This window comes from Phaseolus vulgaris, chromosome 4 (genome assembly GCF_051622355.1).
Source record: "Phaseolus vulgaris cultivar YP4 chromosome 4, ASM5162235v1, whole genome shotgun sequence".
NCBI lineage: Eukaryota > Viridiplantae > Streptophyta > Magnoliopsida > Fabales > Fabaceae > Phaseolus > Phaseolus vulgaris.
The window spans coordinates 47,079,273-47,222,445 of NC_143501.1; the positions used below are offsets into that span (position 1 = coordinate 47,079,273).

A 143,173-nucleotide genomic window follows, 5' to 3' on the forward strand; every position below is an offset into this window, starting at 1 on the left:
AGAAGAAATGAGGATTTAGTAAGGCATTGTATAGGGCACTAACGTTGTTGGCCATTTGGCAGTCCATCCAAAAAGCCTCAGCTGAATGCAAGAGTTGTGGCTTTAGTGAGAAAAAGGGAGAAAAGTGTTATGTCTCAAGCAGTTTAGCCGGTAAATGTAAGATCAAGTGGGCCTTCAAAATTTTCACTTTAATGAGAGAAAAAAAAGAAAGAAAGAAGGGAAGAAAATGAAAACCAATCAAATTCAGTTAACCAACAACATACACTGGAATGGAATAAATTTCAGTGGTTGGTGATCAGATAAGTCCACAAAATGGTTGGTTTCATCAGGTAAAGTTTCAATCTCTCTGTTCAGATCGAATCATTAGGCTTCTTTTATATATATATATATAAAAGATATTTTCCCACCAACACCTAAATGAGATCTCTTCTGAAATGTTCTGATCATTTTGGTGGTGAGTTTCAAGGATGAGGGAATCTCTGAAATTCTTTTGAGGTTGAAAAAAATGTAATGGAGAGATTAGATATATGAATATGTGATTGCATTTTGAAGAAAACAGTTTCATATGTTGACAGATGATTGTTGTTATTCGAGATGTCAGTCTAACTGAGATATCAAGTTTTATGTGATGACAGATGATTGTTGTTACTCGAGGTGTCAGTATAACTGAAAATTTTTATATAGAAAAAGTTAGATATATAAATATGTGATTGTATTTTGAAGAAAAGAGATGAGGCCCAAATTGAGCAATGATCCAAGTGAATAATTAAGCAGAGACAGAGACATATTATTCATGGGTCCATAGTTTGGAAGGAAGGTGCAAAGGATTTCCATACTGAAAGTCATGATTGTAATTGGACCTACTTCATTCAAGTGCTTTCGTACACATTTCCATTCCAATCACCCCTACATTTCTAAGTAAATTCCATCCCTTCATCACCCAAATTTCAATGTGGTCCAAACTTTTTCCTCATTACAAACTAAAACAAAACTGACTCATTTTTTTCTTCACAATATCATCAAATGCACAACATAATTTGTAACTTCTTTTAATCATAAAAAAAAAAGTAGGTTTCCTTGTTAAAAGACCATTATTAAAAATACCCAACAACACTTATAAGAACATATACTACTAAAAAATCATTAAATAGATTATAAATTAATTTTAAAGACAAAAAATAATTACTTGTTATATTGACTAAATTATATATTATTTTAGAGATTAAAAAAATATTATGTATATAAAATGTTAATTTTGTTTTTTTTGATTGGTGATTGAACTTAGTGGCTTGGATGATGAAACAGAAAATTAGCCCTGGTTAAAAAAAATGGGCTTGAAAGTCCAGTAGAAAATTGTGAGACTAAAAACAAAATTGTTAAGATTACTATAAAAAGGCATGTAGAAAGTTGAGAAAAGAGAAGGATGTTAAAGTAGTTATGGAGTGAAAACAATGTGAAAGCAGTTAGCATATTTAGAGTACTAAAGTTTTGAATTATTTAAAAAAAAAACATCATATTTATCAGGCAACACCAACGTGAGGAGGGGCTCCATTTGTCTTGCTGTATTTTCATAAAGCCACTGTCTTGTTTAAGCCATGCTGTGAATAGTGATAAGAAGTTGTACAACTTCATTCACCACAGCACTTTTATACATGTAAAATAATAAAATTGTGTACTATAAATGGTATCAAATACACTAAGCTAAGTGAAGATGACATTATTATTAGAGATTATAAAAGGTTGGGGTTGGATTCTTTTTGTGTACAGGGGATATATATTGGAGCTTCAAACATTTGTCCATAGTGTCTCCAAGGAATCAATAATGTACACAGATAGTTTTCTAATATCCTTCGTGTTACCTGTTATATTACTTTTATATAAATATTGAGGTATCTCTTAAATTCTTTTATTATTATTATTTTCTTTGGATTGGATTGGATTCAATTGCTTAAGCAAGTTATTTTTGTATGGTTTATCGAGATCAATTCGTCATTCCTCTTATAGATGCAAAGATGCAAAACTTATAGCATTGTTCACTTAGTCTCTGTACCGGTTGGAGTCGAACGAATCACGTCACTCGGTATCGAAGGTCGTCTGATCGCATAGAGTTAATGCATCAAGGTAAAATAAAGAGATATGTGACACATTAGGCAATGTCATTTTAATAATGATCCATGTTAAATGCGAATCATAAACGAGATAATCTATTACAAACACTATATATAAGTAAATGTATGTTTTTATCATTATACTAACCACATTCAAATAGAGCGCACTTACTTAATTGTCGGAGAGTCTTTTGCAGGTACACTCCCAATAAAAAACTAAGGAATGAATATGGAAAAGAAAGAGAGTAAAACACAACTGAGTGACAAACATCAATTGTTCAACCGATAGCAGATACTATCTAAACTATCTAAACCTTGTACAAGTGCGTTTCATGTTGGGGCTTGAAGATTAGAAACTAATTTTGTTATACAATTAGTTAACTAATTCACAAAGTGAGGATGTAGAAGTTAAGCACCATGCAAAACAACCTTTTACAATAAATAATAAAGATTGTGGAGTTGTGTATAAGACAACATACAATCAAGATTCAGAGCTTGAGATTTGCATGGTACCTCTAACATCATTCAATTCGATTATGTTAAACTCAAGCCCAAATGAAAAAATAACATTAGTATCAATGCTTGCCAAATTCAATTAAATTACACCAAATTACTGTATTAACCACCTGAAAAAAAAACATTTGTAGATCATAAATTCAAAATCAACTACCAAATAACTTATAACAATAACAAAAAAAAGTATAGAAGCTCAACACTTTAAGAAGATAGAGAAATATTTCCAAACAAATCAATACTCATTATAAGGGATGAACTAGTTGAAAGAATTTATTTTTCTCAAATAACAAACAATTAATAAAATTGTCAAACGCTCACACAATAAGTTAAAAGAAAAAGAATTAAGAGACATTAAAATAACACTTATAAATTAAATAATGCTTAGATAGAATTGTCTTATAACTTGTTAATTTGTAAGTAACAAAAAAGGAAAAGTGGAAGGTAGATATAGAAAAGGTCATGTTGAAAAGAATAAAAAAAAATGAGAAGCCTACATAATAAAGGTTAAAAAAAGGTTATCGGGCCAAAGGCCCAAGTCTTAACTAATTCAAGAGAGTTTCTTCCTGTACCTCTACATTTTTCTTCCAACACCCTTACATTCTTTGAAATACCAAAATTATTTTTTTCACAGTTTTGGGTTATTTCGGAATAGGGATTTCACTAAAAAAATGTTTTCAGAATAAAAGTTCCATAAGCATAAGCAAATGATATTTTCAGAATAGGAAGTCTGAAAGACAAAAAATCTTTCCAGAACAAATCTAATTAGCTATCAAAATTTTATCTATCAATTATTTAAATTTTAAAATCTGTAATTAAAATCTTACTAGCTAGTTATATACTAATTTAAAAACTGTTAATTAATAATAATAATAATTAATTTTGATATTAATAATTTTTTTAATTTTTAAAATAATATATAATTTAATTAATATAATAACTAATTAGTTTTAGTATGTAAAATTAGTTTTTATTTAATATCTTTTACTCCTACTCATAGTTTTATCTACTAACCATAATAATCTATCACATACATATAAAGAAAGGATAAAATACACTGCTAAGTCATTTAATTTTTAATTCAAAATCAGAAATGAATTTATAGGAAAAACCTAATTTCATGTGACAATTACTTTATATTATTCTCACAATAGTAATATCGTATAATTTTCTTTTAAAATAGTTTGTTAATGGGTATTGTAAGGCCATTCATAAAAGTATTAATAGAGATTTGAAATTAATTTCAGAATTACTAAAAAGGCTTATTAAATATTTCGTAAAATACAGATTTATTCATTTCGGGCTCATATTATTCTGTAAAAAAAAGATTTATTAAATCCAAATATTTAGCATTTTAAAAAACAATAAAAAAAAGTTCCAGAAGAATCATCAAGGGAAAAAAATAAAAATGCAATTACAACATTTAATAAGAAAATGTTATTACATTTAAAATAAGGAATTACAAAGAAAAACTCTAGGTAGTTAAAATATTCAATGCATTTTCTTAATAAATATCCTTACATACTTATGAATAAGTACTTTATGTTAAGACAAAAAAAGTTAAGCATTGACTTTTTCTTGTGTGTTTGATTTTCTTTTTAAGGAATTTAATGTGTTTGTTTCTGTAAAAGGAGAAGAAAGAAAAAGTAAAAAGGGGAAATTATGATGTTGGAAAAAGAACCAAACTAAGGTTGCTGTTATGTCACTGTAAAATAAAATTAAATAAATCTTATTATATAAGGCGAGATTTCCGGTGCTTAATTTTTTAGTTTTTGTTTATTTTATTTATTTATCTCAATTTAAATATAAAAAAATATTTTTATCTTCATATTTTACTTCTATTTTTTTGTACTGTTTTTCCCGTAGCATCTAAACAGAATGTTAGAGGATTTTTTAACTAAAAAATATAGTAATACATGTTTTGTACATAATTTTTATGTTTTGATGGTTATGTATTATTAATATATTTATTTATATTATTAATTCGTAAAAAATATCATATAAATAATTTAAAGATAATTATCATAAAAATTTAAATATAACTCAATTTTTTTTAACTTTATATATTTTGTGAATTTAGAAGAATTAGATGTGAAATATAGAATGAGGTAAAGTGGCCCAACCCAATGCTGTAACCCGCCCAGCCTGTTGTCAGTGGTTCAATTATCGATGGAATCTTTAGTACGTAAAATAGTAATAATCTCATAAAATAAAATGCATTTAAAATTATAATAATAAAATCAAATCAAATGTTCATTTGCAGTTCAATTTTCACACATTAAAAAACATTTACCATTTTGAAACTTGAAGTTTGTTCATCTTATGCCCAATATATTTCAAATCCTTAAGAGAGCTTTAAAATTGAATATAGAAAATATCTATTTTAGCTTCTTTTCGTTCAATATCTAATACGAATAAATAAATAAATGTTTATTTTTAAATAAAAGTAAGTATAATTTTAAAATTATTGTCGATTCTTATATATTAGTTATAATATATAATTTTAGAGTAGCGTACTTATTCTCCTCACAAATAATTTATTTATTTAGATTTAAGATATATTTATATTTAAAAATGTGTATTTATTTTTATATTTATGTGTTTATTCATTAGTTTTATCTAAAATAAAACCTTATTGAAGATACTATCAACAAATATTGTGATAATGATAGTACTAGATGTGGTGATAACAATATTAAAGATATAAATGAAGATGAAAAAATCAATAATGATAATAAATAACGTGGCAATGATAAAAGTGTAAATATAGTTAAACTAATAATAATAATAAATAAATAAACATTAGATTTATTATTAGTAATGAAGAAAAAATTCATTAATGAAGTAATAAGAGGATATTTTTCTAAAATTAAAAACTAACTTCGTAGTTTTTTATTTTAAAAATGAATGTAAAAGTTTTTTAAAATTAAGTCAAAAACTATTTCAACTTCGTTTTTTTTAAACAAGTTTTATTTTTCTTAAAAGAAAGATTTATTTTAAAATTTGTTTTGGAAAATCAAATTCTAAAAGCGATCCTAGCGTTAAGGTTGGAGAAATGGATCCTAGGAGGAGGTTTTAATAATCAGGGGTTTTTCTTGTTATACCCCATCAAAATCCTTTCTACACCCCCATCAAATTTCTTCAAATAGGTAAAATGATTAAATATCTCATTTAACTTATTCTTATTTTAAATTTTTTTTTATAGAATTATGTTTTGAAAAACATTCTCCATAATACTGGAAACTATATTTCAGAAAAAGTGTCCAGAAAAAACAATCCAGAAGTTATTTAAGAAAAAAAAGATAGAACAGTCTTTTTAAAAGTTGGTGCAGGAAGAATTTTGATAGTTAGAGCAAGAAACACCCTTCAACCAGTTATGGTCAAATCTTGGCCCATTTCATCAAATTTCGCCAGTTTATTTTTTAATTTTGTTTTCTTAAATTTTGTTATATATATATATATATAATTTTTTAAATAATTTTTTATTTTAATTAAAACAAACGGGTTGGCATCTCATAAAATCTATGAGGTTAATATTCATTGCTAATTAGGATTTTAATTTTCATTAATCAATAACCTATGTAGAACTTTCATATTACAAAATATTTTCAATAGTTTTTTTACTATAGGAGTGATGATGGTGATGTGTAGAAGAATGAAAAAAAGAAATAAAACACATTTAAAATGTGGCAATTTGCAGAGAAAGAGGAAAGAAGATGCAACTAAGTATATAAATATTTATGCTGCGCTGACTGAGTATTGGTCTAAGCAAATTTGCACATTTTGCATCTCAATACATTTTTTTTTAATATTTCTTTAATATTAGAATCTCTTTTTTTTTTAAATGTTGAGATTAGATTTTAAGATGGCGTGCAGACATTTTTGTTCCTTTGCTCTCTTCATTTTCCATTCGTAGACGCCAAGAACCCTACCAGGTACTGCTCCCTTTTCCCTCTCCTCAAACATTCTCTTGCCCTCTTTTTTTTTCTTCAAATCATCACATGGGTTCACTGCAAAATCTCTTCTTTCTCCCATTTTCCCACTTCCATTTTAATCTTTGATATTTTTTATCTGCTTGGTTTTTACCTCAAAGATCTGATTTTTTTACCCTTTTTTTCCATGCTAAAATGGATCTTCATCAAAGCCCAGAAGCTGAAATCTTTGGGGCAGGAGGTTTTGCATGTGTGCATTTGTGAGATTTGTGTAATTTATCCCCTTTTATGGTTTGACTTTATTTGAGCTAAAGCAAAGGTGAGTTTTTTTAGGTCATTACATTCTGCTGTTTTTTTGTAGTTGTAGTTGCTTCTCTTTCTGTTTCCCATGTTAAATGTGTTGTGTTCTGAATTGTGTTGGTTTGCTAGGAGAATGCAATGGAGTTGGATAATCTGTGAGGATATTTAACATAGTGTACATTCACTGCATTGTATTCCTGCAAATAGTTTCATCATTTGGTGTTGTGATGGATGGTGATAATGGTCTTAACATCCGTAATTGGGGTTACTATGAACCGGCCACATCGTTTAAGAGCCACCTGGGGCTGCAGCTGATGTCATCCATGCCGGAGAAGCCTTTAATCGGAGGGCGCAATGCTGCAGTTTTATCTGGCACTAATGGGGCATTTCACCACAGGGACATTGGCATGTCCCAAACTACGTACCCTATGGAATACATGAGGGATGCTTGGATGAGTAGTCAGAGAGAGAAGTATATGAATATGATACCTACAAATCATAACTATGGTGGTATTCCGGAGACTTCTTCGGCACATCATATTCAAATGATTCCACCACCGGAATTGCCGAAGGAAGAAAGGGCAGTGGAAGAGGAACCTGTTGTTGAGAAGGCAAGTGGGGGCACTCGTAAGAAAAGACAGAGCCCCAAGGTGCCCAAATCTCCCAAGGCCAAGAAGTCCAAGAGGGGCCCTCGTGTGCCAAAGAATGAAAATGCTCCCACAGTGCAACGTGCAAGGGTTCCCAAGAAAACTACTGAAATTGTAATAAATGGAATTGACATGGATATTTCTAGTATTCCAATCCCTGTTTGTTCATGCACTGGAGGTCCTCAACAGTGTTACAGATGGGGCTCTGGTGGTTGGCAATCTGCATGTTGCACAACAGGCATGTCAGTGTATCCTTTGCCTATGAGTACCAAGCGGCGTGGTGCTAGGATAGCTGGAAGGAAAATGAGTATAGGAGCGTTTAAGAAAGTTTTAGAGAAACTTGCAGCCGAAGGTTATAACTTTTCTAATCCGATTGATTTGAGGACTTATTGGGCAAAACATGGCACCAACAAGTTTGTCACCATTAGGTAGGTCTCCTCTATTGTCAATTAGCTTCTTATTCCTTTCACTGTGTTTGTCGTGTATATATATGTGTATTTGCTCAGAGACTGAGGCTTCTTAGATTAGATGGTTTGTAGTACAAGAATTTTCGAGCTCACAAGACATTTCCTGTTCTTTTCTAACTCTTCCTATGTTATTATCATCACTTCTTTGGATTAAGTGCATGGGAAAAATCAATCTTTTGGTTGGTGGGTTGGTCCTGATATGGAACTAACTGATACCATCTTCTTTTATTGATATTTAGAAGTAAAATTTTGTCGGTTCATGAAATTTCTGGTGTTTGAAAGTTATATCCTTCTCTTTTTTACTTCCAACTAATTATGTGTGTTCAGTTGTTCAGTGTTGTATAAATCCATACTTAGTTAGAATGTGCCTATCTTAATGACTGAAAGCTAGGCTCTACTTTAAAACACTGCACAACACTGTTAAATTGCAATGTGTTTTGAGATGGTCTGATTCCATGAATGATTCAGCTTGTTTTTGAAGATGCTGACTGGTCTGAAGTATTAAGTAAATGCAACTTTCAGTTTCCTTTTTACTGTTTTTCTGTGTAAAATGAATGACAGTGTTCTACTTCCAAACATCGTTAGTTCAACAATTTGATTGCTGAATCATTTATACTATTTCCTGGTAGATGCAATTCAGCTTTTAGAGAAACAGGTGTAGTGAACATGTGTGAAGATAAGATGGTTATCATTGTGGTAGATTTTTTTCTATCATGCCTGATTATAGAACAAAAAGGGAAGTTTAAGAAATTCATGGCTTGTATTTGTCAGCCGAAATCAGTGCATGCTTTATGCTCTTTGACTTGGTTCAAACTAAAAGTATGAATGAGATTGTGGCCTACTACTTGAAGCAATAAAGAGTGATTATTATAAGCCTGTCTATAAATATGAAATTTGATACTACAGCTACATGGTCTCACTCTGGATTGTTAGTAAACCAGAAAAATGAGAAATTGCAGGTTGTCATTGTTTCTCAAATAGGAAGGTGAGAAATAGGATAGGGTAAAAAAAAGGCTGAATGATAGAGTGGACGAGTGAGGAAGGTGACATTTATGGTATTGACATGTTCCACATTACTAGTTAGTTGGTGATTGTTATGTATGCCATTGTCATATGTTTCCTTTGCTACTTTATCGTGGTATACAAGTTGGGATAATGTGCACCTTTTGACAAGTGATATGAACATCTTGTATTCTTCTTGTTTGAAATTATATGTATTTTTTATTATTCTTATTACAAATTTGACAACTCATAATAAGGTATATTTCTCTTGTTTTGAATTGTTTACTCTAAAATGAAGACTCAAGGCTTAGTTTTATTTAGGACAAGTAGTCACTTTAGTCTGTGAAAGTTAATTCACTGTCAGTTCAGTTTTGTCATTAAGTTACACACTTTTTGTCATTTTGATATTTGAATTATTCACTTACTAAGTCACTACCATCTTACTTCTTGAACTTAATCATTTACTATCATTTTAGCATCTACTAAATCAGTGATTGTTATTTTAGTATGTCAAAAGTACTTTCAAAATATCAAACAAGTTCTACTAAAATAGTAAAATGTGGTTAAATTCATGACTAGAATAACACTGACAATATGTGGTTAAACTGAAGAACTAAATTGACAGTAAGTAATAAAGTTTATGGATTAATCTGATGTAAATGGTAAAGTCAAGGAACAAAAAATTCAGGAAGAAAATTAGTGAGTGGGTTTTATCCATGCTTTCTGATTAAATATTTTATTTAAGAAAGGATCAGTGATTGCATCTTTTCTGATGGTGAAAAACCGAAGCTTTTGTATGATAACCATGAGCCTTAGTTAGATGGATGGATGAGAATGAAATTGATTAAAATAGAATGATATTAAGTTTTCAATTAGATTATTTTTTAGGTTTCGAAATTTAAGATAAATTTGGTTTTGGTTTTTCAAATTAAAAAAAAAAACACTTTTGTTTTTAAAATTTAAAATAATACATTTTAGTCTCTAAATTTTAAATTCCTAGAATTATATTTTTTTAAAAATGGTTTTTAGCATCTACACAATAAATTTTAAGCAATAAATGTATATTTTAAAATCAAGAAACTATATATTTTTTATTTTGAAGGAGTCAAAAAATAAATCTGTTCAAATGTAATTTAATTTTCTCATGATTAATTTATTATGCTTTTTCTTTATAGCATTTTATCATACTCTATTTCGAGTGATATTATTTCCTTTAATTTGTTTTTAAGTATCCATGCCCATCCTTGTGGAATATTTGGTTTAAGAGGGAAAAAAAGTGAAAAGAAAGAAAATGAAGAAAAATTGAAATTATTTGTATAATGTATCGATTAAAAATATGTGTAATATAAAATAAGGGTAATTTTGTCCTTGACATTAACATTAACATTGTCACTTTTATTGATCATTCAGAATTTTTTTTCAATTTGAATATTCATTATAATAATCAATGATTAATAAAAAAAAGTTCAAGTTCATGTAAGTGTTTAAAATATTGATCTACATTATCCCTTCCCTTTTAAATTATTTATATTTTAAAATAAAGATTTCCCATTGAAAAAAGAAATCATAATTTTTATTATAAAATTATAATATCAAACGAAATTTCTTTTAAATAATTAATAATATGTATTAGTACTTGCATAATATATATTAATTTAATTTATGCGTTTACTTGTTCAATAATGAGATAAACAAATTCTGATCTGTTAATTTTTTTTCACTTTGAGCATTCATTATTAAAACTAATGAGCAATAAAATATTTTATATTTCATATATTTATTTATAAGAATGATTTACGTTATTATTTTCATCTTCGGTTATTTATCTTTTAAAGTCAAGATTTCCGAAAAAGATAGATAAACAAAAACAGAAACGTTATGTTTGCGGGACATGCATTTTTTTATATATGTACATGTGAAGAAGTATTTTTTTATTAAACTAAAAGCATATATTATATTAAAATATCAATATTATTTAAAACTTATGTTTAAGTAGTTTTACAAGCATTCCTCGTTAAGAATATATATTCCATGATTTCACATCAATAAAAATGTCAATAAATACAAAATTAAATAAAATATACTTTTTAAAGCAATTACAATAAAATTTAAGAAATTTATTATTGACATTAAAAAGTATTTACAACACTATTTAACATATACCTTTTAAATGCATTATTTGTCTGACATTGCCTGAGATTTATTAAAAATACAAAATTTCACAAGTCTCTTTTGTTATGAGTTTTATTTTATGCATAATTTTAAGTGTATTTATTACATTTTAATTATGATAAAAAAATAAAAATCCACATTAAAGAGTATGTTATTAAAAGTCTTTATCATCTAATTTAAGGTCAATATGAAAAAACTTTTCTACAGAATTAGTGTATTGTCCATATACAGGAGTTTAAAATGAGTTTCGGACAGTTCAATATTAATTAAAAATATTTTAAATTTAATTTAAAAATTCTTTTTAGAAAAATTAATAACTGTATATATTAATTTGTGATTAAATCTAAATTATATAATAGTATTATCCAACATGTGAAAATTCACATAAAGTTGTTACAACTTGATTATAATTCATGTCAAAAATACTTCTATTCATGTTCAAAACATAGAGATGTCAAATAAATTTTGGTATTGAAGTTTATCTTGATGTTAATGAGAATTCATGTGTAATATAGGTAATATTTAAAATGGGATATACCATAAGTATATGTATATAAGTATAATTGATCTCCATTTTAAATTATTAAAACATTTTAAATTTATGCTGTTATTATTTAACACTAAAGAACAAAGATATGCATCTTTTTAATTTTAAATTTTCATAACATCATGCTTTTATTTTAAATTTATTTTTTAAAATATTTAATAAATACTTCTGAAAATATGGACACAAGTTTAATCACTGAGATGAAGATGAGAACCAAATTCATATTCATCAAATATTAAACACCAAAAATAGTATGATTTTTTACATTAGACATGAGAACAAATATACTTAAATTTGGACTATCTAATTCTCATCACTTAAGTGTTTATTGAGGTGCTTAAGAAAGTCATTTTGGAGTCTTAATTCATCATATCAAAATTTAGTGTTGTTCTTATCTTCTTATCATGATGAATTGATTAAATAAATTCAATTGAAATTATTTATTGCTAAAACATCACTCAGTCATAAATGTTACTTAAATAAACAAAGTTGGTCAAAATAAGCAACAGAATATCACTTGTTTTGATTTAAAAACAGTTCAGCATTGCTGTTAAGTTCAATGAAACTGAAATAATGAACTACTTGGAGTTGGAGCTGCTCTTTGCAATTTGCTGATTTTGCATATAATAATCAACCACACAGCCTTATAATAGTCACTCTATTGCTTCATGTAACAAGCCACAGTATCATTCACACTTTTAGTTTGAACAGAGTAAAAGACCATAAAGCATGCATAAAAATGATTTTGGCTAATACATACAAGACATGAATTTCTTAAACTTTCTTTTTTATTCTATAATCGGGGCATGAAAACAAAATTCTACCACAATGACAACCTGTTTCTACCATCTTCACACAATGTTCACTAAACCTGTTTCTCTAAAAGCTGAATTGCATCTACCAGGAAATAGTATAAATGATTCAGCAATCAAATTGTTGAACTAATGATGTTTGGAAGTAGAACACTGTCATTCATTTTACTTAGAAAAACAGTAAAACGAAAAATATACTGAAAAAGCAGTCAATGTTGCATTTACTTACTACTTCAGACCAGTCAGCATCTTCAAAAACAAGCTGAATCATTCATGGAATCAGACCATCTCTAAACACATTGCAATTTAACAGTGTTGTGCAGTGTTTTCAAGTAGAGCGTAGCTTTCAGTCATTAAAATAGGCACATTCGAACTAAGTATGGATTTATACAACACTGAACAACTGAACACACATAATTAGTTGGAAGTAAAAAAGAGAAGGATAAAACTTTTAAACACCAGAAATTTCATGAACCGACAAAATTTTACTTCTAGATATCAATAAAAGAAGATGGTATCAGCTAGTTCCCTTTCAGGACCAACCAAAAGATTGAACTTTCCCATGCACTTAATCCAAAGAAATGATGATAATAACATAGGAAGAGTTAGAAAAGAACAGGAAATGTCTTGTGAGCTCGAAAATTCTTGTACTACAAACCACCTAAGAAGCCTCAGTCTCTGGGCAATACACATATATATACAAAACAAACAGAGTGAAAGGAATAAGAAGCTAGTTGACAATAGAGGAGACCTACCTAATAGTGACAAACTTGTTGGTGCCATGTTTTGCCCAATAAGTCCTCAAATCAATCGGATTAGAAAAGTTATAACCTTCGGCTGCAAGTTTCTCTAAAACTTTCTTAAACGCTCCTATACTCATTTTCCTTCCAGCTATCCTAGCACCACGCCGCTTGGTACTCATAGGCAAAGGATACACTGACATCCCTGTTGTGCAACATGCAGATTGCCAACCACCAGAGCCCCATCTGTAACACTGTTGAGGACCTCCAGTGCATGAACAAACAGGGATTGGAATGCTAGAAATATCCATGTCAATTCCATTTATTACAATTTCAGTAGTTTTCTTGGGAACCCTTGCACGTTGAACTGTGGGAGCATTTTCATTCTTTGGCACACGAGGGCCCCTCTTGGACTTCTTGGCCTTGGGAGATTTGGGCACCTTGGGGCTCTGTCTCTTCTTACGAGTGCCCCCACTTGCCTTCTCAACAACAGGTTCCTCTTCCACTGCCCTTTCTTCCTTCGGCAATTCCGGTGGTGGAATCATTTGAATATGATGTGCCGAAGAAGTCTCCGGAATACCACCATAGTTATGATTTGTAGGTATCATATTCATATACTTCTCTCTCTGACTACTCATCCAAGCATCCCTCATGTATTCCATAGGGTATGTAGTTTGGGACATACCAATGTCCCTGTGGTGAAATGCCCCATTAGTACCAGATAAAACTGCAGCATTGCGCCCTCCGATTAAAGGCTTTTCCGGCATGGATGACATCAGCTGCAGCCCCAGGTGGCTCTTAAACGATGTGGCCGGTTCATAGTAACCCCAATTACGAATGTTAAGACCATTATCACCATCCATCACAACACCAAATGATGAAACTATTTGCAGGAATACAATGCAGTGAATGTACACTATGTTAAATATCCTCACAGATTATCCAACTCCATTGCATTCTCCTAACAAACCAACACAATTCATAACACATCACATTAAACATGGGAAACAGAAAGAGAAGCAACTACAACTACAAAAACAGCAGATTGTAATGACCTAAAAAAACTCACCTTTGCTTTAGCTCAAATAAAGTCAAACCATAAAAGGGGATAAATTACACAAATCTCACAAATGCACACATGCAAAACCTCCTGCCCCAGAGATTTCAGCTTCTGGGTTTTGATGAAGATCCATTTTTAGCATGGAAAAAAAGGGTTAAGAAATCAGATCTTTGCGGTAAAAACAAAGCAGATAAAAAATATCAAAGATTAAAATGGAAGTGGGAAAATGGGAGAAAAAAGAGATTTTGATGAGAACCCATGTGAAGATTTGAGGAAAAAATAAAAGGGTTAGAAAATGTTTGAGCAGAGAAGGAAAGGAGCAGCACCTGTTAGGGTTCTTGACCTCTGGAAATGGAAAATGAAGAGTGCAAAGGAACAAAATGTCTGCACGCCATCTTAAAATCTAATCTAAACATTTAAAAACATTTATGAGATTCTAATATTAAAGAAATATTAAAAAAATTGTTTTGAGATGCAAAATGTGCAAATTTGCTTAGACCAATACTCAGTCAGCGCAGCATAAATAATTATATACTTAGTTGCATCTTCTTTCCTCTTTCTCTGCAAATTGCCCCATTTTAAATGTGTTTTATTTCTTTTTTCATTCTTCTACACATCACCATCATCACTCAAATTTTCATTCTATTACTGTAGTAAAAAAACTATTGAAAATATTTTGTAATATGCAAGTTCTACATTTGGTTATTGATTAATGAAAATAAAAAACCTTGTTAACAATGAATTTTAAGTTGTAATTCGAAGACAATAGGAATGTATAGAGAGTATATGCTTCTTGTTGCAACAATAGTTAATTTTATATCCATTTAATAAAACACGAAATTGGAGTTGTCAAAAGAAAAAACTAACCGGGATTAAATATTTAGTGATTATTTTTTGTGTGGAGTGTTTAATGAATGTGAATATTTGAGTATTTTATGTCATGTTCAGGATGGTTATTGGTATTTTTACAACAAATTTTAAAATAAAACATGTTATTTTAAGGAAAACAAAAATATGGGAAGAAGAAGTTTAAATAATTTTTAATTTAATTCTCATATTAATGTAAATTTTAAATCTAATTCAATCTTATACAAATTTATAAAGTGATATTTGCACTGAAATATCTTTATTATCTTTATCTCTATTTGATATGTATGAGATATTCAAGATACTCCCTCACGTCAAGGTTGTTAACTCATATATGTAAGTATATAATGGGTAGTTCAATAACGACCTGATAGCGGATGACTTGATCAGTCAAACAATTTCTCGATAAGATAGACTCTAAATGACTTTGATATCATATTAAGAAGTGAATTTTAAATCAAACTCAACTCATAAGGTGGGATTTTTACTCACTTACATACTGTAAAATATCATTATCTCTAATTGACGTGGGATCTCCAACATTCTCAAACACTTTTACATTCTTGATAAAAAGAAATAAAAATTTAATATTTAAGAATATAGGTTTTAGTTTTAGATGATAAGTGTGCTTTCATTACTTTGATAATGATTTTTTTTATTACTGGTAAATATACATCTATTATTGTTATTAATATTCTAACTATATTTACACTTTTATCATTACAATTACTATCATCATTATTCATATTATCACCTTCATTTAAATCTTTTTGTTGAAGATCCCATGTTGACTAGAGGTAATAACATCTTGATCGCTCAATCTGCACCTTGCTCATTCTTCTCACTTGAATTCTCATTATCTCGTTCTTCCATTCCTCCTCCTCGCTAACTCTGGACTCAGATGATACCCACAAAAAGTACTTTGATGCTTAAGTCAGACTTTAACATTCGACACTCAGTATTTAGGATTAGATGATTGTGTACCCGATTCTTTGGGATATTTGCTAATTTATACAATTATTGTGGACTCATTGTCATCAATGAGTCTAATAAAAGGAGTTTAACAAACGTTGGATCATTAATCAGTCTCGTTGTCGTCGTGTTGTTCGGTTTGGATCGGGTATTGAGTCATAATATCAATCGTGCGAGCCATATCGATACAACAAACCTCATCTTTTGAGTAGATTTTGTAAGATTGAGTTAGGTTTAAGTTCACTTTCTAATATGTTATCAGAGTCATTTAAAGTTTATTCTAATGAGTGTATATTGGGCTTATCAAGCTACCCACTATCAGATCACTCCATAAATATATAATGTCACGTACAAGTTGACAGGTCTAGACATGAGAGAAATGTGTTGAAAACCTTTCATAACATATAATGGGTGCAAACTCATATTAAAAATCCGTCTTATAAGATTGAGTTAGGTGTAAAGTTTATTTCTTAGTACCTCTGATATCATCATCATTTAAACATTGTCCAATATTATAATTATCACAAAATTTTGTTATTAGTATATTCAACCATGTTTATTTTTAAACAAAATAATGAATAAACACTTTGTATTTAAAAAAAAATAAATACACATATGTAAATATATATTACATTTTAAATATATAATAAGTTAATTGTGAGGAGAGTAAGAATATCACTCTAAACTTATATATTATAATTAAAATATAAGAATTTACAATAATATTTAAAATTGTAATTGGTTTCACACACACATATATATATATATATATATATATATATATATATATATTGAACAAAATGAAGCGAGAATATATATTTTCTGAATTAAATTTATAAAGCTCTCTTAAGAATTTAAAATATACTGGGCATAAATGAACAAACTTCAAGTTTCAAATGTGTGGAACTATGGTAAATGTTTTTATTGTGTGTAAATTGAACTACAGATGAATATTGATTATATTTGATTATTATGATCTTAAATGCATTTTATGTATCAGAAAAGAAAATCCATTGATAGTTGAGCCACTGGCAACAGGCTGGGCTGGTTACAGAATTGGGTTGGGCTACTTAACCTCATTCCATATTTCAGATTGACTGTTTCTTCCTGAACCTCCATACCTTCTTCTCTCACCTCCATAAATTTTCGAATTTCTAAAAGTGTCTCTCTATAATATTCTAGATTATGTAATCTGAAAGTTATTTTTTAAATTTGTAATTAACTTATAGATTACGTAATCTGGAAGCCTTTTTTCAGATGCATGATTACTTTTCAGATTACATAATCCGGAAGTTTTATTTAGCTTTTGGATTATATAATCCGGAAGTCTTTTTTCAAATGAGTTTCTGGATTACATAATCCGAAAACTAATCTATAGAGGTGACACAAGAAGGATAAAAATATATTTTCATGTTGTGTATGGAGGTAGCAGAAGAAGATATGGAGGTGCAGGAAGAAACAGTCTTTCAGATTTAATTATTCTAAATTCACAAAATATATAATTTAAAAAATATTAAAAAAGAGTTATATGTTAATTTGTACCATAATTATCTTTAAATTATTTATATAATTTACCAATTAATAATATCAATAAATATATTAATAATACATAACCATCAAAATATAAAAATTATGTAAAGAATTGCTCTAACTTTTTGTTTAGATGCTACAGCAAAAGCAGTACATAAAGAAATAAGAAAAATAGAAATAATAAAATAGATTCTTATATTATTTAAATTGAGATAAAATATTAAAAAATAAATAAGATATAGCCTTATGTGTTAAGATTTTTTTTTTCTTTTGAAGCGACATAACAGCAACCTTAGTTTGGTTCTTTTCCCAACATCATAATTTCCATTTCTTTTCTTTTTATTTCTTCTCCTTTCACATAAACAAACACCAAATTCCTCAAAAAAAACAACAAAAAGTAAATGCTTAACTCTTTTTTTATGTTAATCTAAAGCATTTGTTCAGAAGCATTCAAGAATATTTATTAAGAAATTTTATTGAATATTTTAAATAGCTAGAATTTTTTTAATTATTCCATATTTTAAGTGTAATAATAACTTTTTTTTATGAAATGTTGTACTTTAATTTTTCCCTTGAAAATTCTTCTGGAATTTTTATTGTTTTAAAAAACGCTAAAGAGTTGGATTTTAGTATATCTATATTTTTTACAGAAGAATATTAGCAAAAATTAGCAATATTTTATAAAGTATTGAAGGAATATATTTAAAAACTCTGGATATTAATGTCAAAAGTCTATTAATACTTTTATGAATGATCTTACAATACTGATTAACAAAGCATTAAACAATAAAGAGGAATATTTGTATTAAACTAAAAATAAATAAATTTCAAATAACAAAAACATTTGATACTTAAACAATGTTTCATTCATTTGATACTTAAACAATGTTTCATTCTTGTTCTTAATATCATTGATATATAGTTGGTAGACGCATAAGAAGAATGATATTATATATTTATGTATAAGGGTTGGATCATCTAAATGGTTCCCATTTATTTATTTATTATTGTTGATAAAAAAAAACATCATTGACAGTGAAATACATATTTATTTCATTGTGTGTTGGAGTGACAAAATAAATCTCTCAATAATTTATAAATATTAATGAGATTAGTTGTATAATTTTTATTTTTTTAATAAATTCATCTATGATTTTGATTTAAATATTAAATCACTTTATATTCTCAATATTAGATTCAACGTTATTTTCCCACCATTCTTCTCATTTTAGCTTTGGGCCTTTGGCCCAATAGCCTTTCTTTCCATATCTCTTTCGATCTCTTTCACTCCTTTTTTTTTTGTCTCTTCCTTCTATTCTCCTTTCTTTGCCTTCTTTCTACTAATATTGATATAAAAATTGTAAATATTTATACGTTTGAATTTTTAAACATTATTTAAACTATTTTTTATTATTTTCAAATATTTAAAATCAATCCATATTTATTTTCATAAGGTTTAATATTTATATTTTAATTTGTAAACATTTATTTATTTTTACTTACCATATAAATTAAACTACTTTGAACGAAGAATTTGAAATTTAAGAAAGTTGAATTGATTTGCTAAAAAAAATTGAAAATAAAGAAAATTTGAATAACAACAATTCAAATTTTCTGAACCTTTACAATTTTCCATCTAAATAGAACCTACAGGAACTTTTTATTAAAATATAATCCCAACTAAATATATATTAATTATAAGAAAACTAAGTATATGAGTCGTTTATCAGAGTACAACATAAATATATGATATTCTTTTAGTTATAAGCTCAGTTATGCATAATATTTAAGAAAATATTGAAAATATATCTATAAGAGTTTTCTATTGTGTTTTTAATATATCTTGTTGATCCATCACAAGGAATTGTTGAATTGGTGTGTGTCTCTCCAAAGTCTGAGGGCTATATATCATAACACAAAAAAATCCAACCATGAAAGCAAGAACCAAAAAATTAAGCTAATTAGAATGTCCCTTCCCATTAATTATTTCATCATTATATCTTCCTAAAAAATGTATTTCATCATTATCAATGGTGCTTTTTATGTGTATTTAGGTGTTATAAAATGATGCACAAGACAAATTAAGGCCATTGAAGGAAGATGTATTATAAGTAATATTTGTTTGATTCATATGATTAATGTCTCCTTTAAGACAAAATACTATTATTCCTGATGCATCATATAAATATTGTTGGGAAAAACAGGTAATTTTTCCACTAAAACAAAACCCTAACAGAGCTACCCGACAAATAATATTGAATAAATAAAGCGGAATAATAAAAGAGATAAAGAGGAAAAAAACACACCCGAAAATTGTTAACGAAGTTCGGCCTTTTAGCCTAATCTCCGAGCACAGCAAAAACAACTCCCTTTTATTATTATGAGAGAAGATATTACAAATTGGGATATATAACAGGAGGGGATGTTAATATATAACCCTCAAACCTCCTTCCCAAACAATGAACCCACCGATGTGGGACTTGGGATTAAGCCAAAATCAACAAATCTCCACCTTGGCTTAATTTCAAGTCCCACCTAAAACAAATCTTCTCAAAACATAACAAAAAAACAAACTTTACAGTGCTTCAAATTTGCGCCTCCGGGCACCAACTTCAAATGTGCAAAATATTAACCAAGTCTAAACAATATTCAAACTTGGCCCTTGTAACCACCTTGCCTTGTAGCGAACATCTTCTTTATTAGAAAATTCTTCTTTCTTTGCAAATACCCATTTGCACCCAATTGCCTTCTTACCTTTTGGTAATTGTGCCAACTTCCACGTCTTGTTCTTCTTCAAAGACTGCATCTCCTCTTCCATCGCACCCGCCCAATTACCACTCTCTGAACTCAGAATGGCTTTTGGGTAAGTGGATGGAATGTCATCAACAACTGGAAGTGCATAGGCAACCATATCCATGAAACGAGTAGGCTTCTGAATGTCTCGTCTCTGTCTTCTAACTGCAATTGGCGCTGATTGTTGTTGAGATTCTTGGGTAGGAACCTCTTCCTCATCCGACTCTTCTTCTGCCATAGGAGAGTGACTTGTGGTATTTCGTGTTGGGATCACCACTGTCGGCTCAAACTCCACCTGCTTCCGGGCACACTCCACCTGTTGTGGAGTACTATCAGCTCCTTCTGGATTTACCTTCTTTAACATGGCAGATTCATCAAAGGTAACATCCCTGCTGATAATCGTCTTCTTTGCCTCTAGACACCACAAACGGTATCCCTTCACTCCAGGACTAAAGCCCATGAAAAGAGCTTTCTTTGCCCGTGGATCCAACTTTGATTCAATCACATGATAATATGCAATAGAACCAAAAATATGCAAAGAATCATAATCAGTTGCAGGTTTTCCAGACCATACCTCTAACGGGGTTTTGCCATCTATAGCAGATGATGGCAAACGATTGACGAGATGTTGAGCGTATGTCACAGCCTCAGCCCAAAACTCTCTGCCTAACTCAGCATTAGACAACATACAACGAACTTTCTCCACAAGTATCTTGTTCATACGCTCCGACACCCCATTCTGCTGTGGTGTTTTTCTAACAGTGAAGTGCCGAACTATGCCACAATCTTGACATACCTTCAGGAACGGATCACTCTTGTATTCTCCTCCATTGTCTGTTCGGAGAACCTTAATCTTCCTTCCTGTCTGGTTTTCAACTTCAGCTTTCCACTTAAGGAAAATTTCAAGCACATCATTTTTGTTCTTCATAGTAAACACCCAAACTCTCCTGGAAAAATCATCCACAAAAGTGACAAAATAATGCCTACCTCCGATTGACGGAGTCTTGGCAGGTCCCCACACATCTGAATGCACATAATCCAGAATACCCTTGGTATTGTGAATTGCAGTGCCAAACTTCACTCTTCGTTGCTTTCCCAGAACACAATGCTCACAAAATTCAAGTTTGCAAGCCTTCGTACCTTTCAACAATCCTTGCTTGGTAAGAATTTGCAAGGATTTCTCTCCAGCATGTCCCAACCTCATATGCCACAACTTCGTTGCCTCAGCATCCTTCTTAGAGCTAGAAGTTGCTGCCTCTACTGTCCCCACCACTGTACTACCTTGATAGTAATACAAATTGTTCTTTATCACGCCTTTCAACATCACCAGTGCTCCCGAAGTTGCTTTAAGAATTCCATCTCGCATCGTCACAACTAGGCCTTTAGATTCTAAAGCCCCCAATGAGATGAGATTCTTCTTCAACTTTGGCACGTACCGTACATCCCGCAAAATTCTGGTGGATCCATCATGATTCCGCAGCTTGATTGAACCTATCCCGACTGTCTTACATGGATTATCATTACCCATGTAAACAACCCCGCCATCGAGTTCTTGAAAATCAAAGAACCATTCCCGAATGGGACACATATGATAAGTACAACCTGAATCCAATATCCACTCATCTGGATACGATGATGCTGAAAGCGAGACAATTAAAGAGATATCTGATTCCACGTCACTTTTGCATTCTACAACATTTGCATCTTGTGGAGTCTTCCCTTTCTTCTGCAGTTTTGGACAGTCTTTCTTCCAGTGTCCTTTCTCATGACAGAAAGCACACTCATCTTTGGCAACGACTCGACCTTTAGACTTAGACATCCCTCTTCTCTCCTTTGTTTGGCTTTGCTGACGACCTCTTGCCACCAATGCTTCTTCTGATGTCGTTGATTTGGTTCTCATCTTATCCTGCTTTCTTAATTCATGACTATATAAAGCAGAACAAACAGCATCTAACGACACATTCTCCTTCCCGTGAAGGAGCGTAGTCTCCAAATGTTCAAATTCATCAGGAAGAGATGATAACAACATCAAAGCCAAATCCTCATCCTCAAACTTCACATCTAAATTCAACAGGTCTGCTACTAATTGATTAAACATAGTGATGTGTGCATTCATAGTAGTACCTTGTTGGTAGTCAAATCGGAACAACCTTTTCTTCATCAGGAGCTTGTTCTGACCACTCTTCTTCAGAAACTTGTCCTCCAATGCCTTCCACAGTTTGTGTGCAGAAGTCTCGTTTTTTACAGCGTACTTCTGCTCTCTGGACAGGCAGGATCGAATAGTTCCGCATGCCAATCGGTTGATGATGCTCCAATCTTTCTCCTCTACCTCTTTTGGTTTCTCTCCTTCAATAGCAATATCAAGACCCTGCTGAAAAAGAGAGTCCAAGACCTCTCCTTGCCACATGCCAAAATGTCCAGTGCCATCAAATATTTCCACCGCCAATTTCAAGGTGGACACCGGGAACCTCGACCATGATGAAGAGGAGCCCGACACTCTGGATACATCCTTGGCTTCTTCTTCTTGATTTGCCATTACAAACTCAAAATATAATATTCAATATTACAAATAATTTCAAACAACCCAAGGCGAACCTTCGGCTCTGATACCACTTGTTGGGAAAAACGGGTAATTTTCCCACTAAAACAAAACCCTAACAGAGCTACCCGACAAATAATATTGAATAAATAAAGCGGAATAATAAAAGAGATAAAGAGGAAAAAAACACACCCGAAAATTGTTAACGGAGTTCGGCCTTTTAGCCTAATCTCCGAGCACAGCAAAAACAACTCCCTTTTATTATTATGAGAGAAGATATTACAAATTGGGATATATAACAGTGAAGGAGGGGATGTTAATATATAACCCTCAAACCTCCTTCCCAAACAATGAACCCACCGATGTGGGACTTGGGATTAAGCCAAAATCAACAAATATGACATGGATAAGTTGTATAAGGATAAGCTTCATATCGGCATATACTTGTCTAGTGGTGACAGCTTGGCTAAGACACAACCATCACCATCAAAAGTCACTAACATTGCCATCATATTTTTTCTCATATTCAAGTTTTCTTTTTATAATGATTTTGATGAAATTGTACAAATTGTATAAACAAAGTAAGGTAGATACTACTTGAGATTTACTGTAATAATTATTGTTGAGATTTACTGTAATAATTGTTGTTGGTTACTTTGTATTGATGATGTATAGTGTTGATAAAAACGTATCTTATTTGTAGATACTACAAGAAAATCATGAAATAGATAATTAGTTGCAATAGTAACTAAATTAGAGACCATTTTATAAACTAAAAAGAAATTAGTTTCTATTATTGTTAAATAGTTTCTAGATATCAATTTAGAAACTACTTAACAATAATATAAACTAATTTAGAAACCAATTTTTTTTTAGTTTCTAAAATGGTTTCTAATTTAGTTATTATTGCAACTAATTATTTTGGTATCTAAAAATTGGTTTCTATTTCATGATTTTCTTGTAGTGAGAAGACTTATTTATAGTGTTTGGTAATGAACTATTTGATCGATGGGTCATATCTGATGCATATCTTCAATAAATCAGTGTCAGCTGATTTTTTGGAGTGTCACTCAGATTTGTAAGAAGGTATATCTAGAACATATATTCGGTAAATCAGTGTTAGCTAATTTCTCGGAGTGTCACTCAAATTTGGTGGGTTGTGATCCAAATTTATAGAATGTTTCCTTAATTGTCATTTATTTTAATTTGTTCTTTAACATAGTTGATCACTCGATTGGTCGGTCAATCATGATCGAGTGACGTGACTCCCTCAACCTGACTTGATATATAAATAAAGAGTCTTTTAACTTATTAACCTCCTTAATTTCCTTACTTTTTTATATATGAATTAATACATCCTTTAAATGTTCTACTTAGTTTAATTACTTTTTTTTAATAAAAAAAAGACATTAAATTTTGTTTCGTGGATAGTGGTAAACACTCTTACATTTTCTCATCATAAAACTTATAGATGTACTACTTTAGCATCACAGTATTCAGAAAAAAGAACAAAGAAAAGATGAGTCCTGCACCAGTCCAACATATTTTATGCATAAAGGCAAATTTTATAGGTGAATTTTTCTAGATAAATAACAATATTTTTTAATAAAAAAGTTGAAAATGATATTTATTAAAACGATTATATTTTTATTGAAATATTCTCTTTTTGAAATGCAAAATCATTTATTAAATTATTCAAAGTTGAAATTATATAAATAGTTACTATTATATAGTCAATTCATCAATGTTTAGAAGCTAAATTTAGTGAAAACGAATGTATTAAGAGACAATCTATTTAATTAGAATGATTTTTTAAGTTTGAGAGAATAATAATAAAAATGATAGAACATATAAAAAAAAAAGTATATCTTTTGAACATTTTAAGATATAAAATAATTTATTAAATTATTTAAACACTACAAGAATATCATGAAATAAAAACCAAATTTTAAAGACCAAAATAATTAGTTACAAAATTAGAGACCATTTTAGAAACTATTTTTTTTTTTAGTTTCTAAATTAGTTTCTATTATTGTTAAATAGTTTCTAAATTAGTATCTAATTAGCAACCAAGGTTTTAGAGACCAAATTTAGAAACTAAATAATTGGTAGTTAAAATCTTAGTTGCTAATTAGATACCAATTTAAAAACTATTTAACAATAATAGAAACTAATTTAGAAACCAATTTTTTTTTAGTTTCTAAAATGATCTTTTATTTAGTTACTATTGCAACTAATTATTTTGGTATCTAAAAATTGATTTTTATTTCATGATTTTCTTGTAGTGAAAGTGTTGGATATGCGTGACTTTGATGTTACTATTTACGAGTATACATTGGATTGAATAACTAAGATAACTCAATCTGAACACAAAGAGATTGAATTGAATTTTCTTTATGATATATATTGGATCAATTTTAACTCAATTTCCTACGAGTTTGTGGGTTTTATATGTTGAACTTGAGATATAATACAATTATTTGAACTTGAGATATGGTTCTTTATTATTCTAAGATTTTGTTTTAAACTAATCTGAACTTAGGGAAAGATTGTGTATAAAAAAGTAAAATAATAGTTTGAACTCAAAGAAAACACACACCTTAGTAATTATGACATTAGACCAACTAATAACAAAAGTTGTATAAATATTAGTGCTAAATCATTTTTATGAACTTCAACAGTGCTTTGTGCTTGAGTTGGCATTGTATTAGTGGGTAGTGAAAGTGATAATTAAATAATGTAACTTAAAAAAATGTAAAATGTAGTTGATGAATATGAAGCCAAGTTTGATTATGTAATAAGGATCTTATTACATATGACTTAAGGCAATGTTTGCAGACTCTGCCAGAGAACATGTTTGATTCTGTAAACCAGAATGAGTCAAATGTCCCACAATAACAGGACACTTTCTTTTCCTTTTTTACATCAATAAGTTATTTTCGTGGAAGTTAAATTAAGACTCTAGAATATTAAATTAAGAGCTTCTTGTTCAACATTTATAATTAGGGTCCAAATATATTGTACTTAATTAAACATTGATTTTTTTTCTTGTTAGTTCGTATATCCAAAATAGATGCTATTGCAAATTTTCACTTTGGTTTAGGTGAAGCCTATTCTTTTTGTTCCTCTCTTGGTTATGAAGAGTGTGTAAGATATCACACAAATATACAATGGTCAGACAAAATCATATAAATAGGTTTGAACACTTCTAATATTGTATTTTAATTTATTTATTTTTTATTATTGATAAAAAAATTATGATATTTTTACTTTTGTAACACTCATTCTTGTTTAAGTTATTTTTTTATTAACAATAAAAAATAAATAAATGAGAACCACTTTATGGTGATCCAATTCTTATACAAAATTATACTTTATGTTTCTCCTAACTAGAACCGACTACCAAATTGGCCAAGTCTCTAACATTAATAAAATACAGAAAAAAGACATCAAGAGACCAACCTCATACACGCTAAAGGATCCAAACACTAATTAGAATAAGAAAACGAAGCAGAACGAGATTTTGCATAAATCCAAGACTAAACTTTTACTTACGCCATTGCGAACACTTCTGTTATATCTGTCACTCCCCTATTAAAGATGACAAAGTTCTTATGTTTATAGATTTCACTTACTACACCAATCCAAATTGCACCCAAACATCATTAACCAATTGTTGTTTAATTTGTTTAAGTTGTGATAACACACATGCTCAAAATGTGCACCAACTAAACTCTTTTCAACTCTCCACACCCTCATTTTATTATCTCGTGTGTGTTCTTGAGGATGTCTACTTAAAATATATGAGCTAAGTCAAGTTTAGGGTTAGATGCATGCAACGAATCGGTAAAATACTTTAAGCACATGCACACATGCTATTGAACCATGACAAAACACATGATTGTTTAAAGACATAAACCACAAACATTGTTGATTTATTTATTGAAGACAGTATATGTCCAAGTGAAAGGTTCCTAGATTAAAATCTAACTTTATTGGCAAACCTCAAACAAACGATAATTTAGAAAGAAAGCTTTGACTATATACCTCATACTATAAACATGACACACTCCTAACCACATTTTTGAACTCTTAATTAGGTCATGAATTCTTTAATTGTATGATTACGAATTATTATGAAGCAGGATGACACAAAAATTTCTCTTGCATCATCTACAAAGCTTACAGCAAAGCATGTTATATTCACAGTACTTAGAGATATAATTAGTATGTAGTTTAATGCATAATAAAGAACATCTTTAAGGTAGAAGCGACACTTGGATAATATTCTAATTGGCTTAATCTGAGTGAAGAACAAAAACCTGTCAGGTTCATGAACTTCTACATAGTTTGACCATATTACAGTTGAAAGATGGAAGAGGGTGAATGGTGGTGGACAAGGAAATATTCTTATGGTTACCATGCACCATGGTTGTCCCTAGAAGCTAGGGTTAGCTGGGTTTTCTCATTAACAGACAATGATAAGTATTATATATGTATGTGTGTTTAAGAGTATATAATTAGAAATGCAGATATAGCTTCTTCTTCACATGTCAATGACAACTTGTAACTGAGAATAATCAATGGTGTGTTTGGTTGTAGTATACATTTTCTGAAAATATTTCTATATAAAAATGCGGTTTAAATAGCAGCTAAATGTCATACTATGAGTTCATCACTGGTTTAAGCTCAATTATTCTAATTTCTTTATAGAGAGTGGGCAGAGTGAAAATACACTTTCAATATTATTAAGTAATTGCACTTATAAAAGAGTATCACATATGCTAAAAGATTTATTTTGATAGAAAACCTTTATGAGAGAAATAGGTATATGCATACTTGCTCAAATAAATTTTAAGGGACTCAACAATGCAAGCTATAAGGATAATAAAGATATTCTTCATTTTATAGAAGATTCTTACCACCATTAATTACATATCTCTTATCATATTTCTAAAGAGTCTCTAAGCATATAAGGTTGGAGTTTCTAGAATTTTCGTTTTAAGATGGTTGATGTAAACTTGAGTTGGAGTGTTTTGGTATTGTTTTATATGGATTAGAAACATCTTTGTGATATTTTATTTTAATTTACTTTTTTTTTTTTTTGATAAAAACAATATTTTTAAAAAATTTAAAAATGATTATAAAAAAAATTAAGAGATTGAAATCATACACTACAAGAAAATCATTAAATTTAGAGACAAAAAATAATTAGTCACTATATTAAGTAAATTAAATTAAATACTAGTTTAGAGACTAAAAATTATTGATATCTAATGTGATTTCTATTATTAATAAAATAATTTCTAAATTGATATTTAAATTAGCTACCAAAGTTTTAGCTTCTAATATTTTAGATTCTAAATTAGTCTCTAAAATCCTAATAGAGACTAATTTAGAACATAAATAGTTAGTAACTAAAACTTTGGTAGTAAGTAGTTAGATACCAATTTAAAAACTACTTTATAAATTTTTATTAATAATAAAAACTATTTTAGATACCAATAATTTTTTAGTTTATAAGACGATCTCTAATTTAGTCAATATAGTGACTAATTATTTTGATATTTAAAATTAGTTTTTACTTACTGATTTTGTTGTAGTGATATAATTGAGCTCTAAGAGGTATTAAAACCTCTACAATACGAGACCGATAATAAAAGTCTACCTATAAGATTATTTTAAGTAAATAAATTACATTATGATTAAAATTCATGAAATTTTTGTTTTTTTTAATATATGGATTATATTTTAAGCTTTATAATAAATAATTTAAATTGTATAATAAAATTACTTTTAAATTAAAAATGACAAGTGATCAAGAATATTGTAAACATAAAATGAGGATATTATAAATGGTTAAGAGAGATAATACACTTTTTTTTTTTTGCTAATTGTGGAGAAATGAGTGAAATGCACCTCGAGATGATAACAGAAAAAAAAAAGTTTGATCACAAGAGTGAAAAAGTAAGATTCTAAGTTTTTAAATCATGTATTCTAATTTATAATCTAAAGTTTTTGCAGCATGCAAACTGGACAAATTAAACTTATTTCAGATCATTTCATCAATTTCTCCAAATAAATAATTGCATTATATTTGCAATCTAGCAACATATTGATGGCAATGACATATATAGTTTAATCTATTTTTTTCCCTTTTTTTAAAACTTGCAACGAAAAGAAAAACAAAATCCGAAATTTCGTAAAGCAATGCAATATTTCTATGAATTCTTTAAGTATAATTTATTTTTTTTTCCCAGAAACTCAGTTTTTTACTTTGATAATTTATATAATAAAAAGAATATTAAAAGATTATGCGGATTATTGAAATGAAATTATAATTTAATAGAGTTTTAAATTTGAGTTTATTGAAGAAACCGATCAATACTTACTATAGTTGATGACCAATTTTCTTGTTCACATTGTTAGAAAAATATAAATAAAAAATATTTTCTTAGAGCAAACGACTACTTTTATGAATATATATATATATATATATATATATATAAAAACTAATATTGAAAATGAAATTAAACACTAAAGAAGCAATTATTATATCTTCAGCTTTTTCCATCAAACTTTTAAAAAAATTACAAGTACCAAAATTCACAACATAATTAGGTAAAGCAGTGAATCATCATTTCTACCACAATCATCGTAGCAAATTAGAGCAGCTTTTTTTTTCCCTTTCTCTGTAAGCCACAAGTTGAAACCACACTTTAACTTTTCCTTTTCCAACCCTTCCTACCTTATAGTGTATACATGTTTCAATTTCCAACTTTTTTTCGAAACAATAATTTTAAGAAAATATTACTCTTTTCACAACTATAAATTGAAAAAAAAAACATCAATTTACAAATAAGTAATTTAATTAATATAGTTTCAAAATTATTATATTTTGTTCCGACTTCAAGTTCGAAAAATAACATCATTAAATCAATCATCGCATTTAAGATATTGTCTGTTTTGAAGGTCAATGTTTCATCACATTTTTATCCTTAAGAAGTCTTGACGGATTAAGAGAAAAAAATATATTTAAACTACCTTTAACTTCGATTCCTAAACCATATAAAACTATATTTTAGTCATACCGAAAATTTTTCATTCTGATTATAACCCTAAACCCTAAATATATGAGTACTCTAATTTGAATCATCCTTTCCCTCTGTACTGTTGCAGGTATTTTGGTGATTGTTGGTAGAATTGGAAGTATTGAAAGAGAGATATTGTAATAAAGAGAGATAGAGATGTTGGTGATATGATTAATATTAAGTAGGAAAGTTTAGAAGTATTAGATTTGGTTGTGAAGAATGATGATGAATTGAGAATAATTAGAGAAGAGAGAAGGGACATTTTGGTTGCAGCCTTAACCAAAAAGAGCCAAACAGAGGAAGGTGATTGTGCACCAAAAGTGGGATCTAGCTATGACTAGCTTTGTGGGTGTTGTTGTTGTGGTACTGTAGGAAGGGTCACATAGTACAGTGACTGCACACTGAATGGAGAAAAGGAAACAAAGCAATTTGCTTCCTAAAAGACACTGAAACATTATAATTATTTTCCGACACATCAAGTGATTTTCATCCTTTGCACTCTCAATTTCCAACCCACCAATTATATTATTCACTCCACACTTCTTCCACATCCACTACTCAAAAATTTGTTCAATAATAACCAAAATTAGTAAATCAAAAATATAATTTATACAGATTGATTTGGAAGCTTAAACACTGAACAATATCACTGAGCAATATGACTAAATTCGTTATGTCTAAATAGAATATTAACAAGACTAATTCGTGATTAAGCATTAGATAATACACCTTTAATCATGATCTAAAACCTAATCCGACTCAATAACAAATGACATATGATGATCATATAAATAGATACATATTTCGAGAATAAGGTACGTCATCATCTAGTACTAATAACACCGAGCACCGAATAACGAGATCTCACTTGAGCGTCGGAGTGTCTTTTGCAGGTACCATCCGAACTTGAAATTCACGAGAACAAGAAGCATATGAGTGAAAAGAGAACGCGAAAACCATTTCAAAAAAAAAGAAGAGAAATAGAGCTAATGAGTAAGACAATCGCTCAATTAGTTCTAACCTGTTCGAGAACACAATTATTATTACTGATCAACATCAACTACTATAAAATTGTTAAATAATCGAAAAAAATGTTACCATTGGTTAGATCACGAGAATCAAAATGAAATAAAGTTTAAACCTTTATTTTGAAGTCTCCAAAGGGTTAATTGTTGATTGATTATGGTTTGGTCGAATAGGTTGGAAGTGCAGATAAAATGATGATAGTGGAAATGTAGAATCGTAATTGGGTGTCTGACATAGATGTGTGTGGTGTGGAGAAGCATATATTGTTATTGAGTTGTGTGGGAGTTTGTAAGCAAAGAGTTGGTTGTTGTATGGGCAATTTTTGACTCCTTTGGAGCCCCTAACATGGGGCATCTATCCAATCTGTCACCCAATATATTTGATATCGATAAATGCTACACAACACAACAACACCATAACTAAAACCACCATGTGCATGCCTCTGCACATCTTTTATACCCACTCTCATTCATCATGCGTCCTTGTCCCAACACCACTCTATATAAACCTTCTCTTTCATTCACCTTTTCTCTTCAACTTTAATTAACCTTACATCATTTTCATCACAATAGGTTTATTATAAATTAAACCGTAACAACAAACTCTAGAAGAGACAATTTCTTATAAGTGAGTATTTTGCATTACTTAACTAAGAAAAGAAAACATCAAAATTTATTTAACCATAAAAAGAATCATTTTTTCTAACTTAGAATAAAAATAATATATATGTGTACCAACTAGTTTATTTATGTAACTATTTAACATCTTTCTATGAGTGTTGAATCTAATGAGATTTAACAAATTTTGGAAAATAAATCAAATTTACATATTTTCACATAATTTTAAAAATGATTGGTATTCCTTGCCCCCATTTATTTGAATACAATGCAGATTCTGGCATTGGACTACATATTTAAAAATATTTGAATTATTTATAGTGTAATAACATCATAAAATTGATTAGTTTGATTCATAAAATATATCTTATATGTGTTTTTTATGTGGAACTTTTTAGTTTGTGTTGTGCAACTACTTTATTTAAAATTATTTCTAAAATCGTGTGATTATATATATGCATGATTTATTTTTAAAATATTGCTTTTATGAAGTGTGTGAATGGAACATAATATAATAATAATAATAATAATAATAATAATAAAGTTGTGGGTGAGGAGTGAAGATGAGGATTTTATAATTTGCAAAAAAAACAAAGAAACACGTTTCTGGAAATGAATAGTATTTGATTGCAATTTGTGGTGAATTTGGAGTTAGAATTTGGGTGATGGTTGATGTGTTTGTTGATAAGAGTTAAGTAAATTCAAATTTAAAATTAGGTTTTGGATTACATATAACTTTGTCTCTAATGCTTACGATGTGAAGCGGGGAACAGTAGTAGTAACTAATATGCTCTGATTACAAAAATATCTTTTCTTATTTCTTGTTATCTGCTCAATAAATATGACCAATTATTTCATATTCATGAATATTTGTGTTTTTTAAAATTTTAAAATAAGATTATTTCAAAATTACTTTTTTAAATATAAACTCAAATATTTTTTTATCTTAAAATAAAATTACATTATAAAATATTAATACAAATAAAATTAACCCTTTTAAAAATAAATTTAACCAAATTGCTTAACAAAGTATAAATGCAAATGTTTTGTTTATTAAGTTTTTTATTTATTCAATAAACGAGTAACTTTGTTTCAAGTATTATCACTTTTTCTAATGATTTGAGATTTTAGTAAAACAATTTTATTAAAATAATTTCTTTTTACGTATATTTCTCAACTTTTAAGTAATTAATGATCTCCTAAGTAATGAAAAGAAAATTTGTGTTAAATTTCTAAAATTTGTTAGCATTGGTCCAACAATTAAGTGATGATTAAATGACAAAGATAATTAATATTATTTTCTTCTCTAAAATTAGTTGCTCATTTTATTTTTTTATATCTCTTAAATAAAGTTGATATACTTAATTGATTCGAATGATCATTAAAACATTAGTTTCATAACTTAAATATTCATTTATTTATACGAGATAAATAATTTAATATATGTATCATTTAATTATAGATAGAAATATTATATATAGAAGTATGAAATATGCATATACATGTGAGATATGAATGTAATATAGGTGATTAAAATAGATATAGAGTATAGTATTAATTACAAGATAAAACTATATAAATTTATCTAATAAAAGACATAAGTTGGATGAAAAAGTGTTTACAAATTTTATTAAGTGCATAAATCAATTAAAATTGTTTCAATTTAAGGTTTCGTATTTAAATATGATGTACGAAGTTACGTCAACGTTAATAATAATTCTAGAGACTTATTTACTGTTCTCATGGAAAATACATGTATTTTATACGTATTTATATTTTGTAAGGGGGAAATTTATTTTGTGAGGTAAGTTTTTTGAATTTTGTGGTTTCAGAAGTGAATTATTGGCCCACACCGTTAACGTGACCAATGGGCTATCTTCTTATTTTGTTGGACAAAAAAGCCCCTGTCAGTGATTCAAAATAACGATTAGGGGACTGACTTAGGGGTTAGAACCATTCACCCAAACACTGCTTTATTTTTTCAAACCAAAAATATATTTATTTATGGTTTCTCTAATTTTAATCACCATTTCATTCCTTAGTAGATGCATGCATGTGTCTCAAACACCTTTCAAAATAATTTTTTTATCAGAAAAAAATAACATTTTTCAAAATAATAGTTGAAACTCAACACTGTTATCTCTCATTATTTCTATATAACACATAAAATTTAATTTATTAAAATTAACAAAAATACTTTATTAATTAATAATGTCATAAAGCTTCTATTATTAAAATACTTGCAGCATTATACGCGATTTTTTCAGTGATTATATTTAAGGGTATTTACAATTTAAGATGTATTTTTTTTTTCATAGATGAGTGACTCTTGTATCTACGAAATATTGCATTTTACTTGCAATAATTTTCGTAATAAATTAAAGGTATATATAAAAGAAAACGAACAATTATTATATCTAAAACAAAACTATCTCTTCTAATTAAAAAAATAATTTTTTTATAGACAAAATTTAGGTGTATTTCTACAAGTGTCTTTGTTGTTGTTGAATACTAATTAAATTAGTATAAATTTAAATAGTCTAACACTTACAAATAATTCCTAATTAAACTAAAAGTATATTATTGTCAAATTAGAAATTGAATTTTTCTTTTTCTTTTTCTATCTTTATGCTCTCTACACACCAATGTACCCTAATTTTGAAGGGAAGTTTTAAACATTTTCCTTTGTTGTTTTATACTTTTAACTAGATGTAATGTTATGTTTGGGTATATATATTGTCCTTTGAAAAACTTGATGTAGATGTTGAATACATTATGGAGATATTGCCTAGTTGTCTAGGACGCTAGCATGTCCACACAACGGGGAACACTGTAAATATTCTCTCCAACCATGTCCATTCTCGTCATTCTCCCACCACCTTCTCTTCATCTATACACCAAATAAATACTCAAACCTCTACCCTATCACACACCCAAAAAAAATACATGGAAAATTCTTCATCTTCTTCCTCTTCAAATTCCATATATCGAGAGTGTCTCCGCAACCATGCAGCGAGCCTAGGCAGCTACGCTACAGACGGTTGCGGAGAGTTCACACTCGATATAGATGTCTCCTCCTCCACTCTCCAGTGCGCAGCTTGCGGTTGTCACCGCAACTTCCACCGCAAGGTGACGTGTCCTCTTGCGGTGGAAGGGTTGGCTGGAGGGGGAAGTGGAGACATGATGGAGTACTCCGGAGGAGATGTGGGGAGAATGGAGGTGGGGGAGAGGAGCAGCAGGAAGAGGTTCAGGACAAAGTTCAGTGCAGAGCAGAAGGAGAAGATGCTGGGGTTTGCAGAGAAGCTGGGGTGGAAGCTGCAGAGGAAAGAGGTGGATGATGAGATTGAGAGGTTTTGTAAAAGTGTTGGAGTGACTAGACAGGTTTTCAAGGTGTGGATGCATAACCATAAGAACAACTCTAACTCATCTAATTCTTCTGCTAATCTCTCTTCTCTCACTCAGTGAAAAAACTTTGGTTCTTTAGTTCATCACACCATAGCTAGGGCTTTGGAGCTTTTCAATGTTATTTGCAGAAATTGATGAGTGTTAGAAGGGAGAGTGAGAGATATATGTATCTTACAATTGCTTTTATTTTATTTTTTCTTAAGTTGAGGTTTGGATGTAATAATTTTGTAATCTATATCTTGTTGCATGTGTTAGTATAAATTTGTTTGTTTTTTTTTGAGTTTTTGTACTTGAAGAAGGAGAAGATTCATGTATGTGAAGTAACATAGAAGAAAGTAGAATAAAATAGCAGGTATAAAATAAATAAAAGTGTTGATGAGGTGAACATTTATCACTTGATTCTGTGAATTGACTGTGTCAACAATGGCACAATCTTGGATTTATATTATTTTTGTAACTTAGATTTGTTTTTCAGATTTTTATGTTTGCCTTATATTAGTAAGTTAATTAAATTTTGCTTAAAAAAATTCTGAAATTAGTAGTATTTTCTCTTACCTTATAAAATGTGTCTTCTCTTAATATATACAAATTTTTGTTTCTCAAAAAATGTCACTCTGCTTCACAGTTTTAGTTTTCAGTGGTGAACATATGGTGTTATATCTTTAAATTAATAGTATATTTTACTACTTAATTATTACTATTTTTATTTATTTATTCTATTTATGGTACTTTTAAAATATATTAAAATATGATTTGTTTGATATGAAATTGTAATTCAATAATTGGATTGATAATTTTATTTTATAACATTGTTGACTGTGGAATGTTTGGTAAAATTTTTAGTTAATAATTTGATTATTATATATATATACCAAATATTATATTATTAATAATATTTTTTATTAAACTTTATAAAGGATAAAAATAAAAAATAATAATCAAATAAATCTTATTTATATATTTTTTAACATTATATAATTTATCAATTTTGATATGTATAAATTAATGTTAAATAGTTTTAGATTAATATAAAAGTTTTAGACATTCAAATAGACAAAACTTTGCATTCAAACATAAGTGTTAGAAATACATTATTCAATTAAAAGTTCCTAAGTATTTTTTTAAGATAAACGACCCAATTAAAAGTTATTGAATAGTGTGTATTTTAAAACATGATTTTCTCAATTCTTGAAAATAGTTTACACTGTATGTGATTGGTTTATTTACTGTTGCTGAAGGGTGTGTTCGATGGAGGGGATTAGTGTTGTTTAATATTAAATGATTTGTTCTAGTAATCCATCATTTTGGCACCAGTAACTATAACATAATTATTCATTATTCTAAAATATATTTATAATTTTAAAAAAAAATTATACAAAGACACATTTATAATTTTAAAATAAAATATATTTTTTATTGTATTATAAATTTAATTTGTATTACAAATCTCATATAATTTTTCATTTAAATTTATTTGTCATTACAAGAAAATTACTAAATAGAAATCAAATTTAAAATTTAGATAAAAAATAATTAATTATTATATTTATTAAATTAAATATTAATTTATAGATTAAAAAAATATTGATATTTAATTATTAACAAAATACTATAAAATTATTTTTAAATTGACATTTAAATTAGTTATTAAAATTTTAATTATTAATATTTTAAATTTTAATTTAATCTCTAAAAGATTAATAAAAACTGATTTAGAACATAAGTAAGTAACTAAAATTTTGATAACCAATATTAAAAACTAATTTAAAATATATTTTATCAATTTTTATTAATAATAAAAATTATTTTATATATTAATAATTCTTAAGTTTATAAAATAATATCTAATCTAGTTAATAGTGACTGACTATTTTAATCTTTAAAAATAATTTTTATTTAATAATTTGATATTCAAACATTTGTTGAACTCAATTTTTCCTCATTCGTATTACTTTTCTATCTTCAGTACAATTCAAACACAAGAGAATGTTTTTATTTTGAGACATGATGGTTAAATAACTTTTTATCAATCTGAAATATCCATTAATTTTGTTAATAACTAATTTTTTGTGAAAATAATTAATTATTTTTAGTTAAATTTATTTTTTTAATCTTGCTTTTCTTTCCACAAAACTCGAATTTAAGATTTTACTGAGTATAAATTCAATTTCATTCACACTATATCTTGGTGTTAATTTAATGTATTAATATTTTTTTTTTAAAAATTCATCATATCAAACTTAGGAATGTAATATTTTCAATTTTAAATCCCAAAATAATTAGTTTTTTTCAAACACTTCCTTACATTTTTGTTCTTCTAACTAAAAATATACGAGATTACTTTTTTTTCTAACGAGACATGAATAGATAATTGTACGATTAAGGAATATTTTGAGACTATATTTTTATACATATTTTATAAATTATATTTTCACAAAATATGATAAAGGAGATGGTAGAGATAAATGAGTAAGGTTGATAATAATAATAATAATAATAATAATAATAATAATAATAATAATAATAATAATAATAATAATAATAATAATAATAATAATAATAATAATAATAATTTATTATTATTATTATTATTTATTTTAGATTTTTATCACAAAGATATATTTTGGTTCTAAAATAAGGTAAAAGAGGCTAAAAATTGATTTAAAAGATAATTTAACAATATTTTAATTAAACATATTTTTGTTATGAATTTTTATTTAAGAAAATTACAAATTTCAACCCCTTTAAATAGGTCCTAAGGTTTCAAAATTATAATTTTTAGATACTAATATACGTTTTTTTTTATATTTTGCTTTGCAAAAATAATTTCTTAAAAAACTAAAGAACATTTAAAAAATAAAATTATATATATATATATATATATATATATATATAAGTAAACAACCCCTTATTCTCTTTTCCAAACTCATTAATTTTCCAAGAATTATTGTAAAATAAAATTATTAAAATCTGAACAACTAAATTAATGTTTATATTCAATATAATTTTATTAGAGTTTGAACATAACTACATTGATACTATAATATCATTTTAGAGTTTATTTCATAAACTATTAAACTCTTTCACTAAAATTAAAAAAAATATTTAATTATTTTGTTTTAAATATAACTTTAAATAAGCTACTTATTATATGTTTATCCTATAATCTATTTTTATATTTTTATGGAAAGATAATTCGTTCGGTTTTCGCAATTTGAAAAGTATTTTTTCAAGGTTGTTTTCATTGTCAGTATCTAAATATGCTTTTCTTCTTGGATGCTTTTCTTCTTGTGGGGTTTAGATTAATAATGTTTGGAATCTGTCTCAGAGAAGGAGACTTTTTGCTTGGGAAATGGAACAGGTTAGTCAGCTTATTGGGGTTGTGCATCGTTCGAGTCCCTCTCTTGTTCTCGAGGATAATTAGGTTTGGAAGGAAGATGATAGCATTGAATATTCAGTTAATTATGCGTACAGTCTCTTAAAGGGTTTGTCAGATGGGATTCCTCGAGTTTATATAACTTTTTTTGAAAGATTAAAGTTTTGTCCTCTGCTCACATTACTGCTTGGAGGGTCTCAGAGAACAAGATTCCTATCAAGGTCAATCTGACAAGACGTGGTGAATAATACAGTTTGTTGCTTTTGCATGGAGAAAGAGGAAACTACAAGTCATTTGTTCTTTGAATGTAGATCTACTTGGCTGGTGTGAAATATTTGTTACGCTTGGGTAGGGTTAAAGTCGGTTGATCATTTTGAGCATGCTTCACATTTCACGCATTTTAACTTGGTTGGTGCTCCCGCTGCGGTCAACTTAGGTTTTGGAAATATTTGGGTTGCTTTGGTTAATGAGATTTGACGTCATAGGAATAAGCATTTGTTCAAGGGAAGAGTGATTGATCATTCTGAAATTTTTTCTTTGACTCAACTGAAGGTCTGGTCTTGGGTTACTTCCAAAGTCCCTTCAACTTGTTTTTCCTTTTCAGATTGGTGCCTTATCCTTTGGTTTGCATGTTTTTGATTAAAAACAAGTGACTTGTGTTAGGATGGATAGGTGATTCCTTTTGCTGTATGTGATAAGTTGTTGTTGTTGGTTGGATTATGGTGAGATTTTTGCCCAAGATGAATAAGGGTTGGATCATCCCTAAAGTGGTTCATATTTATTTATTTTCCCTTACTCATAACAAAAAGTTTTATCCCTCTAAACAATTTTCCATACATAATAAAAAAGAATCAAGGGTATAATTGAAAAAAAAAGTTATATTATCCTAAAATTTAAAAAATAACATATAAAAAACAAAATTTCCTTAAAAAATAACATTATATTAAACATAAAAAAACAGTTTTTTACACATTTAACCAATTAAATTGTTTTAAATACAATATTAATTGTGAAGTAATTATAAAACTGAATGAAAATCTATGAATTGATGGCAACATAAATATCTTTTACACATTGTAAAGAATACTTTCTTCTCATTTTCATTTTGTATACACATATATGTGAAAATTATGAGAAAGAAAGAAAAATGATATTAAAGTTTTGCAGGTTGAAGCAAGCATGCTGTGAATGAATTTTGAGAGGCAATGATTGAATCTCTTAACTGTTGTTGCATTGTGTGTTGATGAGATTATTATAATATGAAGGGTAGGACTTAAATGTGTCAGATGAATAGGTGCTGGTAAAGAATCTTTTGCAGAACTTTGATGGACCACATTCTGACCCTTATGAATTCAATTTTACCTTCGTTTCTACGCAAATCCAAAAACAAAAATTCAAAGGAATGTTCATGTCCCTTCTTCCACAAGAAATCAACTTAGAATCACATATTAAGGATAATGGCTCCCACCCCTTTAAGCTCACACCCATCTCAAACTATAATTTGTTTTCTTTTTGTCAGTGAAGAATTTCTTTTAATGGTTTCTAGTCATTCATATACTAATTTCCTTCATAGAAACACAAGTGAATTAATGTTTCTTGCATATTTAGAAATAAACACATTTCATAATCCTATATAGATAGGGTTCAACCTTATTTTGTAAAGTTAAGTTAGATTTAAAATTTACTTCTTAATATAATATCATAACTATTTAAAATTTATTCTAAAAGAAATTTGTTAAGCTTATAAGACCACTCGTAATCAGACACCTATTATATAATTTTACGCACAAGTTAACAGTCTCAACAAAAAGAATGTATTGAAAATCTGGGTTGAATTTCAAATCAACTAAAAATAAAGATATTTTATAATATATAAGTGAATGCAAATCTTCATCTTATAAACCAATTTTGTAAAATTGAATTAAACTTAAATTCACTAACATTATGGTTTTCAAATTTTTTTTGTAAGTTTATGAGAGTAAATGATCAAGGTTCAAATTTTATACCAGTTGATTAAGATTCATAAGCTTGTATACTTGTGTGTTTGTTGGTGAAAGAAAGGGTGTGTTATGATGGAATATTGTTATTAAAATGAGGCTTAAAAATGGAACTTGTAATCATATATTTCAAAAAGGGTATGAATGAAAATGAAATGAAAGCATTTGCATGGGTAGAAGTGAGGTGGTGGTGTTGCAATTAGGGACAAAAGGAAAGACAGCAGATTGCAACCTAACCACAACATCTTCACACCTTAATTCTCACTTTACATATTACTGCCACACATTCATCTCTTTACCAATGGACTTTTCTTCAATCCAATATTCTCACTAACTTCTGCTCCCTTTTCTTCCACTATCTGCTTCTAAGCTATACCTTTCTAGGATAACAATAAGTTTCTAAATTTCAACTATAACAAAATGATTAAATTTTTAAAGTTTTCACAATTTTTTTTTTCAAATTGTAATTAATTTTATAAACCAAAATAATTAGTTATTATTGAATTAAATTAGAGACCATCTTAGAGACTAAAAAAATTATTGGTATTTAAAGTAGTTTCTATTACTAATAAAAATTTATAAATTAATATCCAACCATTAGTTACCAAGGTTTTATCACCTAATATCTTTATATTCTAAATTAGTCTCTAAAAGATTAATTGAAGCAAATTTAAAATTTAAATTAGTCTCTAAAAAACTAATTGAAACTAATTTTATGTAATGATAGATATAGAGTGTAAAAAAAACTTTATTCTACTAAATAGTACTTACAACCAATCTACTATTCATTATTTTTTCAAAGGTAAAAAGGGTTTAGATAAAACCTGAAACTGGTTGTACAATTACTGACGACGTGTCAGTGATCTCCTCGCTCCTCCTTCAAGTCTCCTTTCTCAATTGATGATTCTCGATTGGGATTTACCTGAAAAAGATATTCTGACGATCAAGTAAGTACTTTGTATAAAGACTGTATATTTATAAACTGATTACAAATGTACCTTACACCGCAACAAATGATTTATTTGTAGTGTTGATCATGGACCCTTGTTGTGATGGACTGAATATCAGTTGTCCACAAATGTGTTTGATTTATAGAGAGATATATTAGTATATAGGTACATTGGTATATCTGAATAATATTTGTATCATCTTTCAGTTAATCAGTATTTAGTTGATTTGTCAGAAATATTTTCCGCATAATCCGGAACATGAATGTGTACTCATAAAGAGCTCTTGTGATCGTCGTTGCTGTCATTTATTAAGTGTCTTAAAATGTTATTTTACACAATCGATCACCAAGGTCAAGATTAGCTCGTCTGATACCGACCGGTATATGAATTTTTTTATAAACTCTATATTGAGAAAAATTATTAAGATTTTGAAGATTAATGGAAGAGAAAGATGTGTGTAGATTGATACAAGTATCACCATATTTTAAAAATATTTTAAATTTGAGTTGTTTTTAATTAATTTTACTGATTTTAAGTGTTTTTGTTTTAATAAAATATTTGAAGTTATTAAATTTTAAATTTTTAGATGGAATAGAGTAATTTAATTTTCACAGTTAGAAAGAGAAAAAAAGAATTCACACAAAGAAGACATATGGAAAATAAAATAAAAAAGAAGAGAGAAAGATGAGAGGACTTAAAGAATTTTAATATTTCTTTTATGATAATTGAATTTATTTTAATTTTAGAAAAATAAAATTAGTGTTTTGAATGAGAGAAATTAATATGATGATGTTTTAAATACCAATACAAGATTAGTGGAAAGGCTTACAACTTAAGTTAAATACTCAGTTTAAGTAGCTTAATATTAAACTGAAGTTTTAGGTATAATACTTAAATGTATATAACATTGCAGATAGAATTTAGGAAGTGTTTGAACATTTTGTGCTCTTATTTGAAACATTATAGAATACAGATACCCTTTTGATTTTGTAATTAAGATGAATAAAGCTACATTATGTTTACTATGTTATGAAATATCTTAAAATTATAAAACACATTCCATATTTGTTAATAAAAAGGATTAAGGGAATTTGAAATGATTAAAATAATAATGAGTAGAAACCTGTTTTGGTGAGCTAATTCCAGCCCACTTGAAAATGAATAATTGTTGTTCCATTTGAGGTGAGGTTGAAGAAGTGAGGGCATGATTAAAGGTGAAGACCATGAAAACACAATAGGTTGTGTTGTTGAGGCAAGTGCATGCACGAAGTCACAACCCACTAACATTGCAAATGGTCAAGTTCACCCACCCATCTATCACTCTATTCACTTCTCTACAATTGCACTACTAGGCAATTTTCTTCATTTTGCTTCACTCCTTTCCGCAGTATTTCCAAGAAAATCATCACACAAAAATTCTAATAAAAGAAAGATGGCACAATTTCAGTCTATAAAGTGTGTGTTTTACATGCTATGTATTTATTTGTTAATAATCTCATTTTGCCACTTGGGTTATAGTAGATTCTACTAGCTCCAAATGCCCATATCTTATTCAAACTTGTTTCACCATATTAACGCCATTTTCTTAACTTCAAGTATCTCTTCAACAATTCATTTTCTCTTTATAAAAAAGAAACTAATTTAATTCTCTAAAACAATGAGATCTGTTTAAAAAGTAAAACTCTTGATCAAATCCCTTTCTTGATTTTGTAAACATTCTATAATTAATTGAAATATATTAAAATAAAAAAGTACTTAATAACATTTTAATAAATTCTAACAATAAAAATATATTAACAGTGTGTCAAAATATATTAAATAGAACTGTTGTTCATAGTTTTAATTCAGGAAGAAAAAATATACTGAAATACAATAAAAAATAATTATTAAGAACTAAACTATTTAATCATAAAATTGAATTTGACAAGTTTAATTGCCATTTCCATATTAAATAATTAAACTAAATTTTAACATATTTGTGATTTATGATAAATTAGTAAAAGTAGTTATCAATTTATTTGAATAAAACTTCATGTTTTTTCATCGAGTAAACTACTGAACTTGAGAATCAACACTATAAATGTAATCAGTGTTCAATCAGAAGTTAAACTCCAAAATAATTAAAAGTAATAAAAAGTATTCAAACTTTAAATATTAGTATATATATATAGGAGCATATGGAAACCCACAACTTGTGCTTCACTTCCAATACAATTGTAAAGCAGTTAAAATGTGACACTAAATTTGTTGCTGTCTTTGTAACTATTAAAATAGTTTGCAAACAGTACATTAACTAAAGTAAAAGGGATAGTTGAGTACAAGTTAAAGAGAAATCGGTTTTGCAAACACTCCAAATGATGATTCCTGACACCCCTTGAGTGAGTTTAAAGACATGGTGTAAAGGGGTGGGTAAAAAAAGCACAAATATATAACATGAAAAAGGTTTTGAAGAGCTAAACTGATAAAAATGAAGATAGAGGAAGGAAGCAAGCACTAAATTTAGAATGATGAGGTAAAATTGAGATGGATATTATTGTGGATTGTATAATGAGAAAGTTTGAAATTTACATCCACTTTAAAATTTGGCGTGTATGAGAATGGCTCTCTCAGCTTTATGCAAAAAAGGCATAGACATAAGCGGAGAGCCTAAATGGTTGGTTGGTTACAGGAGTACAAAATTCGTAACAAAACTTGCCTATATCCGCACAAACAGGAGATTGTAAGAAGAGTTATGTACTCTCATGTTTTTCCTTCACAGCTAAGGCCGCAGCTCTGAACCACGTCGCTGCAGCCATAGCACCAGGATCAGGAACTGTCGAAAGAATCTCTCCTGAAATGTATGTTGCACGACCAGCCTGCATATGCATTACTGCCCATCAGATCCACTAATAATCACAAGACCAATACATAAAAAACATGTACCTCATTTTCTATAATTTTCATTTCCAAACTATTTAGGACCATGGTCTTGTTTGGATCAACTAGTTTATATGAATTCAGTTTTTCTATAAAGATTTGAAACAAGTAAAATAAGAAGAGTTTCTTTAAGTTAAATATAAGTTGATTTCAGTTTATATATAGGAGAAACTAAATTATTTTAGTGAAAAATATTTAACTGCCGTATAAAAGCTTCAGTTACTACACTATAAAAGATGGAACTCTCGGCAGTCTTCCCTAATAGTATAGCATAGCATATCAATAAATTAAATATAAGTCTTAATTATAAGGAAGAAGCTACACCACAGAAATTCTCTCACTTAAACCATTAATAAGCAGTCACCTGTGCTTGCATTTCTACAGTTGACTGAGCTCCAGCTAATGCAGCTTCAGAGGAGAGAATAAAAGCGGTGCATGGATCGTCACCAGAATTTAATTTCTGTAATGACAATTCATTTTAAGTAACAGTGAAGAAGATCATGAAAAAAATGAAGGGAAATGACTACATAATACCTCTTCAAGAACCAACGATGCTGGAATAAGGGCATCTAACAATGTTCTATAACCAGCACTAGCACCCCCATATTTACTTACAGCAGCAATGGAAGCTGTAAGTGCTTCAGCCCCTGAATCAACAAAAGACTCGTGAGGAACGGAAACTCCAATTAAAAAGGTTAAAAGGGGAAATGTTGTAAAATTCTAGTTGAGAGTAGCTTGACTTGGAGAATGTTCTCACATTGTTTTGATGTGACACCAGAATGGGGGATTTCCTTCAAATGTGAATGTGCAGCCTTAAAAAATATTGTATAACTGAAAACAAATTGAGTGACAATAGTCAGAGATAGCATAAATGATTTAACTTTAGAGGGATAGGAATGGCATATTACATGATCCCACTTGTTCCTCCCATGGATCTTCCAATTGATGAACCAATTTCACTGAGAGTTTCAGCAGCATCATTTAGAGGGTAACTGAACATAAAATAGCAGTTTAGGTCAGACTGCTATCACAAACCAAATTGAAATTTTTTTCAGCAACCACCTTTGCAGTTCCTCAAGAACATAAATACAATACAATTAAGAAAAACATTATAAGTAGTCCATTAATCAAATACAAGGGTTAACAAAACTAAACAAGAAAAACAAAACATATAGGAGGCTAAGCAATGCAGAGCATAAACTTACTTTTTTATGTCCTCAAGAATTGCTTTTGCACCTCTATACATCTGCAGAAGAAAAACCATATACCAAGTAAACCACATGATACATCAACAATTAAAAATAAACAAGTAAAAGTTTTATGGATAAGACTCACAGTTGATCCACAGTCACCATCACCAACTTTACCATCCCATTCATTTAGATTGTCTTTAATATTTATAATTGCATTTGCAGCTGCTTCAATGGCTACCTCGAGAATTTGGCCTTGCTCATTTAGTTGCTGTGGCTGGCTTTGTGGCTGACATAAAGCAAATATGAATACTAGAGTTTAGAAACTATACTAAGACAAAAGAATACTCAAGTAACAATAAGTTAACTACTAGTAGTACTCAATCCCCTCCAAGAGAAACAAAATATAAATTGCCATGAAGTTAAGGAGTTTTAAGGATCATTGTTTATGATCATAATAACAAACAGCATGTTGTGAAACAGAGAAAAAAAATACTCCATAGCATGAACCAATAAGATGAGTTTTAAGCATCATTGTTTACAATCATAATAACAAACACCATGTTGTCAAAAGGGAACATACTCTCCATATGAATGCACTGAGTTGCATAAAAGAGCATAATTCACATACTAAAATTTGAATGAATTCTTTTATACATACTAATGTAATATACACTAAAAAAACTTTGTGCTGATCACATGACTAGCAGGAGGATTCAATACATACTAGATTGAATTATTTTATACATACTAGATTGAACTAATGCCGACAACTAAAAGTCACCATAAAATCAACTATAATTTGATGGATGATAATAATATAGTCTTGATTCTTGGTAGATATCCTGGGCTCTAGAATAAACTCTGCAAATGGCAGAATTTTCTTGTTGCTGACCACTATAAATACCTTAACACCAGACTTTCAATATTGAACGCTACCATGTTATGTAAGTTTAGCTCCATGCACTTAACTATTGCAAAGCTGTGTAAATAAAAATATTTTTTTAACCAACAAATAGATGAAGTGCAGCTAAGCAAACAGCGGTAACAAAGTGAGTGTGAAATGTAACACAAAATCAAACGCATAGTCCAATTTCAACAGCTAAAACATAAAAACTACCAAATAAAGTCACCAGGATATATGATAATATTTCATATGCTTGTTATTTGCACTTATCTAGTTTTTTACTTAGCTCACAGGTAACAGAACAGAAATAACATCTAAATTCCATGGTACCTCATCAGTCTTGACTGTTCGAGATCCCGAGATAGGAACAGGAATCTTAGCAGGTGGGTGATTACCTTAAAAAAGAAAATTCCAAAAGTTCAATCAATGAACAATTAATTTGCTCCTATCAACATTACAGTTGAATGAAGATTAGAAGGTAAAACCTTGTTACTAGAAAATTACAGACATAATTGAAATTTGTCCGTCTAATAAAATTGAATGATAAAAACAACTAAATCAAATTACCAACCATCTGCAGCAACAGGCCAATAAGGAGCTTTAGTTGGAGCATCTAATCGTTGAAGAATGGCAGGATCGGCTTTCATGATAGAGATGGAAAAACCTACAAAAAAATTAAATGATGCTAATCAGATAGCTTAATGAATCAAAAAGAATAGCTGGTCTTCAGTGGTTGTGGTACCAAACCTGCCATATCAAGAGAAGTCATAAATGACCCTGTATAAACTCTATCAACAGCCAGTCCATGCTCTAGCTGTAATTTTGGAACTGTTTTTCCAGCTGTAATCATTAGTTCCATGGTAGGAGTGCCACCTAACCTGCATATGAAGAATAATCTAAAATGTAAATAAAACTCTACTTAAAAGGAAAAATATCTGGTAAAAAAATTCCCAAACATAACAACATCAATAAAATAATTGAAGGCATTTTCAGATGTGTAGTTGAAATTCCAGATTATAGGATGTGAGTTAGGAATGTCTGAAAACATTTAAAAAGTAAAATTATGCCAAACCAACATGCATATTTTAAAATATATATATAGAAGAATATGCAAATGCAAAAGACTCAGATTATTGAATGAAGGAGTTTAACAACCTTCAAAGAATGCACAAAGAAAAAGCTAAAATGATAGAAGAATTGTTAATACTACCTAAATAAAAGGCAGTATATTTCAAATTTAAAAATACAACAGGTTAGACACTTTTTCAAAGAAACCTCTTTGGTGGTAAGCAAAATCTGTTTTCGTTTTTCAACATTCTATAATGAGATCTATGATACACACAGCTTTAGTTCTCAGGCAAAGATAATATTCGTGAACCTACCCATTGACCATGAGAACCACTCTTTCTCCTCGAGTTATTGGAACAAAGTTTGTTTCCTGCAAACATTACCAAAGAAAACGGATTGTGACCCACTTCACTAGAATGATAATGACATCCCTACAAGGACAAATAGTTATTTACTTAAAACAGATCCACTGAATAAAGAGTAAATTGATAAGACGCAATTCTGGGATCAGTCTGTATTATTCCCACCCAATCTACGTCCTTTCTAAGATATTGTAGTCAGATTTCAGAATGCAGAATAGTCCATTTTCCATCTATATGCTACTTAGGGAATGGCTCTTTAATGGATTTTCTTAGTTCAATATTTGTAGGTTCAGAGGGTTCAATTATTTTAATATATTTTCCAACTTAATTTTAATTTCTTATTATTTACTTTTTTACTCAAATCAGAGAAAAAAATTTCGAATAGTGTATTGTCCTTTTCTATATGGAATACAGAGGAGCAAAAAAGAATTAAAACACTAAAAATTTTCAGTCTCAGTTGTGTATCATAAATAGAATGCGCCTTGAACAGTCAAAGGTTGGGCATCAAAAGTTAGTTTGTCACACAAGCCAACTATTTTGATTTTGTAAAGTACATGTTAGAAGGGCATTTCATTCCCAATTAAGCAATCATAATCCATCAAAAGATTTCCATGAAATTTCAATGCATACCGTTGACAATATTTGTTGCAGAACATGAGAAACCACCACATTTACAGGCTGAATATCAACCACTGCTGCACCAGGTTCTCCATGCTGCAATAAAATAGCAAGGGCATGTGATGAGCATAATTTAGAACTCAAATTAGAAAAGACCATAGTAAAGACAGACTTCAAGCATTAAGGAAATAAATATCAAATACCTATGGAGTAGTTCTTGTGAAAGAATAATGTATTAAAAAAGAGAAGAATGAAGAAAGAAGAAAAATAAACTATCTCAAGTGCTGTGAGATTAATACCCCGAGAAAAATAGACTGACAGATCCACAGTACTGGAAAAAAAATCTGAGATTTATACTTATTATTGTTGAGGGGGCATTGAACTAAAGACGCTTACAATTCCAAGACCAAGTTCCATTTTTCCTGGCCCCAAACGATCTGATGTCACTTGACCAGGAATTGTGCAAACACTCAAAGCAACACCCATTGTTCCCACTATTTCAGATGCATGTTTAGCTTCTGCAGCAACATCATCAAGAGAAAGACCAGCAGCAGCAGCAGCTCCTGCAACCTGGCTCAGTCAAAATAAATAAATAAATGTGTAGATATATAACAACTAGGAACCATAACAAAAAAAAAAATAAAGTACAAAATATTTTTGCTACAAGTAAATGTGTAATGATGAATTCAAGAAATGAAATTTACATTAATACACAGCCAGACAGTCCCGTCATGTGTTTGTATGAAAAGGTGTGGTCAGAGCCTTTATATGAATTGGCAACAAAAAGAATGCAGAAAGAAAAGTGACTTCATGTATTAACCTTTTGAACCAGAACAGTCCCAGCCAAACCTCTTCTTCCAGCAATCCCACGTGGCGGAGGTAATGCACAATCATCCCCAACAATAACAGTCTGCATAGAAAAAATACAACCCATACTTTACCTACATATTAAATGTTTAATTATTTGAAGTGCAGTGAAAAATCAGTAGCCAGCTAGACATACCTCTACTTTATAACCTTCAGATTTTGCTAGCTCAGCCGCCAAACCAAAGTTCAAACGATCACCAGTATAGTTCTATCAACACCCAAATTCGAACACTATGAATCCAGAAACAAAAGCAGATCCTAATGACTCATCATGAACTGACCATACTAATGCAAAACCACACTATCTTATTCGCTGATTTCGCAAGAGGTCATGTATTAAAAAAAAATTAGGCACATGATGCCAAGTATTATAATAAAAAGAAACTTTACTTTTAATATTTTCACTATTTATTATCTTAATCACAGCAAATAAGATTTTCCATATATAGGACATCTAATATGCATACAGACCTAAAAGACCAATGCAAAAATCTATACTTAGGATGACAGGATGCTAAAGAAAAAAAGCAAATAATACCTTTACAATCAAAAGACATCCCTTAGGACCAGTTACAGCTCGTATTCCCTAAATTTCAAATCATAAAAATAGGGGCATTAGAAGTAGAAAAAACAGTATGCTTATAACTGAAAGAGTGATATACAGTTCAATTCTAATACTATGAGGTAAGCATACAGCTAGAATTGAATCAACGGGTGGAGAAGAAAATATATCTCCACAAACTGCTGCTGTAAGCATTCCTTCTCCCACAAATCCAGCATGGGCAGGCTCATGCCCACTCCCTCCCCCTGTAGGGTAAAATATAGATGTAACAATTTTCTCAGTAAAAATTATGCAACTATTGGACAAATAAAGCTGCAGAACCATCCTAGGAAGTTTCATTTTAAATGTTTCCTAGGGTGAAAAATTCTATTTCCACCCACCATTTCCTATATCCTATACCCTACCCTCTTGTAACTTCTTTTTCTCAATTAGATTTCCTAAATTAGCATAACAATACCTACAAGCTTTGAGTAGAATACTAATGACACACAACCTGAAAAAATGAACTGTAAAAGCATCCAATGGATGGTCACACACCTGATATGACTGCAACCTTATCATATGTTGCAGCTGAAACATCTGCCCGTAGCACAACCTTCACCTACATTAAAAAAAAATGCATTCAGCAACTATCACACCAATACACAAGTTATGCATTCGCTGCACGGGGTCGTGTGATCACCAGAGGAAAGCCATCCAAATACTGCAGTCCAGGATAAGTCTCCACTAGACCTTCAATGAACTCAGTCACAACATCTGCAATCACATTTAAAATATATTCATATATATTCAATTTCCAAGACTACTACACATTTGCTCCGTCGTATAGATAGATACAGGCATACATAAAAGCATCTATATATGTAGTCTAATCAATGCAAAATCTCTAAGAGGAAAACACTACACAATCATAAATGCAGTGCTACTAAGGTAAAAATACAAAAAAGAAATAAAATCCAAATAGGAATCTAACTCTCGCACTGAACCGCAATCTTCGAACTAGTACAGCAAAATTAGTAGAATCACCACAATAAAGTCTACAACGTTTCGCATCGAATTTCCGTAAGTCAAATACTAATGTTCAAATATTCAAGAGAAAGTCAAATACAGCAAGATTAGTAGAATCACCACAATAAAGTCTACAACGTTTCGCATCGAATTTTGTGACTCGAACAGCGATTTTCGTAAGTCAAATACTAATGTTCAAATATTCAAGGCTCAGATAGGAGAAAAAAAGTCAACAAAGTGCGCAGAACACAAACAGTCAAAAAATCGAGAGCAAGATTCCGAACGGAACCGCGGCAAGAACATTGAGAGCACAGCAATTGTGGACGGCGAGAGTTAAAGAGAGCGGAGATTGACGGCCAATTCGGCAGAGAAGGGGAAATTGAGCGAAGCAAGGGGAGAGGGAGTGGGAGGAGAAGGATGTTCACGCACCAATGGGGTCGTCGATGAGCTTCTTGGTCGGAAATGCCATGGCGAGGCGGTGCCGGAGGAGGAGAATTGAAGAGGAGAATGGCGGAAACGGAAAACCCTAGAAATGGTTTTGCATGAAACAGTGGAGAGAAGAGAGAGAGAGAGAGAGAGAGAGAGTGAGAGGGAAGAAGAGTTGTTGTTGTTGGCTTGTTGGTTTGATGGTGGTGTGGGTGTGCCTCTTTATATACTACACAAGAGAGGGAAAGCGAGGGAGTTGATAGTTAGCTTCTTCTTGCACGGAAAATTAAAAAATTAGATTAAATAATAACCAAACGATATCTTCCTCAATACAAATCTCCATTTACAACTACCATTTCCCTCTCATTCATCCCATTTTTTTTTTCATTTATAATGTACTTAATTTTAAAAAATAATTTTATTTTTAAAGAAATTGAAATATTTAATAGCAAAAAATATTGTTTATGTAAGAAATTATAAACAAAATAGAATTCTAAACAAATATTGTTTAGGTAAGAAATTATAAACAAAATGGAACTCTAAAATTTCATTACAGTGACTCGTTACTTAAAATTAAAAAATTGTTAAATGAAGTTGAAAAATAATTAAAGTGTTGTAACTGCAATAAAAGTATAAATGATGTATGAGAATACAGAATAATTAATATTATTTAAAAAGATGAAATTATGTTTCATTTTATTATTATTTAAATTTTTTAAAATGATTAAAATCTACTTTCACAATTATAGAGAGATGCACAGGAGATAAGAAGGTACTAGAGGAAAAATTTACCCCTATTAATTATGATTATTTTTTTACTAACGTCAATTGAAGAAATTTGTGGGTCCATATTGATAAAAAAAAAGGAGGGAATTTTTTTTAGCCATTAACATTGTAAAGAAAAACATTGATGGATATTAACTTAAATAATTATTAATGGATGTTAAGTTAAATATTTATAGTGAAAAAGAAAATTATTTTGACTAACGTCAATTGATTTTTTTTTTTTACAAATATAAGATGAAAAAATCTTGAAAATTTTCGACGAGAAATAAAGATCTACAACAAAATATTATCAATATTGACTTTTTTTTTAAATTTAATAATTATTTCACATTTAAATAAATATTTAATATTTAAATAATTCTTTAAATTTAGTGATAGTTGAAATACTTTATCCAGATAAAAAATTAAGATTAAAACAAAATATTTAAAAAAAAATAATTTAAAATAAAAATCCATTCAAAATTCAACATATATAAAATCAGATTTATTTTCTGAGTCACTTTTTTTCTAAATTAATCAACTTCACCATCATTCCAATATTCACCGTGTTGATTAGGAATGTTATTGTAATTTAATAATAATGTAAAAATACTTTATAGTATTTGTACACCATTTTTCATTTTCATTTTTATTTTTAATTGCTAATTGATTTTTTTAAATAAAGGTTGGTAAATTGTATAAGCTTCAAATAAATTTAATATTAGAAATTAAATTATTTTGTAATGATATTTTTTAAAACAACATTAAAATATTTTTTTTATCAATGATAAAGCTTCTAGATCTAATAATTAATTAATCTTGAATGGTCTACATTAATTAATCCATATTTTTATTAACCTCTGTAAGTATTTATTATTATTATTATTATTTATCATTTAGTCGTGTAAGAAAACTTTACCTCTTAGTTTTATTTTTAAATTATTTTTTAGTTCTTATAATATTATTTTGAATTAATAATAAAATTTATAATTTTTTCCCAACCAATAAATGAGTCAACCATAACACTAATCTAATATAAGTGTGTTTCATTTCCTTTTAAAAAATACTCTTCTTATTTATTTATCATTTACCAGTTTATTAGTGTAATCCTTTTTAACATTTTTTTATATATATATATATATATATATATATTTTAATGTAATAAACATCCACGTTGAATTAACAAGTATATTTGCCCTAAATTGTACTTTTTCACTTTGTATTACCCGTCTTTGTTGTTGCACTCATCGGAGATGGAATCCGAGACTCCGCAACGACGCCGTTCAAGCAGTGCCACCGGCAACAATGCGCCTATCGGAGAGAAGAGGCCGAAACGCAGCGAGGTGCGTCGTTTCAGCTCTCACCCGCTTCGTGAGGGTTTTTTTACTCCGAACGAAACCTAAACAGCTGTTACTTACTTGGTTCCATTTTTCAGGTACTTGCGAAGAGGAAAACTGTTGAAGAACTCATCACAACAGCACGTGCTCAAAAGGACCACCTCGCTCCTTTTCCAGCGTTTCGCCATTTCCACGCAAAGGGTAATGTTTTGGATTTGTAAGATTTTGTTTAATCAAACCATTTAGGTTAATTTGCTCAGGAGTTAGTTGCGAAAAAAATTACGAGTTATGCTATGGTTAAATGGTACCTAAGATGTAATACGGTGTCACATTACTCGAGTGAAAGTAAGGAAATTTAAAATATGCCTCTGCACTTAATTACTTATTATCATTTTAATATTTTAAATTAATATATATTATCATTTAAGTACACGAATTTTCAGAGAAAGTGATTGACAGATTGCACGATTATTGTTTTGAATTTTCTTACTTTCAGGACTAATGTGAGAACATTATACATTTTCATTACCCAAATGGTGTTTTAGTCTTTTATTCATACAACAAAAAACCTTCATGTCATTACCGAAAGATTTTAGTTTTCTCTCTTTCTTACTTGTATAATTTGTTGCAAGAGTTATGGTACGAATTCCATTTCTCGAGAATTATTCGATGGGTAAAAGTTGTGTTCACAGAGAACTTGTTAACTAGCTTAACAAGTTTTCCAATGTTTGGATTAATTTGTTTGATGCTCTTACAATGTACTGTCTTCCCCCAAAATTGAAGCTAGATCGAACTTGCGCGGATTATATAATATGAGTCAATGAAAGAGGTGTTAGTTTGTGTTTAAATTTATGTTAGAATATTAAGTTGAGTTCAACTCAACTGGAGTATAATAAAAAGCTATTAATTGTAGCTTTTCAATCAACTGGAGTTTAAGATGAATTTTGCTTCTAACTGAATCTGAAATATAGAATTTCAAACTTGTTGGCACAGTGTTTAATAGATATTGAATGTTGGTATAGGTGTTTCAAGTGAAATCCAAACATCTTTAGTAGTTGATGATAACTCTTGAGATGTTAATGTGTAATTCTCAACATCGGAATGTGATAATGTTCATTTTTGGGTTTGAATTTTTTGTTGTTGTTCTAAGTTCCTATTTTAACCTGATTTCTAGGTCTCTCTTTGTGTTTGAAGTCAGGACATGGCAGTAAACTTTCGTCGACTGTTAAGACTTATATTCAGAATCTCATTAAGGTAGAAAATACTAGGAATTTAGAATGTGTATTTATACTATAATGCAAAAGGAGAATCTATCGTTGTCTCCTTTTGTTCAGGTGGTTTTTGTTCTGTTAAAAAATGCACCTTGTCAAGCCAATTCAGTGAAAGAGAGAGAAGATTAGTTTATTCAAACTATGAATTTTATTTCTGTTTGTTTATGGTGTCATTCATTGATGTGACATGATATGAAAATCTGTCTGTCATGGTTGGTTCTTTTTGTTATCTAGTTGAAAGGAGTGAGCTTGTGAAAATGTCTGATTTGTATTTTCCCAAAACTGCAGCTAAACATGGAAGGACCGTTTGGATCTGAGTGGCCAGAGCAAGAAAAGGTGAAGCGCAGAGAAATGGTTGCTCATGATGCACATTATGTATTTGTGCATGAGGTTGCCAATTCAAATGCTGATGAGATGACTACAATGCTTACTGCAGCTGAGACTTCAACTTCTTGTTGTCTGGAAAATAGTGGCCCCTTGGTTGGATTTGTACAGTACCGCTTTGTGTCAGAAGAAGAGATACCAGTGCTTTATGTGTATGAATTACAGCTTGAGCCTCGTGTTCAGGGGAAGGGACTGGGGAAGTTTCTAATGCAACTTCTAGAGTTTATGGCGCAAAAGGTAATCTGAGTTGTTTTTCATGTCTTACTGACATGGATGAAAATTGAGAAGTGGTGGTGCACTGAAAAGGAAACAGCTTTTAAGCTGGGAAAAGAAGGTGGACTGTTGAGCATTATGATCTTTGAAGAAACAATTTATTTAATTTTATTATTAATGTACAGTGTTCATGATTTCCATTTGGAAAGTCCCTATAACCCTCAGTTGGATGTCTTGACAAGTGTACGAGTTTTATGTTCATTGAACATGGTCTCTTATCTATTATTTTCTGTGTTTTAATGTCTCTTGTAGAACTGTATGAGTGCTGTCATGCTGACTGTTCAAAAGGCAAATGTATTAGCCGTGGATTTCTATATAAGTAAGCTAAGGTAACATTTTCACCTATGTATGCTGCTATCATCAAATTATTTTCTGTTAAAAAGACGAACATGTCAAGTTTGATAGGAATGAAAGGGAAGAAAGAATTTCCTCATCATCATTTGCTCCTGTTCTTCTACCCTTACTAATTGTATGTCAACCTGAGACATTGATTCCATGGTAAAATATTTCTGTCTGCTTTTGAACAAGCTGACGAGAGGGAAAACATGACTTTGATAGTCCTCTTAGTCTTATTGAAATGGCATAAATCCTTTTGAAAGGTTTAACTGATAATGCATGAACATATATTGAAAAGAGTGATCTGAGAGTCTGAAACCACGTATGTTGAAGGGAGTGAGTCATTAATTCGAAATCATTAGAAATTTGCTTATAATTATGTTTCATGTGCACATTATATAAGCCTAATTTGAATATACTTTTCAACATGCACTTATAGAAAAAGAAAAGAAAATGAATCAAACTTTCACATAAGTTAAAATCAACTCATGTACCCCATTCTTATTTAGAATCTCCCTCATTTATTTTCTTGATATGTTGATATGTCTAAGTTAATTTTAACTTTTGAGTGAAATTTGATCTATTTTACATCCTTAATTCATTTCACTTTCTTCTCCTATAAATACCCGGGTAGAAGCTTATCCAAACTACATTATAACTGTATAAAGTCATTTTTTTCTCATGCAATTGCATGCTTATTTGCTCAAATCATGGACATGTCAATTGCTTGTGTGATTCTAATTTATAAATTGGTGATTATAATCTTATTTTTTATTTCTGGTGGTGATTAAACATAAAATAAAGAACAATATGGTTATTACAGCTTTCTCTGCATCTTAAAAACTAGTGGATTTGCTAGTCATGCAACTGTCTCTATTTTATGCCTTTTGAACTATCACCTTATGTAGTTTTATCCCATGTTATCGATGTAGATGACCTCCCAATTACTTTCTATACTTTGCTTATACATTGACTATTTCCTCCACTTTGGTTTTTGTTTTGTTGAATGATGAAACATTTCCAGATACATCATATCAGCTACTTCACCTTCAAAAGTCAATCCAATGGTATATAGATTTTTCATTCCCCTTTTCCTGCGGTTATCTTGTGAAAACGTTATGTAAGTCGTGTTTTCCCCTTAAATGCAGATGAAGAAGAGTTATGAAATTCTTTGCAAAGCATTTAATGATGAAGCTAAAGCAATTTTGGAGGTAAGCACCAACTCAGGGCTCCGTATGACTGATTTTCCGGAAAAGTGTCACTAATCCTCATAAAGCACCCTTCTTTATGAGCAATTTTCTAAATCAATCGGATTTAAGGTTTTGCACTGAATTTCGTAAAACACCTTCTGTCCTTCCCCCATTTATTTTCTTAAATTTAATTATTTTAAATTCTCTATAAAATAATTATTCTCTAAAAATTCTTAATCCAAACACCCTATTATAGTGTGTTTGAACAGGGAATTTAAGAGTGATTTATTTTTAGAGAATAATTATTTTATAGAGATTTTAAAACTCTTTATAACAAGAATATGGTTTGGGTAAGGAATTTCAAAAGAAATTAAAATTACAAAATGGTATGAGATTAATTGGATTATTTAAAATAAAAGAATTTCAAATTCCACAAGAAAAATAAGAATTTGAAATTCTTTATGTTATCAAATTTATGTCTTTTTTCTTTATATTCTCTCTCATCAACTCGATTTTAGTCAGAATGTAGTTGTCGTCTGTACTAAGATTGAAATATTGTTGGTTTGATTGAGATTGTTGGGGAAGGTTTCTTTTAAACTAAAGTTTGTTAGCATGTTATTTTTCTGATGATTAGAAAAACTTTCAATCAATCTTAATTAATTAGGGTTGTATTTTTACCAATATCAATTGGGATATTTTCCTGACATTGACTGAAAAGTTGGCAAACAAAACCCTCAACCAACAATATAAAAATTATCCTAATCGATGTGATGTGAGCTTAAATAATTGTAGTCCACATCAATCGAAAACAATCATGATTGATTCTAATGGAGAAAATGAGATCTACTTAAATCCAATATATTTGAATTTCTTAGAAAATATGAATTTTCTATTCTAATGATCGCTCAAAGGATATAAGAAGAACCGTGTTTTTTAACATTTGCCTATTCAAAGGTCTTGTCATACATGTGCAAACTATGCTTGCTGCTGCGGCTGAATTAGAGCAGATTTTCCTTTTTTTTCTCTTGGAAGGGAGGGGATTTGCCTATATTAGTTCAACTGAATTTCTGTGTGCGCACTATATGTAAACCTGTGCTTCATTTAGTTGGCGATACCATAATATGCTATTAATTGCTACTAGAAGCTGTTCTTGAAATACTTTAATACTTAGCATGTGCTGTTCTTTCTCTCCAAAAGAAAGATAATTTGAGATCAGTGCTCCCATTTTTCTTAGTTTTTTTCTGTCCTTTACTCTGTTGTGACACAAACATTTAACCTCGTTTGTTTTTCTTTTTTGTATTCGATCATCTTTACTCATACAGCCTCCTTTGTTTGTTTACAGGATAGAGAAGATGAATAGGTGCACTGTTAGAGAAGGACTGTTCATGTTGTTAGTCCCATTTTCTTTGCACTACCACCAATTGAGTAGCCTTCTTATTGGGTTCTTCTGTTTTTTTGTGTGTATTTCTTCTCTTGTTTGTCCATTTAGAAGAAATTTCTTTTGCCACATTGTGCACGCCAGCCCCTCAAAATTTAGAAAAATAATTTTCTCTGCAAGGATGGATTTCTATAAAAGAAAATAAGAAAAATCAATGAAAAAATACTTCCCATATGATCAAATCAATTTAAAAACCAACTTTTGAAAAGTTAATAGGAAAATACTTCAATAATTATTTATGCTTAATTTTTCCTAATAAGCAAATTTAAGTTTACTAAAAGAAAATAACTTTACTTTCTTTTCTTAAAAAAGTAGTTTTAGATAAATTTATCCTATTAAAATGCAAATGAGTCTAACTCATTTGTTAGGTAAAAGTTCAATATTCATATTTTGAGTAAGTGTTAAAAACAACCAAGTATAGAAACATGGTTATATTTTGTTTGTGTGGTTTTGTTTTACATTTGATGTATGAACATGTTTAGATAATACTTACATAGTTTTAAATTAATTTTGTATTTCATAAATATTTATATGCTTATTATTCAATGTTGCAGTAAATATTTGTTATTTTTGTCTATAAAAAGTGCATGTTTAAATAAGTCACATCAAATTAACAATTCCTTTACGTTAGTATTGTCAACTCTCCACTTTACACAAGTTAAAGTAAAAACACATTGTTTAAAAACTGAAGATAACTAAAACCAACTAATATACATAAATAAAACCAACTAATATTCATGGAGTGTATTTAATGCATCTTTCGTGTGCAATTTCACTATATACAAGGAAAACAGAAAAACAGAGTTGAATTTGTTCAATAGCTAGAAATGGAAACTGAATTTATTTGAATTAAGGAAAAGAGAATGGAAAGTGAAAAGAATTTTTATGAAAATTTTTGAGTGATTTGATTGATGTGATATATAAAAAGTAATTTTTTAATTGTTTATGAAAGATTATTGCAGGCGTATCAATTGTCTTATAGCAAATTATAACAAATAATAGACAATCACAATCGAATATTTGAGTGGTTAAACTGTTAAAAAAAATATTTCATTAAGTATTAGTTATAGTTTTTGACATAAGAGTCAAGTTCGAAAGTTTGTTTTGTCATGAGATAATTATTTAAAAATAAATTACTATAAATTATATTAATTATTTTGCAACAAAAATCAAATATAAAATAGACCAAGTCGTAAAATAGATATTTTGATTTTTTAACAAATCAATTATTGAATAAAAATATTATAATAGATTGTATCAATAATCTTGTTACAAAAATCAAATTTAGGATTGATAATGATAACGACTTAATTCAAGAAATTTGAAAAAATTGTACTATTTTTAATTTGATCTCTTACCAAAATATTAGAAGGTTTTAAAATTATTAAAATTCAAAGTTCATATGCCATACCTAACCAAGAAGACTTTTTGAGCATTTTTTTTACTGTATTTTATATATGCTTTTAGGATTTGCCCATTGAAATCAATATTATAAACATAATCTCAACTAAATGTAATACAATCATTTAGAGCATCTCCAATGCTCTTAGTATAAACAACACACTTAATGTTCTAATTAATTTACACTCCAATGCAAGCTTTTATTAACAAGTTACTTAAATTACAAGTAATAAAATGTTCAATAAATAATTATTTATATAAAAAAAGTTGTCACAAATCTGAAACAGTTCAAAATAATACATCACACAAAAATATAAATTACTCATACAATATAACTAAATATTGTATCCCTTCATTTCCATTTCTCCCATTTTTTCATTAAAATTTATTCTTTTGTGCATGTCCCTTTAGAAATTCAATTACACATTTATTTATTGTACTAAATAAAAAATTACAATTAAATTTACTAAAATAATAAATATTATACTTTTTATTGTTGAAAAATATGTTAAAATACATATATAAAATGTTAGTGATTATTAATAAAAAAAATCACTTTTTAAAAATATTCATACTAACTTGTAATGAAAATATTTAACTCTTATTAATAATAACACTTTTAATTTTAAATTCGTAGCCGCAGAGACCAAACGACGTCGTTCTACGGGTTTCTCCTCCCTCCTTCTTCCCTAGTTTGAAACACAAGCTCGCGAAGTAGCGCGTTATGGTTCGAAGGAAGTCTCGTTCTGAGACAAAGATGAAAACAGCGTTACGGCTATCTTCCTTCACGCGCCAGCTTCACTCGCGTTCTCCTCCACGCGCTGCCGCGTTCAACCAAATCCTCACCTCCCTCGCGAAGGCGAAGCGCTTCCCCGCCGCGATTTCCCTCTGCGCGCAAACGGAGTCCCGCGGCGACGTCATCCCCTGCCACGTCACCCTCACCATCCTCATCAACTGCTTTTGCCACGTCGGCAAAGTCGCTCTCGCCTTCTCCGTCTTCGGGAAGTTCCTCAAGCGCGGCCTCCCCTACGACGCCGTCACGCTCAACTCCTTAATCAAAGGCCTCTGCCTCGACGGCGCCGTTTTGTCGGCGCTCAAATTCTATGAGGAAATGGCCGCGGAGGGGTTTGAGTTCACCGAAGTCACCTACGGAACGTTAATCAACGGACTCTGCGATGTAGGAAAAACAGAAGCCGCCATTAGATTGTTGAGAATGATGCAAGCTTGTGTTGTTAATGTTAAACCTAATGTGATTATGTATAGTAGAGTTATCGAGGGTTTGTGTAAGGAAGAGCTTGTGAATGAGGCGTGTGAGTGGTATTATGAAATGGTTGCTAACAATGTAGAGCCTAATGTGTTCACTTACAGGCCTCTTGTGAGAGCGTTGTGTGTCGCGGGGAGGTTGGACGAGGCGATTGGGATGGTGGAGGGGATGGTTTGGAAGGGTGTGTACATTGATGTTTATGTGTTTAGTGTTTTGATCGATGCCTTGTGTAAGAAAGGGATGGTGGTGGAAGCGCGGGAGGTGTTTGATGAAATGATTAAGAGAGGTTGTGAGGTGAATGTTGTTGTGTGCTCGGCCTTGATGGCGGGGTATTGTTCGAAGAACGAAGTGGATGAGGCGAGGAGGTTGTTTGATGCAGTTGTGAGATGGCCGGATGTTTGGAGTTATAATGTTTTGATGAATGGGTATTGCAAGGTTAGGAGATTGGATGATGCAATGAAGTTGTTAAATGAAATGTGTGTGAAGGGCGTGGTTCCGAATGTTGTGACTTATAATTTGTTGGTTGATGGTTTTTGTAAATGTGGGATGGTGGCGTATGCTTGGCGAGTTGTTAAGGCAATGTGTGAGAGTGGTGTGGCACCGGATGCTGCTACTCATAGTATCTTGTTGGATGGCTTGAGTAAGACGCAACGTCTTGATATGGCGGTTGTGATGTTTAACCAGCTGTTGAAGAGGGGTGTGGAACTTGATGTTTGGAGTTATAGTATATTGATTGATGGTTGTTGCAAGAATCAGAGGATAGGTGAGGCCATGAATTTCTTGAAAGAAATGCATTTTAGGAATTTGGTTCCTCATATTGTGACTTACACTGCTCTTATCAATGGCCTGTGCAAATCTGGGAGATTGTTGTCTGCGTGGAGGCTTCTGAATGAGTTGCATGATAATGGTCCACCCCCTGATATTATTGCTTACAGTACCTTGTTGATTGCTCTATGCAAAAGTGAACGTCTTGACCAAGCAATTTTTTTGTTTAACCAAATGATTAGGAGGGGTTTGGCACCTGATGTTTGGAGTTATACCATCTTGATTAATGGGCTATGCAAGAGTGAAAGGATAGATGAAGCCGTTAAACTCTTTAAAGAAATGCATCTAAAAAATTTGATTCCTGATTCCATAACTTACCTTTGTCTTGTTGATGGCTTGTGCAGATCTGGGAGAATCTCATATGTGTGGCAGCTTCTTAATGAGATACATGGCAATGCTCCACCCCCTGATGTTGTCAATTACATTGATACACTTTGCACGGACATGCATCTTCACAGCAAATGCCTTGCGTCAGCTTACTGTTGACAGAAGAGCCCGTTATTATTTTCTCGCATGACTGTACTTACCGATGGTTTGTATGAAATTGGAACTATATACTGCACGGAAATTTCCAAGTATCGTTTGATTAGAGGATATTGTTCACGTGTCCAAAAATATACCACTGTGATGAATGGACTTTGTCTGAAGAGAGATTGTTCGGTGAACAATGAGCTTGCTTTAAAAGCTGGGAAAATTCTTAATTCTGAAGAACAGCATAAGATCATTTAGAAGAGAAACTTCTACATGAAGTGGTCACTGGATAGAGGCCTTGTAAGATGATACAATAAGGTCAGATACTTTAGTTTCGATTTCAATTATACTTAATAATGTTGAATTTGTTTGAATATTTGAAAAATGGCTGTTTCCTTTTGGCCCTATAAATTGAAACACAATGGTAAAATGGTTCTTTTTGTTCAGATGTGTTTTAACTTTTATTTCGTTCTTATATTGCTTGAGGATAACCATTTTGATGTTGACATGACTTTGATCCTTCCTCATTTCCATTTGATATACCCGCAGACAGTGTTTATGCAATCTGAATGGTTTGTAAATAACCTATTTAATAACACAACAAACAATGTAGAACTTGGCATTGTTGCATGCTGTTATTGTCAAATCTAATATTCTTTTTGGTTTATATTTTTACCAAAAATATTTAATGTTTGCTCTATACCTACTTCTTGGAAATAAGTTAAAGAAGTCAATATCTTGATTGCATAATTGGTGGAGTCATGCCCTGTATTAAAATATCCAATGGAATTCTTATAACCTACATTCTTGGCTATTGCCATGCTAGCAGATTTCTCTCTTTACTCCTCACTGGCTACAGACCCCAAGACCCTCCAATGATTCTATCCAAGTTTTTCCAGCCAAAGTATACTTATCACAGGGAAGAAGCTCAAAAGCAGTAAGGTTAGATAAAAAAAACGCAATCATTTAAACATTTTTTACTCACTTCATGTTTGTAGTTTCTGAACTAAATCATCTTTCGTTTTGCAGGCACTAACCAATTAGTAAGCCTTTGAATAACTAATCAAAGTACCATGTAGTGACAAGGACCAGCTCGCTTCTTTTCCCACCTTCGCAATTCCCATAGATATCATATCCGTTTCGGAGTGAAAGAGATGTTAATAACGTTATAAATACAAAGATGGAAGAACACATGTGCTGCTATCAGATGTCTCAAGAAAATGGAAGAAAGATGTTACATCTTACAGAACAATTATGGACAGTCTCTGGGAGGGAAGCAGGGTATGTGAGGCTTTGGATTTGTGCTTGGAAATGACTGGTAAAGGCATTCAACCAAATCTATAACTCATCGTGGTAATCACCTATTCTAATAGACTCGTCTGTTCTGATAGGCATCAGTGAACTGGAAGTGTTAGAAATCCTATTCCGTTTGCCTCAGTTCTTGAAGTACGGATTATATATTTGTTGGGCAACTTCTCTACGTCAATTAATTTCAAGATGAATTTTTTGACACTTTTATGGTGTCTTTCATTTAATTTTGCAAACATTGAGCCTGATAATTGATATATAAGATGGAAACATCAGGGTCCACCCCAGATGAACCATGAAACCTATTTATGCTTTTAGCCATAGCAATCGTACCTCTTTGCAAAATCTGTCAACTATAACACTAAAAGTTTGCACATCTGGCATGATTCCCTTTCTGAACATGTTTTCCTGTAGGGTTGCTGCAAAATTAATCTTAAAACTGATTGACATTTAGTGAAATTGCTCAACAAATATATAACTCGCACCCCGAGAATTAAGGTAGATGTGAATCCCAACAAAAATTATTTCATTTAATGATTTACAAGGGCTGCTCACCAAATGTTGTAACTTATAATTCATTAATCCATTTCTTGGATGAAATGATTAATAATGGACTAAATCCTGATGTCGTCACTTTAATCACTCTTATTTGGGGGTACGAAGGTGGGAAACCAGTAGCTGTAAAAAAATTCTTTACAATGCACAAGCACGCCCAACTTCCCGATCTCCAAATTTATGCCATTATATTGGATGGCCATTTAAGTGCCATTTTTATGCTGAGGCTATATCATTGTTTAGGAAATTGAAGATGAATTTGGATCTTATAATGTAATTTATTTTACGGTATTATGCTGAATGGAATGCGGTTTTGAAAAGCTAAGTGCTGCACTGGAACTCTTTTCTTCTCTGCCTCCTAAAGGTGTGAAAGGAATGTTGTTGCCTATAAGATGATGATTAATGGTCTATGTAAAAGAGAACTATTCGATGCTCCTGAAGACTTATTGATTAATATGAAAAAAAGTGGTTGTCCCCCTAATAGCACACTCGTGATGTTTTTGTCCAGGGATTGCTGGAAAATCATGATATTTCAAGATCAATGAATAACTTCAACTAATGAAAGGCAAAGGATTTTGTGCGAATGCAACCACCACAAAATTGTTTATCTGCTACTTCTCGGACAACAAAGGAATTAGTTGCATTTGCAGTGTTCTTGACAGTTTTTTTGAGTATAACCTTGTATATTCAAAATCGTGAGGCCAGCCTGTTAGTAGAGTCTGGCTCTGTGCACCGGGTTTTGATTCGAATTTTTTTTTTTCATGACAATTACGATAATTGGTATAATATATAGTTCTTAAAAAATACTATCTCTTGATTCCTATTTTTTCCCATGGTTGGATGGGAGGAACGTCACAAAAAAACCCCAATTTCAGTCTCAAGGTTTGTCTCAAGCTAGGTCTTGAGATGAAATAGTTAGTTGCTCTTCTACCATGTTTTGCATTTTCTTGTTAATGATTACTGCTTTAGTTTCATATTTTGTATGAATTTGAATACTCAAACATTGTTAGACAGTGAGGGAGGCAAGACAATGGCACCTTCAAATTTTCCTTTCATAATGACTGCCTATCTTGTAAGTTTTTGTTATTTAATAATTTTTGCAGTTTCATCAAATGGCTTCATCTTGATGCATTCGGAAATAATTAACTGATGGGGTTTTGTGGTTGGGTGAATTTTATATATATGACATCGGTATATTGAATTTAAAATCTTAATACCAGTTTCTTGTATGAGTTAAAATTACAAACATGGCAAAATTACTATGTTTTTGCATCAGCTGGTCCCCTGTTTCTCCCTCCAAAAAATATTGAGAACAACTCTTTCTCAGGCCTCTTCTTATTCTCTAATACAAAAAAGAAGGCCAGAAATAAACCAAAAATAATCAAGTCTCAGAATTCAGCTACCATGTACATGTTTTCGGATCCTTAAAGGCTAAACCTCATTTGAAAAATGGTGCAATGAGAACTGAAATCTATTGGACGACATGCCGTTGTTATAACTTTTTGTATCATATTCAATTCCCTCCTACCTTGATGTCTGCTGTGAAGATTGCTCGTACAGGTCTATGATCAGAGAGTCTTGACTCACTCCTGTTGTATTGGATTTGCCTCATTCCCTTCCCAAACCATATTATTCTATCACACCTGCAATATCATCTTGTTGTTAGAGTATCCCATGCTTGCTAATAGATCATATAAAAGCATTTGAAGGGTGACTATGGGTCATCATTGCCTTGTCCTAAAGAACATATCAGTGTCATGTCATGTGAAAGTAGTGACATGGCCCACTAAAGGAAATTTGTGTCTTTTATTTCTAGTACACCATCATGTTCTTTAGGGACCTGAGAGTCATCCAAATTGTTTAATGTATGCTTACCATGCTGGAGAACGCCCGTTTTTGCTTGTATGCTGCTGATCACAACCTAGATAATCTTTAGAATTTGGGAGGTATTTGTATGTAGGTGGAAACTCTATGGCTCCTTCATGCCAACCTTGGAATACATTGCCCTCCATGAGCTCCAGCTTGAGCTATACAGAATTTGGGTGGAGTTTAAAATTTTGAACTCAAAACAGAACACTGACTATTCAACAAAACCTCTGCCTTAAACTGGTTTTGAATTTGAACTCAAAAACAGGGGCAACTTTCACTTCAAATTTGGACTCAGGACCTGAGTAAACCTTAAACCTTGCAAATAAGGTTTGTAAGGTGAGGACTCCTGTCTTAGAATTTGTGATTTTCAACTAGAAATATTATCAATTGGGCTTAATTCCACAAAACCAACTTCTAAATAAGGATTATATTGAACATATCTCTGATTAATGTGAAATCTCAGTATTAGTTTATTCAAACTATTGTCATGCAAGAAGTAACATGAGCCTTACCTGATCATGTTTCAACAAGGTTTCCCACTCTCTTCTCTTGATCAGCCTTTGTGTTGTAGAGTTTGGCATATAAATCCTGTAGTTCAAGTCGCCTAGCCAGACTATTCGGCTGTATGGGACCAGGTACCCACTTTAGATGAAGTTCTATTGAATGAGTTCTACTTGTATAAACTGATTATACTCAATTAAACAGGATACTTTGAATAGTGTAATGGATTACATATCCAAAACTAGTTAAATGTTTCTCAGTCAAAAAGCAAAGTTTGAGGAACTGGAAATAGTTACATATCTAATATACAATGATAATATATCTTCTTGTGGTCGAAAAAAAAGCGTGTAACTTATTCCTTCAACTTTTGACAATTTCCCATAATTTACACAATCTAGTATGCACTTACTCATGATCAATAATCTTTTGAGGCCTATCATGCAGAGGCCCAGAGGTGAAGATTGTCCTGGACAAAATATCTGTTGCATTAACGTTTCTTTGTCTTCGGTCTGCTTCTTTCCCACCAGATGCTAGATGACTACATACAAAGCAGAAACTTGTTTCATGCAAGTAAAATCTGATTGATACCGAACCCTGTATTTTAAGATCAATAAAAGAACTAAGAATTCATTTAATGTTTCAAAACTATCATCTAAATTCTCTAAACAGCTAGTTATTTTGTTCAAGAAAACAAAAACATGCATTCTATTTTTCTGCAACATGTCAAAACAAACCTTGTTTCCTAAGTAACCCATGATTCCACAGCCAACAGATGAAACACTCAAGTGCCTGATTGTTTGATAGAGGTCACATCGAGCCCATATGGTTATGAACATTCCCACCATCTGCCTGCTTATGATGCACTGAAAATCTCGTCCATGTTCTCCCTCTGCACAAATATGTTCCTTCAAAGGATATATCTTCTGTGATTCAGCTACTTTATCTCCTTCAACCACCTTTGTTGGTGTCCTATTGTTAAGGGCTGCTCCAATTAGAGAATTCCATTTCGTAGAAACTTTTCTGTTTTGGGGACCTAATACATTTGCTGCATTTAGAGGTACAATTTCTTGGAACCTGGTATATCATACATAATGAAATGATAGAAATCCAACAGTTTAGTTTCTATGCAGTTGATCGCTCACGTATAATTTTAATTAACAAAAGAAAATGATTACCCCAGAACATAAATGTCTGCTGAATTATTTTCTGTGTCAAGCCAGTCTTCCATATCCAAGTTCTTGGGTGGTGTAATGCCTCCAATATTCCAGGAACCAACAAAGATCCTTGTGCACATTAATATCCAAATCAGAGTTGCATTAAAGGTGATATAATATAGCTAGAAAAGGGTTAAAGTGCCATGGAAGAATTGTTCAAGAATTTAAACTATTATGACCTCATACTTTTTGGTTTGAGGATAGAAGCGTCTTCTTGAGTATGCAGATGCTTGATTCAAACTAGGAGTTTCCTTTCTGGCCTCTGATGAATTCTGGTTTTCTCCTTTGAAGCTATCAATTGTTAATATCTTTCTCATGATCTTGCTCTCCTTCAGCTTGAAGCTCTGCATGATCTTTGGATGAAATGTTATACACTCATCATCAAGCATACAGAAAGAAGCAAAATAGAGAGAGGGGAAGAGACACTGAAAGCAACATAGGAAGAGAAAGAGATACCTACTTGCACCCTTTATGTGATGTTCTTGCCAAAGGCTTTTTACTACAATTCTACCAAAATATAGAAGTGGCATATCAAACCAGAGAAAAGCAAGAAAAGAAAGAAACTGCATCAAATATTAAGAGAAGGGTTTATTATGGGAGGAGGAAGGGGATTTATAAGCATGCAGCTTAATCGAATTGATTAAAAAATTGGTTATGGACAATTCCAGCCATATAGTGACAGCAGAAAAAACCTGGGGTCTCTCTCATATATGAATTGATTACTCACTACTCATTTTTGGAAAACTATACTTTGAAACTCTAAAGTTGTATATAAAACTTTAGATGTGATGCTTTTAGAAAAAAATATATATAATAAAAATAAATTTGTAATTAAATGATGTTAAAAATATATTGTTGTTAAGAGATAGAAAAAAAGTTGGATGTGAAATTATCAACTGTCTTCGTTTCTCTATGGTTTTTTTTTTATAAATGCTTTCATGTTAGGTATCATTATGTAACTTAACATCTTAGATAGACTGACATCTCAAGTAATAACAATCATCTGTCATCACATGAAAAAAATATTATTAAAAAAAAAATATATATATATATATATATATATATATATATATATAAGAGGCTAGACCAAAATCTATATATTAACAAAAAAAATAATACATAAGGAAACTATACATATTTATTAATCAAACTAATCAAACTAGATGAAAGTTTAGTTTATTATACCGCGTGTTTGTTAATATTTGATTGCATATGTTTGGGTAATACCCCTCCCCATTCTTGTATAGCTCGTCCCTTACCATTTTTCAATTCATTTGATCTAATTGATATTTTCTTGGAATCAATGAAATTGAAATTCTTGCATTTCTTAAACAACAAGTGATGAGATCATGGAAAATAGCAAATGCTAATTAATTATTGTAAGATCATGAAGTCAAACAAACACAGTTCTGCAAACAAACTCAGACATAAACTGGTTTTATTTTTCCTTTTAGAAACACTTAATCAATTTCTTTCAACATGTCATAAACCAACCGTGCAGTAAACTAAAGAATGATAAAGTCATTGGATAGAAATCTCTTTTGTTCCATGATTATTAACCTAAAGCTATAGGTGCATGCTTAGGTTTTTTCACACAACATGCATAAACTAACTATAAAATGACTGATATTGATGTTTGGCGTATGAATAGAATTGTTGGTCATTTTCATTACACTCCTTTCAACTCTGCCCATGTGCAAACATAAACATCATATCCTTCATTTTAAGGGACAATACCCTTTCAATCATACCTATCATATAGGCTTAGTTAAAGGTATGGTTTGTTATGCCCAAAATTGCCATGTATTAAGCTTTATATTTTACTGTCTAACAATCACAGAATTGATAAAAATAAAGTAAAAAATTTAAGCACAAAATCCCTAATTCATTGAATGGAAGGAATAATTCATTCCTTTATCAGAAAATTTGTATGGATATATTCTTGAACAAACTTCTTTAGAAACATTCTTGAAGAAAAAAATAGTTTTTTCATAAGCTAAAGTTAGTTCATATACAAGTTAAATTTAAAAATTTGAAGAAACTATGCATAGAAACTTTTACAAATTAATGGGTATAAATTAGTTTTAATTTTAAAGAAATTCAAATGATTTTTCTTCTTATTTTTTTAGAAGTATTACTAGAGAAATGCATTCGATATTCTCCTAATGTCAAATGAATTTAAACAAGATAACAAAGTTGGTAGAGGTCCTTTCAATCTCACTTCTATTTGAAGTATGTTTTTAATCTTTTTGATTTTTTTAGTTTCTAGAATTTAAAAAGAAAACAAAGATCCTATTCCAATGCCTGTGCCCTAATTATACTCTATTATATGTTTATTTGTTTGTAAAAGTATTTATTTTAATACTATTTGTGGATAACACATCTAGGCAGAAGAAATAAAACATGTGGTTTTTTAATTACAAGACTAAAAAATAATTTTAATTTTAAAAAGGTTTAAAAAAAACTCATTTTAAATTTTATCACTAAGCTATATTAAAACCTAAAATTCTATCCTTAAATTAAAAATGATCCCATCATTAGTCTTTGACAATTATCCTTAAAAATTTGCTAATTCCATATACAACCACTATTTTACATCTAATCTAATTGAAACTTAAAATCTAGCTAAATGTTAAAAATGAACTCAATTATAAAATCATTTGACACAAATTTAACATATACATAAATAATTTTTTAACTTCTTGAAATGTTTTGGAATGTGAAATTGTGAAAAGATGTGCCAAAACTTGTATGAATAGAGTTCACGGGTTTCCATTATTTTAGGGTTGATGGGATTCTTTCCATGTTAGGTGTAGATTATTCCTCCTTAGTAATAAAAAATTTCTCACAATAAATTATTATAATATTTGATTTTTTTTATACTATAAAATGTTATAAAATGTTGGAAGATATACAAGTGTCAAATTTAGAGTCCCATTATGATATTTATCATCAAACAAAAGCAAGAGACAATTGAACTATGGACACAAATTTCTTCTTCAATCATACAAAGACAAAAGTGGGAAATGAATCAATCATTCAAGCAAACCCTTTTTTTCTAAACCCTATCTTTGATTTGGACATTCATTATTGTTCATGCTACCTTCAATAATGTAATACCACTATAAACTTTCTTCATCTTTTTTAACCACTCCATACCTTCTTATTTATCATTGGTTCATGTTTAATCTGTTTTCTTGTTCTATTTAGGAAACCAATTTCGTTGTTTTTAAGCAATTTTTTAATTCGAAAAAAATCAAGGGGAGAATAGTGAATAAATAATTTCATTCTGAAAAGCGTGTATAATTTATGTAAAACAAATGAAAAGGTGTGGGTTCTACACCTTTTAATATGGCAAATCCATGCCTTTTCTTGGACTTTCATATATATTTTTATTTTAACAATATTTTTTAATATGGTAAAGAGTGTGGTGTATTCTTTTTCATTTTTAATTTTTATTTTTAAGTGATGATCATTGTTTGTTTGTGATGACTGATGATTACTAGTGGTGAACATTGGTGATTAAGATCAATTTTATGATATTTTTATTGGTAGTAGTTGTGTTTTCGTTCGCTTATTTTTAATTTTTTTTTAAGTCACGAAATTTAGATAAAAAAATCAGCGAGATACAAAAATGGAGTACAAAACTAAAAAAAATAAAAATATCTTCATACTAGAAAATATCAAATAAAATGAATCTTCTTGTCAACTCTCTCGCACACACTCAAATGATGAAATTGTTCTTTCCAACGATGTGACTGAATAATAATGAAAATGTTACGACTGGAAAGAAAGTATGAAATGTGAAGGTACAACTAAGGTTATTTAAAAAAAGTGAGATCATGTTTCAATTAAGATTACTTTAAGATTATTTTAAAAAGTTAAAAAAAATAAACTCGACTTTTCATAATTAATATGGAGGTGCATGGAGAAAGTACGGAGGTGAAGAAGAATTTGTCTAGTAAGACTCGGAAAAAAAAAATCAAGAGTGATCGATCAAAAACTTTTAAGATAGTTAATTGTATAAAATAATATTTTATTTCTCACATATTTTTTTCTCTCATTTATCTACTTCTCCTCTCTATTTCTTATTTTCTTTCCATACAAAATATTAATAAAAGGATACTTATTAGTATACTCTATTCTGAATTATAGAAAGAAAACTGAAAACAAATACTTTCTCCACTTCATTTTATTTTATATACATGATGTTCAAAGTTTTGACACACATAAAGAAATGTGAATGATATTTCCCATTTATAAAAAAATTATATCTCTCTGATTAATTACTTATGTATATTCTTAATGTATGTAGTATTAATTAAGGATAGTCCTGAAAAAAATACTTAGTATCATTTTTCTTTTCAAACGTCATGTAAAGTGAAATGAAGGTAGTAAATAAGAAGAAAATGAGTAAAACTTTAATTAAAATGGTTGGGTATAAGAAAAAAAGCTATAGGAAAGTTGAATTCTCTATTTTTTTTTTTATATTATTGAAAGGGCCAAAGCAAATAACAACATAATATAATACCAGGGGAAAAGACAACTCAGTTTCTATTATTCTTCAGAGGAATTTATTCTCTCTTTTGATTACATAAAAAAGTGATTTTTTAACAAGGGTATATAAGGAGTTACAATAATTTTTTGCATGATTTTGGAAGTCAAGGGTAATTTTGGGCACTTGAATATGTTTGCATGGTTCTTCCATTTTTTTCTTTGTATTTTAAGAATTAAAAAATAAGGTGGAAACTCATTTCTATTTTGGAAAATTATATTTAATTACAGAGTAAATACATCAGTTTATAACTTTGAAAAATATTTTATCTTTTTAGTGACATCCATATTTTAGTAAAATTTATTTTATGTTTTTCAATTGTAATCTACTTCGGAATCGTGGGTATCAATACTTATATTTTTAATACAAATTATTGAAGTTTCCATTTTTTCTCTTTAAAATCTCTCTACACCTTTTTTTTTTTGGGTACAACTAAACATAATAATATAATTTTATCTGACTTTAAACCATTAGAATCAATCATCGCATTTTAGGTATGGTTAGTTTTGAAGTTGTTGAGTTTCATCATAATTTTGTCTTTAAAAAGGATATACTTCTGGAAAATGTTTATTTATAATGTTTATTAATAAGTTTTTTTTTTAATGGATCGAATCTATCAAATATCATTATTAACTCATTTCTAGTATGATATTTGATTTATAGGAAGGATATATTAGTATATAAAAAAATATTTTTCACTAAATTAGTGTTTAACTGATGTCACCCAAATTCAATACAACATCATGATAATTTTTAAAAAATTTCTATAATTATTATTATTATTTATTAAACACCTTTAATATATATTAATACAATAATACCAGATTTGTTTGATACCAAGTACACTATTAATAACATTTTTATTGACGCTAATTAAGTATGGCCACAATAATTGATCCCTCTCCCATTTCCATTCACTCATGTGCTCCTCTGACAGTATGTTTTTGGTTGTTTGGTTATTGTATAAAAGAAATGCATTGAAATCATTATTTTACTATAAACAAGTAAATGTGAGAAAAGAGAAACAAAAAGTTGATCCATCACCTGTGTTGGTAACCTGTCTACACAAGACCTGAATTATCATCATCATCATCACTTACCTTAATGTTTAGAATTGATAGTAATTGTTAAAAGAATGTGATTTGATGATAATTGAGAAAGAATAGGCCCCAAGTTGAGGTGTAGAGTAAGCATACCCATGTTGTAATACCAAAGCCTAGAAGCTATAGATGAAGCTATAGATGTGGCAGATGTTTTTTAACTCAACCTCATCTTAATTTCTTCTACTTTAGTCTAAAGCTAAAAACCCTATGGGTTTCCTCATTTTCGGAACTCTTCCTTCTCCCTACGGAACTCAACTCATCTATATACCCTTCGTATACTCTATTTATTTCTCTCACCTAATCACAACCACACCCTAAACAAAACTCTCAATTCTATCTGCATTCGTGTATAAGATTGAAACCCTACATCAAATTATAATTCAAAAAATAATAATTTATTGTTGAAATTGAATAATTTTAAAATAGTGATGATGTATTGAAAATAGATATTTACTATTTATTTATTTTATGAGCTGACGTTCACATTCTTTCTTGTTTTTAAATATATATTCATATTTTATATTTTACATAAATAAATTTATCTTTTTAATATTTTAATAAAATGGTACTCATTTTTCTTAGTTTATTTAAAAAAATATATTTACGAAAATTTCTACACAATTATGAAAATTTAAAACATAAAAGAAAAGAATATTTTTAAACAAAAAAAAAATTGAATGATCCATCTCAACGAGTTTTCATACGATGAGGATCAAATACGTGTTATTGTTATATGGATTCTCTGATGTAGAAGAGTTAGATAAAAAAAATCTTAGGAAAGATGAGAACAAATTATCAATTTTTGTTTATATTTTAAAACCTTACTCTTTTTAATTTTCATAATTTGTTATTTAAATTTAATAAATGTTTTTAAAATAACATAAAATATATAATATTCACTTTATTATTAAAAGGCTGAATTTCATTTATCTAAGAGATAAAGAAGATAAAATTTATTTAAAAACTAAAGAATTTGAGTGTTATCCAACATAATTTCACCAAAGATAAATACAATTTAATCAATGTTAAATATATATTTTCTAAAAATGAATTATTAAAAATCAATTGATAGATATTTAAACAAATACTTACAGCCTTCTCCAATCAAAGAAAGCTCAATTTTACTTGGTTTTGCAGTGATAAGCAAGTTGAAAAGCTTGTCTACTTCCAATTTATAATTGATTAGATCAGGATTAGAACTTCAAAAATTATGAGTTTGATTTCATTAACCGATGGATCGATTAAGTAAATAAAATTTCAGAATTTAATAATCACTTCATAGTTTTCATTTTTCACATTGGATAAAGTTCATAACATGCTATTTAGCATGAACAAAACCATAAATGAAGCCGTGCAGTAGCAGTAGCAACTCACCTTCCAACGTCAATTAACATTTCATTGTCATAACTTACATGCAGTAGCAGTATGGGCCTTTTTCTCAACGGAGGAGGTCGAACCCACAGCTAAACACAAGGGAGAGAATTCAGCCCCAATGGGTGAAAATACTTAAACACAAAATTGAGAGTACATGTAGGACATTCTCACATAAAGGGAGATAAATTCCTATTCCTATGATTAACATTTGGGATTATCCTTGGCTTTTGAACAACAAAATTGTAGCAATTAAGGTAGGTTCCACACAAACTAGTTTTATCTTTGATAGAGGCACACAAAATTGAGAGTACATGTAGGACATTCTCACATAAAGGGAGATAAATTCCTATTCCTATGATTAACATTTGGGATTATCCTTGGCTTTTGAACAACAAAATTGTAGCAATTAAGGTAGGTTCCACACAAACTAGTTTTATCTTTGATAGAGGCACACAAAAACGGGGGAAAAGAAAAAAAAAATGTAACCAAGAACCAAAAGATATTAAGCTACATATTGCGTACCAGAGATGGTGTGGCCCTGCAGCCATGCCTACTACACTGTGCGCCTTCAACCCACAAGACCATACATGGATGGAAAACTGAGCCATAAAAATCAAGGAAGCAATATCTAAGAAGAATCAAATTACTGTGTCTAAGGTCGTTATCGACCTCCTCTTCTGCCGTTCCCTCTCCCTCCTCTCCCTCCTCCCCCTCTCCCTCTTCCTCCTCCTCTCCCTCTCCCTCGACCACCAAACACTGGTCCATGGGGCTTGAGCCCCAAGGATTGTACTCCCCTCTTTTTCCAGTGTGGGACCTCTTTATCTTCTTCATCTTCCTTATACTTAGCTTTGCTTCTCGAGGTGAAAGTGATTTCCCGTGATCCTCCCGGACCCTGCTTAACACCATTTGGAACACGAGAAGATTCCTGTTTATATTTGAGAGCTGCCACCCTGTCTCCCATAGGAAGTGACTCCTCCCCTGCAAGTGATTTTTTGCTCCAGAATGCCTCTGCATGCTGCTCATTCTTAATTTCATACATTCTGCATTTTATGCAAAAAAAAGAATCAGTAATTAAGAACTAAAAGATATATAGGAAAATAACTACATATTCATACACATTTAGCTAAATATCTCATGAAATATCAGATAATGAATCGTTGTTAATTACAAAAAAAAATCATTGAAATGATCTGCATATCGTAACGGATCATCCCATTTATTATCTCCCACAAAGGACATTACCGCACACAAAAAATTGTAACAGATTCTCACCTGGGAACCCGAGATTTGTCTTTCACTCCGTTTGCAGGTTCATCATGTGACGATGTTGATGCATCAGAATCACTCAGTGCTTCATCATCATCTGACATGACAGGTTCAAAATGTTCATTTATCAAGGATGTTTGCTTCTTAGAAACACCCATGGGATGTAAAGCCAGATATTCTTGTGAGGAATCCTTAATCTCAAAATCCTGAAACCGAATAAGTAATAACTGTAAGAAAGAGAATTGTCTCGAACAAAGAAAAAGTAGTCATAAGTCAAAACAAGCAATAACATGCATGGATCCTCCAAATTTCCCATTATATGCATTAAAATATTTCAAAGTTGCATTGAGTTTGAAATTTGTGTTAGAAATTCTTGTATGCATAAATTTACAATGAGCAACCACGAAGAAATTAAAATGATGGGTTGAAAAACCAGTACAACAATTATATATCAGCACGCTAAAATTTAATATATAAAAAGGGTAACTTCAATTCAACCCATTGAGGGTGGTGGAAAGTTATAATGTATTAAATGTAGCCTAGCCGCTTATCTTCAAACTAGTTAGGACAGAAGGGCTGTGGAGATGGGATAATATCATTAAAAAGACAAACTACCATATTTCATATTGCAGTACCTCATCCGTAAATAATGCTTTAAATCGTTCATCTTGAAGATCTTGCATGTTAAGTCCTTTCTTTTTCTTGGATGCCTTTTTAGTTTCATCATCATCAGCATCCCTCTTCTCATTTTCAGCTTCTTCACTTTCTAGGAGGCGAGCAGCAAGGGCCCGATTAACTTTGGGTAACTTTTTCCTGACCTGCAAGGATAATAATTGGGGAACGGCAATGGATTATAAATCTTTAAATCATCCTTCCTGCATAATGTATGGACAGAAAAACTAAAATGATCAGTGACAATCAATTCTACCGTGATTCGTGAGGCACGCTCGGCTTCCATCTTTTCTCGCTTCTGTTGTTCAATATAGGCTTCATATTCAAAAGGATCAACCAGCGCTTTAGCCTATAAAATAATTTATGCATCATGTAATAGGATAAAAAATAATCCATGTACAGCAATTTCTAAGAAAAATAACTACAATATAAAGATGATTACTGCCTTTACCGTAACTAATCAAGACAAAAATATTTTATATATATATATATATATAAAATATAATATAATTAGAGTGAGACCAGGGAAAGTACAACTAAGCTTAGGATCTGATATTCTCCAAAACAGAAAAAGTAAAACACAAAATGAAGGGAAAAAATGAGAAATATCTAGTCTTTTTGTATGCAAAAAACTAACTTCCTAGAAATAGCTATATGAGCAAAGTACAAGTCACAAATACTGCTGTCCAAAATCAAATTAAGGACCAAGAGACACCCTTGAAATGTGAGAATCTGCCTTCAACCAAACACACCATGGACATAAACCAAAAGTAATGTAAGTCCAGCAATTTCTAAGAAAAATAACTACAATATAAAGATGGCTACTGCCGTTACTATTACCAATCAAGATAAAAAATATTATGTAACATAATTGGAGTGAGACAAGGAAAGTAAAAACTAAGCTGAGGATCTGATATTCTCCAAAACAGAAAAAGTAAAACACAAAATGAAGGGGAAAGATGAAAAAAGATATCTAGTCTTTTTGCATGCAAAAAAGCTATAAGAGCAAAGTACAAATCACAAGTACTGCTCTATCCAAAATCAAATCTAAGGGGCCAAGAGACACCCTTGAAAATGTGAGAATCTGCCTTCAACCAAAAACACCATGGACATAAACCACACAATGACAATTATGCATCTTTTTTCAACCAAAAGCACTGCAACGAACCAAAATGGTCTTTGAACACAATAGATTATGCCAAGGGAAATTTAGGTTTACAGGAATCAATTGACACGTAATAAAGCCAAAAAAAGGATCTCCGTCATTAAGCTTTGCAAGTTCTTAGATGTTTGGACACATTAGATGCGATTAAGCTAATATATTACAAAGCAAAGATATCAGCATTTCAATAGCTCAAGAAATACATGTAAATAAGAAAATACACCAAAAACAACCCACTTTTGTATAATGCAAAATTAATAAAGAAGCTATGCATGTAAGCTCTACTATATTACATGGTTTTCCTTTACCAACTTAACATAATAAAAAGTTTCATAGAAAACTGAAAACGTTAGGCTCTCAGAAAAATCAAAGATATCAGCATTTTCAACAACTAGAGGAATACATGTGAATAAGAAAATACACCAAAGGCAACCCACCTTTTTGTATAATGCATGATTGATAAAGAAGCCATGCATGTAAGCTCTAAGTAGATTGGTGCCAATCAGGTTGGTCAAATTTAATCTCTCAAGATCCTCCTTTGTCAAAAATTTGTAATGATCATAAATAGTTGTTTGTCCACCCATGTCTAGCTCCTCCTGTAAAAATATTTGTAATGTGACAACAAAGATAACTAGAAGAAAAATCCAATCACTAAAATAAGGAACATACAGTAAAATTCTCTAGGGAAGAACACCACTTAGGCGCAGGTCCAAGTGATGGTATGAAGTAAGATGGTATTTGACAACAGTCCAAGGCCAGCAAGATCAAACCACTGCCAGGAAATGTACACACGTCATTTATTGCTCCTGTTGTTGGTTCAATGCTGGTCAAGGTTTCTCCCTGGAAAAAGATTAATCTATCAAAACAACCCGTGCTTATTAAAAATACAATCTAAATGCAGTTATAACCTAAATGTTTAGGAACATGAGATACTGAGATCATCAAAACATAAGATGTATGCATGTACAATTTAGTTTATATATTGCTAAAACATTATCAAGAAAAGTCCTTTAGTGATGAAGACAAACAAATGAACCACAATATGATAGCAATAAGTAAAATATTAAATTTATATCACTCCTTCGGTACGAAGATATTTTTGTCTATTTATCTATAACGAAATACAGCTTAGCAAAATTTGCTGAAAATAACACCTTAAGAACATGTTTTTAAAGTCTAACACAACAACTATCTCCAACATAGAGCATATTGTGGGCGTCCAACTTGTCACAATTGGACTCATTAATTATTGACCATTCTTTCTCCTAGGTAAATGCTGCTGAATGACTCAACTAATTAAAACAAACACTACACAGGACAATTTTATGAATAAAATCAAGTATGACCAAGGTGCACTAATTAATTAGGAGAAAAACAGTTGAGCTATTAATCTGAAATATGAAAGAGCCACAAGTCCTATACCGTTTGAGGATCCCATATCCTAACAACATGATTATCACTGGTAATCAACATTGGTTGTTCATAGTTAAGAGTACGATGCCACTTAATATCCAATATCGAACTGCCATACCTGTAGGACAATTTTTAACCAACCATTAATTAAAGATATAATTATTTTTAAAACAATCGCAAATTTTTCGAAATCAGAATGTCAACTTACATATGATCCTGTATCCGTAGAGGATGTGATGAGCGCAGATCGTAGATGAGAACCTGCATACATAATATTAAATGTATAAAATATCCATGCTGAAAGGGGGAGGATAAACATGGATTTTGTTTAGAAAGCAAAATTGTGTCAGGAGATTTTTTTCTCCTCAAAATAATAAACATTTGCGTAATGAAAAGCAATTAGATAAAAAAAAAATACATGAAACTAATCCATGCTCTACGCGCAGCCACAAGAAGTATGTCCTATTTCCATTTTGTGTACTTTTTAAAATTAGCTATGTTCCACAAGAGGTCGTCTAATCATTTTCAAACAAATAATGAGAAAGGCAACCTTCTGGCTTTATGAATTATGCACATATCCTAGGACTTTGTAGACTTTCTCCCAATAAAATCCAACAGAATTTTGGGCCCAGTCATAAAACCTCCTGTCACAGATATCATTCCTAGACCTTCAATTAACAAGTTAAGCTTTTGAGACTTAGTCCTTGACATGGTATCAAAGTCAGAAATGATGAAATGGTCAAGATTTTGAACCTTGCAGCCCTAATTGCTCATAACTAAATCAGTGGATTGTCACATCTTAAACTCAATAGGCTGTTGAATACTACAAGGTAGCTTCGAGCCATACACTTCCACTTTTGGGGTTTATACTACATCCACAATTCATCACATTTTTGGGGGGGTCATGTTCTTCAACAGAATGGAGGATTTCCTTCTTTTTTCCAGATTTTTTCATTATGTCTATTCTATGTCACTGAAGAGTGTATTGAGTAAAATTTATGTAGAACTCCTTGCCAGATAAATAAAACCATTCATGGAACTCCACTTAATAGCTTCAGCTTTTGGGATAACTACCCGTTAACATTGCCCAATTTATGAAATAAGCTTGTCTTAGTCTTAAATGTACACATCCATATAGGCAAAACAACAACGGTGGGATGAAGACAACCTTTTCTTAAAATTCTATATAACAGACATGCCTATGTTCAATTCAATCACAGAGTACTACAAAATTTGCCACCATGGTCCTAATAATGACACAAGTCACACAACCTATGATTTAAGTAGCATCATACCTTTCCTGCACTACTTCCAACAGCCATTAAGAAACCGCCATCTTCATCAAACTCCAATGCAGTAACCTCCTACAAATATGGAAAGGTTAAGAAGATATCAATTACACAAAGATATGTACAAAGAAATCTATAACCTCAATTTTGATTAAGATATGGACAAAGGGGAAAGATAAATGTTTCCTGCCCATTTGAAACTTATGTGAGTAAATAGATGCGTAGGAGGTTACATATGAGATTGTAATGCATGTTACTAGCCTTATAACAACAGCTTCAGCACATCAAATATAAAAATTCTTGATACATTCTCACAGTATTCTTATGCCTTGAAAAGGCTAGTGTAAGAGTATAATTGCTACCTGGTCAGCGTCACCACTAGGTCCAACAGCATCAATTCTGCCAACTGAAGATCTCACTCGCATGTCAAAGCATTCCACAGCACCATCTTCGCCACCACAGGCAACTAATCCATGAATCTTGCTAAAATTTAGAAAAAATTTATGTTCCAGTGATTTAATACAAATAGCAAGGTATGTATACAAAATGTACAAAGCTTTAATAATTGCAGAAAATAAAGCAGGGAAAACCAGCATTCAAGTTCCAGTAATTACCTTCGACAAACTACATTCAATGCAGGGGACTGTGTGCTGAGTGAGGAGAGAAATCGGCCCTGACAATTAAGAAAAGAAAAGCTTTTCATTTTCAGTATTTCTTATTCTAAAACTCAACCAATAGAAAAACTAAGAAGGTATCTACATGCTACTAAGGATGTTTAAACAGAAAGCTGTAAGATAAACACCTGCTCGAGGTTTATTCTGTACAAATCTGGGGATGACGCAGCACAAAGCAAGTCACAAGACCAGCTGTCATAAGTAATATCTCTCCCCATCCTACCAAATGACCACAATAAACATCCATTTTAGAGCACAAATCACACTTTAAACTAAGGAATCAATACACAAAAAGCCCAGATAAGAAACCTCGGAATCCGCAAACTGTAGTGCTTTCCATATTTCGCATGCAGGTAAACAGAGCGATCAGCACATAAAAATGCAAGTTTTGAATAGTCATCTGTCAGAACCTACACCAACAAAAACACAGTTACAAACCAACCAATCTCTCACAAAAAAGATTGATCACAATTTTTCAACACAAAGAAAAGGTTAACTAATGCAAACATAAACAAAAAACGGAGCATAACAATTAATGAATATAAACCTAAATTTCTATTTCAATTGAAGCTATGCTGTTACCTCAACAAAATTATCCCTAGTAAGCTTACAATTTACAAAGACTGAAAAATATTGATAAATGTTAAAACAAATAAAAAGAAGCACAACAACAATTGGCATATAAACCTAGCTTTCTATTTCAATTAAAGGTAAAAAGTTTCCTCAGCCAACCAATTCCTAACTACAAGCAGAGGGAAAATATTAACATAACTAAATGTAATAAAATGAGCATAAAAATTACTGGAATACAAACCTAACTTTTTCTACTTCAAACAAAACTATGCAGTAACAGTTAGTTACCTAGACCAATAACGTCAACATAGGTCAACATAAATAAAATGAAGCACAACTATAGGAACCAGAATATAAACCTAACTTCTTTATTCAATTAAAGCTAGCGGATCCTCTGTAAGTGATTGATAAACACAGAGAAAATATTAACTAAGGAAACTAATTAAATATAAATAAAACGAGTTTCGCTTAAAACCTACAGGAACATATAAACCTAAATTTTTGAATTAATTTCAAATGAAATTAGCTTCACTGTTTTTCAGTACCTGAAAATCAACGATCTCGGAATCCAGGTGGCGTTCGAACTTCAACCCTAGCTCCCTCACCTCGTAAACCTTAACTTGCGGCGGATAGATGCCGGAAGCTACGATGTACTCGCCGTCGGGAGTGGCCTTGATTTTGGTGGCGGCGGTGGCGAAGCGCAAATCATCAAGCAGTTGCAGGTTCTGCGTGTAACCTGACAGCGCGCGTAAAGAAGAATAAGAAGAATGAATGAATGAGAAAGGTCACAGAGAGAGAGAGAGAGAGTTACTTTTAACGTTGCGATGAGAGTTCTTCTTCTTAGAAGGGAGCCAGGAAGCGAGGGAAGGTTGCTGCGACGCTATGGTGTACATCTTAACACCGTTAATTGACGTCGACTTCATGCCGCCGTCACGAGTCGCCATTGCTGGCTACTGTATCAGTGATTGCTTGCTTTGGATTCTGTTGAATCGAAGAATGTGAACGAAGGTCGAAGGCAAAGAGTGAAGAAGGAGGTCGCAACGGCGTCGTCGCACACAGGGGTTGCAGAGAAGGAGTAAGGGTTTTCAAGGTTACGTTAAAGTAGAAAATTTTCCCGTGTATTTTTTTCGTTTTTTCTCCCTCGTAAAACAAAATATTGTTTTGTGTACCAAAAATATTTTAAAATAGATTTTTTATTCTATTAATATTTTTATCTTTATCTTATTTTTTTATTTTATAAAAAATATTTTTAGTTATTATTTTTCTTTTCATTTTTTTTATTATTATTTTTATTTTCTATATTTTTTTTCTTTTATTTTTATGCATTAATCGTAACACGTAGTATTTGTATTAGTTTTTTTAAAAAAAATTTACATTTAGGGTAAACACTTCAATATTATATATATTCAGACTGTGTTTTTTTTTATAATTATATAACGTATTTTTTTATTTTAAATTAATATGATTACATCATCAATAATAATAAAAATAAATACTAATTTTTTTTTTTAAATTCAATACAAACAAAAATAAACTAAATATTTTTAATTTATTACTTTTTCTTTTTATTTTGTAAAAACTTATTTCTTTATTTATTAATTAATTTTTAACTATTTTAAACATTAAAAATATTTATTTTTTAATACATTAAAAAATAAAATTATCATTTTTTAATTTTTTTTTTACTTTTGAAATGATGTAAAAAAATAAAAATAAAAAAATACTAGATAATAAAAACAAAAGATATTATGGAAAATAAAAGTGTAAATATGGTTATACGAAGAATTAGAAAAAAAAATATCATAAGTTTGAAGTGTAAAAAATATTATATAATAGATATATTTTAGTCTTTATCTATTTCTTCAAACAAGTGCATGTAAATATTTTTTATATTTTTTATTTCATTCCGATTTCAAATATCTTTTTTCCTTTATTAAACAAATTGTTTTCCCTTTCCTTTTTTTTCCTTTCCCTCTCACACATCTAATTCAAAGAAAATATTGCTTCTATTTTCAAACTTATCAAGTGGAAGTATTTTTTTCTATTATTTTTATTTTAAGATTTCATTTTAGACTAATTTAACTCACAAAAACAAAATAAAATTTGACTAATAATTACTAGGGCATTTACCTTCTTTGATTTCATGTTTCATTATTTAGTTATCATTTATATTTTTTTAACTTAAAATAAAAATTAAGCTTAAGCTTTTTTTTATTAACAGTGAGATTCAGAGCTTGAGAATGGATATGTACTCTCTTTCTCCAAATCTATAAACAGTATAGAAATAAAAATATTTTATATTTAAAAATTTCTAGAGTTTGTTAAACAAATTACATCATTAATTTGTGAGATATATTAATTTATATCAAGTCATTTATTTTCGGAAGTTGTTTTCTCCCATTAGTTAAATAAATTGTGTATTTCATTCCATTCTTCAAAAGTTTTGATCAAGAAAGTAATTTGAAGTCAAATAACCACTTCAAATAACTCTTCATTGTAGTAAAAAATCGTGAAAAAAAGTTAGTTCATATTAATCACCCCATGTTCCAAAATATTATCTTGAATTATTATTCCAAAACATTATCTTGAATTCTTATACTTGAAACATAAGTATGAATGGAAAATCTCACATTAAATAAAAATTAAATAAAAATTAAGAAAATCGAGTCTTATCTAAAAAAAATACACAAAATCATATATTTCTTTTTATATTTTTGTTGAAATATCATATGTAATCTGAGATTTAAAGATTCTATGTTTGTTAAAAACTATTATTCCAAAGCATTGTCTTGAATTCTTATAGTTCATATTAATCACTCTTATATTGCTAAAATATCATATGTAGTTTGAGATTTAAATATTCTATGTTTATTAAAAACTATTTTTCCAAAGCATTATCTTGAATTCTTATATCGAAAGAGAAATAAGTATGAATTGAAAGTCTCACGTTAAATTAAAAAAAAACTTAGTCTTATCTAAGAAAACACACACAATCATATATTTTTGTTGTTGAAAATAATGACATAATCTCTTATATGGTTGATTTATTACTCTTGTTAAATATTCATATTCTCTTATGAAAAAATTCTTAATAATAATTAAATTTAATAATATTTTTTATTTTTATAAAATAATAATATATTTATATGGATTTCCTAAAGTAGAACCACTCATTTTATGGTATAAACAATTATCAAAGGTAGAACAAATATTTGTATTTTTATGTTCCTGAAAAAACAATATCCTTTTATGCATTTCTAAAAGTATAATTGTTCATTTTATGGTATAAATAGTTATACAAAGTAATATTTTTATGTTACTAAAAAACAATATTGTTTTATGTATTTTTTTTTAAGAATAACGAGTTGTTTTATTATACAAACCAGTGTCAAATGTAAAAAAGAAAATTATGGTTGAATCCTTATTATTTGCAACATCATGACACTCATATGAATTCTTATAATTATAAATATATATTTTATTAAAGCAAAAATCTAACATGTTATAATTTTAATTAAATGTTAAAAATAACTAACTACAAATATGTTCATGTTTCGTCTTTAAGACGGTAACTTCGTTCAATAATATATCATGTAATATGCAAACGATTAATCTATTTCTTTATGTTTGATAAAATATTTATATGCTCAGACGACGTACTATAACAAACACACACACACACACACATATATATATATATATATATATATATATATATTAGGAAATGTTTGTTGCTTTTATATGATCAAAGAGTTTAGTTCAAAGACAAGTCACATCAAATTGTATCTTGGATGAAAAATTAAAGTTGTTTTTCTTCAATAACTTCTTGATACAAAGCATTTCAACTCTGGCTCGACTATTTGTCATGTACGTGTATACTTTTTATCGTATGTTGGTGCAAAAGACAATGTTACATAAAGAGATGAATATTATCAATGATCTAGGAAATTGCATGTAGAAGGGTAATTAAAGTTGCATTGAGTGCTTTAATGCAATGTCATATTCAAGTTTGCCAAACTTAGAAAGGACATTCAAAAGAGTTAAAACTGATTAACAACCAGAAATTTCTCAACAATTATACAGTGCCTACATAAAGCCAACTTGTAAGAACATGAGAGAGATCTCTCATGCATACAACATAAGCTTTGTCAAATCTCTAGATCCGAAAAAAGCTTTAAGAATAACACTTTGAGGATTCATGTAGTTAACTAGGAGAGAGTGTTTAATCTTCTATTCATTGAAAGACACAATCCCTCGCTAAAGAGTAAGATTTGCGATTTGGTTATCATACTCTCACACAACTTCATAGCTTAGAATGACTATTAAGAAATAACACTTAATTGAGTCAGGAATGTCTTGAAAATGAATACTTGGTTGAGTCAGGAGTGACTTTGGAAAGAATACTTAGTTGAGTCAGGAGTGGTTCGAGAAATAATACTCAATTGGGTCAACCAGGGGTTGCTGAGACTTGAAAGAATACTTGTTAAGTTATGAGTGACTTGTGGAAAGAATACTCAATGGATTAGCCAAGAATGACTATGAGCACAAAGAATACCCAAAGCATACTTTCCAACATTAATATGTTTAGTAAAACTCTGAAACTCGATCTATTGATTAAGAATTGAATGTAATATGTTGCAACAAATGAACCAATATAAATTGTTGTGTATTTTCATTTTTCCTTATTCTCATTTATGTTATTATTATTTGTACCAACTCAAAAATGAAAACTCCTTTTGAAATACATGTTTAAAATACATTAGTTCACTAAATTAGTTAAGATGTAAAGTTGCATCTATTATACTATATCAGACGCAATCTGCCTGATCACTTGGCAAAAAAATCATTGTCTGATCAATCATTATCCAACAATATTTTTAAAAAGATTTTAAATATAATTAAAATACAATTTGGTAATTCTTTGTTGTGTTTTCCTGATTTTTACATATTTCATGTTATCCCATATTGGAATGACTTTTCATTTTAGACTTTTTTTCTTGCATTAATCAACATAGGACTTAGATTTTCTCCAATAATATATAGAATGATAATATTTTTACAACTACCAAATAATGAGAATTCAAAGTCAAATTTGCTCAACAAATAGCTCGAGCTGAGTTGGCTTCTTTAAGTTGTTTCATTAATATTGTATTACTCGTTCCTAGATTAGATTGTTATTCCATAAAACCTTTGTTATGAACACGTGGAGAAATCTATGATTGGTTAGCACTCTTTAAGGTTGATACCTATGTCTTTTTCCATATATTATGATGTTATGCTTACTCTTGATGCTAGAGGCACTTATACTACATGCCTAATACGTAAATTTTGGAATGACTAAATTTAAATGTTTTTTATATATCTACTACATTTGAATGCTTTATTGATCTATTTGTTTAAGTTTATAGGGTTATAAATTTAAAGTTTAGAGCTTCTAATGTTGAAATTAGTACATTTATGCAACATTAGTACAACTTAAAACAATTTTCCTTAGTATTCCATTCTTTCTGAACAAAAAGTCATGCTTAAAAATCACTTGGTCTTTAAATGAATTCCAATTGTTGTTTACATTTTCTTTTATTTTAATGAGGATTTCTTTTAACACTAACTTATTGTAATCGCCTTCACTTTACCTACATACTTTTTGTTGAAATATATAATAATATCCACGATGCATATGATTATTTGATGTTGCATCTCCAAATACATTCGATTAAGATCGATTAAGAGAACAATGTGTAATTATGCTCGAGACAGGATTGTAAAATCTATTCATTATACTATTGGAATAACATTGATGATACTATTGGAATAACATTGATGATGTTTCCACTCTAAGAAAAAAAAGAATAAAAAGTGCTTGTAGAATTATTTTATTAAAGAAAATAATTTAAATATAATGAAACTTTTCTAAGGTTACACATAATTAAACTTTTCTATATTTTTTAATGACAAATAACGGGTAGAAATAATTAAAATTAATACAAAATAAAAATAAAAAACACTTTCACATAATTATGTGAAACATATTAAAAGAAAATTATTTTGGCAACATTCCATAGGAGGTTTAACATTCACATGGTGTTATACATGTTTTAATTAATTTTCTCAAAAAAGGACACTCTTCGAATTAAATTGTGAACATTTCACACAAAATCAATATCATTTTATTTGTTGATAAGAAGAAAAAGAGGTATAGGAATTTTGAACGTCCTTCAAATCTCGTTTATGATAATTTTCTAACAAATTTTCATAAACAAAATAAATAGTAGTGAAAATTTTAATTTTAAATAAATAGTACTAGAAGAAAATCATCAAATAAAAACTAATTTTAGAGATAAAAAATAATTAGTTGTTATATTGACTAAATTAGATATTATTTTAGAGACTAAAAAAAATATTGGTATCTAAATTAGTTTTTATTACTGATAAATAGTTTCTAAAGTGATATCTAATTAACTATCAAAGTTTTAGCTACCAATTATTTCGAATATAAAGTTAGTAGCTAAAACCTTTGTAGTTAAATACCAATTTTTTAGATTATAAAGTTAGTAGTTAAATACCAAATTAGAAAATATTATTAATAATAGAAACTGTTGGAGATCCCACATCGACTAGAGATTAGAGTATTTCATTGTATATAAGTGAGTGCAATCCTCAACCCTATGAACCGGTTTTATGGTGTTGAGTTAGGCTTAAAGTCCACTTTGTAATAGAAACTATCAAAGTTTTAGCTACCAATTATTTGGATTATAAAGTTAGTAGTTAAAACCTTTGTAGTTAAATACCAATTATTTAGATTATAAAGTTAGTAGTTAAATACCAAATTAAAAAAAAATACTATTAATAATAGAAACTAATTTAGATATCAATAATTTTTTTAGTCTCTAAAATAATATATAATTTAGTCAATGTAACAACTATATTGGTCGGACGTGCTCGGGTCCTCGACCCAAGCACTTAAGTGTAGTAGCTCAGTTAGACGGGCCAATTTGAGAGATACCTAGCTCGACCTAAGGTGAATAACGGGGATGACTAAAAACAAAACCACATGGTCAATAACTAAAGTAGTTAAGTGTACATATATTTTTTATGTAAATAAAAGTTATTAGGAATAATGTTGCATTGTACTTGAAAACTAAAGGTGCACATTAACGAAATATTCTTGCTGTTGAAATTATATTCTTGTTGTTGACAATTGTTGAAGGAATGTCTATAAAAAGGGTTTGAGACCCTGAGTAAAGGTAAACTTTTAAGAGAACTCTACACAGATACAAATTTTATAATTTGAATGCTCTCACTGACTTGATCGTTGGAGTGTGATCAATAGGTGGAGCACCCTTCTTCACAAAGCATCTATATCTCGGTTCAATACACCAAACAACGTCGTTTTAACCCGAAACTCACTATCAAGTCCGACCAAAGTCAACAACAACTAATTCTTTATTGTCTATAAATTTGACTTTTATTTAATGATTTTATATATATATATATATATATATATATATATATATAAAGATGAAACAAAAATAAAATATACCTCCCTATATTTAACAAATACACTCTTTTATTAGAGCGGTTAAACCGTGTTAACACTTTGAATTGGATTCGAGCTGGAATAATGAGTCGAAAAATAACAAATATAGACTAATTATAACAAAAAAACAAATCTTATTCACTTATAAACTCACTCATGGTAATCCATATAATTCATTAAATTCAATAAAAAAAATCAAATTTAGAAAGAAATAAGGAATGGTATTTTAACAATGGTTTCATCCGCTTAATATCCATAAAAGTTATTATTTTATCATAATATAATAATGTATTCCAAAAAATATTATAAAATGATTACCTTTTATTATTAGAGTGTCGAAAAACTTTATTCAATAAAAAAAGTGTCTTTCTTATGAAACAACATCAAATCTTAAGTTTTTCTCTTTTTAGAAGTATTGTGGGGGTCACAGTATAGAAAAAAAAAAGTATACGACAAAACAATTAGTTTTAGTTTTTTGTTATTGCTTAACACTATTTCTAATGTTTTATTAAAAATGAAGAGGATGAACTTATTATAAGTTTATTTGATGAAAATTCGAATTGTTCAATATAGATGTACCAAGAACTCTAATATGATAAATTTGTTTTTTCTATTACTTTTTAGCATTTTGTAAAGTTGATGGAAGAAAAAACAAGACTTATATTTTGAAATTCTTAAAAAATGAGTGATAATTATTATTTAGTCTAACAATATTTATGATAAAAGATGGTAGATTAGAATAAGTTGATTTGAATATTGGGAAGTGAGTTGTTTTGAAATCTCTTCCTATGAGAGAATTTAATGAAGTTGATAAGCAAAATTATATAAGGAAGCATAAAAGTCAAAAATGGAATGAAAAAGAAGGAAAAGGAAAGTGAAAACCACATGCATGTTTGAGTGTTGGAAGGAGAAAGCAAAAGGCACCAGTTATTTTGATTGATGTAAAGGTGAAAAGATTAGTTGTGATCGAGTCTATGCCCTACAACACTTTTTTATTTCTCCATTGGTGTCAAAAGAAATGCTTTCTTTTTTTCCTCTTTATCTTTTTCTACTCTTCAATCATAGTGCAATTGATTGCAAAATCATTCTTCTCACTGCAATCTTTTCTTCTTTTTTCTGAGTCTGTGTTGCTGCCCATAGTTATTGCTTAGGACTTTGCACCATCTCCTTGGCTTTATTATCACTGCCAAACAGGAATAAAACCAAAAATATTCAACTAATTAATAAACTCAATTTTAAGATATCTCTCATTCAAGTATCATATTCTAAATAAATAAAAATAAGTACCTCTTATAAATCACTCTAGTATATTATTACAAAGTGGACTATGTCTAACTCGACCCATAAAATCAGCTTATGAGATTGAGAAGTTGCACCCACTTATACACACCTCCCTCACGTCGAGACTGTCAATTCGTGCAGGAGACTATATATTATGGTGGTTCGATAGTGGGTGACATGATAGGCGCAACATAAACACTCGCTAAGATAAGTTCAAAATAGTTCTGATACCATATTACGAAGTGGACTTTAAACTAACTAAACCCCATCAAACTGACTCGTAAGGTTGAGGTTCGCATCCACTTATATACTATGAAAGACTTTAATCTCTAGTTGATGTGAGATCTCCAACATAAAGTGTGGTTCCTATTATTGATAAGAATTTATAAAATAATTTCTAAATTTAAATCTAAATTAGTTATCTAAACTTTAAAGACTAATATTTTAATTTTTAAATTAATTTATATAAATATTAATAGAGATTAATTTAGAATATAATTATAAAATATAAAGTAGTTAAAATTTGATGGCTAATATTTAAATATTAATTTAAAAATTATTTATAATTTTTTATTAATAATAAAAATTACTTTAATAATTTTTTTTAGTTTATAAAATTATCTTTAATTTAATTAAATAGTAAATAACCATTTTTTCTAAAATTAGTTTTTATTAGGAATGTAGGAATGGTGTATTGCTTTCTATTTTATAACATTTTCTAATAATTTATATGTTTTTTAAACAACATTCGAGATTCCTAGTAACCTAAGGGAAACAAACAATAGAAATAATAATTTAAATAAAGTGTAAATTAATTAATTTTTAATAAAAAATAGGCGAGATATAGATGAATAAATAGAGTGAGTTGAGAACCATAATAAAAAAAAGTATCATTATTAATTTTTGTTTGTTCCTTCTTGAAAACAACCCATGCATGAGTAGGGCATGATGCTGAAAGCCATGGAAGATTCACGTGTTCTCAAATTAAACGAGTAATATAATCAATATGATAAATTCATAATAACTCATAAAAGTAAAAATATAATATTTTATTTTAATTTTTTATTATTATTAATTTTATTATCACTGTTATTAACATTCTATTACGAAAGAAAATCGAAATCAAGTTCTATAAGTACATGATATAATTATTTTTATTTAAATATACATAATGGTCCGTATATTATTAAAAATCAAGTTTACATATAGAAGAAATTCATAGATAATGTTATAAATCCGTCGCAAAAATCTCATTAATACATAATATAATTTTTTTTATATAAATATATTTAGTGGTTCTCATATTGTTAAAAATCAATTTTACACCAAAAAAAAAATATGTAATGTCTTAAATCAGTCGCAAATTAACTATTATCTATAAATAAAGTATTATTATTTTTATTAATATTATTAACAATAGAGAGAAACAAACTCAAATATAATGAATAAACATAAAATCGTAATCACTACTACTTTATTAAATCAAATTCACATATTGTTTTCTAATTTTTTATATATTTATTTTAATTTACTTAATTTCATTTCTTGTAATTAAATAAACTTTGTTCCTACTTCAAGTCAGATAAATATCATTGGTAGATTAGAGAAAGAAGAAGTATATAAATCGTCATTGACCTTGACTTCTTAACAATATAAGACTATATTGAAAATACTAGAATACTCCAATAAAAAAAGAATGGATTCTAAGAGCTTGAATTCCCTCTAACTTTTCATAATCATAAATTTTTTTATACTTGAGAATACATAAAAATAAAAATAAAATTAAAATACATCAAACAATGATTAAGGAATTTGAATTTGTCATGTTCCTTATGGAGTTTAATTAAGGAAGGATATGTTGAGTCCAAGTATTGAAGCCATAATGATTAAGCAATCCATTTCAGTAACTGGTAATAGAAAAACATCCAATACCATGTCAGTTTAATGGACATAAGATTATAATTTACAAAATTATACAATAAATCAATCAAAATATTCTTGATGTGATCTTTAAAAGAAATGAGAGAGTTTACTTAAATTTTGTTCAATTTGCTCAAAGGTATAATAGTAGTGGGGATACAGGGTATTTATTTCACAGTTGATAAAAAAATTATGCAACAACAAAAATTAAAAGAAAAAAAAAAGTTCTGTTTTAAGTACAAAGTATAAAAAAATTAAAAGTTTCTATTATTATGTATCATGATTTTAGCCTATTATTATTATTATTATATATGATTATAATTATTCTCATTATTACTTATATACTTTATTTATTTATTTATTTATTATTATTATCATAAATTTATAGCATTATATTGTGTTTACATTTAATTATCCCTTAAATATGCATAAAATAAAAAAATTGAAGTGTATTATAAGTATTTATTTATGGACATTATTTATCAATGTTTAAAGGTTTTATTTAATCTAGCTTAGTTAAAAAATAAGTAAAATATGGTTAGTTTTTTTAAAAAAAAATGTCCAAATGATTATACTTACATTTCACAAATCATGCCAATCTCCTTTGTTAAACATTTATAAAAATTCCTCTTCCCTATATCATATTTATAAAAAACATAAATCATATACATATAAAAAAAACATAAATTTTATTTAAATAAAAATTAATATAATATATATTTTTTAAATCATCAATCATTTTATCATGGTGCTAAAGATAATAGACACATTCTTTATTGTATTTTTTTTAAAGTTATGTATATCACACAATCGATGTGACATGTTCGGGTTGAAACATTTTTAAAACCTCTCATATTATTTATTTATGTTGCCGATAAAAAAAAAAGTTACTCTATCATTTTTGCAGTATTGTTTTTGAAATAAAAAGCATAATTAAACTAAAAATATTTAAAAATTAACATTTATTTACACATGAAGTAGTTTTAGGTTGTATATGAAGATGTAAACTCTTTTTAGTTATTTTTATTTGGAAAAATATATTGTATCTTTTAGATTATTATTGATGTTGTATTGTGGGATGTGCATTATTGTGAAAGAAGGTGAGAGAGAAGAAAAGTGAGAAATGGTAGAGAAGTTGTTAGGGGATTAGAAAGGAATATTTGGAAGGATGAAAAGGAATTAAGAAAGTTACAAAGGAATTTGAAATTATTGGGTTTAGAATGACAAATATGTGGAAGCAAACAAACAAGCCTTTAGGCCCTCTTTCTTGGTCTCTCTATGTGTCTAAGTGTCCCTTCACAAAGGTCAATGCCTCCATTATTCACCATCAACTTCAAAACTTTGCTTAATCACACTATTACACCCACCCTTCATTCATTGCCAATCATAAAATTACTTAATTTTGCTATCCAAATTTCATCAATTACCATCATTGCATTCACACGTGTCACATCACAATTTCACACCATTTTAAGCTTCTTAGATTTTATGCATATGGGTTAATTCAAAAGGAAATAAAACATTGAAATTAGAGTATCTACTTGCGTGTGCTATTAGTGCTGCCATTAAATTTTGGGAATAGTTTAACAAAAGATATGATAATTACGTCTTTGTAACCTATACCACAAAATTCAAAACTTGTGAAAAGACTAACTAAACCCTTCCTCACTTCAATAACTCCCTCATGCCCAATATTATACAAAAGCTTTTTCTTTTCTTTTTTTTCTAGTTGGTCGACATCAATTTTACAAAATATTAATATTAAATACGGTATATTGTTGGGTACGAAGTTATGACAAATTGAGTTGGACTGACTAAACATAATGTTAGTAAATGAGCTTAATCATTGTATCCTTTATAATTTCTATTTAAAAATATCATTGTACTTGTAATTGGTGTGAAACAGTAAATAAATAAAACTTAATAGTTGCCCGTGTGAATGTAGGTTGCAGTTGGCGACCGAATCACGTTAAATCTTGTGTTGTTTATTTTTCTGAAGTTGATTAGTGATCGTGTGTTGCTTCCGTATGAATTTTTTCCATCATATATTTCACGAATTTATATATTTTTTATTAATAAAAAATTAATTAAATTTTAAAAAAACATTTGAGGGATGCTTTAATCTTTATACACAACAAAAAAAAATGAGACTTGACCTTCAAGCCGCACCCACAAAAATTTACAATACATCAATTTGAGTAAAAGATCTATTTACATGGTTTGACTTGTACAAAATCAACTAATGTCGTAAATACAAAAAATTTCAACACCATGATTCTTATAATAAAGAATATGACTTTTTTACTCTTGTTAATGTGAAATCAAGAATCTCAAGTCCAGTGAGATTAATAGTACATAAAAAAAAATTCACAAACTCTCATAATGTTAAAGTTTTAGATTAAAGACACAATAAAGATATTTATATATAAAATAACTCATTACTTGAAACTCAACGAATTTATGTCTATCAGGTTAGCTATCGGCTCTCACCGATATATCCATTTAAAAAATATAATTATATAAATTAATTATAGTTTTATCAATTTTGAATATTAGAAGTTGAATTCACATGCATGTGTCAAAATCAAGTATTGCATAAATGTATCTCTAGTGAAATTAATCTACTTAATCTTTAGTTATGAAAAAAGAAAACACAAGGAAGAAGTGCTTCTTCAATGTCTCACGACATTTTTGGTACTCCGAAAGTGATTCTACACGGAAAAAGCATTAGATTGAGGAGCATATAGTTAACATAAGAATTCAACCCTAATAAATGCAATTATGATAAATATTAATCAAAGAGAAAATTGCACACAAAACTCCTTCTTGAATACTGAAAGGGATATATAAGCATAATTAAAGCCCCAATAGTCAACTTTTTTTTTTTAAAAAGTTTTTCTTTATAAAGTACATCCATTTATTCTAGCTTAATTAAAGTTTGGTTAGGTTAAGTAAGAACATATGCTACAAAATCCGTATGAATGTCTGTGTCAGCATTAAGTATCACGCAAAATATATACAAGAAATTTTCATAATGCACAAGCTAGAAACCAAGCCTTTATTTTTCACTTTAGTTTAATTTCTATGAACTCATCACGTAAAAAAATTTCACACTCTGAATTAATAAAAAAAAATCATGATATACATTAGGATGAATTTTATGTAGGTAGTCTTCTTACATTGGTACGATCCAAATTCAATAAAATAAATTATTTGTAATCATATAATGAACTAATTTTAACTTTTTAATCTAATTTAAATAGTATATTTTTTTTTTTTACGTCAGGATGAGATAATAACTCATATCGGCGAAACAATTGAATTCTTCTATTTGGTTGCACTTTTTTTCCTCTATCTTTTCTTACCTTCGAGCTTCGACTCTCGGTCGAGAGCGCATTGACAAAAGGTTCTCTGTCGTTCAAGTGAGTATTCAGTATTTGAGTGTAATTAATGTTATAATAATGATATACATTTGTCTTGGTTATTGCGTCTATTTATACTCTTGGACCTAAATTAAGGTGCATGTCACAATTAACTTTTGTATTACCCAATTTACGTATGGTTTAATTATTGTTAGTACACACTCTAATTAATTCATTCAAACCTATGTTGTTCGGTCGGTACTGGGTATCGACATGTTCTGAAACTTTTTGACCCCTATTGGTACTTATTTATAATTGAGATTAAAAATCAAGACTATTATATATATATAAGATAAATTTAAATTAATTTATTTGTTATAATTTTTTTATTATATAACTAAGATGCTTTTAAGATTAAATTGTTAATTTTTGAAGAGGATATCATGGCTAACTATATAGAGGTTTTACATAAGGATAGAAATGTAATTTGATACTTTTAATTGAAGTTTTTTTTTCATGTATTATTTTTTCTCACAATTATTACTTTGTTTATAAAACTTTTTTCTCATTTTTTTTATGATATATATATATATATATATATATATATATATATATGACAATATGAACACTTATGTTTACTTTGTACGTCTGTCAATTTTCAATATAATAACTTAATGATTGTTTTTTGAAATTTTCTTATTTCTTTTAATATTAGTATTTAAAAAAACAAAAGAATAACATATGTGATAATTAAAACACATTGACCCTTTTAGATTCTTAATTGAACTTAATAACTTGTTAGCAACTTATTAACCAGTGTGTGAAAATACATGTGGGTAACAATCGTACGAAGTATCTGGAATAAAAGAAATGGAGTGTTTTTTAAAAGAAGGAGAGTGGATCCGGATGAAATCTTTACTTTGGTACAACTATAAGTATGGTCATGGATGAAGAAGAAAGTAATAGATTTCACATTTACTTATTCTGATTGAGTAATGTATCCTTTAAATTGCCTGCATTCTTTAAGTTAGTAGGTTAGGTTTACACAAGACCTTCTAAGCTTAAGTTGTTGTTCTGTATGTCCTAAATAGGTGCTATTGAGGGGGTTTTCTTTGTTTGATAATAGGTGGTTAGTAGTAGAGAATAAAAAGAAGGCTTAAGAGTGAGGATGGAATATGATAGAATGGAAAACACAACAACGGAGACAACAAAATTCATATTTGTGATTCATATTAATTTTATTCTTTTGCTCATAAAAAAATTCTAAGAAATAATAAATTATATTATGCAATATGAAAAAGTACATTTTTACAAATAATCAATTATGTTTAATAATAATTGATTATATTAGTTCAAATTGCTTTCTCAATTACATAAAAAAAAGCATAATAATTGATTATGTTTAATTATAATTAACGACTATCAGAGTCACAAATAGAAAATATTTTCAATTTTTTTAAAAGAAGAGCATTTTATTGTTTTCAAAATGAACATCTCTTTTCAAATACTTACGAAAGTTTTAGCTATAGTTCTTGAAAAGAGTTATTGAATAAAAATCTTTTATATTTTAAAGAAATTTCATTCCTTAAGATCATCAATCAAAATAGAAATTGATATAGGTTTTGTGTTGTAATTCTTTTAAGGATATGTGTTATTCTAGGTGATATATTTCTTTCTTTTTCTAATTTTCACTGTAATTCTTTTTTAGGAATATGTGTTACTCTAGCCGATATATTTCTTTCTTTTTATATTTTTCACTAAAATGTGATATACAAGTGGGTTGTGTGGTTATAGATATTTGAGTATTTGCAATACCTTATAATTCTTTTTAAAGGGGGTTTAACCAAGTGATGTGTTGTAAGTTTTCTTAGTTTAGTTGCGTATAAGTTCTTGGAAGTGAATAATAATCCACTTAAGATTCTTTGAATTAGATTCGACATAAATTTTCGTAGAATCAAACCAGTGTAACAAAATTTGGATGTGTCTATATTTTCATCATGATTATATTATTCTTGTCTTATTTGATTCATTGAAACAATTATCATGGCCTAATCTTATTATTTATAGAAAATTTAAAAAAAAAATTAAAAAAAAAAGAAAAAATAATTTTTAAACCAATCATCATCCCTCTTTATTGTAATTTGTCATTATTTAAAATGTGGGAGAGTTAGAATCCTAATACTAATGTTAACTAACGAAGTTTGTAGCATGTATCAAATTAAAAAAAAAACACTATAAATTAAAATCTCATACTTATTTAATATATTATTTGTAGCAGAAATTAACTAGAGTTTTAGGGGATGAAGATCCTGAGATAGAAGTAGCAGCAGAATGAACAGTGAAATCCCTCTTTGATTACTCTCTTTAGTGTTTAATATATTTCACTCTCTCCTCTTTGGAGAAAGAAAAATCAAACACAGCAAAACTTGTCCCAACTTTGCAGTTTTCGCGTGTATTGACTACTTAGAAAAGAAAAGAAAAGCAGAGTTAATTAAATAGAAAAGAAAAAAGAATGAAAGGAATTGTTGGAGTGTCACTTTCCTATATAAACTCTCAACTCAAGTTAGCCAGCAAAAAACACTCTCATCTCTCTCTTTCTTTCCCATTCCTTTTACATTTTTTGTTTATATTATATGCACCACTACACATCTTTCTCCCCCTCTCTCTCTCTCTATATCCATAGTTTTGTGTACCTGAGAAAGTGTCTTCTCTTTCAAACACATATTTCATCACTTTGCACCTCTTCAATTGATCACCTCAACTGTTTAATATTCTAGCTTCTTTTTTTTTTTTTTTTTTCTAGCTTCTGGGGTTCTCTTCTCATAACATAATCAAATTTCAATCTATAGTGGAAGAATAAACATATACCTTCCCTCAAAACTATATGTTTATACTTGTTTAGTCTTTATTACTTATAAATCTTTCTTCTGTTTGTTTCTTTTATTCTGATTGGTGTCTTGTTTCTTTGGTTTGTCTTGTTTCGTCTTAGTTTGTTTGTGGTTGTGGTTTTTGGCAGGATTAGTGTTCAGTAATCGATAGGGAGGTGTTGTGTTGTAACGTCGTCTTAGGCTTTATTTTATATGAGTTGGATCCTATAAAGTGTTTCTTATGTATACTTGTTGATAAAAGAAACAAAACCTTCACTCAAATTCTGAATTCTACTTAGGTTTGAGTGTGTTTTTGGTTTTGTTTTTGTTCCCTTTCATTTCAGTGTTGTTGTAGCACACTATATGCCATAGATTGAAATCATTTGAAAAAATGCCCCAGAATAAGATTTTCCGAGAGCAATCATCGAATCAGATTCCTGATCTTTCCCTTCACATTAGCCTCCCAAACAGTGCTCCTTCTTCAATTTGCAGTGGAGGGGATTCACCCTTTGATACATGGCCACAACAAGCAGATGATGACGATGCTGAAGGCTTCAAATCCCACAGTGATGGTTCAATCAAAGACACACAACTGTCCTTAGCCAACTCTACAAGTGCTGTCACTGCTGCTGCTCCCTCTGAGGCTGAAACCACCTGGAGGAAGAGAAACCTTGTCGGACTCAGCCATCATCGGGTTTCCGAGGCTCAAATAAGGCTCATCAATGGAATCCCTCTCTACAGTAACCTTTCTAACAACAGTGCTACAGTTCCCTCAATAGATAGAAGCCCCACCAACAAGTTTTCCTTTTCTTCTCTATATGCAGTTCCACACCCTCCTTGTTCTGCCAATTCGGCTCCTAACTATAGTTATAATGGTGCTGTTGGGGGTGTAGCAGGAGAACCCATCTCAAGGCCCCAACAGTTTCAGTACTTTGATTACCCTCAGCAGCAGTTTGGGAACAGTACAAATTTTGGAGCTTCTGAATTCCCTAATGGATTTGTGAGGTCAAGAATGTTGCCAAGGCAACAAAGTAATAAGAGGAACATGAGGGCTCCAAGAATGCGTTGGACCAGCTCTCTTCACAATCGCTTTGTTCATGCTGTTCAACTTCTTGGTGGCCATGAAAGTGAATCTCTCTTCTCTTCCCTTTTGCATATGAGTTCTGTAGTGTGTTTGAAGACTCATTAACAATAACAAAATCATGTTTTAAGTGAACAAAAGCAACAACTATTAGCTTCTTATTTGTCTAGGTTTTACAGTGTTTTGAAGTGTTGTATTTGTTGGATGATAGGGGCTACTCCTAAGTCAGTTTTGGAACTAATGGATGTGAAAGATCTAACACTAGCTCATGTCAAGAGCCATTTGCAGGTATATATGACTTACACACCTTACCCTCATTTCTTATCCTCTCCTTCCATGTAAAACAAAATCACAGGAAAAAAACCTTTCTATATTTCTCTTTCTTTCCCTCTGTGTGTGTGTGTTTTGTTGCGCCTCTGTGGACTAGGGTAGTGTGTAGACTTTGTCCAAGGTCTATCCATGGGGCCGCACAGGAACCGAGGCATGCAGTGAATGAATGAATGATGAACAGTGGAAGTTGTTGTTTGATGCAAGAGGAACATGACAAGTTCTACTTTTCATGAGAGAGAAAGAGAAAGAGAAAGCAGGAAAAGTAGCCATCATTTCTCAATAATAGAAGCAATTACTTACCTTACCAAACATCAACCTCGTGGTTATTAAACAAACAAACCCACAAAAAGAAGCATCTCATTTCATTATTTTCTTCCCTTTTTTATTCTCCTTCAAAATCTTCTTCACACACACTTCAGATTTCCCATCTATCATTGCTCTTTTTCTTTTTTAATACATATATATATATATATATAAGTCCATTTCTGTGTATTATATTAATCTTCTTGTCTTTTTTTCTTGTTACTGCAGATGTATCGAACTGTTAAGAACACTGACAAACCTGCAGCTTCTTCAGGTAATTCATATATAATGAATCACCTTCGCCGCTTGTAATATTTTACCTAATGCAATATATACTAATTAATTCCTTGATTTCTGCTCCAAATGTTTTAGCTCAATGTTTTCAATTCCTATGGAGATTCCCCAACACCCCTTTATGACTCAGACCCTCTTAATCTATATCCATTAACTAATATGTATGAATATTTTAAAAGCTATATAAAGGAAAAAGATTAATTATTGACTTGCATATATATGTCTATAATGGTATGATTTTTGAATTATATTTACATAATGCAATAAAACAGATGGGGATGAGGATTTCATGTCCCTAACAGTCCCAAATAATCAAAATAAGAATTTTTTACCCAATCAGAGAGGAGCCTCCATGGATTGTGACATGGGCTACACTTCCAGCAATCTATGGGCTAATTCTTCTACCAGGTAACCTCTTTCTCTTTCTCTGATATGTGTATGTGTGAAAATGTTTGGGAATAATGTGTTAGTGCTGTCAGTATCTATCTGCATGGGTGCATGATTGGATTTTCACTGTCTATGCAAGTCTACATATGTATTTAAGTTTTGAGTTTAATAATTGAAGTTTGGGAAAATCTGAAATCCAATGTACACCCTTTTGTCAAACTGAAAAAAGTGCTTCTCTCTGACAACTTTTGCTTTTCATTTATTTTCTCCACTTCTGCTCTCTTTTCTCTCTTTCTGAAGATCAAAGTAGCGATTCCTCATTTGGTTCATACCCCTTTTTGATACAATGTCATTCAGCCTCTTTAAATGTGTAGAAAGCAAAGTTTTCTGAAACTAGACGAAATTTAGTGGTTATGTGCAACGAAAGTATACATGGAGGAGCTATTCTCCACTGTTCTATATGCACCTTTTATGGTTTAACATTCTACTTTTAGAACAGCATATTTGTATGCTCTATATTGACTTATGCAGTTTCTTTCTCCCTTTCCCATCTCTTAATGGATTCACTAACTAACATTACTTCACAACACTATACCGTTATCCAATTAGGCTTTACTTCTGTTCCATTTTGTTTCTTTTCCTGTGGTCGTACATTTGTTATTTTAGCTTTATCAAACACTGATGCTTGGTACTAGTTTCTAACTCAAAATTTGAGTCAACTAATACGACAAAAAGGGCTAAGAACTTAGGTGTGGCAAACTCCTATGAGTACTAATCACAGAAAAGACATTTCTACTGAGAATTGCAATAGTCTATGGAAGTGAAAGTATACAATTCTGAAAAAGTTGTCATTCACTAATACAACATAATAATCCTTTAATATTTCTCTTATCACAAAAAAAAATAATATATACATAAAAATCACTTCAAGGATGATCCAACCTATATAAAAAAACTGAGACGAATTTACAATACAACACTTTCTAATCAACTAATCGTATCAGCAAGAAACAATATATACATAAGAATCACTTCAAAAATGATCTAACTCATTAGAAAACCTGAGAAGACCTTACAACACAACACCTTCTAATCAACTAATCAAAACTAGCCTGCCGAAAACATAATTCCTTTACTAAAAATGGCTAAGATTTCAGACACAGAAAATCAAGCAGAACTTAACAAAATATATGGTTTATGACATTCCCAAAAGAGTAAGCTATTCTGCATAATATACAACTTAGTTTGTATGAGATCACATCACATCAAATCATATATATATATATATATATATATATATATATATATATATAGCTTTCCTAAGTCGTGAAAATGGTGGTCAAGAATTGAGTTGGATTCTGATGAGCTTTAGCTCTGATGCAAAATTTTCTCGGTCCTCACGTTTGTACAGCAAAAAAGTTCCTTCAAATCAGAAAGTTAGACAGTGAGGTTGATTTTTTTTTGTTTCTCTTCTCATATTTAGAAGAGAAGTGCTGCTACAACGATTTATTTAATACAATTTTTATCATTTTTCTTTGTAATTCCTTAAGTTTCATGAGCCCTATGAAATAACTTAAGCCTGTTTCTTTGTTTGTAAGTATCTGAAAAAAAATAATAGATAAAATTTATTTTACAGTGAAAATATACTAGCAAAATCATATATCAAATTACACAAGCTCTTAAGAAACACTATAAGTACAATATTTTCGATTTTCCATACTTTTTTTAAATGTTGTAATTGAGAAAAAAAGATAAAATTATATATATATATATATAATTTTCTCTGATTTATTTTATCAGCAATTTTTTCTCTGAATAAAACTGTATTATAGTAGTAAAATAATATGTTAAAAAATATGCATTGTGGTATCTCAAGTTCAAAGATGATTTAACAGATAACTCATGCATCTTTAAATTCATATTAGACCAAATACATTATTGATTTAGTGTAATTAAATAAAAAATATTAATATGAAAGGAAAAAAAAATGAATCTTAATTGTATAAGTATTCTAGGTGATTAATTAGGATTATTTTATATATTAATCTTGATGATTCATTTAAGATTGAAATATCACTTTTATATTCTAATTTTAATGTTTGTGTAATTTTTATATGACTGAAGCAAATAATTAAATTCATCTAATTAAAATTTAAAAGAAGATTCAAGTTTAAAATATAAAATCATATGATGACTTTTAAAAATAAGTTGAGTCAATTCAACCAATTTCTTAAATCCAAATCCAACCTAACTATATAGATTAAGTAATGATTGTTTTATAGAAAGAAAGAAAAAGTAATGATTGGACAAAGAATCAAACTAAATCGATATTCCATAAAAGTTTGAATTATGTTAAACATAGTTAAGTTATTATTAATGTAAAATTAAAAACAAATGATGTTTTATGGCATGTATTTCGAAACAAATATATCGATGAAAAAAATATTGTAAGCAACATGTCATATTAAGTATATTATTAATATAATTAAAATAAATTAAATATTATATAGTATTATAATATTGGTCAAACTACCCTGAAATGCAAGTCAAACCCACCTGATAAGTTACAAGCCTAGAAAGTTAGGACAACCCTAGCAATATATTGTAATAGGATTAATTTGAATTGAGATTTTGAATTTTTTTTTTTAATTGTAAATTTAATTTCTCATTTTAGAGAGTAAGACTCTATTTGTTTTTCTTATGGAGATTATAAATAAACTTTTAATTAACTGTGAAAGAATGAAAAAAACACAGTGAAAAGCTTTCAAAAAAGACATCATTCTTCTGTTTTGCTAATTTATTAGAAAGGAAATAACAATGAAAAATCAGCTCGAGCTAGCTGTTTGTTTGATAGTCCTTTCCTTTCTTTTTAAATGAAACAAAATATAAAAGAAAATAAATTGATATTTTCTAAAATTTGCAAAAAAACAAAAACTTTCAATCAAGTAATATAATTATTAAATAAAAATTAAAACAAATAGTTTCAGTCAGTTGAGTATAAAAACTAAATTTATAGTATCAAAATTGTAAAGAATTGAAGATATATTTAATAATATTTATATATTTACTACTATAGCCTTTTTTTTAATAAACTTAGATTTTGAATTTGCAACATTTTCTTACTCACGTTGAATAAAATTTTCATAATGACCTTTTTATATTATGAAAAAACTCGCAAAATGTGAAAATTTATAAATAATTAACTTTGATTACACACAATAATAAACTTACATCACATTAACTTAACTTTAATGATGTGTAAAAACAAACTTAACCTTAAATTAAATTAAAAATTATATATAAACTTTGAATAATTGGGTCCTTCCCAACATGTAAATTCAAGTAATTGATTTAGTGGATACAATGGAATCATTATGACAATTTATAAAGGAGAAAAATGTGTTCAAACTTCTTATTATTCAGGATAAGTAAGTGTATGTTGAATTGGTGTTTTATCCTCGAAAAAGTTCCCCTTGAAAAAAAAAAGCACAAGGGTTTGTTTTTGAAGAGTTTTGATCTTTTTCTAATTAGAATATGATTTCATAAAGAATTATATTCTTAACAAAGGTATTCCTAGATATTTCTTACCAATATTTGACATTTTTATACATTTTAAAAATTTGTTTCTAAGATATTTTTTTATATTTTAAATTATTATTAATTTTCTCCCCCTGTCTATCACCGGTTCATAAACCTTAAAATACACATTATATTTTTTTCAATCTTAGGTTTTCTTGATTCTTATATAAAGTTGAGACAATCCTAAAATGTTCCTTTTCAATTTATTTATTTATTATTAATAAAAGAATTTATATTTTTTTCAACCCTTTTTGCATATTAGAACTTTTGTTGATACTCAACTATATTTTGTGTTTTCCATCAAATTAATCTAGTTAACAATAAACTTACGCCTCAAATATGATTCCATTTTCAAATTCAAAACCAAAGTTTTAGTTAAAACCATAATTATCAAACTACTTATATCAACAGCATTAGGTTTAGGTTGTTTAACCTATTTTAAAGAATATATAAAACTAATTTAAAGCACCTAAATGAGAGTTAATGGAGGATATGTTCTTGAATAAAAAAACTAACACTGACTCACAAATACACGCATATGTTCTTGACTTCCTTTTAAAACCTAGATTCCAATTATTTGGTCTTTTTGCATGATTCCTTGTCCTTTTTCCTGATTTTTTCTTACCTTTTTCCTGATAAATTATGTGCAACAGAACTTTTATCTTGTATATATAGCACAATGGAATACATATTCAATCTATGTATGACATAAAATGTTGTAATGCAAGATCAAAAAATAAAGTTTTAAGTGAATAAATGTCCTCATTATTCCAAAAGGTCTTAAAACTTTATAATATAATTAATTTTCTTGTAGAAATAACTGCATATGGCTTAAATGTAAAGCATAGTCCTTTCTCTGATCAAGTATGAATGAAATAAATGCCCATTGACCATCACAAGTTTTTTTTAATGTACCTATATTGTTCTAATATCAGTAAACCTAAAATTACAAAACCCTACTTATAATATTTATCCAGATGAAGAATATTAAATAAAAATTAATTTTAAAGATAAAATATAATTAATTTTTATATTAATTAAATTAAATATTGTTTTAAATTTTTTAAAAATATTGATATTTAAAGAAGTTTTTATTGTTGATAAAAAGTTTCTAAATTAATATTTAATTAGCTAGTTAAGTTTTATAACTATGTAACTAGTTTTTGAAAGCTTTAAATGCAGAAAAAGTTTGAGATCAAGAGTCAAATATACATGTTGGGACATTTTGTAACATGTGGAAACAATATCTTTGTAATGTCTGTACTGTTTGCATTATATTAATTCAAATCAGATCTTATAAATGAAAGCATCTAAAGTATTTTTCTTATACAAAGCAAACGCTCCCTATATTCTATCTTGAAAAGTTAATAAAGAAGGTATAGTAGAGAAGAATTAAAGCTAATTCACAGTAGATAAGAACTGAGGTGTATACAGATTTCCATACACATGTTCAAATGTTGGTAATGATTTCATGATCGTAATTAATTCAGCTCTTTTATACAAGATTTGTACAACATTTTTTTTATTACAATCATCATGAAAGATATAGAAAAGGTAGAGTGAGAGATTAGATCATATTGCAGGAGAAATGGAGAATGAAGATATAAAATATTGTCAAACTCATAACAAGAGATTCTTATATCTGTCTTTTCAACTTATAAGAACAACATTGTACATATGTCTCACTCTTGCATCATTGTTTCTCCTTTCCTGAATTCCCAGAAAATTCTACTTCTCCTTTTGTCTGTTTTATCCAAGTGTGTATTTTTACATAATGATAACTACTTAGTTTCTTACTAGTGACCCATTCAAGTATGAGTGTTTATCTTTCTACTTTTTATTTTCCTTGCAACATATTGAATGAGTGTTTATTTTTGTACTTTTTATTTTCCTTACAACATATGTATATATAGAGTTATGAAGGTATGCATTCAATTTAAAATTACTATTCAATTTAAAATTACTATTCAATTTAAAATTACTATACGATGATGGGATTGATCCTTGATCTTACTGTTGTATTAATTGGTAGTGTTGAGATAAATAGTAAGCAAATCTTTTAGAATTTTGTTTTAGTAAGAGGAAATATGTTTTTGTATATTTTGTGTCTGAGAGTTTGACTACCTTAAAATTGTTTGTTTAATTTATTATTGCTGATAAAAAAATTATATATAGAACTCACAATAACAGTGTTAACTAACCAAAACAATAATTTGTCTCAAACAAAGAATAGGTCATGATTAATATATTTGTGTGTGTCACATTAAACTTTTCACATCCCCTCAAAACTTTGTTCCTTGAAATGACTCACAGTAGAGGAGCACGGATACAAGCTAGTTCCCTTGATTTGGATAAGCTTAGTCACCAAGAAATCCTATCATCTCAGCATAATTCTGAGGTTTGTGAGTTAATATTCACATCAATGATATCAGATAGATAAGAATACATAGTCTGAGTTTATATTTTTATCAGCAAAAAGAGTGTATTATATTGCCTGAGTGAGTTTATGAAAATGAATTACTTTGTGCAGGGAAACAACTACACACAAACAAGAAGCTTCAAGGATCAAAATCCAAGCTTGGAGTTCAGCTTAGGGAGATCAACTTGGCACAACAATGAACATGCCTGATTTTAATTGGTTTACATGATCACTTTAATTACTAGCCAAAATAGAAAAGATTAATGCACAGGTATATAAATTAATTAATATATAGGCAGTGCTTTTTTCAAGGCAAAGATGTGTAATGCACTTTCCACAAATCTAAAGCATCTCTGTATATTCTTTTTGGGCCAAAGCTTATTAGGTTGTGTTAGTCATTATATAAATGTTATTATAGTTAAAAGTAAAAGTTGAAGCAAAAGAAGAATCAGATGTATAATAAGGCCTTTGTTCCCTCTTTTTTCTTTCTTTTTTCCCCTCCTTTTTCCTTCCTTTTCCCTAGGTTCTTACAGATTTGTCCATGCACAGCTTTGTTTAGGCTCATTTTGATTCTTGTGTGTGATCAGTTGTGTGAAAGCTTGATGTAGCTGTTATCTGTCATTAGTATATAGTTTTGTTCCTAGATTTTTATCCTTGACTTGTGCACAAGGGATATCACATCAAAGTTAAGAAAAAAACAGTGATGAGTGTGAAAGATTTGAAGAATATATTAGTGAGTTTCCTTTGATGTGCATGTAAAATCACATCTTTTGGCAAATCCTGAAAAAAGGGTGTTTGTGCTTGAAAAATTCCAGATACATGGGCTATGATTGGAAGATATCCACGTTACTTGATACTGTGATCTGCATGTTTGTGTTGTGATTGTGGCTTGCATTGTGCCCCACTTATAGACTCCTTTTAGTTGATATGATATTCCACTCACTTGATGCTCTCATGAAAAAGCCACTTGCAACAGCTGTAACCTTAAGTGAAGCATATTCAAATAAACTATATATATATATATATATATGTATTGATTTTTGCTGTAATAACTATTAATCAGATAGATAATAGATGTACTGAAACTACAGTAAAAAATCTAAAATAGCAGTTGTTTTTCACTTTTTTTCACCTTTTATATACCAGTGAAAGAGATCACTATAAACAAAACTAAAATGTAATGTATTTATAGAAAAAGCATGGTTGTTTCTATATAAAAAAAAAAGAAGATATTTAGGGTTAGTGAAGAAAGAGGTGGTGTAGCAGAGGGCATGTTGATGAAGATAACAGTTACATGATTGCATGATGAGAGCATTAATTGGAGCAGAATATGAATGTCTGCATTATTGTTTTGGCATGGAAGATAAGATGTGAAAGGGACTGATAGCCATAACTGCACATTGATCTACCACTGTAGGGCAAATAAATCATTGAAAATCACTTATCAGGAGACATTTCAGTAGTTCAATTGGTCCACACTTAATTAAATGCCCTTTGCCCTAGTTTCACCAAAATCTATTTATTTCATCATCTTTATTTTATACTTATAAATTATTCTTCAATAATAAATATATATTCTCCTTTGGCACAACTATATTTCATCCCTTAATTTTCTATTTTATTCTTCATCCACTGCAATATCATGAAATAGAAATCAATTTTTAGAGCTAAAATAATTAGTTACAATAGTAACTAAATTAGAGACCATTTTAAAAACTAAAACAAAAATTGATTTCTAAATTAGTTTCTATTATTGTTAAATAGTTTCTAAATTGGTATCTAATTAGCTACCAAGGTTTTAGAGACCAAATTTAGAAACTAAATAATTGATAGTTAAAACCTTAGTTGCTAATTAGATATCAATTTAGAAACTATTTAACAATAATAGAAACTAATTTAAAAACTAATTTTTGTTTTAGTTTCTAAAGTGGTCTCTAATTTAGTTATTATTGCAACTAATTATTTTGGTTTCTAAAAATTAGTTTCTATTTGATTTTTCTTGTAGTGACCTTATATTTTTGGGAAAAAAACTGTGTATATATAAAGGATAAAGAAAGGGTGTAGAGATAGTCCAAACTAAAATGTTTTAAACACAAATAATTTAGCATCAATGTTAATGCAAGTTTTATGTTAATTGATATTTAGAGTACTGATAATTTATCATTATAACAAAAATGATTAAATAATAATTACATTTAGAGAAAATAATAATAAATTATTATATTAATTAAATTAAATATTTTTTATAAAATAAAAAATATTAAGATTTAAAATATTTTTTATTATTAATAAAATTTTATAAAATATTTTTTAAAATATACTTATTATGATTAGTTACTAAAATTTTAACTACTAGTTATAATAATAATTATTATTATTATAAGAAGACAAATATTTGAAATTTCTAATTATTTTAAATTTATTAATCAATTATTTTTCACAGTCGAATTATCCATTATCCATATTTTTTTATGTAAAATTATGATTTATATTAATTAATTATTTAAATTATAATATAGATGGTTATCATACTTAAAATTCAATAAACTTATCATCATACTACTAAAACAAATCATTAAATAGAAATCAATTTTTAAGACAAAAAATAATTAACTGCTATATTAACAAAATTAAATACTATTTTAGAGACTAAAAAAATTATTAGTATCTAAATTAGTTTCTATTATTGATAAATAATTTCTAAATTAGTATCTAATTAAATACTAAGATTTGAAATATCAACTTTAGAATCTAAATAGTTGATACCTAAAATTTAGGTAGTTAATTAGATACTAATTTAAAATCTTTTTATCAATAAAAAATTAATTTAAATATCAATAATTTTTTTTAATTTCTAAAATAGTACCTAATTTAGTTATTCTAGAAATTGATAATTTTTTTTATCTAAAATTAATTTTTATTTAATAATATTATAATATGCACGTTAAACTTGAAACTGCAATGGATGAAACAATTAAAAATATTAGTTATGTGTGAGTAGTTGAAAGATGGCAATGTAATTAATATTTTTTTAGTATATTTATAGCATACACTAATTTTTTTTTTCTTGATATATGGTAATATTTAGAAGTGTTATGCATCACAAACAAAATGGACCACCTTCTTGGAATTAGTACATTGAGAAAACCCAAATTAAATATGCACATTTTTATACTTTTATATAACAATTGTGTCATTCTTATATAACATTTTTATACTTTTATAAATCAAGATTAAATTTAAGTCATATCTACGTGAGAACACTGCCATTAAAAGTTTTGATATAAAAATAAGGACTCAAAAATAACCATATCATTTTGTGATTTTTAAGTTTTTTACAACTGCTATTATAAGGGTATTTTAGTGTTTTGCTATTAGTATGGGTGTGGCTAGTAATTCTAGGGGTGCAGGAGGCCAAGGCACAGCAAGCTCCCATATCAAATATCACGGTTTCAGCTTTCTACTGAAAATTATATATTGAATTTACAAAATAATAAAGTTGTAGTTTTCAGATTGTTCAAATACTTGTTTTTTCTTATAAAATATATACTCTTATATTTTTTTATTTTTAAGTTTTTTACAACTGCTATATTTCTTTTATGTATTTATTTTCTCTCTTTTGTCCTTTCTATATAATTATGAAGTTTAATTTAAATACATCAGCATAAAGAACTTTCCTATGTAAAAAAATTATGAATTTTTATATAACCACTTCAAAGATAATGCTTAATATAGTTTCGGATGGTATACAAGATTTCATACTTAGTAGCAATGTCTGAAAATTAAACTTTCATTTACAATAAAAATGATAGTTTGAACACTTAACTGAAGAACCTAGCCTTTATATTATATTTAATACACAACAATTCTTCATCAATGCATTAGGTTGAAATTAATACTCTCTAAATCCTAGTACAAGTGTTCAACAACAACAAACCCTTATTCTACAAGGATTTTCAGTCAGTCAAAAAACCTTATTTTCAGTTTAGAGTTTAGGATTTAGAATTATAAACTACAACAAACCAATATTAAATCATCAGAGGGTGAATTTATTCCACATGAAACACCATTGGACATCTTGGCTAGATATTAGGGCCTAAAAGTGAGAGAAGAAAAGCCCTGTAGTGACCAGATGTTTCTGAGTGAACTTCATCGTTAAGAGTCTTCCTGTGTTTCTTTGAATATTCAGCTTTGATATACTGCATATCAACCTCTGTCCTTGTCACAATGACTCTTATGAGTGTGGAATCATTAGTCCCAAAACCTTTCATTGCCTTGTGCAAAACCTGCATGGTGATCACACATTTTAAAAAGTTCCCTATTTGAAGAATCAATTCCAACAATGCTGGCTCAAGGCATCATGATGAATATATATAGATAACAAATCACTACAAGCAAGCACTCAGTTATGTATATTCCTAATTACATGGTAATGCAGTATACAGCCAATGACCAAAAGTGTTGTAAGAATCCAAATGACTTAGCCAATACAATCTGCTTATTCTAAATGTTTGACAAAACTGGCTCTGGAAAATCTAAGGGCGTGTTTGATTTCTTTTCTCAAAAACTGCTTTGAGTTTTTAAAATGCAACCAAACAAGGTTGTTCAGACTGCTGGCGCAGAGTGGTGGAAGGCACAATTTGAGTGAAACTGAGAGAGGTTGAACAACATGAAAATTATTGGAGATTTGATACGGACATTTCATAGTATAGAAGTAAGTGCATACGTATCAATTAGAGAGTTTTGTAAAGTTGAGTTTTAATACAGACAAAATGAAAAGAAACATCATTAAGTTGTTTGTATTTTATGGTTTAAGACATTTGCTTTGGAAACACTTTTCAAATCTTGATAGATTTTGGATGAGAAATTGGCTGCTGAGTAATTTGAAATTGTTTCGTGAAAAGGTTTTTATATCAGAAAAGTAAGAAGGAAATCAAACAGGTACAGACCATAAAGCTGTCAGAACAATTTCCTGCCTTGTAACAACACAAACACAGTTTAGTTTAAACAGGCAAATACTTTTTCAGCATCCTTGTCAATTTAATTCTCTCAATAAACCTAGCATAAGTATCTTCTGTTAGTCAATGAACAAAAAATTGTTGAAATAGCATTGCAAGAAGCAATTATCAAAAGCTGAAATGCAGAGGAATACCTTAGCAAAATACTTTCCTGGATGAATGGCACATTGGATTATTGTCAGAAGTGCATGTTCAAACGGCCCAGATGTTTCCTTCTTTATTGCCTGATAAATTCAGATTGAACAAGCACTGTAAAAATATCTCAAGAAAGAGTAAAATTAATTGAAGAAATTACAAGTTCTGAAGATACCTTCTTCAGGGAGTGACCATACATGTCATGGTAATAGGCACTAACAGTAGCCAAATGTGCAGCACTCCGTTCACTGAATATGTGGATAAAGGTCTTTTCATCAGTTCCAAGTTTCTTCTCCCCTGCTTTGTACAGAGCCTTTGCATCCTTCTGAGCAATTTCTCTATTAACCTCAGGGCCTTCAGGACGAGGTGTGCTTATATATGCAAGCAACAGCTGAAGCAAGTTTCATACATAAAACTAATCAATAACAGTAGTTGTACTCTTCTAATAACTTGAAAGGAACTCATAGAAGTGAACATGAAAGCAAACTACTTTTTCATAGCTATTTTTCTCAAAACCCTCTAGGTAGCCTAACTTATGGGTTGAAGTGTCATTAAAGGTACCATTTTTCTGCAGAAAAGAGGAAGTTGATCTTAACAAAGGCCAAGAAGACTACTACTAGTAGTACCCCTTTTTGCAGGTACAATCCCCATTGGTGTTTCAGGTCCATACATAAACTAATTTAGAGAAATTTTTTGTCATAACTCAATCTTACAGACCGGCTTATAAGCCAACTCGTGCGTGATAATATATATTTATGAATGGTCTGATACTATATTAAGAAATGAATTTTAAACTTAATTCAATCTTACAAAACTGATTTATAAAGTAAGTTTACACCCACTTATATACTATAAAATACTTTTATCTGTAATCGATGTAGAATCTATAACATAAATCACAATATCACATGTTAGTTTCATAAATGTTACCAATAGAAACCTCACCTTCTGATGATCACTCCCGGGGCTGGTGGTTGCTTGAATATCATTCTCAAGATAAACACCAAACAATGAATGGTAGATCTGTTTTAAATATTGCAGCTGAGATGGAGTCCGTGAACATATAACTTCAGTAGCACCTATATTGTCTCGGATCTCTATTAGAGACTTCCTAATGATTGCTGCATCACGTCCTGCAGGGTCCTTCAACCACATCAGAACTGCAGTCTGAAAAACAGAAGAAATAAATATATAAGACAAAACAAAAGTGTTGAACATTTCATCCACTATTCTAAATTTCAAGATACATATGATTTAGTTTTCTATACAAATGTCTTCCTACTAAATGAATAGTGTGACCACACAATAAGTATAACCTATCTATATGTCTATTTTTGTCTCTGCTCCTTCATCTTATTTTTATAGATTCTGTTCGGTTTCATGAGTTTAAAACGTTTTACTCAGTTCATTAAAGTTTGTTTACAGCACTAACTCCAGCTTAATGGCAGGTGATAAATTGTGATAAATGTCATGTAAAATAGAGGTTTGTTTGCCACATTCTATGTTTCTCTAATTCTCATGATGGTACCATTTATTTTTCTCAAATGATGATATTACACTTTTTGGATAAAGAATATACATTTTTTCTCTGTTATATTATTAGTTGAACCATCTTTTCCACATGCTTTCCTTGTCCATTTTTTAATCAAATTACTAGTAATTAGTACCTCTAAATTTCCACTAAGCTCTGAAGCTAAACGTTTGGAAAGTTCCTCAGAGTACATTGTTTTGTACTCTTGTTGAATGTAGGCACGCTGTGTAGCATCACGATGAGCAAGAATATTGATAACAGCACTGGTATCACAACCCATTCCTGTGAAAACAGACAATTAGAAAGAAATTGAAAGAGCAATATGAATAGACACTTCACAAACAATCTATACGTCAGAAAGAAACATTCAAGGTACATTTACATGCAAAAGAAAATTGAGATGAAAATAGTCTTAAAAGTCAAGCAAGAATCAGCATAACACAAAAGAAAACAACAACACTGGCAATCAGGGTCTGTTTCCAAATTTCAAATTAAAAGGAAGCATCCAAAAAGGTTAATACTTGGAGATTATATTAAATTTGACACTGACATGAACTCAAACATTTTGTTCTAGATATAGCTGTTGGAAATCTCATATTGATTAGAAATTAGAACATTTCATAGTATATAGGTGGAGCAAATCTTATCTTATAAGTTAATTTTACGAGGTTGTTGAATTATGTTTAAAGTTCACTTCTTAATATGTATCAGACCCATTTCGAAACTATCTTAACATTGTTTGTAGTCTCAGTCACCAAACCGTTATATATAGTCTCACTCAAGAGTTTAAGATTAATTTGACTTAAATTACAATAATAGCATCTTCCTGAAAGGGAAGTTTCAAGCAGAAACTACCTAATTAAAGGTCAGAATTCTAAGGTATGTTTAAAGCATAAACAACAATTTTGAAGAGAGAAAAAGGGTACCCTTAAAAGCACGGTAAAGTTGCACTGCATCATCTCTAGGGGAAGGAGGAACTGGGGGCACAGTCAAGGTAGCCATGTTAATTCCTGTAAGAAACTCAGAAGAGAAGTTGGAATAGAGAAAAGTTTTGGAGAAGATAAGAAGGATGAATGATTGAATAAAACGTGTTCTTCTTGGCCCACTACCATTAAAAAAACATTAATTTCATCTTTCTTTGCAGTATCCGTACCCCAACCACTTTGTTGAATGAAAGAAAGAAACATGTCGTGTGTCTCCACATTTTGAAAAAAACCAAACCATTACAATAAAGTTTCGTTGGCTTCTTTTGACGGAGTAAACGATTTGACTTCAAAGTCTTCTCTTTTTTTCAAAACTTTAAAAAGAAGGAGAAATTCTTTTTACACCAAAATGATGCAATCTTTCTCAAAATTTACTAAATGCACAAAACAAAATTTAATTATCTTGATTAAAAAGTGGATTTAAGTCTAACTCAATCTCATAAAACTGCTTACTTAATATCCTAATTTATAGTTAATATGAGATCTCCAACAATGTTTCTAGTAAATATCTAGTAAATATGAGAAATATATGTCCGATAAGTCCAACAAACTTCTGTTATGATAATCTTTAAATTACTCTGATATCATGTTAAGAAATGAACTTTAAACCTAACTCAACCTTATAAAATCGACTTATAAGGTGAAGTTATAAATATCATAATCTTTAATCGGTGTAAGATTTCCAACAATGTTTATGTTAAGTTGGGTTTGAGTTTAATTAAAGGTGAAAGTTATGAGAGTTGTTAACGATTTTGATGTAAATGTAAATATATAGAACTTGTACATGTAAAACACTATGGTGACAAAAAATTATAAAAGTCCTTTATGGATGACAACTTTAGTTGTATAATTTTGTATTTTCTCATTATTTAAGAATTTAAGAATAAAAAATGTAATAAATAAATTTAAATATTTATATAAAAATAATATGTAAATTTAAATATTTAATATAATTAACAAAAAATTGTAAGAAATAATTATTTGATTAATTTAAAAATTAATAAAATGTTGTTTATTTTATTTGTACAATTAATGAAAAATGAAATTGGCACAAAAGTTATCTACCAAATTATTTAATAGAGTTCTATAATTTTAAAAAATTGCACAGAAAAATTTAATTGAGTTCTATAATTTTTAAAAATTGCAGAGAAAAATTGTTTGAAAATGACATAATACTAAAATATTATTTTTAATTATTTAAGTAATTTTTTATTAATATATATATATATATATGTAGAAATTTTTAAGATTTGTTTAGAAATTATTTAATAATAAAATATTTTTTATTAAATGTTAATATGTGTCAAAAAGTATCTTATTATTAAATAATTTCTAAAATAAACAAATCTTAAAAATTCCTGCATATATATTAATAATAAATTAATTAAATAATTAAAAATAATAATTTAGTATAATATGTAATTTGTCAAACAATTTTGTATTGCAATTTTTAAAAATTACTGAACTCAATGAAATAGTTTGGTAGATTTTTTTATGCTAGCTTTATTTTTCATTGACTTTACAAATAAAAAAACAACAATTTTAATTATATTTAACAACTCAATCCTTAAATTTATATATTATTTTTATATAAATATTTAAATTTATATGTTATTTTCTTATTTTTAAAAATTCTTAAATAATCATAAAACAAAAAATAAAACAAAAGTCGTGCATGTAAAAAATAATTTCAATGTAAAAATTATATAACTAAATTCATCTCTTTTCACCTCTTTTACGACTTTCACCTTAATTACATTTGTACTTAGATTGTGCCACTTTTTTCGTGTTACATCCTAAAATCATGTTTTTTTTATTATAATCTAAATTTAAAAATGTTTGAGAATCATAAGTTGTGTTCTTTAAGCACGTTGGTTTAAAGTTGGCTTACCTTAAACACAACTTTATCACGAAAATATAAATAATTTTTTTTATACATTCTAATAAATTTTGAAAAATTTACACCTCAAACACAATTTTATAAAAAGAATATAATTAAAAAAAGTTTTTATCCATTGTAATTAATAAATTTTGAACAAATTTAGACCATTTTAATGCAAAAGTCTTTATATTTTCTTATATAATAGAAAAAAAGAAGAAAAAATAAACAAAATAATTAAGGTGATGGAAAAATACATTAAAAAGAAGTTCAATCCTAATCTTCAATGTCCACCTTATCATGCATGACCAATAAATTTTGATGCACTATAAAATCATCTTATAAATTAAATTTTAAATTTAATTAAATTTTATAAAATTAGTTTACAAATTAAAATCTACTTAATTTTATATTATAGTTTGATTATATTTATAGTTAAGGTAAAAAATTCACCTTATAACCGATGGTAATTTGTATTTATTCATAAGTGTTATAAAATTTGAATTTTGGTGATTATACTTTCAATATGGAATAAAAGAGAATACCTAGTGATTATATTTTATTGTTACGTTTTATGAGATATTGTTATTGTTAAGCATAAATGTTCAAGGATTTATAATATGAAATGGATTCTTTAATGATTAACTTCCCATTAAAATGTAATATGATGAATCAATTTTTCACTAAGTTGTGCATTTTTAACTTAATTACTACATATTTAAATATTTAAAATTATATATAAAAATTAAACATTCTAAGTTAGAAAGTAAATTTAAAGATTTAAAATTTATGGAAGTGTATATAATTTTGAAAAGTAAAATATATCTTTTACATCTACCACCCACCGTAAAATCATTAAATAGAAACTAATTTTAAATATAATTTTAGATTAAAAAAATAATTGATATTTAAATTTATTTCTATTATTAATAAATAGTTTCAAAATGATAGTTATATATAAATAGTATCTATCACTTATTTAGATTTTAAAATTATTATATAAAATCTTAGATATCTAAATTTAGTGTGATATCATATGTTCTTATATCTTAATCTCCTATACCACTGATTGTATAAATTTTAAACTAATAAGAAAATTGATTCCCTTATTAAACTTAATTAAGTAAAATAAAAATTGTAAAACATAAAAAACCAAATTATTTTTACTAAATACATAATAAAGACCAAAAGATAAACTTATTTGCAACATCTATGGAACCTTATCTCCCATGATTGTGTCCGTTGTCTGCAGTCCACGCAGTGATACAATAATGAAAAAAAACATTTTTTTTTCACAGAAACTAACTCAAGCCTAAGAAGATGAAGACTTTCTCCTTAATTCAACTACCCCACCATTTTTTGTGTGCAAGATTCTTCTCTTACACAACCACGAGGTACCCTTTTTCCTCACTCTTTTCATGCACTTCACATTCTCTAGGAATTTCCCTGCATGCCCAGTATCAATTTTTTTCTTCATGTTGCTTTTTTTCTGTCAAATTCAAAGCTCCACGAGAGAGGATCAAGAGGGAGGAGAGGAAATTCAGGGGAATGAGCTTGTGGGGTGTTTTTGCCTTTGTGTATGTTAAATGGTAGAAGGTGGGGTATCTGCGTCTATGGAAACCGTTTGCCAGAAGCCAAAATAAGAATTCTAAATACATGTATAATAAATTTTTTTGTATGAAGTTATTCACTAGTTTGATTTCTTAAGCTAAAATGAAGAGTAATGTTATACCCTCTCTTACAATTCCTCTTTCAAATATTCCTCATACTTTATAAGAAAGTGTTAAATGAAAGAAAAAAAGGTATTTCATACCTTAGAAACACAAAAAACAGAGTAGATTATATTGATATTTCTTATGGTTTCTTCAAAATTCACAGTATATTCCTGTCTTTTTAACTTTTGAGTAGACTGTTTACATGGATGCAAGATGCAATGTGTTTGTTTCTTGAGTATCAGAGAGAGTCTCTCAGTGTAATGTATTTGAAACAGTTAATGGGTTCAATGTGGGAGAAAAAAAAAGTAATGGTGTATCGTGTGAATTTTTAAAAAGAACAAAGGGAGTAGCAATGTAGTTTGCTCTAAAAAGCATTATATATTTTAATAAGAATTTTCCTGTGAAATATTTTTAAAATAACTTAGATGTAGAGTCACTTTTATTAGCTCAGATAAGCTCTTTGAAATGGCCTTAGGTTCAAAGAGCTTGTTCATATTGTAGATGACTTATCTTATGACATTATCACTGAGTGTGTTTAAGAGAACTTAGAGTAACTTATGAGATGCTCATATGCCTTGTTCAGTAAGTTCTCTATTCTTTATTTGATTATAAAAACAGCTTAAACATAAACACTATACAGTAGGAACTTATTCAGTAGGCGCTTAGTTAAGTTGTTTACCCAAACTCACCATAAATAGCCTTGGAACCCCAATAAATTCTTGCTTTTCTGTGTCTTACTGTCTATTAGTAGATGCATGCAAGGATTTTCATTCTCTTGTATATGTTTTTTATGTTTTTTCCTCTTTATGAAATTACATGAACATTTTTTTCACTTATGAATATTTTATCAGGACTCAACTTTCTTTTCCTGCAAAGGTCTTCATTTGCCAGGCAAAATCAGGTTAGAATTTTCGTTTGTTTTTAGATTATGGGCATGAGGTTTATGTAACATCCAAATAAGCATAGCCCATTCATGGTGGTGCTCTTTCCTCAGGCATAGATGGGTCATTGAATTTAAAAGTGGTGTCTCCCACTCTGTTAGTAGCAGAAAAGGAAGAAGCCAAGGCTGTATTGACCTTGTTCTTGAAGAAACAAGGTTCGAGCAATGCGGTTGCTGCTAGAACTATCAACAAGTCAGATCTTTTTATTGATCACCTTGTCTCAAAGCTTCATTCTAAACACAAGTCTTGGTATCTTGCAGGTTCTGTCACAACAATTACTCTATTTCTTAATTTTCTTCTGTGTTGAATACTGCTAATCATAGTTTTATTGACACAAACAGGAAGAGAGCTTACAACTTTGGAGATCAGGGATGCTCTTATCCCTTATCTGGAATCTCTTTTTGAAGAGCATGGTGACACTCTGGTGGATGTAGTGGAAAACTATCCAAATCCACCCGTTAAGGACAAATCAGAAGTGCTAGTTTCTCCTTCTAGTCCAGTGTTAGACTCCAAAAAGCTTAAAGCTGTGTCACTAGTGAGTGAGACAGACCCAGATGGTGGCAATCTGCGCCCTCATATTGTCTATCTCATAGAACTTGGTATGGATATTGAGCAGATTCGTAGTATAACACACCGATTCCCAGCTTTTGCCTACTATAGCTTGGAGGGTAAAATTAAGCCAGTGGTTGAGTTTTTTCTTGAACTTGGAGTGCCAAGAGAGCACATTCCCACTATCCTCAGTAAAAGGCCTCAATTATGTGGTATCAGTTTATCTGAAAATCTTAAACCCACCATGAAGTTCTTAGAATCATTGGGTGTTGATGAGAAGCAATGGCCAAAGCTGATCTATCGCTTCCCGGCCCTGCTAACTTATAGCAGGCAGAAAGTGATGGAAAGCATAGATTTCCTTCATGAATTGGGCCTCTCTGAAGAGAATATAGGGAAGATTTTAACTCGTTGCCCCAATATCGTTAGTTACAGTGTAGAGGACAATCTCCGACCCACAGCTAAGTACTTCCGTTCTTTGGGGGCTGATGTTGGCATTCTTCTATTCAGATGCCCACAAAATTTTGGTCTTAGCATTGAGGCCAACCTAAAACCTATAACAGCATTTTTCTTGGAGAGGGGATACACTTTGGAAGAAATTGGGACCATGATTTCAAGATATGGAGCCTTGTATACTTTCAGCTTGACTGAAAATTTGATTCCAAAATGGGATTTCTTTTTGACCACAGGATACCCAAAATCTGAGCTGGTTAAGTTCCCTCAGTATTTTGGATACAGTTTAGAGAAAAGGATTAAACCTAGATTTTCAATTATGGAGAAATCTGGAGTAAGGTTACTTCTGAATCAGGTTCTTTCTCTGTCAAGCAGCAACTTTGACAAGGCCTTGAAAAAGAAAATGAAAAAAATGCAAGATGGTTAAGATTTTAGTTACCAGCAAAGTTGCTCAATCCATCAGATAAAGAAAATTGAGACTTTCAGGCAATGTTACATGTTAGAAGCTGCTGAACTTCACGATTCTTTGTTTTTGGAGGGATCAATGAAGTCAAAAGTGTTGCAGTTATACTGGGACATGATTAGTCAATAGTTAGCTCCTGAAACCAAAATTATGTCTCATCTTACTGGGCAATTACTCTGGTAACATCCATATCTGAAACCTTTCTTGGACGCCACAGGTGCTAATATTTGTTATTGTTAGATGTCCCATGAAACTAGTACTGTCTAGAAGGTGAGAAGTGCTGCAGCAATTAGTTCTCGACAAAACCACTGATAAATTCAATTAATTAAAGTTGTGTATCCTTGCAGTTTGGCACTGCAGCAATCGAGTGGTTCAAATGTTTCTCTGTTTATAGTTGTGTAAGGGTGGATTTTTCATTAGAGTTTGGTTTATAGCAGATCATTTCCATGAATAGCCGTTTGATTGGTTAAGTTATTGGAAATATATCGATTTACAGTACCCTATGGATTGGTCTCATAGCAAATTAATGAATAATTTTCTCATTTGTTCGAAGTTATAGTCATGATGACTCAAATCTTAGTGATTCCAATTTATCTCCAAAGCTGGTTGCAAAGGGGTGTTGAATAATTCAAATGGAGCAAAACGCCTAATGTTGAGAACCTAAGCAATTGGAATAATGGGATGAAACACATTGATTTAACTTGAGTCATGGTTTGCTTTTTATGGTCAGAAAGTGCCTTTGTGCATTCAAGTATTTGAAATTGTTTTTTTTACTTTCTCACCCCTTTTTAGTAATGATTTTCCTTGATAATATTTGTGTGTGTATATATACAAGTAGATGTAAATCTAAGGACTTACATCAAATCTTAATAGTTAATTTTAGCAAATCTAATAGTTCAGATAATTTTACTTAAAGTGAGTCATTTAAATGAATTGATATAAATCATTAGATTTGGACAAATTATCCATTAAAAAGTTGGTGTAAGTTATTTTGGACTTACATTTAGTGTAAAGAATCTTCTTATCTTTTTATAATACTGTTTTTTATGATATGTGCACAAAATCAAACATCTAATAACATAGTTTATCCATGACATGTTTTTATCTTTTATCTCTGTAATAAATATCCAAGATCCGAAGTGTCTGCTATATATATTCATCTGTGATGAGTAATTATGATTGCGTAAATCCATGTGTGACTACAACTAATTCGTTAGTAATAATCCGTTGGCTCCTCACTTTATGGAAAGTTTGTTTGTATGTCATGTCATTTTCTTGACTGCTTCAACTTAATCTTACCTTTAAATATTCTGAAACACCACGTGTAGCGCTTCAACTTCAATCTCTTTCTATCTTTTTACTCATATACTCTGAAAATGGATGGAATGTACTATTAACTTTCTTTTAATAGACATGTGTTGTAAACATAAACTGTGGTGACTAATATAGAATTATCAACCAGTTTAAAATATTTTTTGTATGATTTTTAAAATAGTTATAGAAGTTAATAAACTTTCACACAACATTTTGTTATAGAATGATACTGTAGAAAAATATCTCTACGCTGCATGTATTGCTTATTCTTGTTCATTGTTATTGCATTGTAATCTGGTCATCATCGTTATATATGCCATATCATCATGGCCATCCTCTTCATCATCCTGTTTTATATATGCTATTTTTATCATCTGCAATTCTGAATGCTTTCATAACAAGCAAAATCTCCCCTCCATTTCTCTTTTCTTCTTCTTCTTCTTCTTCTTCTTTCTTCTTTCATTTTTTTCAACATTTTCCACGAGGGAAAAGAAGAAAAAACAACGTGATAAGATAGAGGATTAACAGCAAAAGTTGTGTGGATTTGGAACAAAATGGCGAGAGAGGCTTTCATTTTGAAGGAAAGCGCATTGTTATCTCTCAGAGCATTGAAGAGCTTGTTGACGTTGATATGTGCGGCTGCTATGCTGCTGCTGTTGCCGTTCAGAGGGCCGAGGAGGGTGTCCCCGGCCGAGAAACCTGGCAGCAAGGAGGAATGCCACCGGAAAGGTGCAACGGTATGCATGCCGGCCAAGATGGTGGCAAGGAAAAGTGGTGTTGGTTTGGTGGTGGCAAGGAGGGAATTGGCCGTAAGGAGGGTGGTGGAGGATGATGATCAAAGGTGTGTGAGGGAGTATTGGATTTTGGGAACCAAAAGGGGTGACACCATTTTCACACAATGTTGGACACCACTTTATCATAAGATCAGGTAGATATCAAGAAATTTTAATTTGTTAGAACAATACTCATTACATTAAGAAAAGTTTAAAAGTTCCTTCGGATTATGGATGATTAATTCATATAGTTCCATAATACTTTTTAATCTAAATGATAGCCTCATAATGATAACCATAATAAGAGCATACATATGTATTAATGATATATCCATGGTTCTTTAGACGTTTGATGTTGATGTTTTATCTTGCGCATTGTTAAATTTCATTTCCTGAAACCAAAGGTATTCAAGTATAGCATAACATGCACAATTTCTACTCCAAACGTTTTTTTTTCCTGTTTTTAAGGACACTTTACCTATTTATTCCTTCAGATTATTCCCCTTTCCCTCACCCCATCCTTAACACTATTTTCCTTTCTTTCTGATAGAGATTGGACAGCTAAAATAGGTTACCTACTTTGTGCAGGGGACTCGTTCTTCTTCTGCATGGTCTTAATGAACACAGGTTAGTAATTTATGTAAGGGTAATAATGTTCTTTCTCACACCCCCTTATGGGGTGAGTTGGAGAAAGATAGAAAGGAAAGAAAAAATAGAAAGTGAGATGTTTATTTCTATCTCTAAAGCCTTTCAGATTTTATATTGCTTCTTTGTTTTCCTGAAGCCATCCCCATTATTCTCTGACAGTAGCAGATATAGTGATTTTGCAAAGCAGCTGAATGCTAATGGCTACAAAGTTTATGGGATGGATTGGAGTGGTAAGTATGAAGCCAATTCTAATTTATGAGCAAGCATTAATTGTGGAGGAATTGGTAGTGATTCATGTTCTTGTCTGTGTATCACTGGCATGAGGATCATGGAATAAATTTTTAGCATACTTGATATTCTGCTTCGTCTATACATTATTATTTTTTATTCATTGCTATAAGGAGGATTCACCCATATCTGCTGTTTCTACAAAATAATTCAGTTCTTGCTGTCAGTAGTGTGATGGTGAAACTGTGAAGAAAACTTACTTCTAACAAATTTATGTCATTCTTTATATTTATCTTATTCCATTGGATTATAGAAGACATGTCTTCAACATGTCTTCTTTTTATTTAATACTTTAGCTGTCACCATTCTTCTTCAACATGCATGTATGTTTGGATGTTGCAGGGCTAAGTTATTTGGATGCTTATTTGTGCGATAAAGTAACATGTGAAGCTCCTGTTTATGAGTAAGCTTATTATCTGTGCGTGTTGCGTCTGGCTTGTTTAAGAATATAATAGCTCAATCATTAACTCAGAGTCTGACAATAAATGGATTTTAGGTTGACAGTTGAACATTACTACAAATAAATCACAGAATTCTTCTATGCATAGGTGTTTTTGCCCTTTATTTTCTTTTATGGAGATTTTGTTTGTTCATTTGAGGTTGGTGTGGTCATTTTCATAAGCATGTGCTTGATGTTTTTCTCTTGGTTGGAAGGCACACCCCTAGAGGGTCCTCCAAGAGAAGGACACCGGTACATGCCATTGATTGTGTATCACATCTTATCGTACCAACTACAGTTTTTTTTACCACTAGGAATTAGATTAGGATCTGACTTTAAATTAAGACAAATTACTTGCTTAAATCTTACTTGTTCAGTTTTTCACTGAGTTAAGTTCCCTATTGATCTATCATGAAAAAACTTGAATTCTTTACTTTATAATCTAGTATATTGTGTTCTATTCTACTCATATGTCTCTTTCATTTCTAATATTAACCTGTTTTTTTTCTGCTAATCGTTACACTTCTGTAGGACATGGTGGAAGTGATGGGCTACATGCATATGTCCATTCTCTTGATGATGCTGTTTCTGATATGGTATGTTCTAGAACCTATAACTATTTTGTAGGATATTGTCTAAGTAAAAGAAGCCGTGGTGTATATGCATTGAGTCTGCATAAATTACCTATGTTCTGATATACACTATTTCATTTTTTTATAAACAGAAAGTATTTCTTGAGAAGATTCTTAATGAAAATCATGGGCTTCCATGTTTCTGCTATGGACACTCAACAGGTGCAGCCATTATTCTTAAGGTGGGTATTCTATTAAGAGCTTAATTTCTATGTGGTTTTCACACTGTCAACAAATATTAAATCACATGTGATTTTTATGATAATTATTGTGGAAGTCAATAAAAGTACTATTCATGATAATTTCTGATTGGTTATCAATGTAAACAACTTTTACACTAATCAGTACACATGCTATGTATTCTTGTATTACATTATTCATGAAGCTTACTCTAGGGGAAAAAAATTATCCAGGACCTGGTGACTACTAAATTGATTCAGCTTTTCACTGCTATATATATTGTAGGCACTGCTTGATCCAAAGGTTGAAACCAGCATAGTTGGTGCTACATTCACCTCACCAGCAGTTGGAGTGGAACCTTCTCATCCAATTTTGGTGGTTAGAATACCTTGCTTGTTGCATCCAAGTTATCTGATTATATAACACATACATTCTGACATCTTCATTTACATCAGAATATGTAAAGAGTTTAATGGTCATGCATTGACAGTATAAAACAGTTTTCCATTATCAACTAATAAGAAATCACCATTGATATGACTTCTGGGTAGATTGTAAAAGTCAACAAACTTTGTTGGAAGGACATTTAATAGTATATAAGTTGGTGCAAAACTCACCTTATAAACCAGTTTTACAATGTTGAGTTAGGCTTAAAGTCCAGAATATAGTATCAGAGCCTTTTGATACATGATGATTTGTGATCAAATAACAATGTAAATGGTTCTATACTGTCGATGCATAGCATATTTTCTTGAATTATAAAACATGGCATGCTTGCATATACATCATTGGATAGAACCAATCTTCATCTCTATATTTTCTTCATGAAAGGCACTTGCACCTATGCTTTCATTTTTGCTGCCAACATATCAATGCAATTCTGCATATAAGAAGGGAATACCAGTCTGTAGAGATCCAGAGGCTCTACATGCAAAATATTCAGACCCTCTAGTATGTACTGGATCTCTGAGAATACGAACTGGCTATGAAATTCTTCGAATTACAAGCTACTTGCAACAAAATTTTGAAAAACTGAGAGTTCCCTTTCAAGTTCTCCACGGCACTGCTGATTCTGTTACTGATCCTGATGCTTCTCAAAAACTGTATGAAGAGGCATCCTCCACAGACAAAACTATCAAATTGTATGAAGGATTCTCACATGATCTCCTCTTTGAACCTGAACGAGAGGACATCACTAGGGACATAATTCAATGGTTGAATAGTAGAATATGAAATGAGTTAGAGCAGTGAGAGAGAAGATACCATGGAAATTTCAACCAAAGAAATTGAAAGATTAGGAGTTTAGTGATCAATTTCATGGGTTGTAAGTAGGACGAAAAGCAAAACTTGAAGCCATGCAAAGTCATACTTTTTTGTATTGGAATCCTTAAAATCGTTTATTGGTTAGGCAATTTTTTTTCATTATTCTTAATTATTGGTAACTGCCTTTTTATTTTGGTAAAAAAGCAATTGCTATATCAATTTTTTTAATAGAAAAACTATTTATATATATATACTATTTTTCCAAAAATCAATATTTTTTTATCACTTATTATATTTAAATATGATATTTACATATTTTGAGTTAATTAATATTGTGAAAACATAATTTCAACTAAATAGAAGTAATCATTACTTTACAAATTGGTTTTGAATGGTTGAGTTAATCACTCTTAGAATGATATTAGAAGAAATCTTATTCTTCACTTCCAAGTGAGTATTGGTTAAACCAAATTCATGGATTAAGTTCAATGAATCTTTTAAAAGAAAAACGAACTCACCGAAGTCCTTAATTCGAAACTATTAAAGAGGATAATTATTTAATAATATATTAGTTGTGTCTAGATATTTTAAAGTTTAAAACTATACTTCAAATATAGCTAGTATATATAACTCACAAATTCTCAGTTTGTTTTTCTATTGGTTGCTGAATTATTAGCCAAGTTATATAAACAATATTTTCTTAACTTTATATAAAACGGAGAATTCATTTCACATTTCCTTTAACACAGTTAGTTTTAAGTGAGATTTGAGTATTTTTTATTTTAAAAATTATATTCAATAAAAGCAATAATTACAAATATTGTTAATAATTGTTTATAAACAAATGTAGTTTTCCGATTTCCTGAGTGTCTTTCACGAGTGTAACCGATGCAATTAAACTCTGTCAGATTCATAATTTGGCCTAATAACCAACCAATATAGTTGATTAATTGGGAACAAAGTTGGTTCTAAAAGGGGTAACTCGACACAAAACAACCACTTTGGTACTTGAATTGATAACTTGTGAGGAGATTTAATCTGAACAGATTGTATCATTTTATTTAAAAGAGAAAAAAAAAGAGTTAGGAATGAATGCCAGATCTACACTTACTCTCTTCCATATTCAATGTAATCTTGATCTTCAAAGCAACTTGCAAAGAGAATAAGCACAAATACACTATCCTCAGATTAAGCATATAGTTTATTCATGATCTAGAAGAGTGTGTTATTACACTAATACACTATCCTGTGTGCTGAATGATTTTATTTTATTTTCCAGAAAAGAAAATAGTGTTAGTATAGAAAAAAAAGCAGCTACTAGTTAACATTACTTGATAAGATAACAAAAGGAGAAAAAACCACACAAGTAGTATAACATTCTCGCAACTTTAACAATCTTGGTCATGAATTGTGTATCCTTCCATTCGTTAAAAATTGATAAAATGTACATCTAACTAAAATAAACCTTGAAGTCAGACACTTTACATGAAACCATCCTTGTTATAATTGTTCCAGAGTCAATCGTAATTTGAATTTTGTCAGGTCTACATCGGTTGTTTCAATAAAAATCACGACAACAAAGAATAACCAAATGCGAAAAAATATAATAACCAGATCAATTCTTATTATGATTAAACAGGTTGAAAACATTAGTACTTCAGTCCATATAGAATTTGTCATGTGATGCATGGGAGTGAGCAGAACTCAGTTCAGGACAAAATGATACCTTGCGTCAACGTAGCTCTCAACATCCCACAGAAAAGAACCAAAAGTAACAGCTTCTAGAACAAGTCTCTTCAAGCTACCAAAGCTGATTTTGATGCTCTCATCCTTCGAAGAATCGATTACCCCCTCTGGTGTAACAACAATTTCATCAGGTCTTCCGAACAATGCTTCAGTGTGCTTCTCAATTATGCTGAGAGACTCTTTAGATCTTAGTGTTGCGTATCTCTGTAATGTGTCAGTATCAAAGGACATCACATAGGTACGCAACCTGGAGACTTTTGAACCGTAACCAAATCCCCCTGAGCTGATGCTACCACCAGGCAAATTAGAAATTTCAGGATGAGACATAACATGAGAAGGGCTCTTTCCACCGCTGATTCCTGATTCGTCAATAACAGTTTGTTGAATGCTATTCTCTTCTGCCACATTAGGAAGAATCTTCATTGTCTTCTCCAGCTGGTACCTTTGGACAACCCGCTTAAGAAAGTACCCATACATTATTGAAGCTGCATAGACCTGCCCAACTCTGATTTTGCTGATCTGAGCAACAGATGTTGAATCCCCTAAACGGCTGCCCAAAATGAGAGCCAAGTGGTTTTGGATCATCTCGTAGGCTTCAGGTGAGTGAAGCTCCTCCAATTTTCCATCTTCACTTGGCCATGAATCAACCCGACCAGATTGGTTTGGGGTTAAGGAGGGTATCAGAGAAATATCGGCATCCATAAACTTTTGCACCACCAAAGCATACAATATCTCTTCTAAAGCTGTTTTCCTTTCCTTAGCCTTAACCTCAGCAATTCTCCTGGAAAATTTTGAAAGCTAGTGCAGTGGTCAACATCTCCTTTTATTAAGATAAAAACACACCTCGTAGTCCCTTATAATTACTAAAACAATTTCAGATAGAAAACAGCAACCAAAACAAAGAAACATAATTCCAACATAATGATTTTATTGTACTAACATAAAATTTTATGCTGGATTCAAAGTAAACACAATCAAATCCAAAAAAAAAAATCAACGAATATTGCATGAATAGCAGTTCCACAAGTAAATTCAATTCTATCAAATCATTACGCTTATTATGAGAGGAGACAGACAATATTTCTCAACCAAACAGTTACTTCAAATCATTTAGATATGATATATTCACGAAACTCAAACTTCACACAAGATAAAAAAAAGAGCGCCATTTCTAAGCAAACAAATGCCTTACTTTCATAAGTATTTCTTGCACTAATGATTAATGCTTCCTTAAAACACTCCCTGCCCCTCCACCAAAAAAATCTTAAAAATATAAAAATGAACCTGTCAATCTGATAAAGTAATAATTCCAAGCAAGAGTAATCTACTGATCTTATATCAGTCAAGATATTATCTTCAGAAAGTTATTGGAGGCCCTGATGAGATGAGTAGATCACATGGTGTCTAAGCCTCATGGGAGAGGTAGATGGAAAGCCAAGGACATTGAAAGAAATTATTAAAAGGGATTTTATGGTGAATAATATCCCTAGGAAATTGGTTTTTAACTAAACCGAATGACATTGTGTAATTTGTGTAGCCGATCTCATCAGCAAAATAACTTTTTTGTTGTTATTATTATCAGATATTATCTTCAGTATTTTTTCCAAATTACAATCAAGAATATGGATGTATAGCTCTAAAAAGGACATAAAATTAAAAGTATAAAAAAGATACTTGAATATTTATAAATAAAGGGGAAAAATGCACTGGTGCTTCAAAGGAGAAGACACAAATACAAAGATTCCTATGTTGAATTCCAAACGTTGAATTACTGACATTTGGACTGAGCCAAACTAGTAAATATACTTGAAAATATTTGCTTATCCATAAGAGTAATATGTAGCATCAACCAGTTAAGGGGCCTAATCCAATGCAAGAGTGGGGAAATATAATTTCTGTGTATATATGGATTATAGATTGCTTATTCTTTTTAAAAAAATTACTAAATAATATGAAACTATCTTCCAGATTTATCAGAAGCATATGGTCATAAAACACACTTAGAAGAGTATCAGATATCAAGTATAAAGCAAACCTGTACAGAACTAAATCAGTGCCTGAAGCAGGAGGCTCTCTCTTTTGATTATCACCATCAATATCAGTTTGGAATTGCTCAAGTTGCCGCTCTACTGCAGCAGGCACAAGATGTGGATGACTCATTAAAATCTGAGAGAGAAACTGCCCGATTGGAGACTCCAGTTTAAGTGGAGCAACATTGGAACTTGGTTCAGATGACTCTGGAAACGATGATGTAGCTCTAACTACAAAACCCCTTTTACTTCCAACAGAGTGTCTCCCATGACATTGCTTGGAGATGGAGACAGATACAGAAGTGCTCAACTGCCAACCACCAAGGACACTCAGAAAGCAAATAACTAATGCCCAAAACCTCTTATATGCAACAAAAATAAAATAAATAATAACAATAATAACTATTTGACAAAATCAAATCCAACCGTATAACTCATGCAAGCCAAAAACACTAGACAGATGACAAGGCTAGAGAAGAGACATCACAAGTTCACAATCAAACAAGAGAAAACCTCCAAATATAATTTGTGCAAGATTCAACGAATCATTAAGTAACTATCAGATAAACTTTCTCGATTAGTACTTGAAGAAGAAGAAAATAGGACAAATTAATTAAAATTCTCTCGTAAATTAAAATATATTTATGCACAGGTTAAAATTAGCTTTAGAAGCACTTTTGTAGTAAAAGTTTGAACTGCATAAATTGATTTTAGCTCATGAGAGAAGTTTAATTTCTGTAATAAAAGATGAAGCACGGTAAGTTGATTTTAGCTTACAAGACAGATTTAATTCGATTTATCTTTCACTTTTCAGCTACAGGATAAGTTTGCCAAACAAAACCTAAACAGCAAATTCTCATAAGAAAAACACACTACTCATATTTTCTCTTCCCCTACAGCAAGCTAAAGCCCCAACACAACACGTTGTGTTCAACTAAAAATCAATGAAAAGGAGCAACAAAACACGCTAAGCTGTGAGAAATAAATAAATTGAAATGCAGTTTATGAAAATCACTACTCTCATAAGCGACAACAAGCATTTCTAGCTAACACAAATCATAATCCAAAAAATTAAATAAAAAATAAATAATCGATTGAATACCTTAGTGGAGAAGGCAAGATTGGAAGGGAAGGCGAATGCGGAAGGTCTTCCGAGGAAAACCGCCGGCCGAGACAGAGCGGACGGTGGTGTGAGGACAGTAGCCGTCGCAGCCGCTTCCATGGCAGCTCTGCGAAAGCGATGAACACGAAGTTGGATGAAGGAAGAAAAATGGATGAATAAAAGTGAATATAATATGAGAAATAAAATAAAATATATAATTAGAAATGAAGAAGATGAAGCATGGTCCATGCCTACCTCTGACTAAGACGCAGGGGGTGTAAATAGAATCCAATACAAAGAAACAATAATAAATAACCCTAGAATAGAACCATTTATTGGTAATTAAAGAAAAAAAAAACACTTATATAATTTTTAACAAGTAATACTTATATTCTGAATTGAAGTAATACTTCTTTTAATTGTATTCTAATGTTTTTGCTAAACACATTTTACATTTCTATTTGTAATTTTTTTCTCTCTTCCTACTATTTCTTGTAATTTTTATTTTTTTTTCACTTTATCTATTCTATCATTTATTTATTTTCTTTCCGCCAAAATTTAGTCTAATATTGTTTAAGCGTGAGCTCAATGCTCTAAATACGTTTTTCATCTTTAATTTATCAAGACGTTTTTTAAAGATAAAATCATGATAATACAGTGACCTATTTTATATACAAAATAGACAATATCTCAAATACACAGATGTTATCTTTTGTAACTTGAAACATTTTCAGATATTTTATTTCATTTTGCATGTTTTCTATGTATATGGATGCTTGTTTTTTTCATTATGTTCTAATCTTTATATTGGTTGCTTCTATTTAATTTAACGTTTTATTTTTAAGGTTTTGTTAATTAATTATTTCTTGCAAATTTCTTAATTGTTGGTTATCGTTTTCAAAGTCATTTTGTTTTCTAGTTTTACAGTCTTTTATTTAAAAGAAGTATTTTGAAAACATTATTTAAATTATTATAAACGTGATTAATGAAGTTTATAGTATCTATTTATAGAAAATTTAGCATGTTTTGTCAATGTGTATATTGATGTAATGTATTTTTGTAAATGTGACTTTTTATTATATATAAATTTAACATATATTACATAATGCGTTTTTTCAAGATGTGATTATATTGGTTTATGAAATTCTCCATTAACAGGAAACAAAAAAAATGTAAAGGCGAAAGAGAAAGAGAGATCAAAGACAAAATCTAAGGAAACATAAAACAAAACATCTATTATTATTCATCTAAAGTAAAAAAAAGTAAGGGTGTATATATACATGATGAAAACAAAAAAACAAATGAATAACTAAACAACATGTAACTGACTAACGTAACAAACTATTCATTAAGATGGTATAGTCAACCTGTTAGAAAATTTGATATCTGATATACGAATAAAGTAGACAATTTTATATAAATAAAACAGTTTCAATAGTTTGACAACATACTAAACCGTCTAATAAAACTAAAGAAAATAGACCATATGATCAGACTGTATACACGAAGAAACATACTTGACAATCTAAAAGGGAAATCATCTATCTAAGATTAAACAGTCTAGCGAGAAATCATCTACACCAACTTCTACACACTAGATGATCCAGCAAGACACCGTCTACACCAAAACAACACGTTAAACAATGTTTATCCCCAAAGCATACAATCATGATCTATACCATAGGATAATTGTACAAGCTACAATAATCTTTCACTCAACAATTGTCCTTCTAGAATTGAACCGGTGACATTAACTCTAATACTACTTGATGGATTGATCATTTATCATTGAAATAAAAGTTATAGTTGATAGCCAAGTGCTTGAACCTCAAATGATGAAAACATTAACTCCCTTCATGCGTGTGTACAAACTTAAGTTTTCCCTTTACACTTATAGAAATCTAGATAGCATCCATTCTTAACCAACCACCCAAAGAATAAAAGTTTTCTTTTAAAAAAATTTGACAATTTACAACATAGTTAAAGTATTTTATAAACTTAGGAATAGTGTAACACTTATTTATATACATCTCATTCTTTATTCATTAAAAAATTCAAATCTTCTATAACATTGTAATTAGGAGCATATTTAATGAAAAGTCTTATTCTTTATAATATAACTCCTCTAATTTTTGCTCTAATAGTATTTTTCAATTTGAAATCTTTAGTAAACTTTTGTTGGTTTCACAATTTAACTTTTGTTGGTAAACTATTAACAATAAAAAATAAATTATTTTAATTATTTAACTATGATAATCAAACACACTAATTGTTTTGAAAGGATCAAATTAATGCTTAAAATATATAGACAAATTATAGATTTAAATATTTAATACTGACTCTTATCATATATTAAAGTATATATAACCACCAAATTGTCTATTAATATGGTCCTAATTGTTAACTCACATATGTCATTATAGATTATTGCATATTCATTTAGTTCTTGGTGAGACTTCACCCTACTATTCAATACCTAAATTTTACACATACACAAAGATGTTACTTCCTCACTAAACATTTTTCAATAACCATTAATTCACTAAATATCAACTTAATCTATAACATTGTCCAATTTCCACTAAAAAAAGTAATTGAAATAATAAAATATAATATGTATAACTTATTCATATGAATATTAATACAATTTAAAAAATTATACAATGAAAATCACAAAAGTAAATTATTAAAATTAAGTTTCTTTTGGAAACGCTCAACACAATTAAAATTTGTTGAGGGAAATTGAACCATCATGTATAAGAAATTTTTAACAAAGTCCATTAAAACTTGTCCCAAAATTGAACATCTTGAAAAAGGATTGTTACAAATAAAATGATTTATGTTAAACAATTAGAGGGGAATCTCAAAGATTAATGATTTTTTTTATTTATAACAAGTGAATAGTGAAAACATGTTGTTCAAAACCGATAAATAAAGTTGAACTATAAATCAAATTTGGATATAAGTGTAATTAAATATAAATCATTAATAATTAATGACATTTAGCTTAATCACTAAACTTGCATATGAATTTATCAATCTATCAATGAGGTCAATTTTCAACAATTAAAAAAATTGATACTGATAAGATACTGATAAAATAATAAATAAAAATATCCACACACAACAATAATAAAAAAAACACTTACATGGGTTGTGAATTATGAAAGATATGCATGTGTTGGTCATTAGAGTGAAATTTATTATCTTTTATTAATTCAAGTATGTTTTCATTTTCTCTATTGCTAGTAGTTTTATTTTTGTGCTTAATTCTTTTCTAGTTTGAAAAATTGTGATTTAAACTTTGAATCTAGAATGTAATAACAAAAATATTATTTTTAAACACTTCACGGGTTATCTTTCTAGTAGTAAGGTGTGGTTCATGGATTGTTTTATATTTATTTTAGGTTTAATTACCTTTTTCGTCCCTATATTTATAGCCAATAGTCAATTTGGTACAGTAGTTTTAAAAAAATTCAATCTGGTCCTTAAGTTTTTTAAAATGTAATCAAAATGGTCCTTTCTGTTAAATATCACCAAACGGCATTAAGTGGTGCTTATGTGGCAGACACATGTAAGTTACGTGGATGGTGCTTGATTGCTCCATTGGTTGGATTCGCAATCCCTGGATCGCAATCGCTGCCCCTTCACTACCTCTGGACCGCACCACATAATCGCTCCTCCAAATCGACCATGGGAACGCAGCTCACCATCGTAACTCACGATCTTACCAAAGAATCGAATGAGGGGAGCATTCCTCCGAATGGAATCGAAGCAGGGAAGCGCACCACAGAATCCAACCAGGGGAGCAATCCTTGTATCAGAAACCCTAAATCAGAAATTCGAAATTCCCAATTTGAATAACCTAAACCGTAATTAAGTATTCACCAAAGTAATATAAGCACCACGTACTTTACACGTGTCTGCCACATAAGCACCACTTAACGCCGTTTGGTGATATTTAACAGAAATGACCATTTTGAATACATTTTAAAAAACTTAGGGACCAAATTGAATTTTTTAAAAACCACGGTACCAAATTGACTATTGACTATAAATATAGGGACGAAAAAAAGTAATTAAACCTTTATTTTATTAGCATAATGACTCTTATTAAATATTTAATGAATTTATATTATTGCAAGGGAACTTAGAAGAGATGCACCTCAATGTTTGAATTTCACAAATTTTATTCAATTTTAACAAAGTATGATATTATAATTTCTTCTCTTAAATTGCGTCATAGCTAAAATCTTCATAATTAATTAAATATTAATTTAAAGATTAATTTATAATTTTTTATTAAATAAAAACTAATTTAAATATTAATAATTTTTTAGTTTATAAAAATATATATAATTTAGTCAGTTATTTATTTTTTATTTTAAATTAATTTTTATTTAATAACTTTTTTAGTGTATATAATTTTTTTTAATGAATTCAAAACAATTTATTTATGGCATGCAAAATTTCTTAAATCTAGATTAAACTCAAATCATACTTAGATAAGAAATTTGATTTTAGAAAGGAGCTAATTTTCCTTACCTTGAGATTTTCTTGTACACTAAATTTACATCAAAAGTCCTTATGTAAGACAAGAAAAAGGGTTTATCGAAATCTTTGATAAATAAGGAAAAAAAATGCTAAATTACTATTTGTAACCTGGCTCTTTAATAAACTCACCCACTCTCATTTTATTTCTTTTATATTATAGTCCAAAAGAAACCCAATTCTATTTAATAAAAACTCATACTACTATAACTATTCTCACCCTCAAATAAAATCAACAACTACTCACACAATTTTATATACTTTAAACATGTAAATAAATAAATTAAAGCATTCAATTATATTTTTAATTTATCTCACACGACTTGTTTATTAAAGAAAAACAAGTCTCTTTAGTACAAAAACATTTTTGTCTTGGTGATATAACATGTTTAATTTGCTTCCATTTTTAAGTTTAACGTGAATTGTTTTGGCATGAACAATTATATCCATAAGTGGTAACACAGTAAATGTATTATGTTATATTATTCTAACATAATATTTTTTAAACAAAGGATTTTTGTAAAATAACTGTAGAAATTCAATTAAAATTTTCAAATGGAAAATTGATGTTTAAAAATGATAAATAGTTTCATTTTTTTATGATTGGCCAAATAGATAATTACTATAGTATTTCCACAAACTATATATTTTATTTATAACTAATATTTTTTGCATGTGTATTCTATAAATCTAACTCTTGCTTAACTTTTCTTTAAAATATGATATAACGTTTTTACCCATTAATATTTAAATATATATATATATATATATATATATATATATATAACAATAAAAGGTGACAAAGCAAGAAGATAAATATTACTTTATTAAAAAAACAAAGAAAAGGAAGATATATTTTTAAAATATAAAAAAGTAAATATTTTTTAAAAACTAGCAAAAATTGATGATTGTTTCAATAAAATTTTAAAAAAAGCTAGTAATTATTTTAAAATTTAAAAATGTCCAACTGTAATTTAACAAAACCTAAAAGAAGATAAGTCTAACTTTTTTAATAAATTATGACTAATAATAATAATAAAATATGTTCAATGCTTGCTAGTAGAAAACTTGAGTTTTACACCAGAAATATTAGATATGATTCTCAGTGTGGATTTTATATATAAAAAATTTATAGTATATTATTAGTTAAAAATAAAACCATATTTAATTTAAAAAATCACACAAGCCCACTTAAACAACAACAATAATAATAATAATAATAATAATATAATAATAATATAATAATAATAATAATAGTAATAATAATAATAGTAATAATAATTTTGCCCTAACTCCATTGCAGAGATTCTGTTCCGTTCTGTGTTCTCTTCTTCTCTTCAATTCAGCATCTCAGTTTCAACCAATAACAAGAAACAAACAAGCCTCAGAAGAGAAGAGAAGAAAAGAGAAGAAAAGAGATGAAGTTTCGTTACGCCATGGTGTGTTCTTCGAACCAGAACAGGAGCATGGAGGCTCATTCCCTGCTCAAGAGGGAGGGCTTCGACGTGTCTTCTTACGGCACTGGTGCCCACGTGAAGCTCCCTGGTCCCTCCCTCAGAGAACCCAATGTCTACGAATTCGGAACCCCCTACAAGTATATGTACGATGACCTCCGCAGAAAAGACACTGATCTGTATCCTCTTCTCTCTTTCTCTTCGTTTTTCTTTCTACCCTTTCCCTCTCTTCAACCCAAAATCAAATCCCCAGCTCGTGGGGTTGCTTCAACTAAAAAAAGATTCCACCTTTTCAGCTTCAATATTTCACTCTCACGAATTTTGTTCATAAACTTGGATTTTGTGCTCTTTTTTGTGTGTTTTATTTAAATGGGTGTATAGGGTTTTTTTTTTTTATGATGAGTGTATTGACTTTTATAATTATTATCCTTTAAGTTCTATTTGTATGATTTTTTATTGGTTGGCAATATAAAGTTTTTTTATGCTGACAGACAGAAATTAAGCTCGTGTTTATTTGGGGGCAATTGAAGCAAAACAAAAGAAAATCAGTTCCTTTAAATATTTTTTTTTTGAATTAGTTGTGTTGTATTTGCTGCACTAGGTGGGGATAGTTTTGATGGAGTGAGTAACTTTTCTTCACCGTTATACCAAGTGGAGGGAATTTTTTGTAGGGATTGAAGGAGCAAAGGGGCTAGGATTGTTAAGTTCTTATTTGATTGTGTGTTGTTTGGGTTTATAGAGTAAGATATTGAGTTAACCCACTGAGGTCGGTCAAATGGTGGTGGTTTTGTTTGGATAGTTTGCATGGGGTCATAGGTATAAGTTTCATTGGTGTCATTGTATACACAAGAAAAAAAGACTAAGATACTGAGTTGATGATTGCATTAATTTATGTTATCTATATGCCTATCTGTTTTTAGACTTACAGGCATGTTGGGTAATGAGTTTACTCTGCACTTGCATTCTTGTTTGTTGTTCTGTGTGGTGGATTGATGGAACCTTGACTAGAGTACAGCTATAGACGAAATGGAATCTTGACAATGCTTAAAAGAAATGCAACAGTCAAATTGGCACCTCAACGGTGGCAAGAAAATGCTGTTGATGGCTCCTTTGACGTGGTATTGACATTTGAAGAAAAAGTGTTTGATATGGTTATTGAAGGTTATATTCATCCTGATTTGTTTATTCAGTTTTCTGATTGTTGATTGCTCTGAAGTTAGTGAATATACAATGTTGTTGTAGGATATTTGATTTTGAGTAACTTTTAGATAGATTTTTGTTTTGCCACCAATACAAACAGGCTTCTGCTTCACATTATGCTGGTTGATAGGCCTCATTGAATAAGATGCTTGGGTTTTAAGCTGAGATGTCTGCTAATGGGGTTAAAAGGAAGTTCACAGGAGATATTTCTTAGCCGTGATTTGGCATTGGATATGAACGAATTAAGAGAACGAAAAAAACAGGTCTTTGCAGCCCAAGTTTTGCAGCAGAGTTGCAAATGAAGTGAAGTGCACTAATTTTATGTGCTTCTCTTAGATTACCTTTTATGGTTGTTGGTTGATCTTTAATTGTTTTTAGTCATTCTGGTTCTTTTTTAGTTATTATTAATTTTTTAAGTATGTTTTGCCTCACATAAAAATCAGGCCAGGTTATATAGTTTTCCCAGAAACGATAGTAATGCATACTTGATTAATTGAGGTGTCTTACATTATAGTTTTGAAACACATTTCATGGTTTTGGCTGAAGTTAAGGTTTTATTCAAATTCATGAGGTTTTCAAGGTATTTTTGCAGTCCCTCCATGCATATTGTTGTGCTATCTATCTAGTTCTCTACCATGTGGAAACTCTAGCATAGATATGTGTCTGAAATGAAGACCATGTTGTGTCTAATATCTCTGTAGTTATGCCTATGCTTGATGGCTATTTAACTTAAACAATGTGCAGATCTCCATAATAGAGATCAAGTTTTATTGAAAGCTGTGCTGGTAATCAACTTGGAGGTAAAAGATAACCACGAAGAAGCAGCTGTGGGAGCTAAGCTTACTTGGGATCTATGTAAAGAGGTTTGTATCTCATGCAACCCATGTTTTCTTTGTGTGCACAGTGTATGGACATTTTCTGTTGATGGCAAAATTCACATATATGAATTTATATGTGTTGAAATGGAGATGACTTTTTTTTTCTGTTTCTTTTCAATAGTTCATTGCTTACTGTGTATATATTTTGTGCACAGATTGAAGTTGCTGAATCATGGGAGGAATCAATTGATGAAATTATTGCTGGTTTTGAGAATAAGCATCGAAGGAAGCTTTTGTACAGTGTCTCCTTCTACTAAAATATTGCTGTCTCCCTAGAAAAAGAAGTGTTACACTGATGAATATTTAGTTAAGCATAACATGGAAACCATTTTTGTAAATTTGGCAACTGATCTCCTTTCAAATGAAAACAAATGTATTGGCTGTTGTGCATTGAAATCTAAGGATCAAACTACCAAAGGATAAAATGATTATGGACTTATTTTACAACTTACATATGAAATAAGTATTTTTTTTTCAAAATATAAAATTCATAGAAGATGAAAACATGAAAAATAGTATGCATTCTCTTTTTGTATTTATGCAGTAAAGTACAGTGAATTCATAGTAAAGTACATTTTTTTCTGTGCAAGTTCAGGAATTAAACTATGGTCAAGTTGTTTGAGATCCAATTGTACCAATGGCACTAGCCTTCCTTGATTTCAAAATATCATGAGTGCAAAACCTCATTAAAGTAATGAATCATGCTATGAACACTAACTTCTTCTCAGTTTCTTAGAATCAAGTTCATGAGCCATTTTTCTTTTCAATCATTTTACTCTCATTGTGATATATGGGAAAAATAATTTGACAAACAAACACTAGTGAGAAAAACTGATACAATCCTAACTTGCATCTTCATCGGTAGATTTTTTTTTTTATTTTGATTTGAATATCTTCTACCGATGATGAACATTATTATAAAAACATGAAAAATTGTAAAAGTTCTATAAGAGATAAAAATTTTGTGAGTGAATCTAAGCGAGGTTAGGTCAACATTTAGTTTTTAAAATGAGGTTAGATCAATGTTTTTAAAATGAGGTTAGATCAATTATAGGAGAAGTCAAGAAAAAACTTTAGATAGAACTTTGAAATGTAACAAGTTTGGCCAATTCTACATTTGCATTTTATCAGTAAAAAAAAGAGAGTATTTTGTTGTGTCTACAACAAATCACATTGAAAAGGCTTAAAATGAATACTTTTCTATATATCTTAGGATTTGACCAAGGTATGTCAGACGCCTACATAGACAAGACTGCACCAACTTTATGAAGAAGGTTCCTTGTTTGTAATGTAGCATAAAAGTATAACCTCTTGTTATTATATATTGTTTTGTTTGTTTAGTTATACTTTTCATTCCTCTGTTTTTGAATGCTGTCATTTTACTTTTCATAAACTTTTATGTAATGAGGTTGACCTACTTTTTTAACTAAGCTTTGTTTTTCTAGCTTTTTTTAACAAAATTTCAATTTAAATTCTCCTCAGATTAAATTGACTTTCAAGGATCTATCTGAAATAATTAGAAAATTTTCAATTTGGATTTCAAATTAAACGTTTTGACTGAAATGGGGTTGAATTGATTTATAACTCATTTTCAGAATGTTTTGCAACAGTTTTTAAAACGAAATAACAGTTTTAAGATGGGTTTGATTGTATATAATATTTAATGAATGAGATAAGATATTAAAATTAAAATTAATATTAAATAATTTCTTTATTTGATAAAATACATAAATATATTTTTTTTTTACCAAAAATAATTACGTAACTTCTCCATTTAAAATTAATTATTACTTATATATTTTTAAACGATTCATGCAAACTCTGTAACCTTTTAAAAATTATATTATTTTAGTATAGAAAATATCAACAAATAAACGTATATGTTTCCACGTGATAAAAGAGTTTCTTGACTTTTAATAATTATCTTAAAAAATTTATGAATAAATATTCTTTCAATAAAATATCTTCAATGAAACCACTATTTTTTTTTTCTTTCATCATAACTAATAATTAAAATTTAATTTATAAGTAATATAATTTAAGTTATTATAATATTATAATATTGCATATATTAAAAACGTTTAATTTTTAAAATTGTTTTAATTTTTAAATGAATTAAAACAGATCAGCAATTTAATTAATTTTGACGTGTCAGATTGACTAGAGAAGGTAAAAAAAACTGGGAACTGAACCGCCTTAATTATTTTCACTATAGGGAACATAAATAACTTATAAAATGTCAAAACGTTAAATATTTTTCCAATTTTCACACAGTTTTTTAAAATACAATAAAATAAATTCTCAAATTAAACAATATAGAAACATTTACATAATTAAACTATATGTATACTTAAATATAAAGTCGTTTAAACTATATTTTATAATTATTTCTAATAATAACTATTGCTGAAAAAGACTTCCCCATAACCCCACTCTGTAAAAACTTGGCCAATAATTGGTATGAGAAGACATTCCTTTAAATTCATTTATAATTTCAAAAATAAGAAAGACTTTATTGACTTTAAAAATAGGACTCAAGATAATCCAATATTTTATTCATAAGCATATTACATTCTGTTAGATTTTCACACCAAATCAATTTAAAAATAATATAAAAAATAAAATTTCAATTTTTTTATTTAAATTTAATTGTTAACATTTCAAATTAACCGTCAAATTGAGACGTTTTTCAAACTTAGATGTTTAAATGAGTTTTTTTTTAAAATTAAATAATATTTTTAAAGAAGGTTTTATGAAAACAAATTATACAATGAACTATTGTTTAAGTAAGTTACATTGTAACTTTTGTATTAAAACTTTATTTTGGTCACATAATTGAATATAGTATAAGTTAGCTGATATTAAGAAATTTAACGCTGAAAGAAATTTATGTGAAGGTTTTAAAATTTAAAAAAATTAAAAAACAATTAATTTACTCATGCTTATGTCATAAATATGTATTAAAAAAAGCATATATGTAATCATGATGACGCGAAACATAACGGAATCGGGCACCGTCAGTGAAGAGAGACGGAGTGTGGCGTTAAAGGCCTCCGTTTACTTTCTGCCAACTGCTGCAGCTGACAACTCAACACTCACAAACTCTTTCGCTTCGCTCTGATCCAAAAGACGATGGAACCTTTTCGTTGATTCCTTCTAATTTTCGCACTTTCCTTCTATTTTTCCCGCACTTTCTCGCCCTCCAAGCGCTCTGCGTAAACCCTAAAATGGCGTCGGAATCCACCGAAGAGGACAAATCCTGGGAGCAGGTTCTCCGCCGCATGCTCCCAGCCGGCGCTCCGCTCCCGGACGAGGAGCACCTCGACTACTCCATCGCTGTTGAGTACGAAGGACCTCCGGTTGCATACGACGTTCCCAAGGTCGATCCGCTCGAAATCGGCACCGCCGCCTCCGGCGTCGCCGTGCCGATTCGCACGGCTTCAATCGTGTCGGATCACAACGCGTCGGCCTCAATTCCGGTGGCCATGCCTGTGCATCCGCGGTTCTCGCGGTTCGGCCGCGTCCGCAACGGCGGTTTCGACCGCCCGCCGCCGCCGCCGCAGAAGAGTCCGGTGGAGAGCCGGAGGTCGTCGTCGGTCTCCAGGTCTCAGTTGCAGTTCGATTCGCACAGCGGTGAGGTGGTTTATCGATCCGATTATTCCGGCGAGATGAACGTCGACGACGGAGCAAGCTCAGCCTCGGAGGTGTCTGCTCAGCACTCACCGCCGAATTCTGCTCCGGTGCCGCGCGGCGGCTCCGGAGCGGGTAAACGTCCGACGAC

At 29.7% G+C, this 143,173-nt stretch overlaps 15 protein-coding genes across 41 annotated transcripts in view; 9 read left to right on the forward strand and 6 right to left on the reverse strand.

Moving 5' to 3' along the window:
• Positions 1-6,319: 6,319 nt before the first annotated feature.
• Positions 6,320-8,121, forward strand: LOC137837896 (protein BASIC PENTACYSTEINE2). Of its 3 annotated transcripts, none has more exons than XM_068647065.2 (3): positions 6,320-6,556; positions 6,766-6,872; positions 6,983-8,121. In XM_068647065.2, the coding sequence occupies exon 3, from the start codon at positions 7,081-7,083 to the stop codon at positions 7,930-7,932; it is 852 nt and encodes a 283-aa protein (XP_068503166.1). In that variant the 5' UTR covers positions 6,320-6,556; positions 6,766-6,872; positions 6,983-7,080; the 3' UTR covers positions 7,933-8,121. The 3 variants fall into 3 exon arrangements, with proteins under 3 accessions (XP_068503166.1, XP_068503167.1, XP_068503168.1); XM_068647066.2 differs by having other exon boundaries at positions 6,383-6,556; positions 6,771-6,872; XM_068647067.2 differs by lacking the exon at positions 6,766-6,872 and having other exon boundaries at positions 6,419-6,556.
• Positions 8,122-13,068: 4,947 nt separating this feature from the next.
• LOC137837897 (protein BASIC PENTACYSTEINE2) lies at positions 13,069-14,863 on the reverse strand. The gene is made up of 3 exons (XM_068647068.1): positions 14,627-14,863; positions 14,310-14,411; positions 13,069-14,201 (listed from the first exon to the last, which is right to left on the reverse strand). Exon 3 carries the CDS (start codon positions 14,101-14,103, stop codon positions 13,252-13,254), a length of 852 nt encoding a protein of 283 aa, XP_068503169.1. The 5' UTR covers positions 14,104-14,201; positions 14,310-14,411; positions 14,627-14,863; the 3' UTR covers positions 13,069-13,251.
• A 19,699-nt stretch (positions 14,864-34,562) lies between these two features.
• Positions 34,563-35,418, forward strand: LOC137837898 (zinc-finger homeodomain protein 11). Its single transcript, XM_068647070.2, has one exon. It carries the CDS (start codon positions 34,682-34,684, stop codon positions 35,198-35,200), a length of 519 nt encoding a protein of 172 aa, XP_068503171.1. The 5' UTR covers positions 34,563-34,681; the 3' UTR covers positions 35,201-35,418.
• Positions 35,419-43,968: 8,550 nt separating this feature from the next.
• On the reverse strand, positions 43,969-51,586 carry LOC137837899 (putative 3,4-dihydroxy-2-butanone kinase). 3 transcript variants are annotated; one of them, XM_090301326.1, is made up of 20 exons: positions 51,391-51,586; positions 50,636-50,709; positions 50,491-50,554; positions 50,086-50,198; positions 49,930-49,977; positions 49,528-49,599; positions 49,345-49,434; positions 48,921-49,087; positions 48,537-48,620; positions 47,859-47,914; positions 47,224-47,354; positions 47,048-47,140; positions 46,807-46,871; positions 45,715-45,858; positions 45,585-45,625; positions 45,288-45,371; positions 45,137-45,210; positions 44,914-45,026; positions 44,744-44,839; positions 43,969-44,318 (listed from the first exon to the last, which is right to left on the reverse strand). In XM_090301326.1, the coding sequence occupies exons 8-20, from the start codon at positions 49,008-49,010 to the stop codon at positions 44,193-44,195; spliced, it is 1,197 nt and encodes a 398-aa protein (XP_090157452.1). In that variant the 5' UTR covers positions 49,011-49,087; positions 49,345-49,434; positions 49,528-49,599; positions 49,930-49,977; positions 50,086-50,198; positions 50,491-50,554; positions 50,636-50,709; positions 51,391-51,586; the 3' UTR covers positions 43,969-44,192. The 3 variants fall into 3 exon arrangements, with proteins under 3 accessions (XP_090157452.1, XP_068503172.1, XP_090157453.1); XM_068647071.2 differs by having other exon boundaries at positions 48,921-49,094; XM_090301327.1 differs by having other exon boundaries at positions 49,229-49,434; positions 51,391-51,582.
• A 1,762-nt stretch (positions 51,587-53,348) lies between these two features.
• Positions 53,349-58,500, forward strand: LOC137837900 (Acyl-CoA N-acyltransferases (NAT) superfamily protein). Its single transcript, XM_090301869.1, is given in 9 exon segments — positions 53,349-53,495; positions 53,588-53,690; positions 54,664-54,743; positions 55,049-55,381; positions 55,670-55,746; positions 56,778-56,834; positions 56,836-56,887; positions 56,889-56,964; positions 58,286-58,500. Coding segments are annotated over 8 exon segments (822 nt in total). The 5' UTR covers positions 53,349-53,405; the 3' UTR covers positions 56,919-56,964; positions 58,286-58,500.
• A 1,934-nt stretch (positions 58,501-60,434) lies between these two features.
• LOC137837901 (uncharacterized) lies at positions 60,435-65,263 on the forward strand. 3 transcript variants are annotated; one of them, XM_090301727.1, is made up of 5 exons: positions 60,436-61,809; positions 62,216-62,660; positions 63,172-63,284; positions 63,372-63,695; positions 64,714-65,263. In XM_090301727.1, exons 1-2 carry the CDS (start codon positions 60,507-60,509, stop codon positions 62,386-62,388), a joined length of 1,476 nt encoding a protein of 491 aa, XP_090157853.1. In that variant the 5' UTR covers positions 60,436-60,506; the 3' UTR covers positions 62,389-62,660; positions 63,172-63,284; positions 63,372-63,695; positions 64,714-65,263. The 3 variants fall into 3 exon arrangements, with proteins under 3 accessions (XP_068503176.2, XP_068503175.2, XP_090157853.1); XM_068647075.2 differs by having other exon boundaries at positions 60,435-62,660; XM_068647074.2 differs by lacking the exon at positions 64,714-65,263 and having other exon boundaries at positions 60,435-62,660; positions 63,372-63,967.
• A 136-nt stretch (positions 65,264-65,399) lies between these two features.
• LOC137837902 (type IV inositol polyphosphate 5-phosphatase 9) lies at positions 65,400-68,469 on the reverse strand. Of its 6 annotated transcripts, none has more exons than XR_016520590.1 (8): positions 68,250-68,371; positions 67,976-68,142; positions 67,751-67,858; positions 67,310-67,649; positions 66,985-67,113; positions 66,587-66,695; positions 66,081-66,232; positions 65,400-65,848 (listed from the first exon to the last, which is right to left on the reverse strand). XR_016520590.1 is itself a non-coding variant. In XM_068647079.2 (8 exons), exons 2-8 carry the CDS (start codon positions 68,104-68,106, stop codon positions 65,719-65,721), a joined length of 1,155 nt encoding a protein of 384 aa, XP_068503180.1. In that variant the 5' UTR covers positions 68,107-68,133; positions 68,250-68,469; the 3' UTR covers positions 65,400-65,718. The 6 variants fall into 6 exon arrangements, 5 of the variants coding, with proteins under 5 accessions (XP_068503180.1, XP_090157854.1, XP_068503177.1 ...); XM_068647079.2 differs by having other exon boundaries at positions 66,985-67,169; positions 67,976-68,133; positions 68,250-68,469; XM_090301728.1 differs by having other exon boundaries at positions 66,985-67,169; positions 67,976-68,163; positions 68,254-68,453.
• Positions 68,470-75,122: 6,653 nt separating this feature from the next.
• On the reverse strand, positions 75,123-83,010 carry EDA7 (embryo sac development arrest 7). Its single transcript, XM_068647080.2, has 15 exons — positions 82,682-83,010; positions 82,416-82,606; positions 81,607-81,707; positions 81,426-81,516; positions 81,238-81,296; positions 80,986-81,106; positions 80,630-80,698; positions 79,543-79,595; positions 79,344-79,452; positions 78,591-78,761; positions 78,359-78,517; positions 77,016-77,108; positions 76,723-76,905; positions 76,094-76,293; positions 75,123-75,861 (listed from the first exon to the last, which is right to left on the reverse strand). Exons 1-15 carry the CDS (start codon positions 82,812-82,814, stop codon positions 75,483-75,485), a joined length of 2,112 nt encoding a protein of 703 aa, XP_068503181.1. The 5' UTR covers positions 82,815-83,010; the 3' UTR covers positions 75,123-75,482.
• Positions 83,011-98,542: 15,532 nt separating this feature from the next.
• LOC137837904 (transcription repressor KAN1) lies at positions 98,543-107,710 on the forward strand. Of its 6 annotated transcripts, none has more exons than XR_016520318.1 (7): positions 98,674-99,577; positions 99,662-99,964; positions 100,130-100,206; positions 100,780-100,825; positions 101,186-101,253; positions 107,125-107,209; positions 107,342-107,710. XR_016520318.1 is itself a non-coding variant. In XM_068647082.2 (7 exons), the coding sequence occupies exons 1-7, from the start codon at positions 99,229-99,231 to the stop codon at positions 107,438-107,440; spliced, it is 1,095 nt and encodes a 364-aa protein (XP_068503183.1). In that variant the 5' UTR covers positions 98,754-99,228; the 3' UTR covers positions 107,441-107,710. The 6 variants fall into 6 exon arrangements, 4 of the variants coding, with proteins under 4 accessions (XP_068503182.1, XP_090157218.1, XP_090157219.1 ...); XM_068647082.2 differs by having other exon boundaries at positions 98,754-99,577; positions 101,118-101,253; XR_016520317.1 differs by having other exon boundaries at positions 98,543-99,964.
• Positions 107,711-111,051: 3,341 nt separating this feature from the next.
• LOC137837905 (annexin D5) lies at positions 111,052-115,139 on the reverse strand. Its single transcript, XM_068647083.2, has 6 exons — positions 114,841-115,139; positions 114,051-114,196; positions 113,329-113,550; positions 112,559-112,774; positions 112,383-112,472; positions 111,052-111,516 (listed from the first exon to the last, which is right to left on the reverse strand). Exons 1-6 carry the CDS (start codon positions 114,914-114,916, stop codon positions 111,313-111,315), a joined length of 954 nt encoding a protein of 317 aa, XP_068503184.1. The 5' UTR covers positions 114,917-115,139; the 3' UTR covers positions 111,052-111,312.
• A 2,839-nt stretch (positions 115,140-117,978) lies between these two features.
• Positions 117,979-121,446, forward strand: LOC137837906 (transcription termination factor MTERF5, chloroplastic). Of its 2 annotated transcripts, none has more exons than XM_068647084.2 (4): positions 117,979-118,170; positions 119,343-119,392; positions 119,486-119,692; positions 119,774-121,446. In XM_068647084.2, the coding sequence occupies exons 1-4, from the start codon at positions 118,097-118,099 to the stop codon at positions 120,856-120,858; spliced, it is 1,416 nt and encodes a 471-aa protein (XP_068503185.1). In that variant the 5' UTR covers positions 117,979-118,096; the 3' UTR covers positions 120,859-121,446. The 2 variants fall into 2 exon arrangements, with proteins under 2 accessions (XP_068503185.1, XP_090157220.1); XM_090301094.1 differs by lacking the exon at positions 117,979-118,170 and adding an exon at positions 118,186-118,372.
• Positions 121,447-122,624: 1,178 nt separating this feature from the next.
• LOC137837907 (caffeoylshikimate esterase) lies at positions 122,625-126,531 on the forward strand. Of its 3 annotated transcripts, XM_090301096.1 has the most exons (8): positions 123,008-123,136; positions 123,532-123,608; positions 123,789-123,859; positions 124,260-124,320; positions 124,888-124,952; positions 125,081-125,170; positions 125,454-125,546; positions 126,000-126,531. In XM_090301096.1, exons 4-8 carry the CDS (start codon positions 124,317-124,319, stop codon positions 126,399-126,401), a joined length of 654 nt encoding a protein of 217 aa, XP_090157222.1. In that variant the 5' UTR covers positions 123,008-123,136; positions 123,532-123,608; positions 123,789-123,859; positions 124,260-124,316; the 3' UTR covers positions 126,402-126,531. The 3 variants fall into 3 exon arrangements, with proteins under 3 accessions (XP_068503186.1, XP_090157222.1, XP_090157221.1); XM_068647085.2 differs by lacking the exon at positions 124,260-124,320 and having other exon boundaries at positions 122,625-123,136; positions 123,570-123,608; XM_090301095.1 differs by lacking the exon at positions 124,260-124,320.
• Positions 126,532-127,911: 1,380 nt separating this feature from the next.
• Positions 127,912-131,494, reverse strand: LOC137837908 (UV-B-induced protein At3g17800, chloroplastic-like). The gene is made up of 3 exons (XM_090301097.1): positions 131,310-131,494; positions 130,213-130,517; positions 127,912-128,958 (listed from the first exon to the last, which is right to left on the reverse strand). Exons 1-3 carry the CDS (start codon positions 131,427-131,429, stop codon positions 128,136-128,138), a joined length of 1,248 nt encoding a protein of 415 aa, XP_090157223.1. The 5' UTR covers positions 131,430-131,494; the 3' UTR covers positions 127,912-128,135.
• A 5,615-nt stretch (positions 131,495-137,109) lies between these two features.
• On the forward strand, positions 137,110-139,788 carry LOC137837909 (Ssu72-like family protein). The gene is made up of 4 exons (XM_068647086.1): positions 137,110-137,493; positions 138,330-138,475; positions 139,259-139,377; positions 139,548-139,788. Exons 1-4 carry the CDS (start codon positions 137,279-137,281, stop codon positions 139,647-139,649), a joined length of 582 nt encoding a protein of 193 aa, XP_068503187.1. The 5' UTR covers positions 137,110-137,278; the 3' UTR covers positions 139,650-139,788.
• Positions 139,789-142,392: 2,604 nt separating this feature from the next.
• The window catches only part of LOC137837910 (extra-large guanine nucleotide-binding protein 3), a 7,863-nt gene continuing 7,082 nt past the window's right edge, over positions 142,393-143,173 (forward strand). For 5 of the 8 annotated variants that reach the window (XR_016520439.1, XR_016520441.1, XR_016520438.1 and 2 more), the window contains exon 1: positions 142,393-143,173. This exon is cut by the window's right edge and continues 523 nt beyond it. Coding sequence is in view for 4 of the 8 variants with exons in the window: in XM_068647088.1 (XP_068503189.1) it covers positions 142,620-143,173 (554 nt within the window). In the remaining 4 variants the exon portion in view is untranslated. The other 3 variants (XM_068647087.1, XM_068647089.1, XM_090301375.1) reach the window with 1 other exon arrangement.

What these genes read in the sequence shown, in the direction of transcription:
- LOC137837896 (XM_068647065.2), top strand. Translation starts at nt 7,081, where the DNA reads ATGGATGGTGATAATGGTCTTAACATCCGTAATTGGGGTTACTATGAA.
- LOC137837897 (XM_068647068.1), bottom strand. Translation starts at nt 14,103, where the DNA reads ATGGATGGTGATAATGGTCTTAACATTCGTAATTGGGGTTACTATGAA.
- LOC137837898 (XM_068647070.2), top strand. Translation starts at nt 34,682, where the DNA reads ATGGAAAATTCTTCATCTTCTTCCTCTTCAAATTCCATATATCGAGAG.
- LOC137837899 (XM_068647071.2), bottom strand. Translation starts at nt 51,430, where the DNA reads ATGGCATTTCCGACCAAGAAGCTCATCGACGACCCCATTG. An exon ending in GCTCATCGACGACCCCATTG is followed by an intron (nt 50,710 to 51,390) that starts GTGCGTGAACAT and finishes ATGTGATTGCAG; the next exon opens with ATGTTGTGACTGAGTTCATT. An exon ending in TGCAACAAATATTGTCAACG is followed by an intron (nt 47,915 to 48,536) that starts GTATGCATTGAA and finishes TAATGTTTGCAG; the next exon opens with GAAACAAACTTTGTTCCAAT.
- LOC137837901 (XM_068647075.2), top strand. Translation starts at nt 60,507, where the DNA reads ATGGTTCGAAGGAAGTCTCGTTCTGAGACAAAGATGAAAACAGCGTTA.
- LOC137837902 (XM_090301728.1), bottom strand. Translation starts at nt 68,358, where the DNA reads ATGCAGTTTCTTTCTTTTCTTGCTTTTCTCTGGTTTGATATGCCACTT. An exon ending in GCAGACATTTATGTTCTGGG is followed by an intron (nt 67,650 to 67,750) that starts GTAATCATTTTC and finishes ATGATATACCAG; the next exon opens with GTTCCAAGAAATTGTACCTC. An exon ending in TGGGTTACTTAGGAAACAAG is followed by an intron (nt 67,170 to 67,309) that starts GTTTGTTTTGAC and finishes CTTAAAATACAG; the next exon opens with GGTTCGGTATCAATCAGATT.
- EDA7 (XM_068647080.2), bottom strand. Translation starts at nt 82,814, where the DNA reads ATGGCGACTCGTGACGGCGGCATGAAGTCGACGTCAATTAACGGTGTT. An exon ending in CTTCCCTAGAGAATTTTACT is followed by an intron (nt 78,518 to 78,590) that starts GTATGTTCCTTA and finishes ATATTTTTACAG; the next exon opens with GAGGAGCTAGACATGGGTGG. An exon ending in GACAAATCTCGGGTTCCCAG is followed by an intron (nt 75,862 to 76,093) that starts GTGAGAATCTGT and finishes CATAAAATGCAG; the next exon opens with AATGTATGAAATTAAGAATG.
- LOC137837904 (XM_068647081.2), top strand. Translation starts at nt 99,229, where the DNA reads ATGCCCCAGAATAAGATTTTCCGAGAGCAATCATCGAATCAGATTCCT. An exon ending in ACTTCTTGGTGGCCATGAAA is followed by an intron (nt 99,965 to 100,129) that starts GTGAATCTCTCT and finishes GTTGGATGATAG; the next exon opens with GGGCTACTCCTAAGTCAGTT. An exon ending in CAAACCTGCAGCTTCTTCAG is followed by an intron (nt 100,826 to 101,117) that starts GTAATTCATATA and finishes GCAATAAAACAG; the next exon opens with ATGGGGATGAGGATTTCATG.
- LOC137837905 (XM_068647083.2), bottom strand. Translation starts at nt 114,916, where the DNA reads ATGGCTACCTTGACTGTGCCCCCAGTTCCTCCTTCCCCTAGAGATGAT. An exon ending in ACTTTACCGTGCTTTTAAGG is followed by an intron (nt 114,197 to 114,840) that starts GTACCCTTTTTC and finishes CTGTTTTCACAG; the next exon opens with GAATGGGTTGTGATACCAGT. An exon ending in CAGGAAAGTATTTTGCTAAG is followed by an intron (nt 111,517 to 112,382) that starts GTATTCCTCTGC and finishes ATCACCATGCAG; the next exon opens with GTTTTGCACAAGGCAATGAA.
- LOC137837906 (XM_068647084.2), top strand. Translation starts at nt 118,097, where the DNA reads ATGAAGACTTTCTCCTTAATTCAACTACCCCACCATTTTTTGTGTGCA. An exon ending in TTCTCTTACACAACCACGAG is followed by an intron (nt 118,171 to 119,342) that starts GTACCCTTTTTC and finishes ATATTTTATCAG; the next exon opens with GACTCAACTTTCTTTTCCTG. An exon ending in CATTTGCCAGGCAAAATCAG is followed by an intron (nt 119,393 to 119,485) that starts GTTAGAATTTTC and finishes CTCTTTCCTCAG; the next exon opens with GCATAGATGGGTCATTGAAT.
- LOC137837907 (XM_068647085.2), top strand. Translation starts at nt 122,763, where the DNA reads ATGGCGAGAGAGGCTTTCATTTTGAAGGAAAGCGCATTGTTATCTCTC. An exon ending in TTATGGGATGGATTGGAGTG is followed by an intron (nt 123,860 to 124,887) that starts GTAAGTATGAAG and finishes ACACTTCTGTAG; the next exon opens with GACATGGTGGAAGTGATGGG. An exon ending in ATGATGCTGTTTCTGATATG is followed by an intron (nt 124,953 to 125,080) that starts GTATGTTCTAGA and finishes TTTTATAAACAG; the next exon opens with AAAGTATTTCTTGAGAAGAT.
- LOC137837908 (XM_090301097.1), bottom strand. Translation starts at nt 131,429, where the DNA reads ATGGAAGCGGCTGCGACGGCTACTGTCCTCACACCACCGTCCGCTCTG. An exon ending in ATCTTGCCTTCTCCACTAAG is followed by an intron (nt 130,518 to 131,309) that starts GTATTCAATCGA and finishes GGTGGTTGGCAG; the next exon opens with TTGAGCACTTCTGTATCTGT. An exon ending in ACTGATTTAGTTCTGTACAG is followed by an intron (nt 128,959 to 130,212) that starts GTTTGCTTTATA and finishes AAAATTTTCCAG; the next exon opens with GAGAATTGCTGAGGTTAAGG.
- LOC137837909 (XM_068647086.1), top strand. Translation starts at nt 137,279, where the DNA reads ATGAAGTTTCGTTACGCCATGGTGTGTTCTTCGAACCAGAACAGGAGC. An exon ending in CGCAGAAAAGACACTGATCT is followed by an intron (nt 137,494 to 138,329) that starts GTATCCTCTTCT and finishes ACTAGAGTACAG; the next exon opens with CTATAGACGAAATGGAATCT. An exon ending in CTTGGGATCTATGTAAAGAG is followed by an intron (nt 139,378 to 139,547) that starts GTTTGTATCTCA and finishes TTTTGTGCACAG; the next exon opens with ATTGAAGTTGCTGAATCATG.